General features: G+C 59.7%; 8 protein-coding genes across 9 annotated transcripts; 5 read left to right on the top strand and 3 right to left on the bottom strand.

The window, feature by feature from the left end:
- The first annotated feature begins 6,827 nt into the window (after nt 1–6,827).
- On the top strand, nt 6,828–40,497 carry LOC104055025 (uncharacterized). Its single transcript, XM_054057908.1, has 9 exons — nt 6,828–6,963; nt 12,147–12,252; nt 17,158–17,271; nt 24,698–27,387; nt 27,470–27,988; nt 28,096–28,362; nt 28,485–28,559; nt 32,682–32,760; nt 39,475–40,497. Exons 1-9 carry the CDS (start codon nt 6,943–6,945, stop codon nt 40,146–40,148), a joined length of 4,545 nt encoding a protein of 1,514 aa, XP_053913883.1. The 5' UTR covers nt 6,828–6,942; the 3' UTR covers nt 40,149–40,497.
- Nucleotides 40,498–44,750: 4,253 nt separating this feature from the next.
- LOC104061115 (uncharacterized) lies at nt 44,751–52,004 on the top strand. Its single transcript, XM_054057907.1, has 6 exons — nt 44,751–45,015; nt 48,028–48,154; nt 48,980–49,093; nt 49,966–50,132; nt 50,235–51,760; nt 51,793–52,004. Exons 1-5 carry the CDS (start codon nt 44,998–45,000, stop codon nt 51,525–51,527), a joined length of 1,719 nt encoding a protein of 572 aa, XP_053913882.1. The 5' UTR covers nt 44,751–44,997; the 3' UTR covers nt 51,528–51,760; nt 51,793–52,004.
- A 5,989-nt stretch (nt 52,005–57,993) lies between these two features.
- LOC104061116 (uncharacterized) lies at nt 57,994–71,087 on the bottom strand. Its single transcript, XM_054057905.1, has 6 exons — nt 70,823–71,087; nt 68,518–70,080; nt 65,046–65,141; nt 62,095–62,208; nt 61,859–61,972; nt 57,994–60,223 (listed from the first exon to the last, which is right to left on the bottom strand). Exons 1-6 carry the CDS (start codon nt 71,085–71,087, stop codon nt 59,262–59,264), a joined length of 3,114 nt encoding a protein of 1,037 aa, XP_053913880.1. The 3' UTR covers nt 57,994–59,261.
- Nucleotides 71,088–74,882: 3,795 nt separating this feature from the next.
- Nucleotides 74,883–81,478, top strand: LOC104061118 (zinc finger protein 777-like; the record flags this gene model as incomplete). The annotated part of the gene is made up of 4 exons (XM_054057904.1): nt 74,883–75,007; nt 77,473–77,599; nt 80,930–81,040; nt 81,282–81,478. Coding segments are annotated over exons 1-4 (513 nt in total), but the record flags the coding sequence as incomplete, so codon positions are not given.
- LOC128851204 (histidine-rich glycoprotein-like) lies at nt 78,018–79,784 on the bottom strand. Its single transcript, XM_054058468.1, has 2 exons — nt 78,717–79,784; nt 78,018–78,674 (listed from the first exon to the last, which is right to left on the bottom strand). Exons 1-2 carry the CDS (start codon nt 79,282–79,284, stop codon nt 78,292–78,294), a joined length of 951 nt encoding a protein of 316 aa, XP_053914443.1. The 5' UTR covers nt 79,285–79,784; the 3' UTR covers nt 78,018–78,291.
- LOC128851196 (zinc finger protein 436-like) lies at nt 81,468–86,082 on the top strand. Of its 2 annotated transcripts, none has more exons than XM_054058442.1 (3): nt 81,468–81,905; nt 82,002–82,124; nt 84,213–86,082. In XM_054058442.1, exons 1-3 carry the CDS (start codon nt 81,482–81,484, stop codon nt 85,109–85,111), a joined length of 1,446 nt encoding a protein of 481 aa, XP_053914417.1. In that variant the 5' UTR covers nt 81,468–81,481; the 3' UTR covers nt 85,112–86,082. The 2 variants fall into 2 exon arrangements, with proteins under 2 accessions (XP_053914417.1, XP_053914416.1); XM_054058441.1 differs by having other exon boundaries at nt 84,210–86,081.
- Nucleotides 86,083–89,251: 3,169 nt separating this feature from the next.
- LOC128851194 (zinc finger protein 777-like) lies at nt 89,252–99,287 on the top strand. Its single transcript, XM_054058427.1, has 5 exons — nt 89,252–89,328; nt 91,129–91,512; nt 93,985–94,111; nt 95,592–95,705; nt 97,957–99,287. Exons 1-5 carry the CDS (start codon nt 89,305–89,307, stop codon nt 99,009–99,011), a joined length of 1,704 nt encoding a protein of 567 aa, XP_053914402.1. The 5' UTR covers nt 89,252–89,304; the 3' UTR covers nt 99,012–99,287.
- A 5,593-nt stretch (nt 99,288–104,880) lies between these two features.
- On the bottom strand, nt 104,881–123,977 carry LOC104061119 (zinc finger protein 783). The gene is made up of 7 exons (XM_054058412.1): nt 123,885–123,977; nt 120,466–120,756; nt 113,068–113,194; nt 111,685–111,963; nt 110,778–111,032; nt 109,967–110,080; nt 104,881–107,390 (listed from the first exon to the last, which is right to left on the bottom strand). Exons 1-7 carry the CDS (start codon nt 123,906–123,908, stop codon nt 106,306–106,308), a joined length of 2,175 nt encoding a protein of 724 aa, XP_053914387.1. The 5' UTR covers nt 123,909–123,977; the 3' UTR covers nt 104,881–106,305.
- Between the last annotated feature and the right edge of the window lie 2,176 nt (nt 123,978–126,153).

Here is a 126,153-nt window from a genome sequence, read left to right as displayed (position 1 = left end):
TTTTATCCCCTTCTCCCCTTCATTTTAACCCCTTCCTTCCCACCCCACCCCCATTTAACCCCTTCCTCCCCTTCCCGCCTTTTAACCCCTTCCTTCCCACTGCACCCCCACCTTTTAACCCCTTTTAACCCCTTCCCTCCTGCCCCACCCCCTTTTAACCCCTTCCTTCCCACTGCACCCCCACCTTTTAACCCCTTCTCCCCTTTTAACCCCTTCCTTCCCGCTCCACTCCTGTCTTTTAACCCCTTTTAACCCTTTCCTATCCACCCCACCCCCACCTTTTATTCCCTTCCTCCCCCTTTCCCACCTTTTAACCCCTTCCTTCCCGTCCCACTCCCAACTTTTAACCCTTTCCTCCCTTTTATCCCCTTCTCCCCTTCATTTTAACCCCTTCCTTCCCACCAATCACCTGGTTTTTAACCCCTTCCTCCCCTTTCCTGTTTTAACCCCTTTTAAGCCCTTTTAACCCCGTCCGCCCTTTAACCCCTTCCCTCCCGCCCCACTCCCACCTTTTAACCCCTTTTAATCCCTTTTAACCCCTTTTAATCCCTTTTAACCCCTTCCCTCCCGCCCCTTTCCCACCTTTTAACCCTTCACCCCTTCATTTTAACCCCTTCCTTCCCACCAACCACCCCCCTTTAACCCCTTCCTCCCCTTCCGGCCTTTTAACCCCTTCCCTCCCGCTCCACCCCCACCTTTTAACCCCTTTTAACCCCTTCCTATCCACCCCACCCCCACCATTTAACCCTTTCCAGCCCTTTAACCCCTTCCCTCCCGCCCCACTCCCCCCTTTTAACCCTTTCCTCCCTTTAACCCCTTCCCTCCCACTGCACCCCCACCTTTTAACCCCTTCCCTCCCGCCCCTTCCCACCTTTTATCCCCTTCACCTTAACCCCTTCCTCCCCACCACTCACCGCCTTTTAACCCTTTCCTCCCTTTTAACCCCTTTCCCGCCTTTTAACCCCTTCCTGTCCACTCCACCCCCGCCATTTAACCCCTTCCGGTCTTTTAACCCCTTCCTTCCTGCTCCACCCCCACCATTTAACCCCTTCACCCCTTCATTTTAACCCCTTCTCTCCCACCCCCGCCTTTTAACCCCTTCCTCCCCTTTTCTCACCTTTTAACCCCTTCCTTCCCACTCCACCCCCACCTTTTAACCCCTTTCCCGCCTTTTAACCCCTTCCCTCCCTCCCCACCATCGCCTTTTAACCCCTTTTAATCCTTTTTAACCCCTTCCCACCTTTTAACCCCTTCCTTCCCACTCTACCCCACCTATTAACCCCTTTTAACCCCTTCCCTCCCGCTCCGCTCCCACCTCAAACCCCTTTTAACCCCTTCCCTCCCGCTCCACTCCTCCCTTTTAACCCTTTCCCGCCCTTTAACCCCTTCCCTCCCGCCCCGCCCCACCTCTTAACCCCTTTTAACCCCTTCCTATCCACCCCCACCCCCGCCTTTTATCCCCTTCACCGCTTCATTTTAACCCCTTCCCTCCCATTTAACCCTTTCCCACCCTTTAACCCCTTCCCTCCCGCTCCACTCCCGCCTTTTAACCCCTTTTAACCCCTTCCTATCCACTCCACCCCCACCTTTTAACCCCTTTTAACCCCTTCCCTCCCGCCCCACTCCCACCTTTTAACCCCTTCACCCCTCCATTTTAACCCCTTCCTCCCCTTCCCGCCTTTTAACCCCTTCCCTCCCGCCCCACCCCCACCTTTTAATCCCTTCCCCCCTTTTACCCCCTTCCCTCCCGCCCCTTTTAACCCCCTCTTCGTGCCCCCTCACCCCTTCTTCCCGCCCTGTCCTCTTCCCTCTCCCTCCTGCCCCGTCCTTTGCCCCTCGACCCCATCCCTGGAGGGGTTGAAGGCCACGTTGGACGGAGCTTTGGAGCTCCTGATCCAGTGGGAGGTGGCCCTGGTTGGACCTGGATGAGCTTTGAGGTCCCTTCCAACCCAAACCATTCTATGGTTCCATGATTCCAACTTTCTGTCAACCACAACCCCCAGATCCCATCCCTGGAGGGGTTGAAGGCCACGTTGGATGGGCTTTGGAGCCCCTGATCCTGAAGGTGGCCTTCAACACCTCCAGGGATGGGATCTGGGGGTTCTGGTTGGTGGCACATTGGAATCATGGAACCATGGGATGGGTTGGGTTGGAAGGGACCTCAAAGATCATCCTGGGATACCTCCCATGGATGAGGTTGCTCCAAAGCCCATCCATGGTGGCCTTCAACCCCTCCAGGGATGGGATCTGGGGGTTCTGGTTGGTGGCACATTGGAATCATGGAACCATGGGATGAGTTGGGTTGGAAGGGACCTCAAAGATCATCCCGGGACACCTCCCATGGATGAGGTTGCTCCAAACCCCATCCAACGTGGCCTTCAACCCCTCCAGGGATGGGATCTGGGGGTTGTGGTTGACTGAAAGTTGGAATCATGGAACCATGGGATGGGTTGGGTTGGAAGGAACCTCAGAGATCATCCCGGGACACCTCCCATGGATGAGGTTGCTCCAAGGTCCATCCAACGTGGCCTTCAACCCCTCCAGGGATGGGATCTGGGGGTTGTGGTTGACAGAAAGTTGGAACCATGGAACCGTGGGATGAGTTGGGTTGGAAGGGATCTCAAAGATCATCCAAGTCCAACCAGGGACACCTCCCACTGGATCAGGGGCTCCAAAGCTCCATCCAACGTGGCCTTCAACCCCTCCAGGGATGGGATCTGGGGGTTGTGGTTGACAGAAAGTTGGAATCATGGAACCATGGGATGGGTTGGGTTGGAAGGGACCTCAGAGGTCATCCGGTGGCTCCGGTTGCTCCGAGCTCCATCCCTGGTGGTTCTCCCCCCGTGGGGCTCTGCTCCCACCCACGGAGAGGCCTTTGCCGTCGGATGGGGCTCTCCCAGCGCCGCCTCTCCGGTAGTTCTGATTGAGCGCAGAGGTTGAGCGGAGCAGCGCGAGACCTTCTCGGGGGCCGCGGAGGGGTTGTGACGAGAGAGAGAGAATCCCTTTTGCCCTCTGGGATCGCGCAGGGCTGCAGCTTTGCCGCATGGGATCATGCAGGGCTGCAGCTTTGCTGCATGGGATCATGCAGGGCTGCGGCTTTGCTGCATGGGATCATGCAGGGCTGCAGCTTTGCTGCATGGGATCACGCAGGGCTGCGGCTTTGCTGCATGGGATCATGCAGGGCTGCAGCTTTGCTGCATGGGATCACGCAGGGCTGCGGCTTTGCTGCATGGGATCATGCAGGGCTGCAGCTTTGCTGCATGGGATCACGCAGGGCTGCGGCTTTGCTGCATGGGATCGCGCAGGGCTGCAGCTTTGCTGCATGGGATCACGCAGGGCTGCAGCTTTGCTGCATGGGATCATGCAGGGCTGCAGCTTTGCTGCATGGGATGATGCAGGGCTGCAGCTTTGCCGCATGGGATCACGCAGGGCTGCAGCTTTGCTGCGTTGGATCACGCAGGGCTGCAGCTTTGCTGCATGGGATGATGCAGGGCTGCAGCTTTGCTGCATGGGATGACGCAGGGCTGCAGCTTTGCCGCATGGGATCGCGCAGGGCTGCAGCTTTGCTGCATGGGATGATGCAGGGCTGCAGCTTTGCTGCATGGGATCATGCAGGGCTGCAGCTTTGCCGCATGGGATCGCGCAGGGCTGCAGCTTTGCTGCATGGGATCACGCAGGGCTGCAGCTTTGCTGCATGGGATGATGCAGGGCTGCAGCTTTGCCGTGTGGGGTTGTGCAGAGCTGCACTTTTGCTGCATAGGATGATGCAGAGCTGCGCTTTTGCTGCATGGGATCACGCAGGGCTGTAGCTTTGCTGTGCAGGATCACTCAGGGCTGCGCTTTTGCAGCACAGGATGATGCAGGGCTGCATCTTTTCCATGCAGGATCACGCAGAGCTGCATTGTTGCTGCCCAGGATCATGCAGGGCTGTGGTTTTGCCATGTGGGATTGTGCAGGGCTGCGCTTTTGCTGCATGGGGTCATGCAGGGCTGAGCTTTTGCCATGCAGGATGATGCAGAGCTGCTCCTTTTCCATGCAGAATCACTCAGGGCTGCACTTTTGCTGCATTGGATCATGCAGGGCTGTGGTTTTGCCATGTGGGATTGTGCAGAGCTGCACTTTTTCCATGCAGGATCACACAGAGCTGCGCTTTTGCTGCATAGGATGATGCACGGCTGCACTTTTGCCATGCAGGATCACTCAGGGCTGTGTTTTTGCTGCACAGGATCCCTCAGGGCTGCACTTCTGCCATGCAGGATGATGCAGAGCTGCAACTTTTCCCTGCAGGATTACTCAGGGCTGCACTTTTGCTGCACAGGATCATGCAGGGCTGCAGCTTTTCCACGTGGGATTGTGCAGAGCTGCACTTTTGCTGCATAGGATGACGCAGGGCTGCACTTTTGCTGCACAGGATCACTCAGGGCTGCGCTTTTGCCGTGCAGGATGATGCAGAGCTGCAACTTTTCCCTGCAGGATTACTCAGGGCTGCACTTTTGCTGCACAGGATCACTCAGGGCTGCGCTTTTGCTGTGCAGGATGGTGCAGGGCTGCAACTTTTCCCTGCAGGATTACTCAGGGCTGCACTTTTGCTGCACAGGATCACTCAGGGCTGCGCTTTTGCTGTGCAGGATGGTGCAGGGCTGCATCTTTTCCATGCAGGATCACACAGGGCTGCATTTTTGCCATGTGGGATTGTGCAGGGCTGCGCTTTTGCCATGCAGGATCACGCAGGGCTGCGCTTTTGCTGCATGGGATCATGCAGGGCTGCAGCTTTTCCATGTGGGATGATGCACGGCTGTGCTTTTGCTGCATAGGATGATGCAGAGCTGCACCTTTTCCATGCAGGATCCCTCAGGGCTGTGTTTTTGCTGCACAGGATCGCTCAGGGCTGCGCTTTTGCCATGCAGGATTGTGCAGAGCTGTGCTTTTGCTGCATAGGATGATGCAGAGCTGCACCTTTTCCATGCAGGATCAGGCAGGGCTGCAGTTTTGCTGCACAGGATCCCTCCGGGCTGCGTTTTTGCTGCACAGGATCACACAGGGCTGCAGCTTTTCCCTGTAGGATCACACAGAGCTGCGCTTTTGCCACCCGGGATCACGCAGGGCTGCACTTTTGTCATGTGGGATGATGCAGGGCTGCACTTTTGCTGCATAGGATCATGCAGAGCTGCAGCTTTGCCATGCAGGATTATGCAGGGCTACACTTTTGCCATGCAGGACGGTGCAGAGCTGCACTTTTCCCATGCAGGATCACTCAGGGCTGCACTTTTCCCATGCAGGATCACTCAGGGCTGCACTTTTCCCATGCAGGATCACTCAGGGCTGCACTTTTCCCATGCAGGATCACTCAGGGCTGCACTTTTCCCATGCAGGATCATTCAGGGCTGCACTTTTGCCACGCAGGACGGTGCAGGGCTGCACTTTTGCCGTGCAGGATCACTCAGGGCTGCGTTTTTGCTGCACAGGATCCCTCAGGGCTGCGTTTTTGCTGCACAGGATCCCTCAGGGCTGTGTTTTTGCTGCACAGGATCCCTCAGGGCTGCGTTTTTGCTGCACAGGATCCCTCAGAGCTGCGTTTTTGCTGCACAGGATCCCTCAGAGCTGTGTTTTTGCTGCACAGGATCCCTCAGAGCTGCGTTTTTGCTGCACAGGATCCCTCAGGGCTGTGTTTTTGCTGCACAGGATCCCTCAGAGCTGTGTTTTTGCTGCACAGGATCCCTCAGGGCTGCGTTTTTGCTGCACAGGATCCCTCAGGGCTGCACTTTTGCCATGCAGGATCGCTCAGGGCTGTGTTTTTAGCTGCACAGGATCCCTCAGGGCTGTGTTTTTTGCTGCACAGGATCCCTCAGGGCTGCGTTTTTGCTGCACAGGATCCCTCAGGGCTGCGTTTTTGCTGCACAGGATCCCTCAGGGCTGCGTTTTTGCTGCACAGGATCCCTCAGGGCTGCGTTTTTGCTGCACAGGATCCCTCAGGGCTGTGTTTTTGCTGCACAGGATCCCTCAGGGCTGTGTTTTTGCTGCACAGGATCCCTCAGGGCTGTGTTTTTGCTGCACAGGATCCCTCAGGGCTGTGTTTTTGCTGCACAGGATCCCTCAGGGCTGCGTTTTTGCTGCACAGGATCCCTCAGGGCTGTGTTTTTGCTGCACAGGATCCCTCAGGGCTGCGTTTTTGCTGCACAGGATCCCTCAGAGCTGTGTTTTTGCCATGCAGGATCCCTCAGGGCTGCGTTTTTGCTGCACAGGATCCCTCAGGGCTGTGTTTTTGCTGCACAGGATCGCTCAGGGCTGCGTTTGTGCTGCACAGGATCCCTCAGAGCTGCACTTTTTCCCTGCAGGATCCCTCAGGGCTGCGTTTTTGCTGCACAGGATCCCTCAGGGCTGCGTTTTTGCTGCACAGGATCCCTCAGGGCTGCGTTTTTGCTGCACAGGATCACTCAGAGCTGCACTTTTGCCCTGCAGGATCGCTCAGGGCTGCGTTTTTTCCCTGCAGGACGGCGCACGGCTGCTCCTCCGCCGTTCCCCGCTGGCTGCGTCGTGGCTCGGCCGCCGTGCGTCCCCCTCGCCGCCGTCGGGAGCCGCGGTTGCGCAGCTGCAGCCGTGCCTCGGTAGGGCCTCTCTCGCCGCCGACTACAAATCCCATCCGCGCTTCGGCGTAAACAGGAGGAATCGGCGCCGGCGTTGGGCCTCGGAGCCTTCCCTGGGGCCTAAAAGAACTCCGAGGAGGAGGAGGAGGTGGAGGAGGAGGCGGCGGTGGACGCCCGCAGAGCGGCTGGAGAAGCGGTGGCATCCTCGCCGCGTTGCGCCGCGGCGTCGCAGCCATTTGGAGGAAGCGGAGGGCGAAGGAAGGCAGCGACCGTGGCGGAAAGCGAAGGAGGACGACGGAGCCCTACGCCGCGCGCTCTGCCGGGAGCCGATGTCTTCGCTTTGCAGTTGGCCGGAGCCATGGCCGCAGGAGGGCCGCAGGTACGCAAGCGGCGCCGCTTCCATCCGGAGACATTTTGGGGCGCAGGGAGGGGTTCTCAAGAGCTGAGGGTCTTCGGAGAGGGGTTTTATCCCCTATTTTTCCATGTAAAGCGGTGGTTCTGGAAGTGACGGCGGCGCCGGAGCCATCGGGCGAAGAGGGCGGAGGGGCGGAAAGAGGGATGGCGGTTGGGAAGTTGGGGAGATGGTGGTGCTGAGCTCCTCCGGAGCAGCTCCGGCGGCTCCGGATTCCCTCTACGGATCCTCCGGAGGGTTTGGGGGAGCGCAGCCGGGAAAAACGGGACTTTGGGAATGGAGGGATCGCGTTTGGGGCCGCGGCGCCGCTTCCACCCGGAGACGTTTTGGGGCGCAGAGGGGGGATTGGTTCTGGGGAGGGGGTTTTTAGGAGCTGAGGATCCTCGGAGAGGGTCTTTTCCCACTTTTTTCCATGTAAAGTGTTGGTTCTGGAAGCGACGGCGGCGCCGGAGCCATCGGGCGAAGAGGGCGGAGGGGCGGAAAGAGGGATGGCGGTTGGGAAGTTGGGGAGATGGTGGTGCTGAGCTCCTCGGGAGCAGCTCCGGCGGCTCCGGATTCCCTCTACGGATCCTCCGGAGGGTTTGGGGGAGCGCAGCCGGGAAAACGGGAGTTTGGGAATGGAGGGATCGCGTTTGGGGCCGCGGCGCCGCTTCCACCCGGAGACATTTTGGGGCGCAGAGGGGGGATTGGTTCTGGGGAGGGGGTTTTTAGGAGCTGAGGATCCTCGGAGAGGGGTTTTATCCCCTATTTTTCCATGTAAAGCGGCGGCTCTGGAAGTGACGGCGGTGCCGGAGCCATCGGGCGGACGCAGCGGCTGCTCCCGGCCAAGAGGGCGGAGGGGCGGAAAGAGGGATGGCGGTTGGGAAGTTGGGGAGATGGTGGTGCTGAGCTCCTCGGGAGCAGCTCCGGTGGCTCCGGATTCCCTCTACGGATCCTCCGGAGGGTTTGGGGGAGCGCAGCCGGGAAAAACGGGACTTTGGGAATGGAGGGATCACAGTAGGGGCTGCGGCGCCGCTTCCACCCGGAGACATTTTGGGGCGCAGAGGGGGGATTGGTTGTGGGGAGGGGGTTTTTAGGAGCTGAGGATCCTCGGAGAGGGGTTTTATCCCCTATTTTTCCATGTAAAGCGGTGGTTCTGGAAGGGACGGCGGCGCCGGAGCCATCGGGCGAAGAGGGCGGAGGGGCGGAAAGAGGGATGGCGGTTGGGAAGTTGGGGAGATGGTGGTGCTGAGCTCCTCCGGAGCAGCTCCGGCGGCTCCGGATTCCCTCTATGGATCCTCCGGAGGGTTTCGGGGAGCGCAGCCGGGAAAAACGGGACTTTGGGAATGGAGGGATCACAGTAGGGGCCGCGGCGCCGCTTCTACCCGGAGACATTTTGGGGCGCAGAGGGGGGATTGGTTGTGGGGAGGGGGTTTTTAGGAGCTGAGGATCTTCGGAGAGGGGTTTTTCCCACTTTTTTCCATGTAAAGCGGCGGTTCTGGAAGCGCCGGCGGCGCCGGAGCCATCGGGCGAAGAGGGCGGAGGGGCGGAAAGAGGGATGGCGGTTGGGAAGTTGGGGAGATGGTGGTGCTGAGCTCCTCGGGAGCAGCTCCGGAGGCTCCGGATTCCCTCTACGGATCCTCCGGAGGGTTTGGGGGAGCGCAGCTGGGAAAAACGGGACTTTGGGAATGGAGGGATCATATTTGGGGCTGCGGCGCCGCTTCCACCCGGAGACGTTTTGGGGCGCAGAGGGGGGATTGGTTCTGGGGAGGGGGTTTTTAGGAGCTGAGGATCCTCGGAGAGTGGTTTTTCCCACTTTTTTCCATGTAAAGTGGTGGTTCTGGAAGCGACGGCGGCGCCGGAGCCATCGGGCGAAGAGGGCGGAGGGGCGGAAAGAGGGATGGCGGTTGGGAAGTTGGGGAGATGGTGGTGCTGAGCTCCTCCGGAGCAGCTCCGGTGGCTCCGGATTCCCTCTATGGATCCTCCGGAGGGTTTCGGGGAGCGCAGCCGGGAAAAACGGGACTTTGGGAACGGAGGGATCGCGTTTGGGGCCGCGGCGCCGCTTCCACCCGGAGACATTTTGGGGCGCAGAGGGGGGATTGGTTCTGGGGAGGGGTTTTTTAGGAGCTGAGGATCCTCGGAGAGGGGTCTTTTCCCACTTTTTTCCATGTAAAGCGGCGGTTCTGGAAGCGACGGCGGCGCCGGAGCCATCGGGCGAAGAGGGCGGAGGGGGGGAAAGAGGGATGGCGGTTGGGAAGTTGGGGAGATGGTGGTGCTGAGCTCCTCCGGAGCAGCTCCGGCGGCTCCGGATTCCCTCTACGGATCCTCCGGAGGGTTTCGGGGAGCGCAGCCGGGAAAAACGGGACTTTGGGAATGGAGGGATCACCGTAGGGGCTGCGGCGCCGCTTCCACCCGGAGACATTTTGGGGCGCAGAGGGGGGATTGGTTGTGGGGAGGGGGTTTTTAGGAGCTGAGGATCTTCGGAGAGGGTCTTTTCCCACTTTTTTCCATGTAAAGTGGCGGTTCTGGAAGCGCCGGCGGCGCCGGAGCCATCGGGCGAAGAGGGCGGAGGGGCGGAAAGAGGGATGGCGGTTGGGAAGTTGGGGAGATGGTGGTGCTGAGCTCCTCCGGAGCAGCTCCGGCGGCTCCGGATTCCCTCTACGGATCCTCCGGAGGGTTTGGGGGAGCGCAGCCGGGAAAAACAGGAGTTTGGGAATGGAGGGATCGCGTTTGGGGCCGCGGCGCCGCTTCCACCCGGAGACATTTTGGGGCGCAGAGGGGGGATTGGTTGTGGGGAGGGGGTTTTTAGGAGCTGAGGATCTTCGGAGAGGGTCTTTTCCCACTTTTTTCCATGTAAAGTGGCGGTTCTGGAAGCGCCGGCGGCGCCGGAGCCATCGGGCGAAGAGGGCGGAGGGGCGGAAAGAGGGATGGCGGTTGGGAAGTTGGGGAGATGGTGGTGCTGAGCTCCTCCGGAGCAGCTCCGGCGGCTCCGGATTCCCTCTACGGATCCTCCGGAGGGTTTGGGGGAGCGCAGCCGGGAAAAACAGGAGTTTGGGAATGGAGGGATCGCGTTTGGGGCCGCGGCGCCGCTTCCACCCGGAGACATTTTGGGGCGCAGAGGGGGGATTGGTTGTGGGGAGGGGGTTTTTAGGAGCTGAGGATCTTCGGAGAGGGGTTTTTCCCACTTTTTTCCATGTAAAGCGGTGGTTCTGGAAGCGCCGGCAGCGCCGGAGCCATCGGGCGAAGAGGGCGGAGGGGCGGAAAGAGGGATGGCGGTTGGGAAGTTGGGGAGATGGTGGTGCTGAGCTCCTCCGGAGCAGCTCCGGCGGCTCCGGATTCCCTCTACGGATCCTCCGGAGGGTTTGGGGGAGCGCAGCCGGGAAAAACGGGACTTTGGGAATGGAGGGATCGCGTTTGGGGCCGCGGCGCCGCTTCCACCCGGAGACATTTTGGGGCGCAGAGGGGGGATTGGTTGTGGGGAGGGCGTTTTTAGGAGCTGAGGATCCTCGGAGAGGGTCTTTTCCCACTTTTTTCCATGTAAAGCGGCGGTTCTGGAAGCGCCGGCGGCGCCGGAGCCATCGGGCGAAGAGGGCGGAGGGGCGGAAAGAGGGATGGCGGTTGGGAAGTTGGGGAGATGGTGGTGCTGAGCTCCTCCGGAGCAGCTCCGGCGGCTCCGGATTCCCTCTACGGATCCTCCGGAGGGTTTGGGGGAGCGCAGCCGGGAAAAACGGGACTTTGGGAATGGAGGGATCGCGTTTGGGGCCGCGGCGCCGCTTCCACCCGGAGACATTTTGGGGCGCAGAGGGGGGATTGGTTGTGGGGAGGGGGTTTTTAGGAGCTGAGGACCCTCGGAGAGTGATTTTTCCCACTTTTTTCCATGTAAAGCGGCGGCTCTGGAAGCGACGGCGGCGCCGGAGCCATCGGGCGAAGAGGGCGGAGGGGCGGAAAGAGGGATGGCGGTTGGGAAGTTGGGGAGATGGTGGTGCTGAGCTCCTCCGGAGCAGCTCCGGCGGCTCCGGATTCCCTCTACGGATCCTCCGGAGGGTTTGGGGGAGCGCAGCCGGGAAAAACGGGACTTTGGGAATGGAGGGATCGCGTTTGGGGCCGCGGCGCCGCTTCCACCCGGAGACATTTTGGGGCGCAGAGGGGGGATTGGTTGTGGGGAGGGGGTTTTTAGGAGCTGAGGACCCTCGGAGAGTGATTTTTCCCACTTTTTTCCATGTAAAGCGGCGGCTCTGGAAGCGACGGCGGCGCCGGAGCCATCGGGCGAAGAGGGCGGAGGGGCGGAAAGAGGGATGGCGGTTGGGAAGTTGGGGAGATGGTGGTGCTGAGCTCCTCCGGAGCAGCTCCGGCGGCTCCGGATTCCCTCTACGGATCCTCCGGAGGGTTTGGGGGATCACAGCCTTTGGGAAAGGGGGGAGTTTGGGCGCCGTCCCTCCGGGAGCGCCTCTGCCAAGCGACGCTGGCGCCGAGGTGGAAACCCAACCATGCGGTGTTGGAGCCCTTTCCCATCGCTTCCGGTTCCTTTCCTTCTCGTGGCCCTCTGGAAGAGCTCTGGAAGGCCACCATCCACCCATCCGTCGGCTCCCGGCAGCGTTTGGCTTGGAAAAGGTCTTTAAGATCATGGAATCCAAGCAGGAACCCAACGCCGCCCTTGAACCGTCACCACAAGCGCCACCTCCAGGGTTTGAAGCCCTTCAGGGATGGAGAGACTCCACCACCGCCGCCCCGAGGAACCTCTGCCGGGGGTGGAGAAGCCTTTCCCTGACGGAATATTTCCTAATATCCAATTGAAACGTCCAACTCGAGGCCATTTCCTCTCATCCCATCCCTTGGGAGAAGAGCGCGGCGCCCACCTCACCGCAACGTCCTTTCCGGAGAGCCATGAGGTCTCCCTTCAACCTCTTCTTCTCCAGGTCCTTCGTGTCCTCCTCATAACCCTTTGTTCTCCAACCTTTCCGCAGCTCCGTTCCCTTCTCCGGATGCGCTCCGACCCCTTTAAGGTCCTTCTTGGAGTGAAGGATCCAAAACTCAACCCAAGGATTTGATTGAGGCCGTGCGGACGATTCCCCTTTCCGCCGTTCCTATTGTCCATAAAAAACCCCTCCAAGAAACAACGCCGAAGCGGCACCGGAGATGTCCTAACGCTCTTCTCCTCTCTTCCCGAACAGCCTCACGCCCTCAACCTTCTCCCGTACCCGAGGATGAACGAGGAGCCGAGGCCGGGACACGATCCGGGTGGTGTCGGCGCAGAGATTCCGACGGATCCCTGCACAGGTGATTGTGTCCTCAGCTCTGGTCCCTTCTCCAGATGTTCTCCAGCCCCTTCCTCAGCTCTGTTCCCTTCTCCAGATGTTCTCCAGCCCCTTCCTCAGCTCCATTCCCTTCTCCAGATGTTCTCCAGCCCTTTCCTCAGCTCCATTCCCTTCTCCAGATGTTCTCCAGCTCCTTCCTCAGCTCCATTCCCTTCTCCGGATGTTCTCCAGCCCCTTCCTCAGCTCCGGTCCCTTCTCCAGATGTTCTCCAACCCCTTCCTCAGCTCCGTTCCCTTCTCCAGATGTTCTCCAACCCCTTCCTCAGCTCCGGTCCCTTCTCCAGATGTTCTCCAACCCCTTCCTCAGCTCCATTCCCTTCTCCAGATGTTCTCCAGCCCCTTCCTCAGCTCCGGTCCCTTCTCCAGATGTTCTCCGGCCCCTTCCTCAGCTCCGTTCCCTTCTCCAGATGTTCTCCAGCCCCTTCCTCAGCTCCGTTCCCTTCTCCAGATGTTCTCCAGCCCCTTCCTCAGCTCCGGTCCCTTCTCCAGATGTTCTCCCGCCCCTTCCTCAGCTCCATTCCCTTCTCCAGATGTTCTCCAGCCCCTTCCTCAGCTCCGTTCCCTTCTCCAGATGTTCTCCAGCCCCTTCCTCAGCTCCATTCCCTTCTCCAGATGTTCTCCAGCCCCTTCCTCAACTCCTGTCCCTTCTCCAGGTGTTCTCCAGCCCCTTCCTCAGCTCCGGTCCCTTCTCCAGATGTTCTCCAGCCCCTTCCTCAGCTCCATTCCCTTCTCCAGATGTTCTCCAGCCCCTTCCTCAGCTCCATTCCCCTCTCCAGACGTTCTCCAGACCCTTCCTCAGCTCCATTCCCTTCTCCAGATGTTCTCCAACCCCTTCCTCAGCTCCGTTCCCTTCTCCAGATGTTCTCCAGCCCCTTCCTCAGCTCCATTCCCTTCTCCAGATGTTCTCCGGCCCCTTCCTCAGCTCCGGTCCCTTCTCCAGATGTTCTCCAACCCCTTCCTCAGCTCCGTTCCCTTCTCCAGATGTTCTCCAGCCCCTTCCTCAGCTCCGGTCCCTTCTCCAGATGTTCTCCAGCCCCTTCCTCAGCTCCGGTCCCTTCTCCAGATGTTCTCCAGCCCCTTCCTCAGCTCCGTTCCCTTCTCCAGATGTTCTCCAGCCCCTTCTACAGCTCCGGTCCCTTCTCCAGATGTTCTCCAGCCCCTTCCTCAGCTCCGTTCCCTTCTCCAGATGTTCTCCAGCCCCTTCCTCAGCTCCACTCCCTTCTCCAGATGTTCTCCAGCCCCTTCCTCAGCTCCGTTCCCTTCTCCGGATGTTCTCCAGCTCCTTCCTCAGCTCCATTCCCTTCTCCGGATGTTCTCCAGCCCCTTCCTCAGCTCCATTCCCTTCTCCAGATGTTCTCCAGCCCCTTCCTCAGCTCCGTTCCCTTCTCCAGATGTTCTCCAGCCCCTTCCTCAGCTCCGTTCCCTTCTCCAGATGTTCTCCAGCCCCTTCCTCAGCTCCGTTCCCTTCTCCAGATGTTCTCCAGCCCCTTCCTCAGCTCCGGTCCCTTCTCCAGATGTTCTCCAGCTCCTTCCTCAGCTCCATCTCCTTCTCCAGATGTTCTCCAGCCCCTTCCTCAGCTCCGTTCCCTTCTCCAGATGTTCTCCAGCCCCTTCCTCAGCTCCATTCCCTTCTCCAGATGTTCTCCAGCCCCTTCCTCAGCTCCATTCCCTTCTCCAGATGTTCTCCAGCCCCTTCCTCAGCTCCGGTCCCTTCTCCAGATGTTCTCCAGCTCCTTCCTCAGCTCCATCTCCTTCTCCAGGTGTTCTCCAGCCCCTTCCTCAGCTCCATTCCCTTCTCCAGATGTTCTCCAGCCCCTTCCTCAGCTCCATTCCCTTCTCCAGATGTTCTCCAGCCCCTTCCTCAGCTCCGGTCCCTTCTCCGGACGTTCTCCAGATGCTCCTCAAGGTCTTTCTTGGAGTGAGGGACCCAAAACTGCCCCCAGGATTCGAGGTGTGGCCTCACCGGCGCCGAGTCCAGAGGGACAATCCCTTCCCTTCTCCTGTGGCCACCCCAGGGCTGATCCAAGCCAGGATGGTGGTGGCCTTCTTGGCCACCTGGGCCACTCCTGCTGTCCACTGTCAACCATCTTCCCCCGGGTCCTTCTCCTCCGCGCAGCTTTTCGGCCGCTCTTCCCAAGTCCGGAGCCACACGAGGTGGTTGTGTCCCAAGTGCAGGAGCTGAGGTTGAACCCCATCCCATTGGGCTTCATCCCATGGATCCAGGCCAGGCTGAGAGGGTTGGGGTGGTTCAGCCTGGAGAAGAGAAGGTTCCATGGAAGGAGACCTTAGAGTGACCTTCCAGGACTGAAAGGAACTCCAGGAACGCTGGGATGGAGCTCTGGATCATGGAGAGCAGAGAGAGGATGAGGGGAACGGTTTGAAGCTGAAAGAGAAGGAGATTGAGATGAGATCTTGGGGAGAAATGTTCTCCTGGGAGGGTGGAGAGGCCCTGGAATGGGTTGTCCGGAGACACGCAGTGGTTACCACATCCCTGGAGGTGGTGAAGGCCACGTTGGATGGGTTTGGAGCCCCTGATCCAGTGGGAGGTGTCCCTGCCCATCATGGGGTGGAACTGGATGGGCTTTGAGGTCCTTTCCAACCCAAACCATTCCATGTTTCTCACTTACCATCACCCACAACCCCCAGATTCCATCCCTGGAGGTGTTGAAGGCCACGTTGGATGGGCCTTGGAGCCTCTGATCCGGTGGGAGGTGTCCAAGCCCATCACAGGGGGTGGAACCGGATGACCTTTGAGGTCTCATCCAAACCACCTCATTCCATGAATTCCCACCCTGGGGACGTTCCTTCCGCCGCTCTGCTGAGAGGTTCCTCCGCTAAAGACGGAGCTTTGTCTTCTCCTTGGGAGGTGCAGTTTGGAATTAACGGCATTTCTGCGGTCGCCTTTGGAATCCGATCCTAAAAGCCTTTTGCGGGGATCGAAGGAGACCGAGAAAGACCATGGGAGGAAGAGCCTTCCAAGGAACGGTTTCCATTCCACCTTTCACCTCCCCTGGAGGAGGACCCGGTGTTGGGGTTTCCTTTCATCTTTCATTGCACCTCGAGCAGGAGAAGCTTCAAAGAGATGGAGGCGTCTCCAGGCTTCGTTAATTGTCCATCAGAGCACCCTCAGGAGGTTTGGAGATGACCCCGAGCTGAGCGGTGAGGTTGTGATGGCAGAAGGATGGGAGGACATCCAGCGGGAGGTGGATGGGCCGGAGAAGCGGAGCTGGAGAAGCTCCTGAGGGTCAACCTCCTGAGGGTCAACCTCCTGGAGAACCTCCTGAGGGTCAACCTCCTGAGGGTCAACCTCCTGGAGAACCTCCTGAGGGTCAACCTCCTGAAGAACCTCCTGAGGGTCAACCTCCTGAGGGTCAACCTCCTGGAGAACCTCTTGAGGGTCAACCTCCTGAGGCCTCCTCCTGGAGAACCTCTTGAGGGTCAACCTCCTGAGGCCTCCTCCTGGAGAACCTCCTGAGGGTCAACCTCCTGAGGCCTCCTCCTCCTGGAGAACCTCCTGAAGGTCAACCTCCTGAGGCCTCCTCCTGGAGAACCTCCTCAGGCCTCCTCCTGGAGAACCTCCTGAGGCCTCCTCCTGGAGAACCTCCTGAAGGTCAACCTCCTGAGGCCTCCTCCTCCTGGAGAACCTCCTGAAGGTCAACCTCCTCACGCCTCCTCCTGGAGAACCTCCTGAGGGTCAACGAGGCCCAAGTCCTGCGCTTGGGTGGAGGCAGTTTGTGGGTTCAATCCAGGCTGAGTGGAGAATGGGTTGGGAGAACCTTGAGGAGAAGGACTTGGGGTGCTGGGGAGGAGAAGCTCCACAGGAGCCCCAACGTGAGCTCCCAGCCCAGAAACCACCCGTGTCCTGGGCTGCATCCAGAGCAGCGTGGCCAGCAGGGACGGAGGGGATTCTGACCTTCTACTCCGCTCTTGGAAGACCTCATCTGGAGGATTGGGACCAATTCTGGAATCCTCACCAGAAGAAGGAGATGGAGCTGTTGGAACGGGTCCAGAGGAGACTCCAAGGATGATGTGAGGGGTGCAGAACCTCTACTGGGAGGACAGGCTGAGAGAGTTGGGGTTGTTCAGGAGAAGAGAAGGCTCCGAGGAGACCTTAGAGTGACCTTCCAGAACCTGAAGGAGCTCCAGGAAAGCTGGGATGGAGCTCAGGATCAGGGAGTGCATGGACAGGATGAGAGGAATGGTTTGGAGCTGAAAGAGGAGACATTGAGATGAGATCTTAGGAAGAAATGTTCTCCTGGGAGGGTGAGGAGGCCCTGGAACGGTTGCCCAGAGAAGCTGTGGCTGCCCCATCCCTGGAGGTGTTGAAGGCCACGTTGGATGGTTCTTGGAGCTCCTGAGCCAGTGGGAGGTGTCCCTGCCCATGGCAGGGGGTGGAACTGGATGGGCTTTGAGGTCCCTTCCAGCCCAACCCATTCCATGTTTCTCACTTACCATCACCCAGAACCCCCAGATCCCATCCCTGGAGGTGTTGAAGGCCACGTTGGATGGTTCTTGGAGCCCCTCATCCGGTGGGAGGTGTTCCAGCTCCCTTCCAAGACAAAGACTTGGATCAAGATGGCCTTTGAGATCCCTTCCAACCCAAACAAGTTTATGATTCCATGACTTAACACTAACGAGAACCCCCAGATCCCATCCCTGGAGGTGTTGAAGGCCACGTTGGATGGGTCTTGGAGCCCCTGATCCGGTGGGAGGTGGTCCTGGCCGGAACTGAGTGATCTTTGAGGTCCCTTCCAACCCAAACCCTCCCATGATTCCGTGACCTCCAGCGGAACCGTGTCGGTGCCGGGCGTGTGCGTTGCCGGGTGTGGTGGTTGGTGGTGACCAACTCTTCTCGCCTTCCTCCGTAGGCTACAGGTTCTTCAAGCCCGGCGGTTTGTTTGGGATTAAGCAGACGGAGGAGCCGTACGCGGACGGCCAACGGATGCAGGAGGACAGCAAGAGCCTCGTCAGCCCCTGCGCGGGTGAGTTACCCCCGCGGCCCGACGGAGGCGGTGGGAGAGCGGACGTGGCCGGAGGGGTTGTTCCTGTGGCCAAAGACCATCCTGGGACAGTTCGTGGTCATTCTGGGCCACTTTGGTGCCATTTGGGACCCATTTGTGGCCCTTCTGGGCCACTTTGGTGCCATTTGGGACCCGTTTGTGGCCATTCTGGGCCACTTTGGTGCCATTTGGGACCCGTTTGTGGCCGTTCTGGGCCACTTTGGTGCCATTTGGGACCCGTTTGTGGCCATTCTGGGCCACTTTGGTGCCATTTGGGACCCGTTTGTGTCCATTCTGGGCCACTTTGGTGCCATTTGGGACCACTTTGTGGTCATTCTGGGCCACTTTGGTGCCATTTGGGACCCGTTTGTGGCCGTCTGGGCCACTTTGGTGCCATTTGGGACCCGTTTGTGGCCATTCTGGGCCACTTTGGTGCCATTTGGGACCCGTTTGTGGCCGTTCTGGGCCACTTTGGTGCCATTTGGGACCCGTTTGTGGCCGTTCTGGGCCACTTTGGTGCCATTTGGGACCCGTTTGTGGCCATTCTGGGCCACTTTGGTGCCATTTGGGACCACTTTGTGGCCGTTCTGGGCCACTTTGGTGCCATTTGGGACCCGTGTGTGGCCGTTCTGGGCCACTTTGGTGCCATTTGGGACCCGTTTGTGGCCATTCTGGGCCACTTTGGTGCCATTTGGGACCCGTTTGTGGCCGTTCTGGGCCACTTTGGTGCCATTTGGGACCCGTTTGTGGCTGTTCTGGGCCACTTTGGTGCCATTTGGGACCCGTTTGTGTCCATTCTGGGCCACTTTGGTGCCATTTGGGACCCGTTTGTGGCCGTTCTGGGCCACTTTGGTGCTATTTGGGACCCGTTTGTGGCTGTTCTGGGCCACTTTGGTGCCATTTGGGACCCGTTTGTGGCCATTCTGGGCCACTTTGGTGCCATTTGGGACCCGTTTGTGGCCATTCTGGGCCACTTTGGTGCCATTTGGGACCCGTTTGTGTCCATCCTGGGCCACTTTGGTGCCATTTGGGACCCGTTTGTGGCCGTTCTGGGCCACTTTGGTGCCATTTGGGACCCGTTTGTGGCCGTTCTGGGCCACTTTGGTGCCATTTGGGACCCGTTTGTGGCCGTTCTGGGCCACTTTGGTGCCATTTGGGACCCGTTTGTGGCCATTCTGGGCCACTTTGGTGCCATTTGGGACCCGTTTGTGGCCGTTCTGGGCCACTTTGGTGCCATTTGGGACCCGTTTGTGGCCGTTCTGGGCCACTTTGGTGCCATTTGGGACCCGTTTGTGTCCATCCTGGGCCACTTTGGTGCCATTTGGGACCCGTTTGTGGCCGTTCTGGGCCACTTTGGTGCCATTTGGGACCCGTTTGTGGCCGTTCTGGGCCACTTTGGTGCCATTTGGGACCCGTTTGTGGCCGTTCTGGGCCACTTTGGTGCCATTTGGGACCCGTTTTGTGTCCATCCTGGGCCACTTTGGTGCCATTTGGGACCCGTTTGTGGCCGTTCTGGGCCACTTTGGTGCCATTTGGGACCCGTTTGTGGCCGTTCTGGGCCACTTTGGTGCCATTTGGGACCCGTTTGTGGCCATTCTGGGCCACTTTGGTGCCATTTGGGACCCGTTTGTGGCCGTTCTGGGCCACTTTGGTGCCATTTGGGACCCGTTTGTGGCCGTTCTGGGCCACTTTGGTACCATTTGGGACCCGTTTGTGGCCATTCCGGGTCACTTTGGTGCCATTTGGGACCCGTTTGTGGCCATTCTGGGCCACTTTGGTGCCATTTGGGACCCGTTTGTGGCCGTTCTGGGCCACTTTGGTGCCATTTAGGACCCGTTTGTGGCCATTCTGGGCCACTTTGGTGCCATTTGGGACCCGTTTGTGGCCATTCTGGGCCACTTTGGTGCCATTTGGGACCCGTTTGTGGCTGTTTTGGGCCACTTTGGTGCCATTTGGGACCCGTTTGTGGCCGTTCTGGGCCACTTTGGTGCCATTTGGGACCCGTTTGTGGCCATTCTGGGCCACTTTGGTGCCATTTGGGACCCGTTTGTGGCCATTCTGGGCCACTTTGGTGCCATTTGGGACCCGTTTGTGGCCGTTCTGGGCCACTTTGGTGCCATTTGGGACCCGTTTGTGGCCATTCTGGGCTACTTTGGTGCCATTTGGGACCCGTTTGTGTCCATTCTGGGCCACTTTGGTGCCATTTGGGACCCGTTTGTGGCCCTTCTGGGCCACTTTGGTGCCATTTGGGACCCGTTTGTGGCCATTCTGGGCCACTTTGGTGCCATTTGGGACCCGTTTGTGGCCGTTCTGGGCCACTTTGGTGCCATTTGGGACCCGTTTGTGGCCGTCCTGGGCCACTTTGGTGCCATTTGGGACCCGTTTGTGGGCCACTTCGGTGCCATTTGGGACCCGTTTGTGGCCATTCTGGGCCACTTTGGTGCCATTTGGGACCCGTTTGTGTCCATTCTGGGCCACTTTGGTGCCATTTGGGACCCGTTTGTGGCCCTTCTGGGCCACTTTGGTGCCATTTGGGACCCGTTTGTGGCCATTCTAGGCCACTTTGGTGCCATTTGGGACCCGTTTGTGGCTGTTCTGGGCCACTTTGGTGCCATTTGGGACCCGTTTGTGGCCATTCTGGGCCACTTTGGTGCCATTTGGGACCCGTTTGTGGCCGTTCTGGGCCACTTTGGTGCCATTTGGGACCCGTTTGTGGCCATTCTGGGCCACTTTGGTGCCATTTGGGACCCGTTTGTGGCCGTCCTGGGCCACTTTGGTGCCATTTGGGACCCGTTTGTGGGCCACTTTGGTGCCATTTGGGACCCGTTTGTGTCCATTCTGGGCCACTTTGGTGCCATTTGGGACCCGTTTGTGTCCATTCTGGGCCACTTTGGTGCCATTTTGGACCACTTTGTGGCCATTCTGGGCCACTTTGGTGCCATTTAGGACCCGTTTGTGTCCATTCTGGGCCACTTTGGTGCCATTTGGGACCCGTTTGTGGCCATTCTGGGCCACTTTGGTGCCATTTAGGACCCGTTTGTGGCCATTCTGGGCCACTTTGGTGCCATTTGGGACCCGTTTGTGGCCATTCTGGGCCACTTTGGTGCCATTTGGGACCCGTTTGTGGCCGTTCTGGGCCACTTTGGTGCCATTTGGGACCCGTTTGTGGCCGTTCTGGGCCACTTTGGTGCCATTTGGGACCCGTTTGTGGCCGTTCTGGGCCACTTTGGTGCCATTTGGGACCCGTTTGTGGCCATTCTGGGCCATTTTGGTGCCATTTGGGACCCGTTTGTGTCCGTCCTGGGCCACTTTGGTGCCATTTGGGACCCGTTTGTGTCCATTCTGGGCCACTTTGGTGCCATTTGGGACCCGTTTGTGTCCACTCTGGGCCACTTTGGTGCCATTTGGGACCCGTTTGTGGCCGTTCTGGGCCACTTTGGTGCCATTTGGGACCCGTTTGTGTCCATTCTGGGCCACTTTGGTGCCATTTAGGACCCGTTTGTGTCCGTTCTGGGCCACTTTGGTGCCATTTGGGACCCGTTTGTGGCCGTTCTGGGCCACTTTGGTGCCATTTGGGACCCGTTTGTGGCCATTCTGGGCCACTTTGGTACCATTTGGGACCCGTTTGTGGCCATTCTGGGCCACTTTGATGCCATTTGGGACCCGTTTGTGGCCGTTCTGGGCCACTTTGGTGCCATTTGGGACCCGTTTGTGGCCGTTCTGGGCCACTTTGGTGCCATTTGGGACCCGTTTGTGGCCATTCCGGGTCACTTTGGTGCCATTTGGGACCCGTTTGTGGCCCTTCTGGGCCACTTTGGTGCCATTTGGGACCCGTTTGTGGCCATTCTGGGCCACTTTGGTGCCATTTGGGACCCGTTTGTGGCCGTTCTGGGCCACTTTGGTGCCATTTAGGACCCGTTTGTGGCCATTCTGGGCCACTTTGGTGCCATTTGGGACCCGTTTGTGGCCATTCTGGGCCACTTTGGTGCCATTTGGGACCCGTTTGTGGCCGTTCTGGGCCACTTTGGTGCCATTTGGGACCCGTTTGTGGCCGTTCTGGGCCACTTTGGTGCCATTTGGGACCCGTTTGTGGCCGTTCTGGGCCACTTTGGTGCCATTTGGGACCCGTTTGTGGCCGTCCTGGGCCACTTTGGTGCCATTCAGGACCCGTTTGTGGCCGTTCTGGGCCACTTTGGTGCCATTTGGCCCAGTTTGTGTCCGTTCTGGGCCACTTTGGTGCCATTTGGGACCCGTTTGTGGCCGTTCTGGGCCACTTTGGTGCCATTTGGGACCCGTTTGTGGCCGTTCTGGGCCACTTTGGTGCCATTTGGGACCCGTTTGTGGCCATTCTGGGCCACTTTAGTGCCATTTGGGACCCGTTTGTGGCCATTCTGGGCCACTTTGGTGCCATTTGGGACCCGTTTGTGGCCGTTCTGGGCCACTTTGGTGCCATTTGGGACCCGTTTGTGGCCATTCTGGGCCACTTTGGTGCCATTTGGGACCCGTTTGTGGCCATTCTGGGCCACTTTGGTGCCATTTGGGACCCGTTTGTGGCCATTCTGGGCCACTTTGGTGCCATTCAGGACCCGTTTGTGGCCGTTCTGGGCCACTTTGGTGCCATTCAGGACCCGTTTGTGGCCGTTCTGGGCCACTTTGGTGCCATTTGGGACCCGTTTGTGTCCATTCTGGGCCACTTTGGTGCCATTTGGGACCCGTTTGTGGCCATTCTGGGCCACTTTGGTGCCATTCAGGACCCGTTTGTGGCCGTTCTGGGCCACTTTGGTGCCATTTGGGACCCGTTTGTGGCCGTTCTGGGCCACTTTGGTGCCATTTGGGACCACTTTGTGGCCGTTCTGGGCCACTTTGGTGCCATTTGGGACCCGTTTGTGTCCATTCTGGGCCACTTTGGTGCCATTTGGGACCCGTTTGTGGCCGTTCTGGGCCACTTTGGTGCCATTTGGGACCCGTTTGTGGCCATTCTGGGCCACTTTGGTGCCATTTGGGACCCGTTTGTGGCCGTTCTGGGCCACTTTGGTGCCATTTGGGACCCGTTTGTGGCCGTTCTGGGCCACTTTGGTGCCATTTGGGACCCGTTTGTGGCCATTTTGGGCCATTCTGGGCCAGTTTATGACAGTTTGGCCCAGTTTGTGGCCATTTAAGGCCAATTTACTCTCATTTTGAGCCGTTTTGCTCCCATTCCGGACCACTTTGCGCCTATCCTGTTCCAGTTTGCTGCCTTTTTAGGCCTATTTTTGGCCTTTTTGGGTCAGTTCATAGCCATTCTGGGCTGAGTTTTGGCTTTTTAGGGCCAATTGACCACCAGTTTGTGGGCTTTGGGGGCCTTTTGGGTTTGTGGCACCAGTTTGGTGCCATTTTCAGCTGTTTTGTGCCCATTTTGGGCCTAAGTGCTGCCATTTGGGGCAAATTTGGAGCCGTTCTGGGCCGGGTTGTGTCTGTTTAGGCCCAGTTCGCCGTTGTTTTGGCCCAGTTTACCGTCCGGGGCCCATTTGCTGCTATTCGGGGCCAATTTTTGCCCATTTAGGGCCAATTTACTGCAATTTTGGGCCACTTTGCTGCTCTTTAGGGCCACGTCGCTGCTATTTTGTAGCAGTTTATGGCTGTTCTGGGCCCGTTTGTGGCCATTCTGGGCCCGTTTGTGGCTGTTCTGGGCCCGTTTGTGGCCGTTCTGGGCCCGTTTGTGGCTGTTCTGGGCCCGTTTGTGGCCGTTCTGGGCCCGTTTGTGGCTGTTCTGGGCCCGTTTGTGGCCGTTCTGGGCCCGTTTGTGGCTGTTCTGGGCCCGTTTGTGGCCGTTCTGGGCCCGTTTGTGGCTGTTTAGGGCCAGTTTGCACCTGTTTCGGGCCTGTTTGCAGCTGCTTTGGGTCACTTTGTTGCCATTCTGGACCTGTTTGTGCTATTTGGGGTGTGGTTTTGGCCATTTTGGGCCTGGCTTTGGCCATTTAGGGACTTATTTTGGCCATTTTGGGCCTGGCTTTGGCCATTTAGGGACTTATTTTGGCCATTTTGGGCCTGGTTTTGGCCATTTAGGGACTTATTTTGGCTATTTTGGCCTGGCTTTGGCCATTTTGGCCTGGCTTTGGCCATTTAGGGACTTATTTTGGCCATTTTGGGCCTGGTTTTGGCCATTTTTGGCCTGGCTTTGGCCATTTTTGGCCTGGTTTTGGCCATTTTGGGCCTGATTTTGGCCTGGTTTTGGCCATTAAGGAACTTATTTTGGCAATTTTTTGCCATTTTGGGCCTGGCTTTGGACATTTAGGGACTTATTTTGGCCAATTTTGGGCTGGTTTTGTCCATTTTTGGCCTGGTTTTGGCCATTTTGACCCTGGCTTTGGCCATTTTTGGCCTGGCTTTGGCCATTTAGGGACTTATTTTGGCCAATTTTGGCCTGATTTTGGCCATTTTGGGCCTGGCTTTGGCCATTTTTGGCCTGGTTTTGGCCATTTTTTGCCTGGTTTTGGCCAATTTTGGGCTGGTTTTATCCAATTTTGGCCTGGTTTTGTCCGGTTTTGGCCTGGTTTGGGCCATTTTGGGCTTGGCTTTGGACATTTCTGGCCTTGTTTTCTCCGTTTTTGGACTGGTTTTGGCCATTTTGGGCCTGGTTTTGTCCGTTTTTGGCCATTTTTGGCCTGGTTTTGGCCATTTTGGCCTGGCTTTGGCCATTTGGGGCCTGGTTTTGGCTGGTTTTGGCCTGGTTTTGGCCATTTTGGCCAGGCTTTGGCCATTTAGGGACTTATTTTGGCCATTTTGGGCCTGATTTTGGCCATTTAGGGACTTATTTTGGCCATTTTTTGCCATTTTGGGCCTGGCTTTGGACATTTAGGGACTTATTTTGGCCAATTTTGGGCTGGTTTTATCCAATTTTGGCCTGGTTTTGTCCGGTTTTGGCCTGGTTTGGGCCATTTTTGGCCTGGTTTTGGCCATTTTGGGCCTGGTTTTGTCCGTTTTTGGCCTGGTTTTGGCTGTTTTGGGCCTGGTTTTGGCCGTTTTGGGCCTGGTTTTGTCCGGTTTTGGCTGGTTTTGTCCATTTTTGGCCTGGTTTTGTCCATTTTTGGCCTGGTTTTGGCCATTTTGGCCTGGTTTTATCCGTTTTTGGCCTGGTTTTGGCCATTTTGGCCTGGTTTTAGCCATTTTTGACCTGATTTTGGCCTGGTTTTGGCCATCTTGGCCTGGCTTGGGCCATTTTGGGCCTGATTTTGGCCGGTTTTGGCCTGGTTTTGCTGTCGCCAGCACCGCCTTGGGCGAATCGGGGGTGAACCGGACTCCGCGAGGGATTTCTGATCCTTTAGGACGGTATAAACCGCAATAACTTAAGGGCTCTCTTCCGCTTTGAGATGTTCTCCCCTTTCCATGAAAGCCTAAAATTAACCTCTCCAATCCTTTCCATCTCCAGTCGAGCCGGGACGAGGGAATAAAGTCGAGCAGCCCGAGGAGAAGCCCGGAGCGGCCGCCGGCGGCTCCTTGGAGCTCTATCCCAGCTCCGGCAGCAGCTCCAGCCGTTGGTTTCACAGTGGACAACGCATTCCGGAGCGGGAAAGAGACGGCGTAGCCACCACCACCGCCACCACCACCGCCACCGCCCTCACCCAGGTCTCCCCGCGCATGCCATGTTGGATGCCGCAACTCAGCGCCGGCCCTTTCCGTTGCGCCCAATGCGGCAAAGGTTTCCGCCAAAAGCAAAGCCTCATCACGCACGAGAGGATCCACACGGGCGAAAAACCGTACCGCTGCGGCGACTGCGGCAAAAGCTTCAGCCAACGGCCCAACCTCTTGACCCACCGGCGCGTCCACACGGGCGAGCGGCCTTTCCCGTGCGCTCAGTGCGGCAAAAGCTTCAGCCAAAAGGCCAACCTCTTGGCCCACCAGCGCATCCACGCCGCCGGCGAGAAGGCGACGGCGGGCGGCGAGCGAGAGGACGGCGCTACCGGCAAAGCCAAGCTGCGATCGCAACCGAGGGCCTACCAGGATGACGCTCCCTTCGTCTGCCCCGAGTGCGGGAAGAGCTTCCGCCAAAAACCCAACCTCATCACTCACCGGCGGATCCATACGGGCGAGCGGCCTTTCAGCTGCTTCCTTTGCGGCAGGAGCTTCAACCAGAAGACCAATTTGGTCACCCATTACCGCGTCCACACCGGCGAACGGCCTTTCGCCTGCGCGCAATGCGGCAAACGCTTCACCCAAAAAACCAACCTGGTGACGCACCAGAGCACCCACACCGACCTGCGGCCCTACCCCTGCGGGCAGTGCCAGAAATGCTTCAAGGACAAAGTCTCCCTCAAAGCCCACCAAAAAACTCACGCCCCGCGTCAACGCCGCTGCCCGGCACGCGCGACGGCCGCCGCAATCCCTTACGGCGCTGCTTCCGCTTTGCTCCAAACCACCGCCGAACCGGATACCTCCTTCGGGCCTATAGCGCCGCTGCCTGTGCCGAAGCTCCCTGAAGGCCAAGAGCTCTACTCCTGCCCGGAAAAGACTTTTCCGGTGAAGGAAACGCTCCTGGCGCCGCCGCAGCCGCCTCTGAGCGAGCAGAGCTTCGCCTGCGGTCATTGCGGCGATGGTTTTTGCCAGAAGGTTCCTTTGCTGCGACCGCAACAGCACAGCGCCGAAGCGCCGGGAGGATGCGTCGGAGCCTTCGGTCCCCCTCAGCACCTCTTGGGTCACCTCGGCGTTCAACCCGGCCTCGGCGACGCCGCCGCGACGCCACCGCCGCCGCCTCCCAGTGCGGAGAAACCCTTCATCTGTAACCAATGCGGGAATAGCTTCGGGTTATGGCTCTCCCTCGTGGCGCACCAGAAGAGCCACGGGGGGCAGAAGTCCTACGGCGGTGCCGAGGCCGAGAAGAGCTCCGGCGATGAGTTATGCGCCAAAGGTATCGCGGAGAAGCTCGGCGACGGTCGGGCCTGGCTCTGCCCGGATTGCGGCCGCAGCTTCGCTCAAGCGGAACGTTTGCTTCCGCAGCGGCAAAGCCACGGCGGGCGCGGCCCGTACCGCTGCGACGTCTGCGGCAAAAGGTTCAGCTTAAAGACCAACCTGGCGACGCACCACCGCATCCACACCGGCGAACGGCCTTTCGCCTGCGGCGTCTGCGGCCGACGCTTCAACCAGAAGGGCAACCTGGTGACGCACTACCGCACGCACACCGGCGAGCGCCCCTTCGCCTGCGCCCAGTGCGGCAAACGCTTCGCCCAAAAACCCAACCTCATCGCCCACCAGAAGACCCACGCCGGGCGGCAGCCCTTCGCCTGCCTCGATTGCCCCAAGCGCTTCAAGAGCAAACTCGCCTTGCGCGGCCACCAACGCGGCCACACCGCGGCAGCACCGGCGCCGATGAGCCCCACGGTGACGCCTTTGGGCTGTTCGCTGTGCGGTGTGAGCTTCGAGGAGCCCAACGAGCTGCAGCTCCACCGGCAAAGCCACCACCACCACCACCATGGCAGCGGCGGCAGCGGGGAGCGCCCGCACGCCTGCGCCGAGTGCGGCAAACGCTTCCGCCAAAAGGTCAACTTGGCCGTTCACCAACGCACCCACACCGGCGAACGGCCCTTCCGCTGCGCCGAATGCGGTAAAGGCTTCAGCCAAAAAGCTCATCTCCTCCGGCATCGCCGGACGCACACCGTCACCGCCGCTGCCGCCGCCGCCGCCGGCTGCTGCGAAGGGCCCTGCGCGGCGCCCCGCGACGCCGCCGCTCTGCCGAAGGAGCGCCACGAGACGCTGCTCGCCCCGTGCTCCCGCGAGGAGATTCCACCGCGCGCCGACAGCCCCGGCGGCGCCGCCGATCTCCTCCTGCAGTTGATGGAGGAGGAGCAGCACTTGGTGCCGCCGCCGCCGCCGCCGCCGCCGCAGTGTAAATGCGTCGGCGAAGCGCTGAGCCCGAAGGCGCCGAGCGTTGCGCCGCAGTGCTGCTGCGCCGAATGCGTGAGCCAACGGCAACCGCTGCCGAAGGCACCACCGCCGCCGCCGCCGCCGCTGCCGTGGGGGAAATACGGCGCCTGCGGGCGAAGCTTCGAGGAGAAACGCGGCCTGCGAGCGCCGGAGCCGCCGTCCGGCGACGACGAGAAACCCGCGCCGTGTCCCGGCTGCCTCTGACGCCAACGGCACCGCGGTGCCGACGCCGAGGAGACGGAGCCCTAAGGTGGGTCCGGCGGCCATGGGGACTCCGGAGGAGCCGCCGAGAGCGCCGTTGTCCTCTTCCCACGGTGATATCGCGGACGGCGTTGGGATGGGGAATGCGGCGGAGGAGGAGCGGCGTCGCCGGGATGAGGATGGTGGCCATGAAGCACCTCGTGGCCTCCAAAGGACCTTCTCCCGCTCTCCGGTGGGATCGCGCCGTGGTTTGGCCACGAAGGAGCGGCCCCGGAAGCGTCTCGGCTTCCATGCGGATCCATGGCTGGAGCTCCTGGTGGGGCTCCTGGAGCTCCTGGTGGGACCATCGGTTCGTTCTCCCACCATGGTGGTCTTCCAGCTACCGGTGGAGCTCCTGGTGGTGCCATCAGCCCATTCTTCTCCTGCCACGGTGGTCTTCCAGCTACTGGTGGGGCTCCTGGAGCTCCTGGTGGGGCCATCAGTTCGTTCTTCTGCCATGGTGGTGTTCCAGCTACCGGTGGAGCTCCTGGTGGTGCCATCAGCCCATTCTCCTGCCACGGTGGTGTTCCAGCTCCTGGTGGAGCTCCTGGAGCTCCTGGTGGTGCCATCAGCCCATTCTCCTGTCACCACGTGTTGTGGCTCCTGGTGGGGCTCCTGGAGCTCCTGGTGGTACCATCAGCCCATTCTCCTGCCACGGTGGTGGTCCAGCTACCGGTGGAGCTCCTGGTGGTGCCATCACCCTGTTCTCCTGTCACCATGACGTTCCAGCTCCTGTTGTGGCTCCTGGTGGAGCTCCTGGTGGAACCATCAGCTCATTCTCCTGCCACGGTGGTGTTCCAGCTCCTGGTGGGGCTCCTGGAGCTCCTGGTGGGGCCATCGGTTCGTTCTTCTGACATGGTGGTGTTCCAGCTACCGGTGGAGCTCCTGGTGGTGCCATCAGCCCATTCTCCTGCCATGGTGGTCTTCCAGCTCCTGGTGGGGCTCCTGGAGCTCCTGGTGGTGCCATCAGCCCATTCTCCTGTCACCATGTGTTGTGGCTCCTGGTGGAGCTCCTGGTGGTGCCATCAGCCCATTCTTCTGTCACTGTGGTGTTCCAGCTCCTGGTGGGGCTCTTGGAGCTCCTGGTGGTGCCATCGGGTCATTCTCCTGCCATGGTGGTCTTCCAGCTACCGGTGGGGCTGCAGATCCATTGCTGGAGCTCCTGGTGGTGCCATCAGCCCATTCTCCTGTCACCACGTGTTGTGGCTCCTGGTGGGGCCACCAGTTTGTTCTCCTGCCATGGTGGTGTTCCAGCTCCTGGTGGAGCTCCTGGTGGTGCCATCAGCCCATTCTCCTGTCACCACGCGTTGTGGTGACATAAAACCGATGTCCCACCACAAAGCCGATGTCCCACCATGAAGCCAATGTCCCACCACAAAGCTGATGTTCCTCCACAAAGCTGAAGTCCCACCATGAAGCCGATGTCCCACCATGAAGCTGATGTCCATGAAGCCGATGTCCCACCACAAAGCTGAGGTCCCACCACAAAGCTGAGGTCCCACCACAAAGCCGATGTCCCACCACGAAGCTGAGGTCCCACCATAAAGCTGATGTCCCACCACAAAGCCGATGTCCCACCACAAAGCCGATGTCCCACCACAAAGCCGATGTCCCACCATAAAACTGATGTCCCACCACAAAGCCGATGTCCCACAAAGCCGATGTCCCACAAAGCCAATGTCCCACCACAAAGCCGATGTCCCACCACAAAGCCGATGTCCCACCACGAAGCTGATGTCCCACCATGAAGCCGAGGTCCCACCACGAAGCTGATGTCCCACCATGAAGCCGAGGTCCCACCACGAAGCTGATGTCCCACAAAGCCGATGTCCCACCACAAAGCTGATGTCCCACCATGAAGCCGATGTCCCACCACAAAGCTGAGGTCCCACCACGAAGCCGATGTCCCACAACAAAGCCAATGTCCCACCATGAAGCTGAGGTCCCACCACGAAGCTGAGGTCCCACCATGAAGCCGATGTCCCACCACGAAGCCGATGTCCCACCACGAAGCTGATGTCCCACCATAAATCTGAGGTCCCACCACAAAGCCAATGTCCCACCATGAAGCCGATGTCCCACCACGAAGCCAATGTCCCACCACGAAGCCGATGTCCCACCATGAAGCTGATGTCCCACCACAAAGCCGATGTCCCACCACAAAGCCGGTGTCCCACCACAAAGCCGATGTCCCACCATGAAGCTGAGGTCCCCCCACTCCACCGCTGTCCCCCCACTCCACCGCTGTCCCCCCTCCACCGAGGCCGTTGGCCGTTGACCTCTCACCGAAGCCCTCAAATGATGTGGTGAGAACCCAAACTGACGTCAAACCTCAACGTTTGGGGATCGGAGCGTGAGGAGGAGGAGAAGCTCCGTCCCAGCGGCCGTGGGGACACCGGGATGGGCGCCGTTGGGGTGGTGGCACCCAAGGGACTGCGGTGGACGATGTTCCGAAGTCTTCTCCGGCGCCGACGGAGTCTATTTTTGAGTTTTGGAGGTTATTTAAAATAAAAGCTTTCTCAGAGCAGAACGGTGGGGAGGGACGGAGGTCCAAAGGCATCGGGGACAACCGGGGACACCTCCAAAGCCCATCCAACGTGGCCTTCAGCATCTCCAGGGGGGATTCTGGAGGATGGCACGGTGGAATGATGGGATGGGATGGAGATGGAGATGATGGAGATGGAGATGGAGATGATGGAGATGGAGATGATGGAGATGGAGATGGAGATGGAGATGGGGATGGAGATGGAGATGGAGATGGGGATGGAGATGGGGATGGGGATGGGGATGGAGATGGAGATGGAGATGGAGATGGGGATGGAGATGGAGATGGAGATGGGGATGGAGATGGGGATGGGGATGGGGATGGGGATGGAGATGGGGATGGAGATGGAGATGGAGATGGGGATGGAGATGGGGATGGGGATGGAGATGGGGATGGGGATGGGGATGGAGATGGAGATGGAGATGGGGATGGAGATGGGGATGGAGATGGAGATGGAGATGGAGATGGGGATGGAGATGGAGATGGAGATGGAGATGGGGATGGAGATGGGGATGGGGATGGAGATGGGGATGGAGATGGAGATGGAGATGGAGATGGGGATGGAGATGGAGATGGAGATGGGGATGGAGATGGGGATGGGGATGGAGATGGGGATGGGGATGGAGATGGGGATGGAGATGGGGATGGAGATGGGGATGGGGATGGAGATGGGGATGGAGATGGGGATGGGGATGGGGATGGAGATGGGGATGGAGATGGAGATGGAGATGGAGATGGAGATGGGGATGGGGATGGAGATGGGGATGGAGATGGAGATGGGGATGGAGATGGGGATGGAGATGGGGATGGGGATGGAGATGGAGATGGAGATGGGGATGGGGATGGAGATGGGGATGGAGATGGGGATGGAGATGGGGATGGAGATGGGGATGGAGATGGGGATGGAGATGGAGATGGAGATGGGGATGGAGATGGAGATGGAGATGGAGATGGAGATGGGGATGGGGATGGAGATGGGGATGGAGATGGAGATGGGGATGGAGATGGGGATGGAGATGGGGATGGGGATGGAGATGGAGATGGAGATGGGGATGGGGATGGAGATGGAGATGGGGATGGGGATGGAGATGGGGATGGGGATGGAGATGGGGATGGGGATGGGGATGGAGATGGAGATGGGGATGGGGATGGAGATGGGGATGGGGATGGAGATGGGGATGGGGATGGAGATGGAGATGGGGATGGGGATGGAGATGGGGATGGAGATGGAGATGGGGATGGGGATGGAGATGGAGATGGGGATGGGGATGGAGATGGGGATGGGGATGGAGATGGGGATGGGGATGGGGATGGGGATGGGGATGGGGATGGGGATGGGGATGGGGATGGGGATGGAGATGGGGATGGGGATGGAGATGGGGATGGAGATGGAGATGGGGATGGAGATGGGGATGGAGATGGGGATGGAGATGGAGATGGGGATGGAGATGGAGATGGGGATGGAGATGGAGATGGGGATGGAGATGGGGATGGGGATGGAGATGGGGATGGAGATGGAGATGGGGATGGAGATGGGGATGGAGATGGGGATGGAGATGGAGATGGGGATGGAGATGGAGATGGAGATGGGGATGGGGATGGAGATGGAGATGGAGATGGAGATGGGGATGGAGATGGGGATGGAGATGGAGATGGGGATGGAGATGGAGATGGGGATGGGGATGGGGATGGGGATGGAGATGGAGATGGGGATGGAGATGGGGATGGAGATGGAGATGGGGATGGGGATGGGGATGGGGATGGAGATGGAGATGGAGATGGGGATGGAGATGGGGATGGAGATGGGGATGGAGATGGGGATGGAGATGGAGATGGGGATGGAGATGGAGATGGGGATGGAGATGGAGATGGAGATGGAGATGGAGATGGGGATGGAGATGGAGATGGAGATGGGGATGGGGATGGAGATGGAGATGGAGATGGAGATGGGGATGGAGATGGGGATGGAGATGGAGATGGGGATGGAGATGGAGATGGGGATGGGGATGGGGATGGGGATGGAGATGGGGATGGGGATGGGGATGGGGATGGGGATGGGGATGGAGATGGGGTTTCTATGGGGGGATTCTATAGGGGGTGTGGGGGGATTCTATGAGGCGGGATGTGGGGGGATGGGGGCAATGGGAGGGATGGGGGCGATGCTGTGGGGTTGCGGGGGCCGCTGGGGGGCTGGGGGGGGCCGCTATGGGGCTGGGGGAGCTGCTATGGGGCCACTATGGGGCTGGGGGTGCCGTTTTGGGTCTGGGGGAGCTGCTATGGGGTCGCTATGGGGCTAGGGGATCTGATATGGGGCTGCTATAGGGCTGCGGGGGCTGCTATGGGGCCCCTATGGGGCTGTGGGGCCACTATGGGGCTGGGGGAGCCGCTATGGGGCTGCGGGGGCCACTATGGGGCTGGGGGAGCCACTATGGGGCCGCTATGGGGCTGTGGGGGCTGCTATGGGGCCGCTATGGGGCTGTGGGGGCTGCTATGGGGCCACTATGGGGCTGGTGGGGCTGCTGTGGGGCCGCTATGGGGCTGGGGGGGGCCGCTATGGGGCCGCTATGGCGCCACTATGGGGCCGTCTATGGGGCTGTGGGGGCCGCTATGGGGCCGCTATGGGGCCGCTATGGGGCTGGGGGAGCTGCTATGGGGCCGCTATGGGGCCGCTATGGGGCTGTGGGGGCGCTATGGGGCTGCGGGCGCGGAGCCGCCCCGAGGCGGGCGATGGGCGGTGCGGGCGGTGACGCTGCGGGCGGGGCGAGCGGCGGCGGCGGCGGCGGCTGCAGGTCAGGAAGAGGGGGGGGGACACCCCAAAAACCCCGGGGGGAGCCCCAAAACACAGCTCTGACCCACAGCCCCGACCCCATCCCTGCATCCACACCCCCATCCCTGTACCCCTGCATCCCTCCATCCCCCCATCCCTTCATCCCTTCATCCCCCTCATCCCTTCATCCCCCTCATCCCCCCATCCCTGCATCCCCCATCCCTTCATCCCTCATCCCTGCATCCCCCATCCCTGCATCCCTTCATCCCTTCATCTCTACATCCCCCCATCCCTCCATCCCTCCATCCCTCCATCCCTTCATCCCTGCATCCCTCCATCCCTTCATCCCTGCATCCCCCATCCCTTCATCCCTGCATCCCTCCATCCCTTCATCCCTTCATCCCTGTATCCCCCCATCCCCCATCCCTGCATCGCCCCATCCCTTCATCCCTCCATCCCTTCATCCCTTCATCCCTGTATCCCCCCATCCCTGCATCCCCCCCATCCCTTCATCCCTGCATCCCCCATCCCTGTATCCCCTCATCCCTCCATCCCTTCATCCCTGTATCCCCCATCCCTTCATCCCCCATCCCTTCATCCCTTCATCCCCCCCATCCCTCCATCCCTTCCTCCCTGTATCCCCCCATCCCTCCATCCCTGCATCCCTCCCCCATTCCCGCATCCGCCCCCGCATCCATCTCTGCACCTTTACATCATCCCCGCACCCATCTTTGCCGCCATCCCTGTATCCCTGTATCCCTGCATCCACTCCCCATTCCCTGCACACATCCCTGCATCCCTGCCTCCATCCCTGTATCCCTGTATCCATCCCTGTATCCCTGTATCCAACACCCATCCCTGTATCCCTGCCCCCATCCCTGTATCCCTGTATCCAACACCCATCCCTGTATCCCTGTATCCAACACCCATCCCTGTATCCCTGCCCCCATCCCTGTATCCCTGTATCCAATACCCATCCCTGTATCCCTGTATCCAACACCCATCCCTGTATCCCTGCCCCCATCCCTGTATCCCTGTATCCAACACCCATCCCTCTATCCCTGCCTCCACCCCTGCTTCCCTCCCCGCTCCCATCTGTGCATCCTCCCTCCGCTGCATCATCCCTGCAGCTCTCCCTGTATCCAACGCCATCCCCGCCCCCATCCCTGTATCCCTGTATCCCTGTATCCTTGTATCCATCCCTGCATCCCTGCATCCCTGTATCCCTGTATCCCTGTATCCCTGCACCCATCCCTGTATCCCTGTACCCATCCCTGCATCCCTCTATCCCTCTATCCCTGTATCCCTGTACCCATCCCTGTACCCCTGTACCCCTCCCTGTATCCCTATATCCATCCCTGTATCCCTATATCCATCCCTGTATCCCTGTATCCCTGCATCCCTGTATCCATCCCTGTATCCCTATATCCATCCCTGTATCCCTATATCCATCCCTGTATCCCTGCATCCCTATATCCATCCCTGTATCCCTATATCCATCCCTGTATCCAACACCCATCCCTGTATCCCTGTATCCCTGCACCCATGGGTGGGTGGGAGCACCCAAAGGGGTCGGTGGGATCTCCTGGAGGTGGGTGGGAGCACCCAAAGGGGTGGATGGGATCTCCTGGAGGTGGGTGGGAGCACCCAAAGGGATGGATGGGATCTCCTGGAGGTGGGTGGGAGCACCCAAAGGGGTCGGTGGGATCTCCTGGAGGTGGGTGGGAGCACCCAAAGGGGTCGATGGGATCTCCTGGAGGTGGGTGGGAGCACCCAAAGGGGTCAGTGGGATCTCCTGGAGGTGGGTGGGAGCACCCAAAGGGGTCGATGGGATCTCCTGGAGGTGGGTGGGAGCACCCAAAGGGGTCGATGGGATCTCCTGGAGGTGGGTGGGAGCACCCAAAGGGGTCGATGGGATCTCCTGGAGGTGGGTGGGAGCACCCAAAGGGGTCGGTGGGATCTCCTGGAGGTGGGTGGGAGCACCCAAAGGGGTCGGTGGGATCTCCTGGAGGTGGGTGGGAGCACCCAAAGGGGTCGATGGGATCTCCTGGAGGTGGGTGGGAGCACCCAAAGGGTTGGTGGGAGCACCCAAAGGGGTCAATGGGATCTCCTGGAGGTGGGTGGGAGCACCCAAAGGGTCGATGGGATCTCCTGGAGGTGGGTGGGAGCACCCAAAGGGGTCGGTGGGATCTCCTGGAGGTGGGTGGGAGCACCCAAAGGGGTCGGTGGGATCTCCTGGAGGTGGGTGGGAGCACCCAAAGGGGTCGGTGGGATCTCCTGGAGGTGGGTGGGAGCACCCAAAGGGGTCGGTGGGGTCTCCTGTGGGTGGGTGGGAGCACCCAAAGGGGTCGGTGGGGTCTCCTGTGGGTGGGTGGGAGCACCCAAAGGGGTCGGTGGGATCTCCTGGAGGTGGGTGGGAGCACCCAAAGGGGTCGGTGGGATCTCCTGGAGGTGGGTGGGAGCACCCAAAGGGGTCGATGGGATCTCCTGGAGGTGGGTGGGAGCACCCAAAGGGTTGGTGGGAGCACCCAAAGGGGTCAATGGGATCTCCTGGAGGTGGGTGGGAGCACCCAAAGGGTCGATGGGATCTCCTGGAGGTGGGTGGGAGCACCCAAAGGGGTCGGTGGGATCTCCTGGAGGTGGGTGGGAGCACCCAAAGGGGTCGGTGGGATCTCCTGGAGGTGGGTGGGAGCACCCAAAGGGGTCGGTGGGATCTCCTGGAGGTGGGTGGGAGCACCCAAAGGGGTCGGTGGGGTCTCCTGTGGGTGGGTGGGAGCACCCAAAGGGGTCGGTGGGGTCTCCTGTGGGTGGGTGGGAGCACCCAAAGGGGTCGGTGGGATCTCCTGGAGGTGGATGGGAGCACCCAAAGGGGTCGGTGGGATCTCCCGGAGGTGGGTGGGAGCACCCAAAGGGGTCGGTGGGATCTCCCGGAGGTGGGTGGGAGCACCCAAAGGGGTGGGTGGGATCTCCTGGAGGTGGGTGGGAGCACCCAAAGGGGTCGGTGGGATCTCCTGGAGGTGGGTGGGAGCACCCAAAGGGGTGGATGGGATCTCCTGGAGGTGGATGGGAGCACCCAAAGGGGTCAGTGGGATCTCCTGGAGGTGGGTGGGAGCACCCAAAGGGGTGGGTGGGATCTCCTGGAGGTGGGTGGGAGCACCCAAAGGGGTTGATGGGATCTCCTGGAGGTGGGTGGGAGCACCCAAAGGGGTCGGTGGGATCTCCTGGAGGTGGGTGGGAGCACCCAAAGGGGTGGGTGGGATCTCCTGGAGGTGGGTGGGAGCACCCAAAGGGGTCGGTGGGATCTCTTGGAGGTGGGTGGGAGCACCCAAAGGGGTGGATGGGATCTCCTGGTGGTGGGTGGGAGCACCCAAAGGGGTGGGTGGGATCTCCTGGAGGTGGGTGGGAGCACCCAAAGGGGTCGGTGGGATCTCCTGGAGGTGGGTGGGAGCACCCAAAGGGTTGGTGGGAGCACCCAAAGGGGTCAATGGGATCTCCTGGAGGTGGGTGGGAGCACCCAAAGGGTCAATGGGATCTCCTGGAGGTGGATGGGAGCACCCAAAGGGGTCGGTGGGATCTCCTGGAGGTGGGTGGGAGCACCCAAAGCGGTCGGTGGGATCTCCTGGAGGTGGCTGGGAGCACCCAAAGGGGTCGGTGGGATCTCCTGGAGGTGGGTGGGAGCACCCAAAGGGGTCGATGGGATCTCCTGGAGGTGGGTGGGAGCACCCAAAGGGGTCGGTGGGATCTCCCGGAGGTGGGTGGGAGCACCCAAAGGGGTGGATGGGATCTCCTGGAGGTGGGTGGGAGCACCCAAAGGGGTCAATGGGATCTCCTGGAGGTGGGTGGGAGCACCCAAAGGGGTGGATGGGATCTCCTGGTGGTGGGTGGGAGCACCCAAAGGGGTCGATGGGATCTCCTGGATGTGGGTGGGAGCACCCAAAGGGGTCGATGGGATCTCCTGGAGGTGGGTGGGAGCACCCAAAGGGTTGGTGGGAGCACCCAAAGGGGTCAATGGGATCTCCTGGAGGTGGGTGGGAGCACCCAAAGGGGTCGGTGGGATCTCCTGGAGGTGGGTGGGAGCACCCAAAGGGGTCGATGGGATCTCCTGGAGGTGGGTGGGAGCACCCAAAGGGGTGGATGGGATCTCCTGTGGATGGGTGGGAGCACCCAAAGGGGTCGGTGGGATCTCCTGGAGGTGGGTGGGAGCACCCAAAGGGTTGGTGGGAGCACCCAAAGGGGTGGATGGGATCTCCCGGAGGTGGGTGGGAGCACCCAAAGGGGTGGATGGGATCTCCTGGAGGTGGGTGGGCGCACCCAAAGCGGTCGGTGGGATCTCCTGGAGGTGGATGGGAGCACCCAAAGGGGTCGATGGGATCTCCTGGAGGTGGGTGGGAGCACCCAAAGGGTTTAATGGGATCTCCTGGAGGTGGGTGGGAGCACCCAAAGGGGTCGATGGGATCTCCTGGAGGTGGGTGGGAGCACCCAAAGGGGTCGATGGGATCTCCTGGAGGTGGGTGGGAGCACCCAAAGGGGTCGATGGGATCTCCTGGAGGTGGGTGGGAGCACCCAAAGGGGTCGGTGGGATCTCCTGTGGGTGGGTGGGAGCACCCAAAGGGGTCGATGGGATCTCCTGGAGCTGGGTGGGAGCACCCAAAGGGGTCGGTGGGATCTCCTGGAGCTGGGTGGGAGCACCCAAAGGGGTCGGTGGGATCTCCTGGAGGTGGGTGGGAGCACCCAAAGGGGTCGGTGGGATCTCCTGGAGGTGGGTGGGAGCACCCAAAGGGGTCGGTGAGATCTCCTGGAGGTGGGTGGGAGCACCCAAAGGGGTCGGTGGGATCCCCTGGAGGTGGGTGGGAGCACCCAAAGGGGTCGGTGGGATCTCCTGGAGGTGGGTGGGAGCACCCAAAGGGTTCGGTGGGATCTCCTGGAGGTGGGTGGGAGCACCCAAAGGGGTCGATGGGATCTCCTGGAGCTGGGTGGGAGCACCCAAAGGGGTCGGTGGGATCCCCTGGAGGTGGGTGGGAGCACCCAAAGGGTTCGGTGGGATCTCCTGGAGGTGGGTGGGAGCACCCAAAGGGGTGGATGGGATCTCCTGGAGGTGGGTGGGAGCACCCAAAGGGGTCGGTGGGATCCCCTGGAGGTGGGTGGGAGCACCCAAAGGGGTCGTTGGGATCTCCTGGAGGTGGGTGGGAGCACCCAAAGGGGTCGATGGGATCTCCTGGAGGTGGGTGGGAGCACCCAAAGAGGTGGATGGGATCTCCTGGAGGTGGGTGGGAGCACCCAAAGGGGTCGGTGGGATCCCCTGAAGGTGGGTGGGAGCACCCAAAGGGGTCGATGGGATCTCCTGGTGGTGGGTGGGAGCACCCAAAGGGGTCGATGGGATCTCCTGGAGGTGGGTGGGAGCACCCAAAGGGGTCGATGGGATCTCCTGGAGGTGGGTGGGAGCACCCAAAGGGGTCGGTGGGATCTCCTGGAGGTGGGTGGGAGCACCCAAAGGGGTCAGTGGGATCTCCTGGAGGTGGGTGGGAGCACCCAAAGGGTCGGTGGGATCTCCTGGAGGTGGGTGGGAGCACCCAAAGGGGTCGGTGGGATCTCCTGGAGGTGGGTGGGAGCACCCAAAGGGGTCAGTGGGATCTCCTGGAGGTGGGTGGGAGCACCCAAAGGGGTCGATGGGATCTCCTGGAGGTGGGTGGGAGCACCCAAAGGGGTCGGTGGGGTCTCCTGTGGGTGGGTGGGAGCACCCAAAGGGGTCGGTGGGGTCTCCTGTGGGTGGGTGGGAGCACCCAAAGGGGTCGGTGGGATCTCCTGGAGGTGGATGGGAGCACCCAAAGGGGTCGGTGGGGTCTCCTGGAGGTGGGTGGGAGCACCCAAAGGGGTGGATGGGATCTCCTGGAGGTGGGTGGGAGCACCCAAAGGGGTCGGTGGGATCTCCCGGAGGTGGGTGGGAGCACCCAAAGGGGTGGGTGGGATCTCCTGGAGGTGGGTGGGAGCACCCAAAGGGGTCGGTGGGATCTCCTGGAGGTGGGTGGGAGCACCCAAAGGGGTGGATGGGATCTCCTGGAGGTGGGTGGGAGCACCCAAAGGGGTCAGTGGGATCTCCTGGAGGTGGGTGGGAGCACCCAAAGGGGTCGGTGGGATCTCCTGGAGGTGGGTGGGAGCACCCAAAGGGTTTAATGGGATCTCCTGGAGGTGGGTGGGAGCACCCAAAGGGGTGGGTGGGATCCCCTGGAGGTGGGTGGGAGCACCCAAAGGGGTCGGTGGGATCTCCTGGAGGTGGGTGGGAGCACCCAAAGGGTTCGGTGGGATCTCCTGTGGGTGGGTGGGAGCACCCAAAGGGGTCGGTGGGATCTCCTGGAGGTGGGTGGAAGCACCCAAAGGGGTGGGTGGGATCTCCTGGTGGTGGGTGGGAGCACCCAAAGGGGTCGATGGGATCTCCTGGAGGTGGGTGGGAGCACCCAAAGGGGTGGGTGGGATCTCCTGGAGGTGGGTGGGAGCACCCAAAGGGGTGGATGGGATCTCCTGGAGGTGGGTGGGAACACCCAAAGGGGTGGGTGGGATCCCCTGGAGGTGGGTGGGAGCACCCAAAGGGGTTGGTGGGAGCACCCGAAGTTCTCGATGGGCGTTTGGAGGCCCCGAGGGCGGTTGGTGGGATCTCCGGGAGGTTCCTGGGAGGTTCCTGGGAGGTTCCTGGGAGCCTGGGGCGGATGTTGCCGATCCCAACTCACACCAGTCTAACCAGTTTGCCGTGCCGGTTGCCGGAAGCCGCCTCCTGCTCTGCCGGGAGTTGCCATGACGGAGCTGGCGTCGCCGCCGGTGGGCGAGGGGCCCTTCTCGTGGTCCGAGGAAGCTTTGGGCGACGAGAAAGCGTTGGTGATCCACAGCCAAACCGGCGACGAAGAGGAGAAGGAATTCAAGTGCATCCTTTGCGGCGAACGCTTCGGCCACCAACCCGGCTTGGCGCGGCACCAGAAGCACCACGCCGGCGCCCGCGCCTTCATCTGCGCCGAGTGCGGCAAAGCCTTCAGCCTGAAGCACAACCTTTTGATCCACCAGCGGACGCACACCGGCGAGCGGCCCTTCCGCTGCGGCGCCTGCGGCAAAGCCTTCAGCCTAAAGCAGAACCTCCTCACCCACCAACGCACCCACAGCGGCGAGAAGCCCTTCGGCTGCCAACGCTGCGGCAAACGCTTCCGCCAACAGCGCTTCCTCCTCAACCACCAGCGCAGCCACGCCGAGCGCCCGCCCGGCGACGCCGAGCAAGCCGGCGGCAGCGGCGCCGAGAACGCCCAACGCAACGGCGGCGACGCCGGCGGGAAGAGCTTTGGCCAGAAGGCATCGCTGAGGATCCACCGGCGCAGCCACGGCGACGCCTTCGACGCCAACGAGCGCCAACGCCGCGATGCCCTCACGTGAGACCCTCGCGGCGGTGACGGCGCTTCGGCGTCGCCATGGCGGTGTTCCCCTTTGGGGTCACCCGGTGCTCATTCTCCCGTCCCGGTGGGGTTGGGGGTCATCCACCCATTGCCCATCACCCATTGCCGCCCCTCGTCCTCGTCGCGGCGTCTGCGTCGCGGCTGTGCCGTCACCGGGAGCCATGTGTGGTTCCCTGGGATCTCTCCCATCCCGTTTGCCGGCACCGCCGTGTGCCACGGCGCGAAGCCACCGAGCCGGAGGAGGAAGGACGTTGGTGTCACTCGTTGGTGTCCCCGCGGTGAAGCCATAACCATGTTTGCTCTCGCAGGGAATGACGGACGCCAAAGCGGAGCCGAGCGAGCGGTGCGCAGCGGTTCATCGCGGCGGCGCCGAGGGATTAAAACCCAACCCAAAGCCTGAGGCGGCAGCTCCGGCCGCGGCCACCGCCACAGCGGACAACCTGGAATGTCAGGGATGGCACAGGGTCGCGGTGGTGGCGAGACGCGTGCCAGCACCGAACCGAGTCAGGCGCCGACTCCCAGTGAAGTCCCGGGTGGTGCCAAACCCGTTGTTGGTGACATCGCGGTGAGGACTTGTGGCTCTTCATGGTCCCCCACCGGGCTGTGCCGCGCGGTAACGCCAAACCGGGGCTGCCGAGAGGTGGTTTTCCAACTCCGAGGATGTTTTGCCCCGAAGGGGTCTCTGCTGGTGGCCATCGGTGTCCGACGGTTTTGGTCGGTTGCGGCGTAGGAGACGCCACGCGGCGCTGCCCCATCCCCATCACCGCCACCGCTGTTCGGTGTCCATCATTAAATGAATTCAGCTCGGGAATTCCCGCGTGTCCGTCTGGTGGAAGGGTGAGGAGCACAAAGGCGTTCCCACCCGGAGCTCCTGAAGGCAAACGAGCGCTTAATTAGCAAAGGAGCCGAGTTGGTGTCCAAGAAGGACCTGGAGAGGTGGGTGGAACCTTCTGAGGGTCAACCGGGCCATGGGGAATGTCCCATCCCAATCCCCACGTTGAGAACCCGATGGGGGATGATGGGATGGAGAGCAGCGCTGAGGAGAAGGACTTGGGGTGATGGGGAGGAGAAGCTCCACAGGAGCCACAATGTGCGCTCCCAGCCCAGAAACCACCCGTGTCCTGGGCTGCATCCAGAGCAGCGTGGCCAGCAGGGAGGGAGGGGATTCTGACCTTCTGCTCCTCTCCTGGGAGACCTCAGCTGGAGGATTGGGGCCAGTTCTGGAATCCTCAACAGAAGAAGGAGATGGAGCTGTTGGAACGGGTCCAGAGGAGGCTCCAAGGATGATGCGAGGGATGGAGAACCTCCCATCCGAGGACAGGCTGAGAGAGTTGGGGTTGTTCAGCCTGGAGAAGAGAAGGCTCCCAGGAGACCTCAGAGAGACCTTCCAGTACCTGAAGGGGCTCCAAGAAAGCTCAGAGGGCTCTGGATCAGGGAGCGCAGGGACAGGATGAGAGGAATGGTTTGAAGCTGAAAGAAAAGAGATTGAGATGAGATCTTAGGAAGAAATGTTCTCCTGGGAGGGTGGGGAGGCATCAGCACAGGTTGCCCAGAGAAGTGGTGGCTGTCCCATCCCTGGAGGGGTTCCAGGCCAGGTTGGATGGAGCTTGGAGCCCATGGGAGGTGTCCCTGCTCATAGCAGGAGGTGGGACTGGATGGGCTTTGAGGTTCCTTTCAACCCAAACCATTCCATGGTTTCATGGTTCCAACTTGATGTCAGCCAGAACCCCCAGATCCCATCCCTGGAGGTGTTGAAGGCCACGTTGGATGGGTTTGGAGCCCCTGATCCAGTGGGAGGTGTCCCTGCTCGTGGCAGGAGGTGGGACTGGGTGGGCTTTGAGGTTCCTTTCAACCCAAACCATTCCATGGTTTCATGGTTCCAACTTGATGTCAACCAAAATGCTCAGATCCCATCCCTGGAGGGCTTCAAGGTCAGGTTGGATGGGTTTGGAGCCCCTGATCCAGTGGGAGGTGTCCCTGCTCGTGGCAGGAGGTGGGACTGGATGGGCTTTGAGGTCCCTCCCAACCCAATCCAGGGCTTTGTAGGTGATGGGGCGCTCACGCCGTGGGGTGAGACGTGGGTCAGGCTGGAAGGGACTCTCTGGTGAGCCTTCACCCATGTCTTTCATGTGCTCCTTTCGGGGTCCATCTTCTCGTAGCCGTGGTGGCGTTTTGGCACCTCAGTGCCGTGAAGGGTCTTCGTGGCACTCCGAGGACTTTGCGATGGCTGCCACGGCCATCGCCCACGGATGGAGACATTCCTCGTGTCTCCAAGAGCTTCCAAGGAGACATCGTCTCTGCCACCTCCTGGATGTCCACCTGCTCCCCCAGGAAGGTCACTGAGCTCCAGGCCAAGCCTTGATTCCTTGGACAAAGCTCCGGGCCGGGCTGTCCATGAGCTGCTGGAGAGGCAGCAGAAGATGGGATGAGCTCGGTGGCTTCCAGGGGAATTCCTGCCTCGGCGCTGGCTCCAACCAGGATGCGTTGAAGGTACCAGGCTGGAGGGGCAGGAGAAGAAGTCCCATCCCACCACTACTCCAGAACCCCTCCAGGGATGGGGACTCCTCCACCTCTGCCACGGCCTGAGGACCCTTCTGGTGAAGATGTTTGGTCTGATGTCCAACCTGAACCTGCCCTGGAGCTACTTGAGGCCATCTCATCCCATCCCTCGTTCCTTGGGAGAAGAGCCCAACACCCACCTCCCCACAACCTCCTTCCCAGGAGCTGCAAGGAGCGATGAGGTGTCCCCTCAGCCTCCTCTTCTCCAACTAAACACCCCCAGGTCCCTCAGCTGCTCCTCATAACCCATGTTCTCCAGCCCCTTCCTCAGCTCCGGGCTCTTCTCCAGCCCCTCAAGGTCCTTCTTGGAGTGAGGGGCCCAAAACTCAACCCAAGATTCCAAGTGTGGCCTCACCAGCAGGACAATCCCTTCCCTACTTCCATGGCTGATCCAAGCCAGGATGGTGTTGGCCACCTCTGGCTCGTGTTCTGCCAGGCTTGGAACCATAAGGGATGAAGCGTGGTGGGAAGCAGCCCACCTGGTTGATGGGCTTTGAAGGACAACCTCGGTGTTTCTCTTAGATCTTCCCGTTCCACCTCGGGGCCCTTTGTCCAATCCCAAACAGCCCTTGGGGTCTGCATGGATGATGGAATCCATAAGGTTGGAAAAGACCTCGAAGCTCCTCCAGCCCAACCCCACCGTGTCTACTAACCCGTGTCCCACAGCCATGGGCTTTTTGAAGCCCTCCAGGGATGGAGACTCCACCACCCCTGCCCTGGGCAACCTCCTCCGGGGCTTCTCCACTCTTCCAGGAAAGACAATTGTCCCAATATCCGATCTAAACCTCCTCCGGCACAACTTGAGGCCGTTTCCCTCGTCCCATCCCTCGTTCCTCGGGAGAAGAACCCAACGCCCACCTCCCCACCACCTCCTTTCAGGCAGAAACTACAATTACTTGGGTGAAAACTCGACTCTAATAGAGTTTAAACCCAAATATTCCACTTTTTAACCCAAAATAAAGGGGTTTTGTGTCCCTGGGGCGGTGTTTCCGCGTTTGAGGTGGGATGAGGTGAACTTCGAGGCCTTTTCCAACCAAAAAAATCAGTTTTTTTCACTTCCAGAAGGAAAAAAAGAGTGTAATAATGCCTGGAAAAGGAGTATTTGGGGATAAAAGTGCTATAAAAAGGTGTTTCATGAGGGACATCGCCTCCAACCTTCAACAAATGACATTTGTTTGGGTGAAAACTCGACTGTAATAGAGTTTAAACCCAAATATTCCACTTTTTAACCCAAAATAATGGGGTTTTTGTGTCCCTGGGGCGGTGTTTCTGGGTTTGAGGCCGGACTTAAACCTTAAAGGACCTTAAAGGCCTTTTCCAGCCTCTCTGAGGCGCACTCGGGCTGTTAATGAGCGCCGTTGTTAATTAACGCTAATAAAGTGGCCCCCAATTACCTCAGGGAACCGCTAATGGCGGCGCCGCTTCCGCGTCACGTGGTGCTGGGGGGGGAAGAGAAGCAGCGGGAATCACGTGACCGCCCAGCGCCTGGCGTGGGGCGGTCGCGTGGTACGGAGGGGGCGGGGCAAAGGGAGGAGTAGAGCGGGGTGTGTCACGTGACCGCCCGGGGGGGCGCGCTCGCTCGCCGGGCGGTCACGTGACGCGGAGGGCGGGCGGGAAAGGGAGGAGCAGCGGGGGTCACGTGACCGTCCAGCGCCTGGCCTGCGCCCCCATTTGGGCGGTCACGTGGTACAGAGGGGGCGGGGGCGAAGGGAGGTGTGGCGCGGGGTGTGTCACGTGACCGCCCGGGGAGGTGCGCTCGCTGTGCGGTCACGTGATGCGGAGGGCGGGAGGGAAAGGGAGGAGCAGCGCGGGTGTCATGTGACCGCCCGGAGGGGGCTTCCTCGCTGGGCGGTCACGTGACGCCGAGGGCGGGGCGGGCGGAAGGGAGGGGCGGCGCGGTGGTCACGGGATCGCTCTGAGAGTGACGCGCGCGCGCTCGCCGGGCGGTCACGTGGTGCCGGGGGCGGGGGGGAAACATGGAGGAGCAGCAGCGCAAGGTGTCACGTGACCGCCCTCGGCCTTACTCGCGCGCGAGCGCAGCGCGGTCACGTGGCGCTGAAGGGGGACGGGAGGAGCAAGCGCGAGGGGGTGGTCACGTGACCGCCTGGAGAGCGCGCGCGCAGCCGCTCGGGCTTCCGGGATGGCGCCGGAACTTCCGGCGGAAGCGTGTGGGAAAGCGAAGACGCGACCGGAAGCGGAGCCTCGAGGCACCGGATTGCCCCCCCCCCTGCCCCCCCAACCCGAGCTTCCGATCCCGTTCCCGGGGGGCCATGGCGGGGCGGGCGCAGGTAGGAACTCCCCCAGTGTACCCCCATCCTTCCCCCCAGTGTACCCCCATCCTTCCCCCCAGTGTACTCCTATCATCCTCCCCAGTGTCCCCTCATCCCCCTCAGTGTACCTCATCTTCCCCCCGATGTACCCCCATCCTTCCCCCCAGTGTACCCCCATCCCTCCCTCAGTGTCCCCCTTATTCCCCCCAATGTCCCCCCATCCACCCCCCCAGTGTCCCCCCATCCCCCCCCAGTGTACCCCCATCCTCCCCCTCAGTGTCCCCCTCATTCCCCCTCAGTGTACCCCCATCCCCCCCAGTGTCCCCCCATCCCCCCCCAGTGTACCCCCATCCTCCCCCTCAGTGTCCCCCTCATTCCCCCCCAGTGTCCCCCATCCCCCCCCAGTGTACCCCCATCCTCCCCCTCAGTGTCCCCCTCATTCCCCCCCAGTGTACCCCCATCCCCCCCCAGTGTACCCTCATCCTCCCCCTCAGTATCCCTCATTCCCCCTCAGTGTACCCTCATCCTCCCCAGTGTACCCTCATCCTCTCCAGTGTACCCTCATCCCCCTCAGTGTCCCCTCATTCCTCCCCAGTGTCCCCCCATCCCCCCAGTGTCCCCCATCTTCCCCTCAATATCCCCCCAGTGTCCCCCCATCCCCCCAGTGTCCCCCCCATTCTCCCCCAGTGTCCCCCCATTCTCCCCCAGTGTACCCCCATCCCCCCCAGTGTACCCCCATCTCCCCCAGTGTTCCCCCATCCCTCCCGGTGTCCCCCTCATCCTCCTCAGTGTCCCCCATCTTCCCCTCAATATCTCCCTCATTCCCCCCATCTTCCCCCCTCATCCCCCCCAGTGTCCCCCTCATCACCTGCTAGTGTCCCTCTCATCCCCCCCAGTGTCCCCCCCATCCCCCCCAGTGTACCCCCATCCTTCCCTCAGTGTACTCTCATCCCCTCAATGTACCCCCATCCTTCCCTCAATGTACCCCCATTCTCCCCCAGTGTATCCCCATTCCCCCCAGTGTACCCCCATCCTTCCCCAGTGTCCCCATCCCCTCCCCAGTGTCCCCCACATTCCCCCCCAGTGTCCCCCACATTCCCCCCCAGTGTCCCCCCATCCCCCCAGTGTCCCCCCATTCTCCCCCAGTGTACCCCCATTCCCCTCCAGTGTCCCCCCATCCTTCCCCCCAGTGTTCCCCCATCCCTCCCGATGTCCCCCTCATCCTCCTCAGTGTCCCCCATCTTCCCCCCAATATCCCCCCCAGTGTCCCCTCATTCCCCCCCAGTGTCCCTCTCATTCCCCCCCAGTGTCCCTCTCATTCCCCCCCAGTGTCCCCCCATCCCCTCCCCAGTGTCCCCCCATCCCCTCCCCAGTGTCCCCCATCCCCTCCCCAGTGTCCCCTTCATTCGCCCCAGTGTCCCCCCCATTCTCCCCCAGTGTCCCCCCATCCCCCCCAGTGTACCCCCATCCTTCCCCCCAGTGTTCCCCCATCCCTCCCGATGTCCCCCTCATCCTCCTCAGTGTCCCCCATCTTCCCCTCAATATCCCACTCATTCCCCCCATCTTCCCCCTCATCCCTCCCCAGTGTCCCCTCATCCCCCTCAGTGTCCCCCATCTTCCCAGTGTACCCCCCCATCCCCCCAGTGTACCCCCATCCTCCCCCCCCAGTGTCCCCCTCATCCCCTCCAGTGTCCCCCTCATCCTCCTCAGTGTCCCCCATCCTCCCCAGTGTCCCCTCATCCTCCCCAGTGTCCCCTCATCCCCCCCAGTGTCCCCCTCATCTCTCTCAGTGTCCCCCTCATTCCCCGCCAGTGTCCCCCTCATTCCCCCCCAGTGTCCCCCCACCCCTCCCCAGTGTCCCCCTCATCCTCCTCAGTGTCCCCCATCCTCCCCAGTGTCCCCTCATTCCCCCCAGTGTCCCCCCATCCTCCCCAGTGTCCCCCTCATCTCTCTCAGTGTCCCCCCATCCTCCCCAGTGTCCCCCCCATTCCCCTCCAGTGTCCCCCATTCCCCCCCAGTGTCCCCCCATCCCCCTCAGTGTCCCCCATCTTCCCCCCATTGTCCCCCCATCCCCCTCCCACTGTCCCCTCACCCCTCCCCAGTGTCCCCCTCATCCCCCTCAGTGTCCCCCATCCCCCCCTCATTGTCTCCACCCCCCAATGTCCCCACCCCACCCCCCCCAAGATCCGGTTGAAGGTGTCCCTGCCCATGGCAGCGGGTGGAACCGGATGGACTTTGAGGTCCCTTCCAACCCAACCCACCCCACGGTTCCATGATTCCATCGTGCCGTCAACCAGAACCCCCACATCCCATCCCTGGAGGTCTTGAAGGCCACGTTGGATGGAATGTGGAGCAACCTGAGCCAGTGGGAGGTGTCCCTGATGGAACCGGATGGACTTTGAGGTCCCAACCAACCCAACCCATTCCACAGTTTCCATGGTTCTCACTTGGTGTCAACCAGAACCCCCACATCCCATCCCTGGAGATGTTAAAGGCCACGTTGGATGGGACTTGGAGCAACCTGATCTTCCCACTGGAGAGAGAGGACACTGGGAAGGGCTGGAGCAAGAGGAATCATGGGTTGAGTTGGGTTGGAAGGGCCCTCAAAGCCCATCCAGTCCCACCTCCCACTTGCTCCAAGATTGCTCCAAGCTCCATCCAACGTGGCCTTCAACACCTCCAGGGATGGGATCCGGGAGGTTTGGTTGACATCAAACGAGAATCATGGAACCATAGATTGGGTTGGAAGGGACCTCAAAGCCCATCCCATCCCAGCTGGCTCCTCCAAGCCCCATCCAACGTGGCCTTCAGCACCTCCAGGGATGGGATCCGGGAGGTTTGGTTGACATCAAACGAGAATCATGGAATCATAGATGGGGTTGGAAGGGACCTCAAAGCCCATCCAGTTCCAACTGGGTCAGGTTGCTCCGATCTCCGTCCTTGGGAAACGAAGTCTATTTGAAGCTCCTTCTCCTTGGTGGCTCGGGGTCTCCAGATGCCACCAAGGTGGTTGTGCTCCTTGTGTGACAGGAACCGGTGACCTTCGAGGACGTTGCCGTCTACCTGAGCCGCTCCGAGTGGGAGACCGTGGCCGAGGAGCAGCGGCAGCTCTACTGCAGCGTCATGTTGGACAACTACGAGCTCTTGACGTCCCTGGGTAAAGCTGATGTTCTGTCTCCGTGGTGGGCCCGGCTAGGGTAGGTGGGCTTCCATCACACCTCAGTCCATCCCAAGTTCTGCTGCTCCTGACGCTTGGAGCAGTCCTGGCTCCAAAAAACGAGTGACTGCGCTGAGGACGCGGTCCTGGAGGAGCTTAGGGATGGAGAAACGCAACGTTTGGGGTTCTTGGAGGTGATGGTCACCTCCAGAAACGTAACTGCGGTTGAGTTGCCCGCCCTGAGGTCACATAAGGACCTTCTGAGGGTCCTGACCGTGAGACAGGGACTCTGTCCCCTCCCAAGCGGTGGAACCAGAGGACACCAGAGCTCCTCGAACCAGAAAGGTCCCTTTGGAGGGCTTCTCCGTGGCCACCAGGCCAGGATGGAGATCTTTGCTTACCTAAGAGGACGCATTCTCCAGCCCCATCCGGTCATCGCTGCCGGGGCTTCTCCCACCCATGGCCATTCCCAGGCAGGATTTGACCTTCCTGCCCATCCAGGACGTGGAGCCCGGGTGGAGAAGGTTCTTCCTCACTGGAGGGAGGTCCCACTGCCAGGATCTCCCCAGGATGAGCAGGAGATCATCCCTCGGTGGGAGAACCTCACGATGGAGGTGGTTCCATCAGGTCCTCGTCAATAAATCCACCTTTGGCCGCAGCACCGACGTCTCTTTGTTTGCTTTCTTTCCATGTTTTGCTGTTTCTCCTTGGGTTCTCCTAGCGAAGTGCCGCTTGGTAGGTCACGGAGAAGACCTTCCTCTTCTCCCGTTGACCATCTCGCCCGGCAGTTGGGGGTCACACCACGCCTTCTGCTCCACCTCCCAGGTTACCCAGGTCCCAAACCGGATATTTTATACCGGATCGAGCGCGGAGAAGAGCCGTGGGTCTGCGCTCCCCAAAGCCCGGTGAGGTGGGATGGACCCAACAGCCCCTCTCCAGGTGAGCAGGAAGGATCCGACCTCAGGAGGACCAACGGAGCGCCTTCCAAAGGCTGCTCCGAGCTCCTCTTCTCCAGGGGGGGCTCCAGGAAAGCTGGGAAGGGGCTTCTTCCGAGGGCCTGGAGGGATAGGACGAGGGGGAACGGCTTGAAATTGGAAGGGGGAAGATTGAGATGGGCCATGGAGAAGTTCTCCACGCTGAGGATGGAGAGGTTGCCCGGAGAAGTTGTTCCTACCCCATCCCTGGAGGTGTCCAAGGCCAGGTTGGATGGGCCTTGGAGCAACCTGAGCCATGGGAGGTGTCCCTGGTTGGAACTGGATGAGCTTTGAGGTCCCTTCCAACCCAACGCACTCCATGGTTCCATGATTCTAACGTGACGTCAACCAGAATCCCCAGATCCCATCTCTGGAGGTCTTGAAGGCCACGTTGGATGGAGCGTGGAGCAACCTGATCCAGTGGGAGGTGTCCCTGCTTGGAACTGGATGAGCTTTGAGATCTTTTCCGACCCAACTCATTCCATGGTTCTATCCCTGGGGTTCCCACTTCTCCTGCCCAAACCCCTTCCCCTCCTTGGTGCCTCTTTGGAGGCATCTCCGTGTCCTACAGCCCTCTCCACGTGGGGTGGAAGCGTCCATGTCAAACGGAGGTTGCCATCTCCGTGCACAAAGCTCTCAACTCCTCAGAAACATTCCTGATCTCCTGATCTGCTCCTGTTCGTCCCCCCCTTGACCCATGGAGAATCTTCTCCCCGCTGAAGCCACCGGAGCAGGACTGGGGTCTTCTTCTGGTGGCAGGTGGAGCTTCTTCTCCAGGTTGTGGAACGGAAGAGCTTCCCTTGCCGGGAAGGTGACATCCATTTGGTTTCTTTGCAGGACACAACGAGGACCTGAGCTCCTCAGGGTGGTGGCCTGAAGCTGTTGGGCACCGCGTACCGGAGGAGAGGACGGAGACGACCCACCACGGTGAGTCCTGGTCCTCCTGCCTTCCCCACCACCAAACTCTGGAGCAAAGAGCTCCGGGTGGGCTCCAACCCCATCCGGTCATCGCTGCCAGAGCTTCTCCCACCCCTGACCATCCCCAGGCAGGACTTTGACCTTCCTCCCCATCCAGAACGTGGAGCTCAGGTGGTTCCTGACTTGAGGAGAAGGTTCTCTCTCACCAAAGAGAGGTCCCACTGCCAGGATCTCCCCAGTTCCTCCAGCCCCATCCCTCTCTCGTGTCCCACCACCGTGTCCCACCGGGGATGGGGGTGAACTCTTCCAACCCTCTCTCGGCAGGAGGACGATGCCGACAGTGGCGACTCCGCTCTAGAAGACTCCTCAACAAGTTCAGGTGTCTCAAGGATGGGACGGAGCCACCGTCGCGGGCGGTTGGCCGGGAAACGAGCCCGGTGGAAAGCCAAGACCGGACACCGGAGATCTTCCAGCCTGGGAAGGAAGGAGGAACGGAGAATAAACGCGAGGTCAAGGCAGATGTGACCCAACCGGAAGGATTCCTGCTTCCTCCCGTGGTGGAACAGCAGAACAAACCATCAGATCTTCAGGAACGTCTGCGTGGTGGCCCTCATCGGGTGGTGTTTCAAAGGAGCCATTCGAGAACTCAACGCACGTCAGAAGGGATGACCTTCCTCCAGGGGAACGTGGAGCCACCTACCCACGAGCTCCTGGAGGCTGTGTTGAAGGACCACTGCTACTGCACCGTGAGAGAGAGATGGTTCCTACGCTTCGCCCCGTGTCCTCTCCAAGAACACGATTACTGCCGCAACAACGAGGCCGGAGACCTGGCGCTGCAGGACCACGAGTATTGTCACGCCTGGAGGTTCCCTGACTTGGGTGGAGTCCATCGGGTGGTTCCTCTCCCCGGCAAAGCTCGGGTCGCTCTTCACCGGCTCAACGAGCAGAACTCCCCCATCGAGAGAATCCTCAGGACGGCCAAGAGAATAATGTGGAGTCACAAGAGGTTCTCCTTCCCTCAACGTTCCTCTCGTCCAGAACCTTCTGCTAAGGCAGAAGATGACTCCATGAAGGGACCGCGTGAGGTGTTTTGTCCTCCGGCCAAGCAGCCTCGAAGCGAAGGTGCACCCCGAGATGGGCCATCAGGAGCTCTTCTTTGTGCTCCTGTGGCGCCTTTTGAACCGACGGCTTCACCTCCACCTTCCGATCCAGCTCTGGAGGTGAAGAAAGAAGAACCCCATCTCGAGGTGTCCGCGCGCCGTCAGGGGCAGAAGGTGGAGCCGCCGCGGAGCTGTGACCTGAAGGAGAACGTCAAAGGCCACAAACGCCTCAATCCCAACCACGTTTCGCTTCACGACGCCTATGAGATGGTGATGCGGACGGTGGACTACATGCTGGACTCCGTCTGCCACAACTTGGAGCTCGGTGCTTACCCACCGTGCGAGGAGATCTGGCCCACCGCCATTCAGATAGACAGGTGACCTCTTGGGTCCATCAAAGGTGACAATGGAGACCTTCTTCCCTGCTGGAAACCTCATGGAAAGCGTTCTGGGAGAAGAAACGCTGCCTTGGGGACAGTTGGAGTGGATTGGTGGGTGTGAAAGCCCAGTCCGTAGCGTCTACTGGGCAAACTGGGATGGTCTGGGAGCTTGGGAGAAGAGGTCAGGAGCTTGGGAGAAGAGGTCAGGAGCTTGGGAGAAGCTTGGGAGAAGAGGTCAGGAGCTTGGGAGAAGCTTGGGAGAAGAGGTCAGGAGCTTGGGAGAAGAGGTCAGGAGCTTGGGAGAAGCTTGGGAGAAGAGGTCAGGAGCTTGGGAGAAGAGGTCAGGAGCTTGGGAGAAGAGGTCAGGAGCTTGGGAGAAGCTTGGGAGAAGAGGTCAGGAGCTTGGGAGAAGCTTGGGAGAAGAGGTCAGGAGCTTGGGAGAAGCTTGGGAGAAGAGGTCAGGAGCTTGGGAGAAGAGGTCAGGAGCTTGGGAGAAGCTTGGGAGAAGAGGAAAGGGAAGGAGGAGGGTGGAGAAGGAGGAGGTGGCATCAACGGAGGGATGGGTGAGAAGCACCTGGTTGGGTTTTTTTGGCCGGGTTGGGGTGGTCGTTCCCATCTTCTCATTAAACCACTTGAAGTTCTTGTCCATCTTGTAGCTCTGGGGTCCATCTGCGTGTGGGCCACGAGGAGGAGAGGAGACCTTTGGGATCGTTGGGGCACGGCTGCCACCAGGGGAACTGTGGGGTGGGGTGGAAGGGACCTCAAAGCCCATCGAGTTCCACCTCCTGCCATGGGCCGGGACACCTCCCGCTGGATCAGGAGCTCCAAAGCCCCATCCAACGTGGCCTTCAACACCTCCAGGGGTGGGATCTGGGGGTTCTGGTTGACTGCAAGTTGGAACCATAGAACCATGGGATGGGTTGGGTTGGAAAGGACCTCAGAACCCATCCAGTTCCACCCCGTGCCGTGGGCAGGAACACCTCCCACTGGATCAGGGGCTCTGAGCCCCATCCAACGTGGCCTTCAACACCTCCAGGGATGGGATCTGGGGGTTCTGGTGGACGGTAGTTGAGAATCATGGAACCGTGGGATGGGTTGGGTTGGAAGGGACCTCAAAGCCCATCGAGTTCCACCCCCTGCCATGGGCAGGGACACCTCCCACTGGATCAGGGGATGAGGGAAGAGGGACATCTCTTCAGCTCCAGCTCTCGTTTAGCTCCATGAGAGGATGGAGACCATCCCGTCATCTTCCCAGGTTCCTAAAACTCCGATCTGAAGCCGATTTGCCGCTTTCCCGGTGTCGCCGTCACCATGGAAACGGAGGCGGAAAGGGAAGGTTCCGCTCTCGCTCTCCCATCCTGACGTAACCACCAAGTCCCGCCTTCTCCATGACCTGGAAGTCCACGGGCGCTCCCAGAACCCCCCATGGCTCCCGGCGCGTCCTCGGCCCCCTCCACTGCCCACTCCCACCAGCGGCGCCATCTTGGTGCCGGGACCCATGGGATGCGTCTCCATGGAGACTCCACCACCGCCCTGGACAGCTTCTGCCAGGGCTTCTCCAGCCCTTCCCTGAAGGATATTGTCGGATGTCCAACCTAAACCCCTCCGGCACAACTTGAGGGCGATTCCTCTCATCCCATCCGTTGCTACGTGGGAGAAGAACGCACCGTTACCCAAGGGAGGAGGAGGACTTCAACACCTCCAGGGATGGGATCTGGGGGTTGTGGGTGACTGAAAGTTGGAACCGTGGAACCATGGGATGGGTTGGGTTGGAAAGGACCTCAAAACCCATCCAGGTCCATTCCTGCCATGGGCCGGGACACCTCCCACTGGATCAGGGGCTCCAAACCCCATCCAACGTGGCCTTCAACACCTCCAGGGATGGGATCTGGGGGTTGTGGTTGATGTCCAGTCAAAATCATGGAACCATGGAATGGTTTGGGTTGGAAGGGACCTCAAAGCTCATCCAGTTCCATTCCTGCCATGGGCAGGGACACCTCCCACTGGATCAGGTTGCTCCAAGTCCCATCCAACGTGGCCTTCAACACCTCCAGGGATGGGATCTGGGGGTCCTGGTTGAACCATGGAATGCGTTGGGTTGGAAAGGATCTCAAAGCCCATCCAGTTCCACCTCCGGCCACGGGCAGCAACACCTCCCACCGGATCAGGGGCTCCAAGGCCCATCCAACGTGGCCTTCAACCCCTCCAGGGATGGGGCAGCCACCACTGCTCTGGGCAACCTATTCCAGGGCCTCCCCACCCTCCCAGGAGAACATTCCATCCTCAGATCTCATCTCAATCTCCCCTCTTTCAGCTTCAAACCGTTCCCCCTCGTCCTTTCCCTGCATTCCGTGATCCAGAGCCCCTCTCCAGCTTCCCTGGAGCCCCTTTCAGCCCTGGAAGGTCACTCTAAGGTCTCCACGGAGCCTTCTCTCTCCAGGCTGACCAACCCCAACATTCAACGTGTCCTCCAGGAGGTCCTCCAGCGCTCAGCTCATCCTCGCGGGTGCTCCTCTGCGCTCCGTTCTGCTCCCACCTTCTCTTGGAGCCTTCAGCTCCAAATCGCCCCATTTCCTTTCCACACCCTTAGATGGATAACGAGGTCCTTCAGGTCGTCCTGGAACGATCACGAGTTGTCCCCATCCAATGTCCCATCCCTTCTTCCACCGCACATTTTAAACCTCGAGTCAACGATCTCCAGAAGTCATCGTTTGCTGAAGACCGAGAGTGTCTCCACCCCTGAGCAGAAGCCGTGATGGTGGGAGGAGATGGTGAGTGGCTGCATCTCTGGGCAGATCTTGGGGTAGAAGATCCGTGGGGGAAGGACTTATTCCAAGGGCCTGGAGAGACGGGACGAGGGGGAATGGCTTTAAATTGGAGAGGATTTAGGTTGAACATCACGAAGAAGTTCTTCAGGATGAGGGTGGGGAGGCCCTGACCCAGGTTGCTCAAAGAGGTGGTGGATGCCCCATCCCTGGAGGTGATGAAGGCCACATTGGATGGGGCTTGGAGCAACCTGAGCCAGTGGGAAGTGTCCGTGGTTGGAACTGGATGGGCTTTGAGGTCCCTTCCAACCCAACCCATTCCATGGTTCCATGATTCTCACCTGCCCTCCACCAGAACCCCCAGATCCCATTCCTGGAGGTGTTGAAGGCCACGTTGGATGGGGCTGGGAGCCCCTGATCCAGTGGGAGGTGTCTCTGCCCATGGCAGGAATGGAACTGGATGGGCTTTGAGGTCCCATCCAACCCAAACCATTCCATGGTTCCATGATTTTGACTGGACATCAACCAGAACCTGCAGATCCCATCCCTGGAGGTGTTGAAGGCCACGTTGGATGGGGTTTGGAGCCCCTGATCCAGTGGGAGGTGTCCCTGCCGACGGCAGGAATGGAACTGGATGGGCTTTGAGGTCCCTTCCAACTCAACCCATTCCATGGTTCCATGATTTTGACTGAACATCAACCAGAACCTGCAGATCCCATCCCTGGAGGTGTTCAAGGCCAGGTTGGATGGAGCTTGGAGCAACCTGATCCAGTGGGAGGTGTCTCTGCCCATGGCAGGGGTGGACCTGGATGGGCTTTGAGGTCCCTTCCAACCCAAACCATTCCATGGTTCCATGATTTTGACTGGACATCAACCAGAACCCCCTGAATACCATCCCTGGAGGTGTTGAAGGCCACGTTGGATCGGGTTTGGAGCCCCTGATCCAGTGGGAGGTGTCTCTGCCCATGGCAGTAATGGAACTGGATGGGCTTTGAGGTCCCTTCCAACCCAACCCATCCCATGGTTCCATGATTCTAACCGTCTGTCAACCAGGACACCCAGATCCCATCCCTGGAGGTGTTGAAGGCCACGTTGGATGGGGTTTGGAGCCCCTGATCCAGTGGGAGGTGTCCCGGCCCATGGCAGGAATGGAACTGGATGGGCTTTGAGGTCCCTTCCAACCCAACCCATCCCATGGTTCCATGGTTCCAACTTCCAGTCAACCACAACCCCCAGATCCCATCCCTGGAGGGGTTGAAGTCCTCCTCCTCCCTTGGGTAACGGTGCGTTCTTCTCCCACGTAGCAACGGATGGGATGAGAGGAATCGCCCTCAAGTTGTGCCGGAGGGGTTTAGGTTGGACATCCGACAATATCCTTCAGGGAAGGGCTGGAGAAGCCCTGGCAGAAGCTGTCCAGGGCGGTGGTGGAGTCTCCATGGAGACGCATCCCATGGGTCCCGGCACCAAGATGGCGCCGCTGGTGGGAGTGGGCAGTGGAGGGACCGAGGACACGCCGGGAGCCATGGGGGGTTGTGGGAGCGCCCGTGGACTTCCAGGTCATGGAGAAGGCGGGACTTGGTGGTTACGTCAGGATGGGAGAGCGAGAGCGGAACCTTCCCTTTCCGCCTCCGTTTCCATGGTGACGACGACACCGGGAAAGCGGCAAATCGGCTTCAGATCGGAGTTTTAGGAACCTGGGAAGATGACGGGATGGTCTCCATCCTCTCATGGAGCTAAACGAGAGCTGGAGCTGAAGAGATGTCCCTCTTCCGTTCCTCTGGATCCATTGCTCCCAGAAATCTTCTGCCGATCCCATCCCTTCCCGTGGTTTTAACGTTATTTAGACTGGAGATCAGAAGCAATTTCTTCCCCATGAGGGTGGGGAGGTCCTGGAAGAGATTATCCAGGGAAGTGGTGGCTGCCCCATCCCTGGAGGTGGTGAAGGCCACGTTGGATGGGCCTTGGAGCCCCTGATCCGGTGGGAGATGGGTTGGAACTGGATGGGCTTTGAGGTCCCTTCCAACCCAAACGATGCTATGATTTAATGTCCTACCTTGGGTCAGGGAAAGCCATGGTCTCAGTAGAAGGATGGAGGGATGGGGTTGGGAGAACCCTGAGGAGAAGGACTTGGGGTGGTGGGGAGGAGAAGCTCGACAGGAGCCACAACGTGCGCTCCCGGCCCAGAAACCACCCGTGTCCTGGGCTGCATCCAGAGCAGCGTGGCCAGCAGGGACGAAGGGGATTCTGCCCCTCTGCTCCTCTCCTGGAGACCTCAGCTGGAGGATTGGGGCCAGTTCTGGAATCCTCACCACAAGAAGGAGATGGAGCTGTTGGAACGGGTCCAGAGGAGGCTCCAAGGATGATGCGAGGGCTGGAGAACCTCCCATCCGAGGACAGGCTGAGAGAGTTGGGGTTGTTCAGCCTGGAGAAGAGAAGGCTCCAAAGAGACCTCAGAGTGACCTTCCAGAACCTAAAGGGGCTCCAAGAAAGCTGGAGAGGGGCTGTTCCCAAAGGAATGTGGGGATGGGACGAGGGGCAATGGGGATAAACTGGAGAGGGGCAGAGTTAGACTGGACATAAGGTGGAATTTCTTCCCCATGGACATGGTGAGACCCTGGAACAGGTTCCCCAGAGAAGCTGTGGTTGCCCCATCCCTGGAGATGTTGAAGGCCACGTTGGATGAGCCCTGGAGCCCCTGATCCAGTGGGAAGTGTCCATACCCATGGCAGAGAGTTGGATTTGGATGATCTTTAAGGTCCCTTCCAACCCCAACCCATGACTTTGCCATTCCCAAAGATCCAATTGGCGCTCCAAGGAACCCATTCTTTGCTGGTAGACATCAAAGCCAAACCAACGGCGCTCCTCAAGAGCTGTGGAGAAAGTGACCTATGGAATGGCTCCAACTTTTGAGGGCATCATTTGCAACCCGAGGTCACCACGGGTGGGAGATTTCTAAAGGGGATTTTAATTGATTCTCTTCATTTATTCCAAAGTTCTGAGGCACCGCTTCCTATTTTTTTTGGTGTTTCAGACTTCATCTCTGGGGGCTTCCGATTACTCAAAGGAACAAATCACGGCCTCGAAACCTCACACCTCCTCAACCTCTCACCAAGCACCAAACGTGGCCCAAACACCTCATGAAGGACAACCTTTAATGTTCTGTTTCCATAAGAATCGGAAAACCGGAGAAGGCCCTTCCAACAACGCGGTCAAGGATGAACGCAACTTGAAGGATGGAAACCACATTCCAGGCTTTCCCGGTCATTGTAGAACCCCAGGAGAGGACCCGAGCATTGGGAATCCTCTCTCAGCTTCCAGGAGCTCCAGGATTCCAGGAAGAATGTGCCTTTCGGGCTCTGCTCCCTGTTGTGACTTCTTGAAGAGGCTTCGTTCCACCAACGCAAGGTCGACGCTTCCTTCCTCAAAGGGTTTCGCCCGAGCGGGCGTCCCCTGACCCCATTGGACTTCTTCGGGGGACAATTAGGAACTTGAAGTCATCTTTAGTCCAGTTCCTGGGCTCCAAACTCTTGGCAACCTAAGGAGGACATCTCCGATAACCTCCAGCCTGAGGTGTTACTCAACGTTCTCCGTGGCGATGGGATCTCTTTCCCACGTGGATTCCCAACGCTGTAGACCTCCTACGCAGCCCCACCACATTCCAACCAGCACCAGGCACCGGTGGAAGCTGTAGATGTGCTCCACCAACCACCACAACGCAGCCTCGGGAAGAGAGCCCCACTCCAACCTTCTCCCTTTTGTTTGGAAGAGGGGTCAGAAGGGCTTGGAAAGCCTCCTCCTCCCACCAAGGTCCACCACCGAGCTGCGTCCTCCTGCCACAGCCTGGCCTGGCAAAAAATCATCACAGACTCACCAGGTTGGAAAGGACCCATTGGATCGTGGAGTCCAACCATTCCTAACACTCCCTAAACCATGGCCCTCAGCACTTCATCCACCCGTTCCTTAAACACCTCCAGGGAAGGCGACTCCACCCCCTCCCTGGGCAGCTGTTCCAGTGCCGATGACTCTTTCCATGAAGAATTTCCTTCTGATATCCAACCTGACCCTCCCCTGGCGGAGCTTCAGGCCATTCCCTTGTCCTGTCCTCTGTCACTTGGGAGAAGAGCCCAACACCCTCCTCTCCACAACCTCCTTTCAGGCAGTTGTAGAGAGCAATAAGGTCTCCCCTCAGCCTCCTCTTCTCCAGGCTGAACACCCCCAGGTCCATCAGCCGCTCCTCGTCAGACGTTCTCCAGCCCCTCACCAGCTTCGTTGCTCTTCTCTGGACACTCTCCAGAGCCTCAACATCCTTCTTGTGGTGAGGGGCCCAGAACTGAACACAGTATTCGAGGTGCGGTCTCACCAGTGCCGAGTACAGAGGGAGAATCCCCTCCCTGGACCTGCTGGTGACCCCATTTCTGATCCAAGCCAAGATGCCGTTGGCCTTCTTGGCCACCTGGGCACACTGCTGGCTCATGGTCAGTCGGCTGTCAACCATCACCCCCAGGTCCTTCTCCTCCGTGCAGCTCTCCAGCCACTCTTCCCCCAGTCTGTAGCGCTGCATAGGGTTGTTGTGCCCCAAGTGCAGGACCCGGCATTTGGCCTCGTTGAACCTCATCCCATTGGTCTCATCCCAGTGGTCCAAACCTGTTCAGATCCCTTTGGAGCCTCCGTACCCTCCAGCAGATCCACACTTCCACCCAGCTCAGTGTCATCCTCAAACATTGCACTCAATGCCTTCATCCACGTCATTGATGAAGACGTTGGGCAGAGCTGGACCAGCACCGAGCTCTGAGGAACCCCACTTGTGACCGCCCTCCATCCGGAGTCGACTCCATTGACCACCACCCTCTGGGCCACCCAACCCGTTTCCAACCCAGGAGAGCGTGCGCCCATCCAGCCCAGAGACCGACAGCTTCTAAAGCAAAACGACCACCAAGAGGACCACAAAGCCACCGCTGGGATGGGAACTCCTATATGGAGTGCATGACGGAGCCCCGGTTGGCCGCGCAGGACCATCCCCCCAAAGTCAGGTGGGTTCCTTGCGTGTGACTCTCCTGGTGCTTCACCAAACTCCTCCTGAGCACAAACCTCTTCCTGCAGAGGGGACACTGGAAGAGCCCTTCTCCCGAGTGCCGGCGTTGGTGGTTGAGAAGATAATCCTTTCTCCTGTAGCTTTTGTCGCACTCGGAGCACTTGTAGGGCCTCTCTCCCGTGTGAGTCGTTTGGTGCCTAACGAGCCACGAGTGGCAAACGAAGCTTTTCCCGCAGTCGCTGCAGATGTAGGACTTGCCGCGGGCCTGGCCCTGCGGTTGGGCGGCGGCGCCGCCCCGCGGCAACGACGGCTGCCGGCACTTGGCACAAGACTCCGACTTCTCCTGGAGGTGATCCCAGCAGGGGTTCCTTAAGGCTGTGGCGAAGCTCCCATCGCTTTCCGTGGGTGGGTGCTCCTCTCCACCAAGATCACCAAGCTTGGTTGCACCCATAAGGTTGTGTCCACGCTCGGAGCGGGCCACCACCTCGCGGGTGGTGGGACCGACCTCCTGCCCGACCTCCTTCTCCCCCGGAGCGCGCGGCTGCGGGTGGAGTAGGTGGAACATCCTTTCGGTGAGAGTCTTCTCACAGGTGGAACCTGGAAGGATGTCCCCAGGAGGACCTTGAACGCACGGTCTCCTCCCGACGCCGTTCTCCTGAGCGCTGAAGAAGTCCAAGTGCTCAGCAAACCCTCGCTCGTATTGGGCGTCACCTCCGAGGCCGTTCCCCGGGGTGGAGGTTTCCATCGCTTCTGAATTCCATTGACTGTCCCAGGTCACTCCGGCACCGGGATCCTTGGAGAACTTCTCCTCAGCTTCTCCTGGGACCTCTGAGCGGCACGGCGTGCTTTCAAAGCCATCATCGGCCAGAGGGTCTCTCTTTGTGGGTTCACCACCGTGTGCTGAAAACGGAGAGATTTCGGTCGGTCAATTAACGAAGAGTCTAACGAGCGTCTCGGCTGCGTCTCCTTAACGGAGAGGCACCGCGAGTCATGGAATGGGGTGGGATGGAAGGGAGCTTAAAGCCCATCCAGTCCCACCTCCTGCCATGGGCAGGGACACCTCCCGCTGGATCAGGGGCTCCAAAGCTCCATCCAACGTGGCCTTCAACACCTCCAGGGATGGAGCAGCCACAGCTTCTCTGGACAACCTGGGCCAGGGCCTCACCACCCTCCCAGGAGAACGTTCCATCCTAAGATCTTATCTCAATCTCCCCTCTTTCAGCTTCAAACCGTTCCCCTCGTCCTATCCCTGCACTCCCGGAACCAAAGCCCCTCTCCAGCTTTCCTGGAGCCCCAACAGACACTGGAAGGTCACTCTAAGGTCTCCATGGAGCCTTCTCTTCTCCTGAACAACCTCAACTCTCTCAGCCTGTCCTGGGACGGGAGGTTCTCCAGCCCTCGCAGCATCCTTGGAGCCTCCTCTGGACCCGTTCCAACAGCTCCATCTCCTTCTTATGCACATGAAGTGATGGAATTCCAAGCTCCCAACTGATTGCCACCCAAAATATTCCTCTGGGCTTCAGAGCTCTACCGAGCGCTGCTGAGCTGTGGCCCAGGAGATTGTATTTATCTCATCTTTCTATCGTGGTTTCAGTACACGGTGGGGGATGATGGGATGGAGAGCAGCTCTGAGGAGAAGGACTTGGGGTGGTGGGGAGGAGAAGCTCGACAGGAGCCACAACGTGCGCTCCCAGCCCAGAAACCACCCGTGTCCTGGGCTGCATCCAGAGCAGCGTGGCCAGCAGGGACGGAGGGGATTCTGCCCCTCTGCTCCTCTCCGGGGAGACCTCAGCTGGAGGATTGGGACCAGTTCTGGAATCCTCACCAGAAGAAGGAGATGGAGCTGTTGGAACGGGTCCAGAGGAGGCTCCAAGGATGTTGCGAGGGCTGGAGCACCTCCCATCCGAGGACAGGCTGAGAGAGTTGGGGTTGTTCAGCCTGGAGAAGAGAAGGCTCCCAGGAGACCTTAGAGTGACCTTCCAGAACCTGAAGGGGCTCCAAGAAGCTGTGGAGTGACCTTTTCCAAGGGCCTGGAGTGACACAATGAGGTGGAACGGCTTTAAATTGGAAGGGGGAAGATTTAGACTAAATATAAGGAGGAAATTCTTCTCAATGAGAGTGGTGAGGCCCTGGCCCAGGTTGCCCAGAGAAGCTGTGGCTGCCCCATCCCTGGAGGTGTTGAAGGCCACCTTGGATGGGCCTTGGGCACCTGATCCAGTGGGAGGTGTCTCTCCCCATGGCAGCAGGTGGAACTGGATGGGTTTGAGGTCCCTTCCAACCCAACCCCATCCCATAGTTCCATGATTTTGACTTGCCACCAACCAGAACCCCCAGATTCCATCCCTGGAGGTGTTGAAGGCCACGTTGGATGGAGCTTGGAGCCCCTGATCCAGTGGGAGGTGTCCCTGCCCATGGCAGAGGGGTTGGAACTGGATGGGCTTTGAGATCCCTTCCCATTCGAACCATTCGATGGTTTAATTAAGATCGGAATTAGATTTCTCATCCCAAATATCTCACCCGAATCCCATTCCTGACCTTTATTGGGACCTGTAGGCAGCTCTTCTTTCTCCAAGTCTTGGCCTTCAGGGCAACGTGGCCCCTCCTCTTCTTTAATCCATGAGAAAACACGGGCGGAGTAAATCTGCAGCCCTGCTCGTTGGGGAGAATCGGGATTGAAAACCCACCGGAGAAGGACGCCAAGAATTCAGGGATTCACAAAGGTGAGGAAAGGTCTTGTAGAGCAGAAGGAGCTTCTGCCGGGGATTCCTCACCTGCGTCAGGAGCCTTCAGGATGTCCTCCTCACCGCCTGCGCCTGGCAGCTCCTCGGCAAACATCTCCTCGTCTTTCTTGGTGGGGTTGGAAGGTTGATGGAAGACCGGCTCTGCTAAAGGAGAGAGCGCTTAGGGATGAGGTTTAATGGTGGACGCGTACGGTTGGAGCTGAGGATCTCAAAGGTCTTCTCCGACTTCATGGTTCTACGATTCGAAGGTAAGAGCTCAAGCTCAGGATTTCATTGGAGCTCCTGTTCTCCCCCCAAGACAACCTCCATATAACCTCCCACAAATCCAGCAGGGACGGAGGGGATTCTGCTCCTCTGCTCCTCTCTGGGGAGACCTCATCTGGAGGATTGGGGCCACTTCTGGAATCCTCAACAGAAGGAGGAGATGGAGCTGTTGGAACGGGTCCAGAGGAGGCTCCAAGGATGATGCGAGGGCTGAAGAACCTCCCATCCGAGGACAGGCTGAGAGAGTTGGGGTTGTTCAGCCTGGAGAAGAGAAGGCTCCCAGGAGACCTTAGAGTGACCTTCTGGTCACCCATGGCAGAGAGTTGGAATTGGATGATCTTTAAGGTCCCTTCCAACCCAACCCATCCCATGGTTCCATGATTCCAACGTGCCATCAGCCAGACCCCCGGATCCCATCCCTGGAGGGGTTGAAGGCCACGTTGGATGGAGCTTTGAGCTCCTGATGCAGTGGGAGGTGTCTCTGCCCATGGCAGGGAGGAGGGAATTGGATGATCTTTAAGATCCCTTCCAACCCAAACTATTCTACGATCCCATGGTTCTACGCTTCCATGGCTCTACGCTTCCATGGCTCTACGATCCCATGGCTCTACGCTTCCATGGCTCTACGTTTCCATGGCTCTACGATCCCATGGCTCCACGATTCCATGGCTCTACGATTCCATGGTTCCAGGATTCCATGGCTCTACGATTCCATGGCTCTACGCTTCCATGGCTCTACGCTTCCACGGCTCTACGATCCCATGGCTCTACGATCCCATGGCTCTACGATCCCATGGTTCTACGCTTCCATGGCTCTACGTTTCCATGGTTCTACGCTTCCATGGCTCTACGCTTCCATGGCTCTACGATTCCATGGCTCTACGTTTCCATGGCTCTACGATTCCATGGTTCTACGCTTCCATGGCTCTACGCTTCCATGGCTCTACGCTTCCATGGTTCTACGCTTCCATGGTTCCACGATTCCATGGTTCTACAATTCCATGGCTCTACGATTCCATGGTTCTACGATTCCATGGCTCTACGATTCCATGGCTCTACGATTCCATGGCTCTACGATTCCATGGTTCTACGATTCCATGGTTCTACGATTCCATGGCTCTACGATTCCATGGTTCTACGATTCCATGGTTCTACGATTCCATGGCTCTACGATTCCATGGCTCTACGATTCCATGGCTCTACGCTTCCATGGTTCTACGATTCCATGGCTCTACGCTTCCATGGCTCTACGCTTCCATGGTTCTACGATTCCATGGCTCTACGATTCCATGGTTCTACGATTCCATGGCTCTACGATTCCATGGCTCTACGCTTCCATGGCTCTACGATCCCATGGCTCTACGATCCCATGGCTCTACGCTTCCATGGCTCTACGATTCCATGGCTCTACGATTCCATGGCTCTACGTTTCCATGGCTCTACGCTTCCATGGCTCTACGCTTCCATGGTTCTACGCTTCCATGGTTCCACGATTCCATGGTTCTACGATTCCATGGCTCTACGATTCCATGGTTCTACGATCCCATGGCTCTATGATTCCATGGTTCTACGATTCCATGGTTCTACGATTCCATGGCTCTACGATTCCATGGCTCTACGATTCCATGGTTCTACGATTCCATGGCTCTACGCTTCCACGGCTCTACGCTTCCATGGCTCTACGATCCCATGGCTCTACGATCCCATGGCTCTACGCTTCCATGGCTCTACGCTTCCATGGTTCTACGATTCCATGGCTCTACGATTCCATGGTTCTACGATCCCATGGCTCTATGATTCCATGGTTCTACGATTCCATGGTTCTACGATTCCATGGCTCTACGATTCCATGGCTCTACGATTCCATGGCTCTACGCTTCCACGGCTCTACGCTTCCATGGCTCTACGATCCCATGGCTCTACGATCCCATGGCTCTACGCTTCCATGGCTCTACGATTCCATGGCTCTACGATTCCATGGCTCTACGTTTCCATGGCTCTACGCTTCCATGGCTCTACGCTTCCATGGTTCTACGCTTCCATGGTTCCACGATTCCATGGTTCCACGATTCCATGGTTCCACGATTCCATGGTTCTACGATTCCACGGCTCTACGATTCCACGGCTCTACGATCCCATGGCTCTACGATCCCATGGTTCCACGATTCCATGGCTCTACGCTTCCATGGCTCTACGTTTCCATGGCTCTACGATCCCATGGCTCTACGCTTCCATGGCTCTACGATTCCATGGCTCTACGCTTCCATGGCTCTACGCTTCCATGGCTCTACGCTTCCATGGCTCTACGATTCCATTGTTCTACGATCCCATGGCTCTACAATTCCATGGCTCTACGCTTCCATGGCTCTACAATTCCATGGCTCTACGCTTCCATGGCTCTACGATTCCATGGCTCTACGATCCCATGGCTCTACGCTTCCATGGCTCTACGATCCCATGGCTCTACGCTTCCATGGCTCTACGATTCCATGGTTCTACGATTCCATGGCTCTACGATCCCATGGTTCCACGATTCCATGGTTCCACGATTCCATGGTTCCCCCATCAGGACTGGTGGCAAATCTGTTCCAAACTCGTGAAGCCGTTATAAAGCTCTTGGAATTCACGGGGAGAGGCGGAAAAAAGACCCCACCCCCCCTTGGAATTCCATGAATCCCTTCTGTTTCATTTTCCCTCCGAGGTATTCGGTTCCTCACCTGGGAAGGGCTCTCCTGGAGCTTCTCCAACCTCACCCTCCCATCGATCCACAGCGCTCGGCTCCTCCTCTTCCTTAATACGGATGGCGGTGCCTTCTGGAAGAGGAACCGATGTCATCGTAATGCCATACACAGCGTTCCCTCCCATTTCCATCCCATCCCAGCTCCGTTCCGGCTCACGGAGGTTCTTCTTCTCGTTGACCGAGGTCACCTCAACCGACCCAAAAGCCTTGTGGTGAGCAGATGATAGAACGGGTTGGGTTGGAAGGGACCTCAAAGGTCATCCGGTTCCACCCCGTGCCGTGGGCAGGGACACTTCCCATTGGATCAGGGGCTCCAAAGCCCATCCAACGTGGCCTTCAACACCTCCAAGGATGGAATCTGAGGGTTCTGGTTGGTGGCACGTCAGGACCATGGAACCATGGGATGGGTTGGGTTGGAAGGGACCTCAAAGGTCATCCAGTTCCACCCCCTGCCATGGGCAGGGACACTTCCCATTGGATCAGGGGCTCCAAGCTCCATCCAACGTGGCCTTCAACACCTCCAGGGATGGAATCTGGGGGTTCTGGTTGGTGGAACGTCAAAATCATGGAACCATGGGATGGGGTTGGGTTGGAAGGGACCTTAAAGCCCATCCAGTTCCACCCCGTGCCGTGGGCAGGGACACTTCCCACTGGATCAGGGGCTCCAAGCCCCATCCAACGTGGCCTTCAACACCAGGGGAAGGGAAGGGGGAAGCGAGGCGGGAAGGGAAGTGGGGAGGGAAGCGGGAAGGGAAGCGGGAAGGGAAGTGGAAAGGGAGGGGGGGAGGGAGGCGGGAAGGGAAGGGGGAAGGGAGGGGGAAGGGAGGTGGGAAGGGAAGTGGGGAGGGAAGCGGGAAGGGAGGCGGGAAGGGAAGTGGGAAGGGAGGCAGGAAGCAAGCAGGGAAGTGAGGGGGGAAGCGAGGAGGGAAGAGGAGGCGGGAAGGGAAGTGGGAAGGGAAGTGGAAAGGGAGGGGGGAAGAGATGGGGGAAGGGGAGGCGGGAAGGGAGGGGGGAAAGGGAGGCGTGAAGCAAGGGGGGAAGTGAGGGGGGAAGCGAGGTGGGAAGCGGAGGCGGGAAGGGAGGCGGGAAGGGAGGCGGGAAGGGAGGGAGGAAGGGAAGTGGAAAGGGAGGGGGGAAGGGAAGTGGAAAGGGAGGGGGGAAGGGAAGTAGAAAGGGAGGGGGGAAGCGAGGTGGGAAGAGATGGGGGGAAGGGGAGGCAGGAACGGAGGGGGGAAGGGAGGGGGGAAGGGAAGTGGAAAGGGAGGGGGGAAGGGAAGTGGAAATGGAGGGGGGAAGGGAAGTGGAAAGGGAGGGGGGAAGGGAAGTGGAAAGGGAGGGGGGAAGGGAAGTGGAAAGGGAGGGGGAAGGGAAGTAGAAAGGGAGGGGGAAGGGAAGTAGAAAGGGAGGGGGAAGGGAAGTGGAAAGGGAGGGGGAAGGGAAGTAGAAAGGGAGGGGGGAAGCGAGGCAGGAAGGGAAGTGGGAAGGGAGGGGGGAAGTGAGGCAGAAAGGGAAGTGGGAAGGGAGGGGGGAAGCGAGGTGTGAGGCGGGAAGGGCGGCGCAGTGCGAAGGGAAGAGAGGAGGGAAGAGGCACAAAGGGAGGCGGAAAGAGAAGCGCAAAGAGGAACGAGAGGAGAAGGGAGGTGAGAGGCGAAGGCAGTGGGAAAGGAGAGGGAGGAGCAAAGGGAGGCGGAAAGGGAGGCGGAAAGGGAGGCGGAAAGGGAGGCGGAAAGGGAAGGGAGGTGCGAAGGGAAGGGAGGCGCGAAGGGAAGGGAGGTCGGAAGGGAAGCGAGGCCGGAAGGGAAGGGAGGTCGGAAGGGAAGGGAGGTCGGAAGGGAAGGGAGGTCGGAAGGGAAGGGAGGTCGGAAGGGAAGCGAGGCCGGAAGGGAAGGGAGGTCGGAAGGGAAGGGAGGTCGGAAGGGAAGGGAGGTCGGAAGGGAAGGGAGGGCGGAAGGGAAGCGAGGGCGGAAGGGAAGCGAGGCCGGAAGGGAAGCGAGGCCGGAAGGGAAGCGAGGTCGGAAGGGAAGGGAGGCCGGAAGGGAAGGGAGGTCGGAAGGGAAGGGAGGTCGGAAGGGAAGCGAGGCCGGAAGGGAAGGGAGGTCGGAAGGGAAGGGAGGTCGGAAGGGAAGCGAGGCCGGAAGGGAAGCGAGGTCGGAAGGGAAGGGAGGTCGGAAGGGAAGCGAGGCCGGAAGGGAAGCGAGGCCAGAAGGGAAGGGAGGCCGGAAGGGAAGGGAGGCCGGAAGGGAAGGGAGGTCCGAAGGGAAGCGAGGCCGGAAGGGAAGCGAGGCCGGAAGGGAAGCGAGGCCGGAAGGGAAGCGAGGCCGGAAGGGAAGGGAGGTGAGAAGGGAAGGGAGGTCGGAAGGGAAGGGAGGTCGGAAGGGAAGGGAGGTCGGAAGGGAAACTAGGCCGGAAGGGAGGTGCGAAGGGAAGCGAGGCCGGAAGGGAAGCGAGGCCGGAAGGGAAGGGAGGTGCGAAGGGAAGGGAGGCCGGAAGGGAAGCGAGGCCGGAAGGGAAGCGAGGTCGGAAGGGAAGCGCGGTCGGAAGGGAAGTGAGGCCGGAAGGGAAGCGAGGCCGGAAGGGAAGCGAGGTCGGAAGGGAAGGGAGGCCGGAAGGGAAGGGAGGTCGGAAGGGAAGGGAGGTCGGAAGGGAAGCGAGGCCGGAAGGGAAGGGAGGTCGGAAGGGAAGGGAGGTCGGAAGGGAAGCGAGGCCGGAAGGGAAGCGAGGTCGGAAGGGAAGGGAGGTCGGAAGGGAAGCGAGGCCGGAAGGGAAGCGAGGCCAGAAGGGAAGGGAGGCCGGAAGGGAAGGGAGGCCGGAAGGGAAGGGAGGTCCGAAGGGAAGCGAGGCCGGAAGGGAAGCGAGGCCGGAAGGGAAGCGAGGCCGGAAGGGAAGCGAGGCCGGAAGGGAAGGGAGGTGAGAAGGGAAGGGAGGTCGGAAGGGAAGGGAGGTCGGAAGGGAAGGGAGGTCGGAAGGGAAACTAGGCCGGAAGGGAGGTGCGAAGGGAAGCGAGGCCGGAAGGGAAGCGAGGCCGGAAGGGAAGGGAGGTGCGAAGGGAAGGGAGGCCGGAAGGGAAGCGAGGCCGGAAGGGAAGCGAGGTCGGAAGGGAAGCGCGGTCGGAAGGGAAGTGAGGCCGGAAGGGAAGCGAGGTCGGAAGGGAAGCGAGGTCGGAAGGGAAGCGAGGCGCGAATGAAGGCAGGAAGCGGGGCCGGAAGGGAAGGGAGGCCAGAAGGGACGCGAGGCCGGAAGGGAAGCGAGGCGCGAATGAAGGCAGGAAGCGGGGCCGGAAGGGAAGCGAGGTCGGAAGGGAAGGGAGGCCGGAAGGGACGCGAGGCCGGAAGGGAAGGGAGGTCGGAAGAGAAGCGACGCCGGAAGGGAAGGGAGGCGGGAATGAAGGCAGGAAGCGGGGCATGACGCCGGGTACATGGGCCCAACTCTCGGTGTCGCGCGGTGCTCACCCGGTGCCCTCAGCCCGCCGACGTTCTCGCGCTGCCCAAGCGGTGCCCCTATCCCGGCAGAGCCGAGGCGCCGCTCCAGCGCCCGCAGCCGCCCCCGCAGCCCCAGCGCCGCCCGCAGCCGCCGCTCCGCACGCCACACGCGAGCCTCGAGCCGCTGCAGCCGGGCCGACACCGGCAGCCGGGGACCGGCCATGGCTGATCCGGAGCCGCTCCACCTGCTCCGATGCTCTTCCTGCTGATCCGGAGCCGCTCCTCCTGTGCAATGCTGCTCCTGCTGATCCGGAGCGGCTCCTCCTGCTCCGATGCTGCTCCTGCTGATCCGGAGCCGCTCCTCCTGCTCCGATGCTCTTCCTGCTGATCCGGAGCCGCTCCTCCTGCTCCGATGCTCTTCCTGCTGATCCGGAGCCGCTCCACCTGCTCCGATGCTCTTCCTGCTGATCCGGAGTCGCTCCTCCTGCTGCAATGCCGCTCCTGCTGATCTGGAGCCGCTCCTCCTGCTGATCCGGAGCGACTCCTCCTGCTGCAATGCTGCTCCTGCTGATCCGGAGCGACTCCTCCTGCTGCAATGCTGCTCCTGCTGATCCGGAGTGGCTCCTCCTGCTCCGAAGCTCTTCCTGCTGATCCGGAGTGGCTCCTCCTGCTGCAACGCTGCTCCTGCTGATCCGGAGCCGCTCCTCCTGCTGCAATGCTGCTCCTGCTGATCCGGAGCGGCTCCTCCTGCTGATCCGGAGCGGCTCCTCCTGCTGCAATGCTGCTCCTGCTGATCCGGAGCCACTCCACCTGCTGCAATGCTGCTCCTGCTGATCCGGAGCCGCTCCTCCTGCTGATCCGGAGCGGCTCCTCCTGCTGCAATGCTCTTCCTGCTGATCCGGAGCGGCTCCTCCTGCTGCAATGCCGCTACTGCTGATCCGGAGTGGCTCCTCCTGCTGATCCGGAGCGGCTCCTCCTGCTGCAATGCTGCTCCTGCTGATCCGGAGCCGCTCCTCCTGCTGCAGTGCTGCTCCTGCTGATCCGGAGCGACTCCTCCTGCTGCAGTGCTGCTCCTGCTGATCCGGAGCGACTCCTCCTGCTGCAATGCCGCTCCTGCTGATCCGGAGCGACTCCTCCTGCTGCAGTGCTGCTCCTGCTGATCCGGAGCGGCTCCTCCTGCTGCAATGCCGCTCCTGCTGATCCGGAGCGGCTCCTCCTGCTGCAATGCCGCTCCTGCTGATCCGGAGTGGCTCCTCCTGCTGCAATGCTGCTCCTGCTGATCCGGAGCGGCTCCTCCTGCTGCAGTGCTGCTCCTGCTGATCCGGAGCGGCTCCTCCTGCTGCAATGCTGCTCCTGCTGATCCGGAGCGGCTCCTCCTGCTGCAATGCTGCTCCTGCTGATCCGGAGCCGCTCCTCCTGCTGCAATGCCGCTCCTGCTGATCCGGAGCCGCTCCACCTGCTCCGATGCTCTTCCTGCTGATCCGGAGTGGCTCCTCCTGCTGCAATGCTGCTCCTGCTGATCCGGAGCGGCTCCTCCTGCTCTGATGCTCTTCCTGCTGATCCGGAGCGGCTCCTCCTGCTCCGATGCTCTTCCTGCTGATCCGGAGCGGCTCCTCCTGCTGCAATGCTCTGCCTGCTGCACCGGTTTCACTCCGTTTCTTGCACCGGTTCCGCCTTTGCTCTCGTTCTGACTCCTCTACGGCTCCACCTCCTGCTCCGGAACCGCTCCACCTCCGGCAATGCCGCTCCTGTTGATCCGGAGCTGCTCCACCTGCTCCGATGCTCTTCCTGCTAATCCGGAGCTGCTCCACCTCCTGCAATGATGCTCCTACTGCTAATCCGGAGCCACTCCGCCTCCTGCACTCGTTCCTCTCCTCCCCTCGCACCGGAGCCGCCTCTTGCACCCCTTCGGAACCGGTTACCCCTCTCGCACCGGTTTCTCTCCGCCTCCTCCTGCCCTCTCCTCTCCTCCTCCTGCCCCGCTCCGCCTCCTGCACCCGTTTCACTCCGCCTCTTGCATCGATTCCGCTCCGCCTCCTGCACCGATTCTTCTCCTCCTCCTCCTCCTCCTCCTGCTGCTGCTCCGGAGCCGCTCCGCCTCCTGCACCCGTTTCACTCCACCTTCTGCATCAGTTCCTCTCCTCCCCTCTCTCCCTTCTTCCTTTCGTACCGGCTCCGCCTCTTGAACCGCTTCCTCCTCCTCCTCCACCTCCTCCACCTCTTGCACCGGTTCTACTCCTCCTCCTTCTCTTCCTCCACCTCCTGCACCTCCTGCACCGGTTCCTCTCCTTCTCCTGCCCCGCTCCACCTCCTGCACCGGTTCTGCCCCACACACCGTTTCTACTCCTCCTCTTGCACCAATTCTGCTTCCTGCACCAGTTCTGCTCCTCCTCTTGCACCAGTTTTGCCCCCTCCACCGGTTCAGACTCTTGCACCGGTTCTGCCCCCTGCACCATTTCTACTTCTCCTCCTGCACCGTTTCCACGCCTCCTCTTGCACCAATTCTGCCTCCTGCACCAGTTCTGCTCCTCCTCCTGCACCACTTTTGCCCCCTCCTGCACCGGTTCAGACTCTTGCACCGGTTCTGCCCCCTGCACCATTTCTACTTCTCCTCCTGCACCACTTCCACTCCTCCCCTTGCACCGGTTCTGCCTCCTGCACCGGTTCCTCTCCTCCTCCTGCACTGCTCCACCTCCTGCACCGGTTCAGACTCTTGCACCGGTTCTACTCCTCTTCTTTCACCAGTTCTGCCTCCTGCACCATTTCTACTCCTCCTCCTGCACCAGTTTTGCCCCCTGCACCGATTCCACTCCTTCTCTTGCACCAGTTCTGACTCTTGCACCATTTCTACTCCTCCCCTTTCACCAGTTTTGCCCCCTGCACCGGTTCCTCTCCTCCTCCTGCACTGCTCCACCTCCTGCACCGGTTCAGACTCTTGCACCGGTTCTGCCTCCTGCACCGTTTCCACCCCTCCTCTTGCACCGGTTTTGCCTCCTGCACCACTTCTACTCCTCCTCTTGCACCAGTTCTGCCTCCTGCACCGGTTTTGCCTCCTGCACCGGTTCAGACTCTTGCACCAGTTTTGCCCCCTGCACCGATTCCGCTCCTCGTCTTGCACCGGTTCTGCCTCCTGCACCGGTTCTACACCTCCTCTTGCACCAGTTCTGACTCTTGCACCGGTTCCTCTCCTCCTCCTGCCCCACTCCACCTCCTGCACCGGTTCAGGCTTTTGCACCAGTTTTGCTCCCCTCACCATTTCTACTCCTCCTCTTGCACCGGTTTTGCCCCCTGCACCGGTTCTACTCCTCTTCTTTCATCGGTTCTGCCTCCTGCACCATTTCCACTCCTCCTCCTGCACCAGTTTTGCCCCCTGCACCGATTCCACTCCTCTTCTTGCACCAGTTCTGACTCTTGCACCGGTTCTGCTCCTCCTCCTGCCCCACTCCACCTCCTGCACCAGTTCAGGCTTTTGCACCAGTTTTGCTCCCCGCACCATTTCTACTCCTCCTCTTGCACCGGTTTTGCCCCCTGCACCGGTTCTACTCCTCTTCTTTCATCGGTTCTGCCTCCTGCACCATTTCCACTCCTCCTCCTGCACCAGTTTTGCCCCCTGCACCGATTCCACTCCTCTTCTTGCACCAGTTCTGACTCTTGCACCGGTTCCTCTCCTCCTCCTGCACCGCTCCCCCTCCTGCACCAGTTCAGGCTTTTGCACCAGTTTTGCCCCCCGCACCGTTTCTACTCCTCCTCTTGCACTGGTTTTGCCCCATGCACCGGTTCTACTCCTCTTCTTTCACCGGTTTTGCCTCCTGCACCGATTCCACTCCTTCTCTTGCACCAGTTTTGACTCTTGCACCGGTTCCTCTCCTCCTCCTGCCCCACTCCACCTCCTGCACCGGTTCAGACTCTTGCACCAGTTCTGCCCCCTGCACCATTTCTACTCCTCCTCCTGCACCAGTTTTGCCCCCTGCACTGGTTCCACTACTCCTCTTGCACCAGTTTTGCCCCATGCACCGGTTCTGCCTCTTGCACCGGTTCCACTCCTCCTCCTGCACCACTTCTGACTCTTGCACCGGTTCCGCCTCTTGCTCCGGTTCCACTCCCCCTCCTGCCCCGCTCCACCTCCTGCTCCGGTTCCGCCTCTCGCACCAGTTCCATCTCCTGCTCTGGTTCCGCTCCTCCTCCTGCAATGTCCCACCTCTTGCACCGGTTCTACTCCACCTCCTGCTCCAGTTCCACCTCCTGCTCCGGTTCCTCTCCTGCTCTGGTTCCTCTCCTGCTCCAGTTCCACCTCCTGCTCCAGTTCTGCTCCACCTCCTGCTCCAGTTCCACCTCCTGCTCCGGTTCCTCTCCTGCTCCGGTTCCGCTCCACCTCCTGCTCCGGTTCCACTCCCACTGGGATCCTCTCGGAGCCAGGAGGGACCAGGGTGTCCTCAGAGCCGTGGGGCTCAGCATCTCCAGAGAGCTGGGAGCTTCCGTAGCCCCTCAGGTCCATGAGGTCTGAGATGTCCACTCAGGTCTGTGAGGTGTGAGATGTTCCCTCAGATCCATGATGGATCAGGATCTCCTCACAAGTGTGGGGGCTCAGGGTCCCCTCAGATCCATGAGGTGTGAGATGTCCCCTCAGATCCATGATGGACCAGCATCTCCTCACAAGTGTGGGGGCTCAGGGTCTCCTCAGATCCATGAGATGTGAGATGTCCCCTCAGATCCATGAGGTGTGAGATGTTCCCTCAGATCCATGATGGACCAGCATCTCCTTGGAAGTGTGAGGGCTCAGAGTCCCCTCAGGTCCATGAGGTCTGTGATGTCCCCTCAGATCCGTGATGGACCAGGATCTCCTCACAAGTGTGAGGGCTCAGAGTCCCCTCAGGTCCATGAGGTGTGAGATGTCCCCTCAGATCCGTGATGGACCAGGATCTCCTCACAAGTGTGGGGGCTCAGGGTCCCCTCAGGTCCATGAGGTCTGAGATGTCCCCTCAGATCTGTGATGGACCAGCATCTCCTCACAAGTGTGGGGGCTCAGGGTCTCCTCAGATCCATGAGGTGTGAGATGTCCCCTCAAGTCCATGAGGTGTGAGATGTTCCCTCAGATCCATGATGGACCAGGATCTCCTCACAAGTGTGGGGGCTCAGGGTCTCCTCAGATCCATGAGGTGTGAGATGTCCCCTCAAGTCCATGAGGTGTGAGATGTTCCCTCAGATCCATGATGGACCAGGATCTCCTCACAAGTGTGGGGGCTCAGGGTCTCCTCAGATCCATGAGGTGTGAGATGTCCCCTCAGGTCCATGATGGACTTTGTGTCCCCCTCAGGGATGGGAGGACTTGGACTCCTTTCTGCCCCCCCTTTCTCTGCCCCCCCTTTCCTGCAGGGTTGGATCCTCTGACCCCTCCTTTCTCTGACACCCCCCCCCCCGAACCCCACTTCTCTGCAGGGTTGGATGCTCTGACTCCCCCTTTCTCGGCCCCCCCCTTTCTCAGCCCCCCCCCTTTACTGCAGTGTTGGATGCTCTGAGCCCCCCCATTCCAGCAGGATTGGAGTTGGATGCTCTGACCCCCCCATTTCTCTGCCCCCCCATTTCTCTGCCCCCCCATTTCTCTGCCCCCCCTTTCCTGCAGGGTAGGATGCTCTGACCCCCCTTTCTCTGCCCCCCCTCTCTTTGCCCCCCCCTTTCCCGCAGGGTTGGATGCTCTGAGCCCCCCATTTCTCTGCCCCCCACTTTCCTGCAGTGTTGGATGCTCTGAGCCCCCCTTTTCTCTGCCCCCCCATTTCTCTGCCCCCCCCATTTCTCTGCCCCCCCTTTTCTGCAGGGTTGGATGCTCTGAGCCCCCCCTTTCCTACAGGGTTGGATGCTCTGACCCCCCTTTCTCAGCACCCCCTTTCTCTGCCCCCCCTTCCCTGCAGTGTTGGATACTCTGAGCCCCCCATTTCTCTGCCCCCCCATTTCTCTGCCCCCCCTTTCCTGCAGGGTTGGATGCTCTGAGCCCCCCCTTTCCTACAGGGTTGGCTGCTCTGACCCCCCCTTTCTCTGAGCCCCCCCCTTTCTCTGCCCCCCTTTTCCCCGCAGGGGTGGATGCTCTGACCCCCCCTTTCTCTGACCCCCCCTTTTCTGACCCCCACTTCTCTGCAGGGTTGGATGTTCTGACCCCCCCTTTCTCTGCTCCCCCTTCCCTGCAGGGCTGGATGCCCTGACCCCCCCTTTCTCTGCCCCCCCCTTTTCTCTGCCCCCCCTTTCTCTGCCGGGGTCTCTGTGCTGCGCCCCTGCACTTCCCCTCCCCGCCTGAAGGAGGCGCTGCCCAGAGCGGCGCTGGCGTTGCGGCGCTCGCGGAGGCGCCTCTATGGATTGCGGGAGGAAGGGGGGGGGGCGAGGTGTCACTTCCGGTCTCAGCTGTTTGGCGGGAGAAGGGGGGAGGAAGGGGTCGCTTCCGGTGGCCGCGGCCATGGCGGAGCTGAGCTCCCGCCTCGAGGCGCTGGAGCGGCGCTTGGCGAGGGTGGAGGCGGCCCTGCGGGTCCCCGCGGTGCGGGACGGGCCCCGAGGGGATGGGGGGCGCGGGGGGAGCCCGAGGGGGGGCAGTGGGCGGGGGTTGTGGGGATGGGGGGGTCGGTGGGGATGGGCAGAGGGGGGATTTGGGGCCATTGGGGGGCTGGGGGTCACCTGGGGGAAAGGAGGGGCTTTGGGGGGGCTTTGGGGTCCTCGGGGCGTGTTGAGGGGCTGAGAAGGCACTGAGGGGTCACTTAGGGGGTGTTGGGAGGGATTTGGGGGTTTGGGGGGGGGCTTGGTGTCACTTAGAGGGGGTTGGGGGGAATTTGGAGCCATTGGGGGGCTGGGGGGGCTTGGGGGTCACTTAGGGGGTGTTGAGGGGGATTTGGGGCCATTGGGCGGCTGGGGGGGCTTGGAGGTCACTTAGGGGGTGTTGGGGGGGGATTTGGGGGTTTGGGGCGGGTTTGGTGTCACTTAGAGGGGGTTGGGGGGAATTTGGAGCCATTGGGGGGCTGGGGGGGCTTGGGGGTCACTTAGGGGGTGTTGGGGGGGATTTGGAGCCATTGGGGGGCTGGAGGGGGCTTGGAGGTCACTTAGGGGGTGTTGGGGGGGATTTGGGGGGTTGGGGGTGGCTTGGTGTCACTTAGAGGGGGTTGGGGGGAATTTGGAGCCATTGGTGGGATTTGGGGGTCACTTAGGGGGTGTTGGGGGGGATTTGGGGCCATTGGACTTGGGGGGGGGACTTGCGGGGAGCTTGGGGGTCACCTGGGGGAAAGGAGGGAATTTGGGGGCATTGGGGCGATGGGGGGACTTGGGGGTCACTTGGGGGAAAGGAGGGGATTTGGGGGCTGGAGGGGGATTGGAGGGGGTCTCTTAGGGGGAAAGGAGGGGATTTGGGACTATTGGGGGGCTGTGGAGGGGCTTGGGGGTCACTTAGAGGGAAAGGAGGGGATTTGGGGCCATTGAGGGGCTTGGGGGTCACTTAGGGGGTGTTGGGGGTGCTGAGAAGGCACTGAGGGGTCACTTAGGGAGTGTTGGGGGGGGATTTGGAGCCATTGGGGGGCTGGGGGGGGCTTGGGGGTCACTTAGAGGAAAAGGAGGGGATTTGGGGCCATTGAGGGGCTTGGGGGTCACAGGGGGTGTTGGGGGGCGATTTGGAGCCATTGGGGGGCTGGGGGCGGGCTTGGGGGTCACTTAGGGGGTGTTGGGGGGCTGAGAAGGCACTGAGGGGTCACTTAGGGAGTGTTGAGGGGGGGATTTGGAGCCATTGGGGGGCTGGGGGGGGGCTTGGGGGTGACATAGGGTTCCTTGTGGGGCAGAGAGGGGGTTTGGGGGTCCTTGTGGGGCTGTGAAGGGGCTGGGGGGGGTCACTTAGGGGGTGTTGGGGGGGTATTTGGGGGTCATTTAGGGGTCCTTGTGGGGCTGGGGGGTCACTTAGGGGGTGTTGGGGGGGCTGTTGGGGGTCATTTAGGGGTCCTTGTGGGGCTGGGGGGTCACTTAGGGGGTGTTGGGGGGGTATTTGGGGGTCATTTAGGGGTCCTTGTGGGGCTGGGGGGTCACTTAGGGGGTGTTGGGGGGTATTTGGGGCTGTTGGGGGTCATTTAGGGGTCCTTGTGGGGCTGGGGGGGGGTCACTTAGGGGATGTTGGGGGGTATTTGGGGCTGTTGGGGGTCATTTAGGGGTCCTTGTGGGGCTGGGGGGGTCACTTAGGGGGTTTTGGGGGGGTCCTTGGGGGTCATTTAGGGGTCCTTGTGGGGCTGGGGGGTCACTTAGGGGGTGTTGGGGGGGTATTTGGGGGTCATTTAGGGGTCCTTGTGGGGCTGGGGGGTCACTTAGGGGGTGTTGGGGGGTATTTGGGGGTCATTTAGGGGTCCTTGTGGGGCTGGGGGGTCACTTAGGGGGTGTTTTGAAGGGCTGAGGGCTGACGTCCAGGAGGCCTTTGGGGTGGTGGCATCTCAGGAGGCCTTTGGGGTGATGGTGGCATCTCAGGAGGCTTTTGAGGTGGTGGCATCCAGGAGGCATTATGGGTGATGGTGGCATTTTGGGTGATGGTGGCATCTCAGGAGGCCTTTGGGAGTGGTGGTGGCATCTCAGGAGGCCTTTGGGGTGGTGGCATCCAGGAGGCGTTATGAGTGATGGTGGCATTTTGGGTGATGGTGGCATCTCAGGAAGCCTTTTGGGTGATGGTGGCATCCAGGAGGCATTATGGGTGATGGTGGCATCTCAGGAGGCCTTTGGGGTGATGGTGGCATCTCAGGAGGCCTTTGAGGTGGTGGCATCCAGGAGGCATTATGGGTGATGGTGGCATTTTGGGTGATGGTGGCATCTCAGGAGGCCTTTGGGAGTGGTGGTGGCATCTCAGGAAGCATTATGGGTGATGGTGGCATCTCAGGAGGCCTTTGGGGTGATGGTGGCATCTCAGGAGGCCTTTGGGAGTGGTGGTGCCTTCCGAGGAGGCCTTTGGGGTGGTGTTGTCCCCTCCTATAACCGCTGCTCTTCCAGGTGCCCATCACCTTCGAGGACGTTGCGGTGCCCTTCAGCAGAGAAGAATGGGCCCACCTGGATGATGAGGAGAAGGAGCTCTACAGGAACGTGATGCAGGACAACTATGAGATGCTGGTGTCCCTCTGTAGGCTCCGTTCCCACCGGTTTGGTAGCCGCTACCTTCTCGGGGTTCCTTTTCTGTTCCCTGGCGTGAACCTCAACGCGTGCGCTTGGAGCCCAAAGACCACCCGTGGCCAGGGCTGTGTCCAAAGGGACGGAAGGGGGTTGGGACCTTCTGCTCCTCTTTGGGGAGACCTCCGCTGGAGGATTGGGGCCAATTCTGGAATCCTCAGCAGAAGGAGGAGATGGAGCTGTTGGAACGGGTCCAGAGGAGGCTCCAAGGATGATGCGAGGGGTGGAGAACCTCCCATGCGAGGACAGGCTGAGAGAGTTGGGGTTGTTCAGGAGAAGAGAAGGTTCCATGGAGACCTTAGAGTGACCTTCCAGAACCTGAAGGGGCTCCAAGAAAGCTCAGGAGGGGCTTTATCCGACGTTCTGGAGTGACAGAATGATGGGAAACGGCTTTAAATTGGAAGCTTGAGATGAGACGTTAGGAAGAACTTCTTCACCATGAGGGTGGGAAGGCCCTGAGATGGGTTGCTCGGAGCAGTGGTGGCTGCTCCATCCCTGGAGGGGTTGAAGGCCACGTTGGATGGGGCTTTGGAGCCCCTGATCCAGTGGGAGGTGTCCCTGCCCATGGCATGGGGTGGAACTGGATGGGCTTTGAGGTTCCTTTCAACCCAACCCATTCCATGGTTCCATGATTCTCACTTACCATCACCCAGAACCCCCAGATCCCATCCCTGGAGATGTTGAAGGCCACGTTGGATGGGTTTGGAGCCCCTGATCCAGTGGGAGGTGTCCCTGCCCATGGCATGGGGTGGAACTGGATGGGCTTTGAGGTCCCTTCCAACCCAACCCATGGTTCCACCAGTCTCTCTCTCTCCTCTTGAGATCTCCAGCCCTCAAATGATCCGTGTCTTCTCCTTTGGAGAACTCAACGTTGAGCTGTGGACAACACTGAGCTCCTTGGGTTTTCAATGCCAAAATTCCCTCTTTTTGGCACCAATTTTGCCATGAGGGCCTGGAATTCCCAGCCAGGACAGGACGTAGAGCAGATACGGAGTGATCTGGAGCAGATCCGTGGTGGTGTGGAGCACCTCTGGGGTGATCTGGAGCAGATCCGTGGTGGTGTGGAGCACCTCTGGGGTGATCTGGAGAAGATCTGTGGTGGTTTAGAGCACTTCTGGGGTGATCTGGAGCAGATCTGTGGTGGTTTAGAGCAGATCCGTGGTGGTGTGGAGCACATTTGGGGTGATCTGGAGAAGATCTGTGGTGGTTTAGAGTAGATCCGTGGTGGTGTGGAGCTCCTCTGGGGTGATCTGGAGCAGATCCAGGTTGGTGTGGAGCACCTCTGAAGTTATCTGGAGCAGATCCGTGGTGGTTTAGAGCAGATCCGTGGTGGTGTGGAGCACCTCTGGGGTGATCTGGAGCAGATCCGTGGTGGTTTAGAGCAGATCCGTGGTGGTGTGGAGCACCTCTGGGGTGATCTGGAGAAGATCTGTGGTGGTTTAGAGCAGATCTGTGGTCGTGTGGAGCTCCTCTGGGGTGATCTGGAGAAGATCTGTGGTGGTTTAGAGCAGATCTGTGGTGGTGTGGAGCTCCTCTGGGGTGATCTGGAGTAGTTCCGTGGTGGTTTAGAGCAGATCCGTGGGGGTGTGGAGCACTCTGGAGTGATCTGGAGAAGATCCGTGGTGGTGTGGAGCACATTTGGGGTGATCTGGAGAAGATCTGTGGTGGTTTAGAGTAGATCCGTGGTGGTGTGGAGCTCCTCTGGGGTGATCTGGAGCAGATCCAGGTTGGTGTGGAGCACCTCTGAAGTGATCTGGAGCAGATCCGTGGTGGTTTAGAGCAGATCCGTGGTGGTGTGGAGCACCTCTGGGGTGATCTGGAGAAGATCTGTGGTGGTTTAGAGCAGATCCGTGGTGGTGTGGAACATCTCTGGGGTGATCTGGAGAAGATCTGTGGTGGTTTAGAGTAGATCCGTGGTGGTGTGGAGCTCCTCTGGGGTGATCTGGAGCAGATCCAGGTTGGTGTGGAGCACCTCTGAAGTGATCTGGAGCAGATCCGTGGTGGTTTAGAGCAGATCCGTGGTGGTGTGGAGCACCTCTGGGGTGATCTGGAGCAGATCTGTGGTGGTTTAGAGCAGATCCATGGTGGTGTGGAGCTCCTCTGGGGTGATCTGGAGCAGATCTGTGGTGGTTTAGAGCAGATCCATGGTGGTGTGGAGCACCTCTGGAGTGATCTGGAGAAGATCCGTGGTGGTGTGGAGCACCTCTGGGGTGATCTGGAGCAGATCTGTGGTGCTTTAGAGCAGATCTGTGGTGGTGTGGAGCTCCTCTGGAGTGATCTGGAGAAGATCCGTGGTGGTGTGGAGCACCTCTGGGGTGATCTGGAGCAGATCTGTGGTGCTTTAGAGCAGATCTGTGGTGGTGTGGAGCTCCTCTGGGGTGATCTGGAGAAGATCTGTGGTGGTTTAGAGCAGATCCGTGGTGGTGTGGAGCACCTCTGGGGTGATCTGGAGCAGATCCGTGGTGGTGTGGAGCTCCTCTGGGGTGATCTGGAGCAGATCCGTGGTGGTGTGGAGCACCTCTGGGGTGATCTGGAGAAGATCCGTGGTGGTTCAGAGCAGATCCGTGGTGGTGTGGAGCTCCTCTGGGGTGATCTGGAGAAGATCTGTGGTGGTTTAGAGCAGATCCGTGGTGGTGTGGAGCACCTCTGGAGTGATCTGGAGAAGATCCGTGGTGGTTTAGAACAGATCCGTGTTGGTGTGGAGCACCTCTGGGGTGATCTGGAGCAGATCTGTGGTGGTGTGGAGCTCCTCTGGGGTGATCTGGAGCAGATCCGTGGTGGTGTGTAGCTCCTCTGGGGTGATCTGGAGCAGATCTGTGGTGGTGTGGAGCACCTCGGGGGTGATCTGGAGCAGATCTGTGGTGGTGTGGAGCTCCTCTGGGGTGATCTGGAGCAGATCTGTGGTGGTTTAGAGCAGATCTGTGGTGGTGTGGAGCACCTCTGGGGTGATCTGGAGCAGATCCAGGTTGGTGTGGAGCTCCTCTGGGGTGATCTGGAGAAGATCTGTGGTGGTTTAGAGCAGATCTGTGGTGGTGTGGAGCTCCTCTGGGGTGATCTGGAGCAGATCCGTGGTGGTGTGGAGCTCCTCTGGGGTGATCTGGAGCAGATCCGTGGTGGTGTGGAGCACCTCTGGGGTGATCTGGAGCAGATCCGTGGTGGTGTGAAGCTCCTCTGGGATGATCTGGAGAAGATCCCCGTTGGAGATGAGGTGGTTTGGGCTGGGATTGGCTTCGTGGTGCCCCGGTGGAGGTGTCTTCTGATGTCTTCTCTTGCTCTTGAACAGACTGCGCCCTTGCCAAGCCTCAACTTTTATCTCGGATGGAAAGAGAAGAGTTGGACGCTCCGGTGGGGTCAAGCGTGGAGAAAGCAGATGTGTCCTCAGATCCAGCCAAAGGTGTGTGACACCAGGTTTCTCCCATGCCAGGATCCGGCTCCTGGCCACTTGTGGTCCCTGTCCTCAGCCCTTGAGGTGTCTTCATGGTGGTTGTGGACATTCGGTGGTGGGAGAGGACACGGGGATAGCCTGGAATGTTCTCTGTGTGCTGTGGAGATCCTGGTGGCCAGGGAGGAGAAGACCCACCCCGTGCTTTCTCCTCTGAGCTGCCCATAAAGCCAAATGGTCTTCTTCTCTCCAGGGTTGGACCAGCCAAGTTGTGTGGGCGATGATGGTCCTCTGGAGGTGAAGTCATCAGAGTCTTCCAATGGGGACGTGGAGGAGAACCGGAGCGTGGAGGAGAACCAGAGCGTGGAGGAGAACCAGAGCGTGGAGGAGATCCTGAGCGTGGAGGAGATCCTGAGCGTGGAGGAGACCCTGAGCGTGGAGGAGACCCAGAGCATGGAGGAGACCCAAAGCTTGGTGGAGACCCAGAGCTTGATGGAGACCCAAAGCTTGGTGGAGACCCAAAGCTTGGTGGAGACCCAGAGCTTGGTGGAGACCCAGAGCTTGGTGGAGACCCAGAGCGTGGTGGAGACCCAGAGCATGGTGGAGACCCAGAGCATGGTGGAGACCCAAAGCTTGGTGGAGACCCAGAGCGTGGTGGAGACCCAGAGCGTGGTGGAGACCCAGAGCGTGGTGGAGACCCAGAGCTTGGTGGAGACCCAGAGCGTGGTGGAGACCCAGAGCGTGGTGGAGACCCAGAGCGTGGTGGAGACCCAGAGCGTGGTGGAGACCCAGAGCATGGAGGACACCCAGAGCCTGAAGGACACCCAGAGCCTGAAGGAGAACCGAAGCGTGGAGACCACAACGAGCTACAGTGCACGTGAGTCGCTTCCCAATCCGGTTGCCGCGAAGGATGAGGTCCTCACCTGCTTCTGTCTCCCATCTACTATGACCATCTCTCCTCTTGCCTTCACAGCACTGGTCCCTCACGAAGCCACCGCTGTCCCAGAAGATCTCGGCCACCCGTCGCCGTCCCCTTCCTGCCCTCTTGCCGCGTGCCGTCATGAAGTGACGAATCCGTCCCCTTCCCTCGCAGCAGGTAATGGGCAGAGCCCCTCGTTCCTCCTTGGTGGAGCCGGCAGGAGCTCCAATGTGTGGTCCAAGAGCAGCAGTAGATCCGCGTGGACCTCTCTCTGCACCCGAGGCTTTCAGGACAGGGTTTTAGATGGTTCAGATGGGCCAAGAAAGGGTTGTGATGGTCCACCCTGCTGCCGGGCTTGAAAGCGTAGACACCTCCAGGTCCTTCAGCTGCTCCTCATAACCCATGTTCTCCAGCCCCTTCCTCAGCTCCGGGCTCTTCTCCAGATGCCCCTCAAGGTCCTTCTTGGAGTGAGGGGCCCAAAACTCAACCCAAGATTCCAAGTGTGGCCTCACCAGCAGGACAATCCCTTCCCTACTTCCATGGCTGATCCAAGCCAAGATGGTGTTGGCCACCTCTGGCTCGTGTTCTGCCAGGCTTGGAACCATAAGGGATGAAGCGTGGTGGGAAGCAGCCCACCTGGTTGATGGGCTTTGAAGGACAACCTCGGTGTTTCTCTTAGATCTTCCCGTTCCACCTCGGGGCCCTTTGTCCAATCTCAAACGGCCCTTGAGGTCTGCATGGATGATGGAATCCGTAAGGTTGGAAAAGACCTCGAAGCTCCTCCAGCCCAACCCCACCGTGTCTACTAACCCGTGTCCCACAGATGGGCTTTTTGAAGCCCTCCAGGGATGGAGACTCCCCCACCCCTGCCCTGGGCAACCTCCTCCAGGGCTTCTCCACTCTTCCAGGAAAGACAATTGTCCCAATATCCGATCTAAACCTCCTCCGGCACAACTTGAGGCTGTTTCCCTTGTCCCATCCCTCGTTCCTCAGGAGAAGAACCCAACGCCCACCTCCCCACCACCTCCTTTCCAGGAGCTGCGGAGAGCCATGAGGTGTCCCCTCAGAGTCCTCTTCTCCATCTAAACACCCCCAGGGCCCTCAGCTGCTCCTCATAACCCATGTTCTCCAGCCCCTTCCTCAGCTCCGGGCTCTTCTCCAGATGCCCCTCAAGGTCCTTCTTGGAGTGAGAGGCCCAAAACTCAACCCAAGATTCCAAGTGTGGCCTCACCAGCAGGACAATCCCTTCCCTACTTCCATGGCTGATCCAAGCCAAGATGGTGTTGGCCACCTCTGGCTCGTGTTCTGCCAGGCTTGGAACCATAAGGGATGAAGCGTGGTGGGAAGCAGCCCACCTGGTTGATGGGCTTTGAAGGACAACCTCGGTGTTTCTGTTAGATCTTCTCGTTCCACCTCGGGGCCCTTTGTCCAATCTCAAACGGCCCTTGGGGTCTGCATGGATGATGGAATCCATAAGGTTGGAGAAGACCTCAAAGCTCCTCCAGTCCAACCCCACCGTGTCTACTAACCCGTGTCCCACAGATGGGCTTTTTGAAGCCCTCCAGGGATGGAGACTCCCCTGGGCAACCTCCTCCGGGGCTTCTCCACTCTTCCAGGAAAGACAGTTGTCCCAATATCCGATCTAAACCTCCTCCGGCACAACTTGAGGCCATTTCACTTGTCCCATCCCTCGTTCCTTGGGAGAAGAACCCAACGCCCACCTCCCCACAACCTCCTTTCCAGGAGCTGCGGAGAGCCATGAGGTGTCCCCTCAGAGTCCTCTTCTCCATCTAAACACCTCCAGGTCCCTCAGCTGCTCCTCATAACCCATGTTCTCCAGCCCCTTCCTCAGCTCCAGGCTCTTCTCCAGATGCCCCTCAAGGTCCTTCTTGGAGTGAGAGGCCCAAAACTCAACCCAAGATTCCAAGTGTGGCCTCACCAGCAGGACAATCCCTTCCCTACTTCCATGGCTGATCCAAGCCAGGATGGTGTTGACCTTCTTGGCCACTTGGGCCCCCGTTGGCTCACGTTCAGCCACTGTTGACCAACACCTCCAGGTCCTTCTCTGCCAGCAGCTTCCCAAAGCGTTGAGGTCGTGGTGGTCCAGGTGTGAAGATGTGGAGCTAAAAGAGGCGAATGGGGGCTGCGATTGTTCTCGCTGTTGGGTTGGGAGGAGGTGTTGGGAGGTCAGGAGATGGTGGGAGGTGCCTTCTCCTCCAAACCACCTGGAAGAGTCATGGTTGGCTTCTTTAAATCTTCCAGCAGATGCTGAGGTGGGGATCCCGATGGAGATCCCTCAGGAGGAGATCGCTGCGGAGAACCCGGCCGTGCCCGAAATGCTCTTGAAGCCTCCAAAAGAGGAGGACCTCAAAGATTCAGAGCGTGGTGGTGGCCAAAACCCAGCAGCAGCCGTTCCTGAAGAACCGAGCGAGGAAGCCATGCCAGATGCCTGCAGAACAACGGCAGAAGCAGATCCCAACTGCCCAGAAGAACCCATGGAGACCTCTTGCGGGGGCCGGCCTACCACCTGCCAACGCAATTCCACCCGGGAGAAATTCTACTCCTGCTTGGTTTGCAGGAAGAACTTTCTGCTGAAGATCAACCTCATCATCCACGAGAGGAGCCACAGCAACCACGTGCCCTACGTCTGCACCCACTGCAACTGCAGCTTCATGTCCAAGCGGAAGATGCGGCGTCACCTACGCGTGCGGACGGCCAAAGGCTTCTGCCAACCTACGGAAGAGGAGGAGTGCTCCAAGTTGACCTCCAACCCTTCAACCCAAACCCAAACCCCAAACGAGGGTTGCGGTCCGGTGTGGGAACCCAACTCCAACCTCTACCCGTTGGCTTCGGAGAAAGTGATGTATACCTGCAACAAATGCATGGAGAACTTCTCCAGCTTGACGTTCCTCATCCTCCACCAACGCCGGCACACCAACCACCACCTCATCCTTTGTCCCTGCTGCAACAGGAGCTTCACTTGGGCTTCGGACTTTGTCCGTCACCACCAAACCTACACGGGCGAGCGGCCCTACCAGTGCGGCATCTGCCAGAAGACTTTCAAGCGTCACTACCACCTGGTGGTGCACCAGAAGATCCACATGCGGCAGGAGAGGACCTACCCCTGCGAGAACCAACCGCCGGTGCCGGCAGAACCCGTTTAAGCGTAGAGACGGAGGTGGAAAGCCACAAGGGTAGCAGAAGAGAGGGTGGGAAAGCCAGGACTTGTCCTCCTAAAGGCAGGAGGACGCTCTTTGGACCTCCTCTTGACCATGGGCACCAGCGGGTTGGACAAAAAACTTGGAGGTTGGGTGGTGGTTCCCAGCCTTTCCCGTGGAGATGGAAGGCATCCATCCATCCAGTCCTGGTGGAGACCCTTCGGCGTGTGGGTTCCTCTCGTTCCTGACCTCCAGTTGGGTGGTGGACGGAGCGGGTGGGCCACCGGGAACGGGATTGGGCGCTGCCGGTGGGGAGGACTCGTAGAAGCCTTTGGAAAGACCGAGGAGATCATGGAGTCCAACCATCCCTGTCCACTACTAAAGCAGATCCTTGAGCACCGCGTCCACCTGTCTTCTAAACGCCTCCAGGGGTGGGGACTCCACCTCCTCTGATGGGGATGGAGAACCCTTCCCAGGAAGCAGTTTTTCCCGGTATCCAACCTGGGAAACTTGAGGTCCTTCTCCTCTGATCCCATCTCTTGGTCCTTGGGAGAAGAGTCCATCGCCCACCTCACCACAACCTCCTTTCAGGCAGTTGTAGAGAGCCATGAGGTCTCCCTTCAGCCTCCTCTTCTCCAGGTTCCTCCACCACCTCTCCTAACCCTTTGTTCTCCGACCCCTTCCGCAGCTCCGTTCCCTTCTCCGGATGCGCTCCAACCCCTTAAGGTCCTTCTTGGAGTGAAGGACCCAAAAGTGAAGCCAGGATTGGAGGTGTGGCCTCACCAGCGCCGAGTCCAGGGGGACGATCCCTTCCCTACTCCCATGGTTGATCCAAGCTGAGATGCTGGTGGTCTTCTTGGCCACCAGGGCCACTGCTGGCTCACGTTCAGCCGCTGTTGACCAACACCTCCAGGTCCTTTTCGGCTTTCCAGCTGCTCTTCCCAAGCCTGGAGCTGCACGGGGTCCCCTTGGTCCCAACCCATGAGCCTGGTGGAACCCCATCCCGTTGGTCCCAACCCATGAGTGGTTGAACCCCAACCCATGAGTCTGGTGGAACCCCATCCCGTTGGTCCTAACCCATGACTCTGGTGGAACCCCATCCGGTTGGTCCCAACCCATGACTCTGGTTGAACCCCAACCCGTTGGTCCCACCCCATGACTCTGGTGGAACCCCATCCCGTTAGTCCCAACCCATGAGTCTGGTGGAACCCCAACCCATGAGCCTGGTGGAACCCCATCCTGTTGGTCCCAACCCATGAGTCTGGTGGAACCCCATCCCGTTGGTCCCAACCCATGAGCCTGGTGGAACCCCATCCTGTTGGTCCCAACCCATGAGTCTGGTGGAACCCCATCCTGTTGGTCCCAACCCATGAGTCTGGTTGAACCCCATCCCGTTGGTCCCAACCCATGAGTCTGGTGGAACCCCATCCTGTTGGTCCCAACCCATGAGTGGTTGAACCCCAACCCATGAGCCTGGTGGAACCCCATCCCGTTGGTCCCAACCCATGAGCCTGGTGGAACCCCAACCCATGAGTCTGGTTGAACCCCATCCCGTTGGTCCCAACCCATGAGTGGTTGAACCCCAACCCATGAGTCTGGTGGAACCCCATCCCGTTGGTCCCAACCCATGAGCCTGGTGGAACCCCATCCCGTTGGTCCCCACCCATGAGTCTGGTGGAACCCCATCCCGTTGGTCCCACTCCATGGACCCAGCGTGTCCTTCCAGCCCTTCTTCCAAATGGGCATCAAACGGAACCTTTCCGGTCAACCAGAACTGCTGGAAGATGGTGGAAAGGTGTTTGGTGATCACCTCCCACCAGATCCTTCAGAACCTCTGGGTGGATCCCATCCGTCCCCATAGACTTGGGAACGTCTGGTTGGCCAAGTAGGTCGCTAACCATTCCCTCTTGGATCATGGGAGCTTCTGCTTCTCATCTTTATCTTCTGGGCCAAGGGGACCTTCTGCTCCTCATCTTTATCTTCTGGTGGAGAGCCCTGTGGCCGGGTGGGATTCTCCTCATGGCACGTGGGGCTCCAGGAATGCCTGTGAGGTTCTCCTGGTGGGATGTGGGGCACCAGGAATGACCGTGAGGTTCTTCCTGGGGAGATGCAGGTGGTGGGAATGCACGTGGGTTCTCCTGGTGGGATGTGGGGCACCAGGAATTGCCCATGAGGTTCTTCTGGTGGGATCTGAGGTTCCAAGAATGTTGGTGAGATCTTCTTCCTGGTGGGAAGCAGTGGAGGAGTGAGGCCGGAGGAGCACCAGGGGGTTGGTGGGAACCGGCAGGAGCCGTGGTCCTGGGATGGAGGTGGGGCTGAGGGTGGGGATGGGATTGGAGCAGGAATGGGATGGAGATGGAGATGATGGAGGTGGAGATGGGGAAGGAGATGGGATGGGGATCCGGTGGGGGACAGGGATGGGAAGGGCGATGGAGATGGGAATGGGGATGGAGATGGGAATGGAGATGGGATGGGGATGGAGATGGGGATGGGGATGGGGATGGAGATGGGGATGGGGATGGAGATGGGGATGGAGATGGGGATGGGGATGGGGATGGGGATGGGGATGGGGATGGAGATGGAGATGGGGATGGGGATGGAGATGGGGATGGAGATGGGGATGGGGATGGGGATGGGGATGGGGATGGGGATGGGGATGGGGATGGGGATGGAGATGGGGATGGAGATGGGGATGGAGATGGGGATGGAGATGGGGATGGGGATGGGGATGGAGATGGGGATGGGGATGGAGATGGGGATGGAGATGGGGATGGGGATGGAGATGGGGATGGGGATGGGGATGGAGATGGGGATGGAGATGGGGATGGAGATGGAGATGGGGATGGAGATGGAGATGGAGATGGGGATGGGGATGGGGATGGAGATGGGGATGGGGATGGAGATGGGGATGGAGATGGGGATGGAGATGGGGATGGGGATGGAGATGGAGATGGAGATGGAGATGGGGATGGGGATGGAGATGGAGATGGAGATGGAGATGGGGATGGAGATGGGGATGGGGATGGAGATGGAGATGGGGATGGAGATGGGGATGGAGATGGGGATGGGGATGGAGATGGAGATGGAGATGGGGATGGAGATGGAGATGGAGATGGGGATGGAGATGGGGATGGAGATGGGGATGGAGATGGGGATGGAGATGGGGATGGGGATGGAGATGGGGATGGAGATGGGGATGGAGATGGGGATGGAGATGAGGATGGGGATGGGGATGGGGATGGAGATGGGGATGGAGATGGAGATGGAGATGGAGATGGGGATGGAGATGGGGATGGAGATGGGGATGGAGATGGGGATGGAGATGGGGATGGGGATGGGGGTGGAGATGGGGATGGAGATGGAGATGGAGATGGAGATGGGGATGGAGATGGGGATGGGGATGGGGGTGGAGATGGGGATGGAGATGGAGATGGAGATGGAGATGGGGATGGAGATGGGGATGGGGATGGAGATGGGGGTGGGGATGGGGGTGGGGATGGAGATGGGGATGGGGATGGGGATGGGGATGGGGATGGAGATGGGGATGGGGATGGAGATGGGGATGGAGATGGGGATGGAGATGGGGGTGGGGATGGGGGTGGGGATGGAGATGGGGATGGGGATGGGGATGGGGATGGGGGTGGGGATGGGGATGGGGGTGGAGATGGGGATGGAGATGGAGATGGGGATGGGGATGGGGATGGGGATGGGGATGGGGATGGAGATGGGGATGGGGATGGGGATGGAGATGGAGATGGGGATGGGGATGGGGATGGGGATGGGGATGGGGGTGGGGGTGGGAAGGAGGTGGGGAAAGGGCTGGGATGGAATTAAGGCTGGAGATGGAACGGGATGGGTGCAAAGAGGGAGATATGGACAGGGAAGGGGTGGAGATGGGGACAGGGATGGGGATGGAGATGGGACTGGAGATGGGGAAGAGATGGAGATGTGGATGGGATGGAGATGATGATGGCGATGATGGAGATGGGATGGGGACAGGGATGGGGAAGAGATGGAGATGATGTGGATAGGATGGAGATGAGGACAGGGATGGGGATGGAGATGGGCTCGGGGCCGGCACGGGGGCGAAGCTGAGGGCTGTGCAGAGGAGGGCAGCGCTGTTCCGCTCCGCTGTTCCGGGGCGGGGCCGGGGGGGAACCGGGCCGGGAGGGGGCGCTCAGCGGCGGCCGAGAGGGAACATGGCCCGGTGGGGGCCGGCCCGGGTACGGGGGGGAGGGGGACACCGGGAACCGGGGTACGGGGGGGGGAGGGATGGGGGGGGAGCACCGGGAACGGAGGAGCGGGGAGGGGGGGATGTGGGGTACCGGGAACGGAGGAGCGGGGGGGGAGATGGGGGGTACCGGGAACGGAGGGGGATGGGGACACCGGGAACGGAGGAGCGGGGGGGGAGATGGGGGGTACCGGGAACGGAGGGGGGGGAGGAGGGAGGGGATGGGGGGTACCGGGAACGGAGGGGGATGGGGACACCGGGAACGGAGGAGCGGGGGGGGGGGGATTGGGGGTACCGGGAACGGAGGAACGGGAGGGGAGGGGACACTGGGAACGGAGGAACGGGAGGGGATGGGGGGTACCGGGAATGGAGGAGCGGAGGGAGGGGGATGGGGGGGGCACCGGGAACGGAGGGTGGGGGGAAGGGATGGGGGACACCGGGAACGGGAAACGAAGAGCGAGGGGTGGGGGCACCGGGAACGGGAGGGGGGGAGATGGGGGGGGGGCACCGGGACCGGGAATGGGAGAGGGAGGGGCCGGTATAGGGCACGGGAAGGGGGAGGGGGGGGGCAACCGGAACGGGAATGGAAGAGGAGGCGGATACCGGAACCGAGCATGGGGGGGAATGGAGAACGGGAGGAACCGGAACCGGAGACAGAAACCGGCGGGGGGGGGGGCACCGGGACCGGGAAGAGGGGATGGAGAACGGGGGGGGGGCCTGGAGCCACGGTGAGGGGCTGGGGGGGGGGCTCAGAGCCATAATTAAGGGCAAAGGGGGCGCTCAGAGCTATAATTAAGGGCAAAGGGGGGGGGGGCTCAGAGTCATAGTGAGGGGCAAAGGGGGGGCTCAGAGCTATAATTAAGGGCAGAGGGGGGGCTCAGAGCTATAATTAAGGGCAAAAGGGGGGGCTCAGCTATAATTAGGGGCAAAGGGGGGGCTCAGAGTCATAGTGAGGGGCAAAGAGGGGGCTCAGAGCTATAATTAAGGGCAAAGGGGGGCTCAGAGCTATAATTAAGGGCAGAGGGGGGGCTCAGAGCTATAATTAAGGGCAAAAGGGGGGGCTCAGCTATAATTAAGGGCAAAGGGGGGGCTCAGAGCCATAGTGAGGGGCAAAGAGGGGGCTCAGAGCTATAATTAAGGGCAAAGGGGGGGGCTCAGAGCTATAATTAAGGGCAAAGGGGGGGCTCAGAGTCATAGTGAGGGGCAAAGGGCGGGCTCAGAGCTATAATTAAGGGCAAAGGGGGGCTCAGAGCCATAGTGAGGGGCAAAGGGGGGGCTCAGAGCCATAATTAAGGGCAAAGGGGGGGGCTCAGAGCCATAATTAAGGGCAAAAGGGGGGGCTCAGAGCCATAATTAAGGGCAAAGGGGGGGCTCAGAGTCATAGTGAGGGGCAAGGGGGGGCTCAGAGCTATAATTAAGGGTAAAGTGGGGGGAGCTCAGGGCAATGATGGGGCGAGGGGGGGCCTGGAGCCACGGTGAGGGGTGAACTGAAGCCACGGTGAGGGGCGAGGGGGGGCCTGGAGGCATGGTGAGGGGGGTCCTGGAGCCACGGTGAGGGGCAAGGGGGGGACTGGAGCCACAGTGAGGGGTGAACTGAAGCCACGGTGAGGGGCGAGGGGTGGCCTGGAGCCACGGTGAGGGGCGAGGGGGGGTCTGGAGCCACGGTGAGGGGTGAACTGAAGCCACGGTGAGGGGCGAGGGGTGGCCTGGAGCCACGGTGAGGGGCGAGGGGGGGGTTCTGGAGCCCCCCCCCCCCCAGCCCTCATCACCCCCTCTGTGCCCCCCCCAACAGGAGCCCGAGTGGGCGTCAGAGTCGTGGCAGCCCCCCCCGGCGCCGCAGCCCCCCGAGGTGGAGAAGGCGTCGGTGTCGTCGGTGCAGGAGATCTCACTGTGGACGGTGGTGGCGGCCGTGCAGGCGGTGGAGAGGAAAGTGGAGTCTCAGGCTTTGAAGCTGTTGAGTTTGGAAGGACGCGCGGAATCGGCCGAGAAGAAGGTGATGGGGTTGGAGAAAGCGGTTCGGGATTTCGGGAACCGTTTGGAAAGGAAATGGTCGGCGTTGGCAGCTTTGGTACAGGAGAACACGCGGAGGTTGGAACACGTCGAGAGGCAACTCCAGCAACGGAGCTGCTGTTGGGCACCGCGGCCGAGCCCCGCGCCCGGGGCGGATGAGCCCAAGGTAACGGGGACGGGTCCGGAGGGACGGGAATGGGAGACACGGGGATGGGGATGAGCCTGGGGGGACGGGGATGGGAGACACGGGGATGGGGATGAGTCCGGGGGGGACGGGGATGGGAGACACGGGGACGGGGATGAGCCCGGAGGGACGGGGATGGGAGACATGGGGATGGGGATGAGCCTGGGGGGACGGGAATGGGAGACACGGGGACGGGGATGAGCCTGGGGGGACGGGAATGGGAGACACGGGGATGGGGATGAGTCCGGGGGGACGGGAATGGGAGACACAGGGATGGGGACGAGCGTGGGGGACGGGGATGGGAGACATGGGGACGGGGATGAGCCTGGGGGGACGGGAATGGGAGACATGGGGATGGGGATGAGTCTGGGGGGACAGGAATGGGAGACACGGGGATGGGGATGAGTCCGGGGGGACGGGAATGGGAGACACGGGGATGGGGATGAGTCCGGGGGGACGGGAATGGGAGACACGGGGACGGGGATGAGTCCGGGGGGACGGGAATGGGAGACACGGGGACGGGGATGAGTCCGGGGGGACGGGAATGGGAGACACGGGGATGGGGATGAGCCCGGGGGGACGGGAATGGGAGACACGGGGACAGGGATGAGTCCGGAGGGACGGGGATGGGAGACACGGGGATGGGGATGAGTCCGGGGGGACGGGAATGGGAGACACGGGGATGGGGATGAGCCTGGGGGGACGGGAATGGGAGACACGGGGACGGGGATGAGTCCGGGGGGACGGGAATGGGAGACATGGGGACAGGGATGAGTCCGGGGGGACGGGAATGGGAGACACGGGGATGGGGATGAGTCCGGGGGGACGGGAATGGGAGACACGGGGATGGGGATGAGTCCGGGGGGACGGGAATGGGAGACACGGGGATGGGGATGAGTCCGGGGGGACGGGAATGGGAGACACGGGGATGGGGATGAGTCCAGGGGGACGGGGATGGGAGACATGGGGATGGGGATGAGTCCGGGGGGACGGGAATGGGAGACACGGGGACGGGGATGAGCCCGGAGGGACGGGGATGGGAGACATGGGGACAGGGATGAGTCCGGAGGGACGGGAATGGGAGACACAGGGATGGGGATGAGCCTGGGGGGATGGGGATGGGACACACGGGGATGGGGATGAGCCTGGGGGGACAGGGATGGGACACATGGGGACAGGGATGAGCTCTGGGGGACAGGGATGGGACCCACAGGGATGGGGATGAGCCCAAGGGACAGGGATGGGACCCATGGGGACAGGGATGAGCCCTGAGGGATGTCCCCAAGGTGACAGGGACGATCTCCAGGTTAAGGGGACGTCCCCAAGGTGACAGCGACGATCTCCAGGTTAAGGGGATGTCCCCAAGGTGACGGGGACGATCTCCAGGTTCAGGGGACATCCCCAAGGTGACAGGGACGATCTCCAGGTTAAGGGGACGTCCCCAAGGTGACAGGGACGATCTCCAGGTTAAGGGGATGTCCCCAAGGTGACAGGGACGATCTCCAGGTTAAGGGGACGTCCCCAAGGTGACAGGGACGATCTCCAGGTTAAGGGGACGTCCCTAAGGTGACAGGGACGATCTCCAGGTTAAGGGGATGTCCCCAAGGTGACAGGGACGATCTCCAGGCTAAGGGGACGTCCCCAAGGTGACAGGGACGATTCCAGGTTAAGGGGACATCCCTAAGGTGACAGGGACGATCTCCAGGTTAAGGGGACATCCCCAAGGTGACAGGGACGATCTCCAGGTTAAGGGGACATCCCCAAGGTGACAAGGACGATCTCCAGGCTAAGGGGACATCCCCAAGGTGACAGGGACGATCTCCAGGCTAAGGGGACATCCCCAAGGTGACAGGGACGATCTCCAGGCTAAGGGGACGTCCCCAAGGTGACAGGGACGATCTCCAGGCTAAGGGGATGTCCCCAAGGTGACAGGGACGATCTCCAGCTAACAGGGATGTCCCCAAGGTATCGGAGATGTGCCTCAGGTGACCACAGGGCCGGTGGGAGGTGTCCCTGCCTCCGGTCACGGCCACTCCGGTTCTCCACCTGAAGCACCACCACCCCAAGTCCACGTTGGGAGACCTCCCGGTCTTCCGTATCCCCTCAGTGAAGAGCGGGAGCAGAAGACAACCCACCTTGAGCATTTTTGACCTTGGTGGGTCCAACCGCTCTCCTCAGCGGTGGGATGGGACCTTCCCACCCATCCTGGTCCCACTTGAGGAGGGAGCTGCTGCTTTCCGAGGTGCTTCAGGCTGGTGGTGTTCATCAAGAGGTTCTCACCAACCTCTTGTAGGTGGTGGCGGACAACCGAGACTCATCGTATCGGCCTGAAGTTGTTCAGACCGTGACGTGGTTCCTTTCCGTAGGAGCTCCGGTGTTCCTGTCCGAGCGGTGGGGATGGGGAGGGATGGATGAGGTGGAGAAGCACCATGGTGGTGTCTCCTATGGTTCCAGGTGCCAGCGGCGTGTGAGGATGACGCAGCCAGTTTGCCGGAGCCGGAGTTGGGGAGCTCGGAGAGCCGGCAGAAGGAGCTCTACAGGATGACGCTGAAGGGGAACTACGAGCCTGTGGTCTCTCTTGGTGAGGAACGGTCTTTTACTTCTCCCAGATGTTCATCCCCAGGGCTGAATCCACCTTAGAACTTCTCGGCTGCTCTGTGGTTTGGGTGTTTGGGAGAGACCAGAGGGTGCGAGGTGGCACCCGTACCCGTTGAAGGTTTGGTTCTCCTTCGTTGTGAGCTTCACGCTCAGCCTCATGCGTCCAAAGACCACCTCAACTTGCCACCACGGCACTGCTGGGGGTGGGAGCGCTTGGACACGGCCCCAACTTGGACCCAGGACTTGGCATAAAGTCTGCAGGAGCAGAGGAGAGTCCTCCGACGTGGTGGTGGGGTTTCAGTTGATGTCCTCCAGCCTACGTTCCTGCACCAGGTTTTGCCAGGAGGTGGACAGTGCATTGACCACCTTGTGGGTGAGGTCCTACCCCTGGGTCAGGGCAACCCCAGCACAAATCCGGGCTGAGTGGAGAGAATGGATTGGGAGAACCCTGAGGAGGACTTGGGGTTCTGATGGGTGAGGAGCTCAACATGAGCCACAACGTGTGCTCCCAGCCCAGAAACCACCCGTGTCCTGGGCTGCATCCAGAGCAGCGTGGCCAGCAGGGACGGAGGGGATTCTGACCCTCTGCTCCTCTCCTGGGAGACCTCATCTGGAATCCTGTGTCCAGTTCTGGAATCCCCAACGTAAGAAGGAGATGGAACTGTTGGAACGAGTCCAGAGGAGGCTCCAAGGATGATCAGAGGGGCTGGAGAACCTCTGCTATGAGGACAGGCTGAGAGAGTTGAGGTGGTTCAGCCTGGAGAAGGCTCCGAGGAGACCTTAGAGCAGCTTCCAGGACTGAAAGGGGCTCCAGGAAAGCTGGGAAGGGGCTTCTGATCCAGGAGTGCAGGGATAAGATGAGGGGAACGGTTTGGAGCTGAAAGAGGGGAGATTGAGATGAGATCTTAGGAAGAAATGTTCTCCTGTGAGGGTGGTGAGGCCCTTGAAGAGGTTGCCCAGAGAAGTGGTGGCTGCCCCATCCCTGGAGGTGTTGAAGGCCACGTTGGATGGAGCTTGGAGCCCCTGATCCAGTGGGAGGTGTCCCTGCCCGTGGCAGGGGGTGAGACTGGATGGACTTTGAGGTCCCTTCCAGCCCAAACCATTCCATGATTCTAATGTGCCATCAACCAGAACCCCCAGATCCCATCCTTGGAGATGTTCAAGGCCACGTTGGATGGGGCTCGGAGCAACCTGATCCAGTGGGAGGTGTCCCTGCCCATGGCAGGTCGTTGGGACTTGGATGGGCTTTGAGGTCCCTTCCAATCTATTCCATGGTTCCATGATTTTAGCACTCGTTATTTTTGGCTGCCTGGCAGTCGCTTCTTCCTTGGACAACTGCAATCATTTGCCGGGTTTGGTGACACCACTCTGCTTGTTCTGGTGGTCCTGAGAGACCTTTGTGGAGGAGAACTGGTGCCAATCTCCAGCGTCACCGGTTCACACAACCGTTTCCACCATCCCAGGTCACGGGGATTCCAGCTCCAAACCTGCTCTGTTGCCACCACCTGAGGACGGGGAGGATTCGGGTGTGAGGACCCACGACCTGCCGGAGACGGGAGCGGTGTTGGAGCACCTCGGTGAGTCACAGCGGCCACCGGGGCTGAAGATGGGCACTGGGCTGGACAAGGTCTATGCTGGGTGTCCTCTGTGCCGCTGCCACCCCCAGAGCCAGGAGCTCGGGGCTGGAGATCTTAGAATAGATGGGGTTGGAAGGGACCTTAAAGCCCATCCAGTTCCACCCCCTGCCATGGGTATGGACATCTCCCACTGGATCAGGTGCCCAAGGCCCATCCAACGTGGCCTTCAACACCTCCAGGAATGGGGCAGCCACAGCTTCTCTGGGCAGCCTCACTACTCTCATGGTGAAGAAATTCCTCCTCATGTCCAGTCTAACGCTGCCCCTCTCCAGTTTATCCCCATCGCCCCTCGTCCCATCCCCACATTTCTTTGGGAACAGCTCCTCCGCAGCTTTCTTGGAGCCCCTTCAGGGACTGGAAGGTCTCTCTAAGGTCTCCCTGGAGCCTTCTCCAGGCTGAACAACCCCAACTCTCTCAGCCTGTCCTCGGATGGGAGGTTCTCCAGCCCTCGCAGCATCCTTGGAGCCTCCTCTGGACCCGTTCCAACAGTTCCATCTCCTTCTTCTGTTGAGGATTCCAGAACTGGACCCAAACCTCCAGATGAGGTCTCCCCAGAGAGGAGCAGAGGGTCAGAATCCCCTCCGTCCCTGCTGGCCACGCTGCTCTGGATGCAGCCCAGGACACGGGTGGTTTCTGGGCTGGGAGCGCACGTTGTGGCTCCTGTCGAGCTTCTCCTCCCCACCACCCCAAGTCCTTCTCCTCAACGCTGCTCTCAATCATCCCCCATCATGTACTGAACCCGGGGATTGCCCTCACCCAGGGGTAGGACATTGCCCTTGGCCTGGTTGACCCTCAGGAGGTTCTCCAGCCCCACTTCTCCAGCCTGTCCAGGTCCCTCTGGATGACATCCCGTCCTTCCACTGTGGCAACCGCCGCCCTCAGCTTGGGGTCATCTGCCGCTCGGCTGATGGACCAGCAGAGCTGACCGTGTTCTCGTAGGGAGCGTTTCCAGTCTGTTGGGAATTGGAATTGGAGCCTTCTTAGATCTTTTAAGACCGAACCTTTAGGTCCAGAAATGCCACAAAGAACGGAAAATGGGGAAACCTGGAGCAAGGCTTGGCGTGAGGGTGGCTCTGCCGCAGCCCGGCACTCCCTCCTCCTCCTGGAAGGTTGGAAAAGACCTTCTTGAGATCATTGAGTCCAACCGTGCCATCTGCCACTAAACCATGTCCTGAAGTATCTCATCTCCCCGTCTTTTAAACGCCTCCAGGGATGGGGACTCCACCACCTCCCTGGGCGGCCTCTGCTGGTGTTTGATGTCTCTTTCGGTGAAGAAGTTTTCCCTTATGTCCAAGCTGGACCTCCCCTGAAGAACCCTTTGCTCTTATCACCCATCACTTGGGAGAAGAGCCCAACGCCCACCTCACCACAATGTCCTTTCAGGCAGTTGTAAACAGCCATGAGGTCTCCCCTCAGCCTCCTCCAGGCTAAACACCCTCAGCTCCCTCAGATGTTTCTCCTAACCCTTGTTCTCCAGCCCCTTCCCCAGTTCCGTTCCCTTCTCCAGATGCGCTCCAACCCCTCAAGATCTTTCTTGGAGTGAGGAACCCAAAACTGAACCAGGATTCGAGGTGTGGCCTCGCCAGCACCGAGTCCAGGTGGACAATCCCTTCCCTACTCCTGTGGCCACCCCAGGGCTGATCCAAGCCAGGATGGTGGTGGCCTTCTTGGCCACTTGGGCCACCGCTGCCTCATGTTCAGCTCCTCTCAACCAACATCTCCAGGTCCTTCTCCTCCAGGCAGCTTTCCAGCCGCTCTTCCCCAAGTTTGGAGCTGCACGGGGTTGCAGGACCTGACATTTGGCCTCGTTCAACCTCAAAGCTTCGATCTTTTTCCCCCGGATTCATCCACCGAAACTCTGCCATTCCTGGCAAAGTTCCTTCTAGAACGGGGGACTTTGCAGCCTTAACGTCACCGTTCCCGGGTTCCTTCTGGTTTGGTTTCTTTAGAAGCATTCCATGTCCATCAAACGTTCCTCAGGTTCAAGATGCCCAGATAAGTCCCAACACCTTCCCACCTGCCCTCCACCTCCCTCTTTGCTCTTGATATAAACCTTCCCACTCCTTTTCCACCACCACAAAGTCCTGGTTCACCTCGGAACGTGCCGCGAGGAGAAGTTCGGTGTCCACTCCTTGCAGGGGATCCGCGGGAGAGCTTTCCTTACGGGCAATGAATTGGTTTCTCTCAGTAGGTGAGAAGATCGTGATCAAGACAGAAGATCAACAGCCTCAAGAGGAAGGATCGGAAATCCTGGCTGTGCCGCCGGCATCCTCGGTGAGATTGGAAGAGGAGGTTCCCATGAGCCAGGAGCAGCCGGTGCCCTGGGAAAGCCACGCTGTCTTGGAGGAGGAGAAGGTAGCAGGAGAAGGCTTGGTGGAATTCTGCAAACACGTAGCTTCCCAACCGGAATTCAAGCCCGTGGTGGTTCCCGTCGAAGCTCACCCAGCGCCGGGTTTGCCTTTCCCGGCCGAACACGTCCTCGGCGTTGGAACCGACCAAGCCTTCGCCGTGCCTCAAGGAATCCCCTTAGCAGAAGACACCACCGCCGAGATGGTGACCTCGCAGCCCAACTCGGAGGAGTATCGTCCCTGCGCCGTTGGGGAAGAGCCGTGCGCTCTGCCGTTGGGTTGGAAGAGCGTCCGGCTGAAACGCAACCTCCTGGCGCGGCAGCAGAACCAGGCGAGGAAAAACAGCGGCTCCTTCATCTGCACGGCTTGCGGCAAGAGCCTGGCCCACCACGCCGCGCTGCTGCGGCACCAACGCCTTCACACCGGCGAACGCCCCTTCCAATGTCCGGCTTGCGGCAAGAGCTTCAACGAGAAATCCAACCTCAATAAGCACTACCGCATCCACACCGGCGAGCGGCCCTACCGCTGCTCCGCCTGCGGCAAAGGCTTCATCCAGAAGCATCACCTCCAAAAGCACCAACGCATCCACGGCGTGCAGCTCCGGGGTGGCTGGACGGGCCGACCGGCGCGAGCCAGCGCTGCCGGCGAGCGGCTCTACCGCTGCATCGAGTGTGCCGAAAGCTTCCCGCAGAAAACCTCGCTGGAGGAGCACCAACGCCGGCACACCCAGCAGCGCCCTTTCCAGTGCAACGGTTGCAGCAAGAGTTTCCGACACCGACAGTCTCTAAACCATCACCAAAAGGTCCACGCCGTTGCCAACTCCACCGCCACTTTGCCGAACTATGACCGGGAGCCGGAGAGCAGCTCCTGCAAGCCTTTGACCCAGGATAATCCCTAAGGGCAGAGGCCCGAGGAAGGAAAGGGCGGCGTTTCTCCGGGCTGCTCGGCAGAGGTGACGCCGGGACACACCAGGCAGCTGGTGTTGCGCTGCCGTGGGCGCTGTCGGCAACGCCGTGGGGCTCATGGCACCACCATGGGGCTGTCGGCAACGCCGTGGAGCTCATGGAACTACCATGGGGCTGTCGGCAATGCCATGGAGCTCTTGGCACCACCACGGGGCTGTCGGCAACGCCGTGGAGCTCATGGAACTGCCATGGGGCTGTCGGCAACGCCGTGGAGCTCATGGAACTGCCATGGGGCTGTCGGCAATGCCATGGAGCTCATGGAACTCCCATGGGGCTGTCGGCAATGCTGTGGGGCTCATGGCACCACTATGGGGCTGTTGGCAACGCCGTGGAGCTCATGGCACTACCATGGGGCTGTCGGCAATGCCGTGGGGCTCATGGCACCACCATGGGGCTGTTGGCAACGCCGTGGAGCTCATGGCACAACCATGGGGCTGTCGGTAACACCGTGGAGCTCATGGAACTACCATGGGGCTGTCGGCAACACCGTGGAGCTCTTGGCACCACCGTGGGGCTGTCAGCAACACCATGGAGCTCATGGCACCACTATGGGGCTGTCGGCAACGCCGTGGAGCTCATGGAACTACCATGGGGCTGTCGGCAATGCCGTGGAGCTCTTGGCACCACCACGGGGCTATCGGCAACACCGTGGAGCTCATGGGGCTGTCGGCAATGCCATGGAGCTCATGGCACCACTATGGGGCTGTTGGCAACGCCGTGGGGCTCATGGCACTACCATGGGGCTATCGACAACGCCATGGAGCTCATGGAACTACCATAGGGCTGTTGGCAACACCATGGAGCTCACGGCACTGCCATGGCGCTGTCGGCAATGCCGTGGAGCTCTTGGCCATGCCATGGGGCTCATGGCACTGCCACGGGGCTATCGGCAACGCCGTGGAGCTCATGGCACTGCCATGGGGCTGTCGGCAATGCCGTGGAGCTCATGGCACTGCCACGGGGCTGTCAGCAATGCCGTGGAGCTGTTGGCCATGCCATGGGGCTCATGGCACTGCCACGGGGCTGTCGGCAACACTGTGGAGCTCATGGCACTGCCATGGGGCTATCGGCAATGCCGTGGAGCTTTTGGCACCACCGTGGAGCTCATGGCACCACCGTAGGACCACCTGGATGTGCGGGAGAGGACGGAGGCAGGCGGATGTGCTGCGTGGGCACGGAAAAAAGACTGACCCGCGAGGCAGCGGAGAAGGTTCGGCAGCCGGGACTGAGCCGGATTGCGCCGTGGAAAGGGGTTCGGCTGAGGAGCAGCCGTGCCGGGGACGGCGGAGCGGGCGCTGGTGGAACTCAGGGTTAAAACCTACCGCTGTGGGGGTCGTTTGGTGGCTGGGAAGCAGCGTGGGATGAGCTGGGGAGAAACTCGGATAAAAAAGCGGAGCTGCCGGCGTCTCCGTGTGCTTTGGGGGATCGCGAGGGGGGAATGGCACCGCGCTGCTCCATCTGCGTCCGTGTCGGCATCTGCCGCTTCCCATCGCCTGCAGTGGCACAGGGCCTTCTGCTTCTGGTGTGGGAGAGCCTGGATTCCTCCCGGCTGGATGGGAGGCAGCCGGCACCGTAGGGATGAGTGCCGAACTGCTCCATGGGGATGCGGAGCTGCTCCGTGGGGATGCGGAGCAATGCGGAGCTGCTCCGTGGGGATGTGGAGCAATACGGAGATGCTCCGTGGGGATGTGGAGCAATACGGAGATGCTCCGTGGGGATGCGGTGCTGCTCCCTGGGGATGTGGAGCAATGCAGAGCTGCTCACTGGCATTTGGAGCTGCTCCGTGGGGATGTGGAGCAATGCGGAGCTGCTCCGTGGGGATGTGGAGCAATACGGAGCTGCTCCGTGGGGATGTGGAGCAATGCGGAGCTGTTCCATGGGGGATGCAGAGCTGCTCCCTGGGGATGTGGAGCAATGCAGAGCTGCTCACTGGCATTTGGAGCTGCTCCGTGGGGGATGCGGAGCAATGTGGAGCTGCTCCCGGGCATTTGGAGCTGCTCCATGGGGGATGCGGAGCAATGTGGAGCTGCTCCCGGGCATTTGGAGCTGCTCCGTGGGGGATGCGGAGCTGCCTAAGGGGGATGCGGAGCAGCTCCCTGGGGATGCAGAGCTGCTCCCTGGGGATGTGGAGCAATGCGGAGCTGCTCCCTGGGGATGTGGAGCAATGCGGAGCTGCTCCCTGGGGATGTGGAGCTGCTCCCTGGGGATGTGGAGCAATGCGGAGCTGCTCCCTGGGGATGTGAAGCAATGCGGAGCTGCTCCCTGGGGATGCGGAGCAATGCGGAGCTGCTCCCTGGGGATGTGGAGCAATGCGGAGCTGCTCCCTGGGGATGCGGAGCAATGCGGAGCTGCTCCCTGGGGATGCAGAGCAATGTGGAGCTGCTCCCTGGGGATGTGAAGCAATGTGGAGCTGCTCCCTGGGGATGTGGAGCAATGTGGAGCTGCTCCCTGGGGATGTGGAGCAATGCGGAGCTGCTCCGTGGGGATGTGGAGCAATTTGGAGCTGCTCCCTGGGGATGCGGAGCAATGTGGAGCTGCTCCCTGGGGATGTGAAGCAATGTGGAGCTGCTCCCTGGGGATGTGGAGCAATGTGGAGCTGCTCCCTGGGGATGTGAAGCAATGTGGAGCTGCTCCCTGGGGATGTGAAGCAATGTGGAGCTGCTCCCTGGGGATGTGAAGCAATGTGGAGCTGCTCCCTGGGGATGTGGAGCAATGTGGAGCTGCTCCCTGGGGATGTGAAGCAATGTGGAGCTGCTCCCTGGGGATGTGGAGCAATGTGGAGCTGCTCCCTGGGGATGTGGAGCTGCTCCCTGGGGATGTGAAGCAATGTGGAGCTGCTCCCTGGGGATGTGGAGCAATGTGGAGCTGCTCCCTGGGGATGCGGAGCAATGTGGAGCTGCTCCCTGGGGATGCGGAGCAATGTGGAGATGCTCCCTGGGGATGTGGAGCAATGTGGAGCTGCTCCCTGGGGACGTGGAGCAATGCGGAGCTGCTCCCTGGGGACGTGGAGCAATGCGGAGCTGCTCCCTGGGGATGTGGAGCAATGCGGAGCTGCTCCCTGGGGATGTGGAGCAATGTGGAGCTGCTCCCTGGGGATGCGGAGCTGCTTCCTGGGGATGTGGAGAAATGTGGAGCTGCTCCCTGGGGATGCGGAGCTGCTCCCTGGCATTTGGAGCTGCTCCATGGGGGATGCAGAGCTGCCCTGTGGCAATGTGGAGTTGCTCCCTGACAATTTGGAGCTGCCTAAGGGGGATGTGGAGGTGCTCCCTGGCAATTCAGAGCAATGTGGAGCTCCTCCCTGGCATTTGGAGCTGCTCCTTGGGGATGCAGAGTTGCTCCCTGGTATTTGGAGCTGCACTATGGGGATGCGGAGCTGCTCCATGGCAATTTGGAGCCGCTCCATGGCAACGTGAAGCTGCGTGATGGGGATGCGGAGCTGCTCCATGGCAATTTGGAGCTGCTCCATGGCAATGTGATGCTGCCTGATGGGGATGCGGAGCTGCTCCATGGCACTTTGGAGCTGCTCCATGGCAATGTGAAGCTGCCTGACCGGGATGCGGAGCTGCTCCATGGCAATTTGGAGCCGCTCCATAGCAATGTGAAGCTCCCTGATGGGGATGCGGAGTTACTCCATGGCAGTTTGGAGCTGCTCCATGGCAATGTGAAGCTGCCTGATGGGGATGCGGAGCTGCTCCATGGCACTTTGGAGCTGCTCCATGGCAATTTGGAGCCGCTCCATGGCAACGTGAAGCTCCCTGATGGGAATGCGAAGCTGCTCCATGGCAATTTGGAGCTGCTCCATGGCAATGTGAAGCTGCCTGATGGGGATGCGGAGTTGCTCCATGGCACTTTGGAGCTGCTCCATGGCAATGTGAAGCTCCCTGATAGGGATGCAGAGTCACTCCATGGCAATTTGGAGCTGCTCCATGGCAATGTGAAGCTCCCTGATGGGGATGCGGAGCTGCTCCATGGCAATGTGAAGCTGCCGGATGGGGATGCAGAGTCACTCCATGGCAATTTGGAGCTGCTCCATGGCAATGTGAAGCTTCAGCAGCTGTGTCAAGCGTGGGCAAGACTGGGATGTACTGGGAGGTATCCAGCAAGATCCAGGATGGCAGCAAAAGGCTGGAGCATCCCCTGGGTGGCTCTGTGCACCTTTTGAGGTGGCTCCTCAGAACGATGGGGGCACAGAGGCAGTGGAGTCGCACGGTCCAGCTGCTCTGAGCTCCTGGGGCTCCTCACGCCCCCATTGCCCTCCCAGTAATCCCAGTCTTGGGAGAAATCCCATGCCTTCCCCACACCCTCACCCGTGGGACATTCCCTGGCATCTTGGCTGGGCATTGCGTGCGGAATTGGGTGACGGAGCTGCAGGCTGTGACCCCCACGGGCCCCTCCGGGCTGGATCTGCTCTTTTCCATAGAGGCTGAGGGATGATGGGATTGAGAACAGCTCCGAGGAGAAGGACTTGGGGTGGTGGGGAGGAGAAGCTCGACAGGAGCCACAATGTGCGCTCCCAGCCCAGAAACCACCCGTGTCCTGGGCTGCATCCAGAGCAGCGTGGCCAGCAGGGACGGAGGGGATTCTGACCCTCTGCTCCTCTCCGGGGAGACCTCATCTGGAGGATTGAGTCCAGTTCTGGAATCCTCACCAGAAGAAGGAGATGGAGCTGTTGGAACGGGTCCAGAGGAGGCTCCAAGGATGATTGGAGGGCTGGAGAACCTCCCATGCGAGGACAGGCTGAGAGAGTTGGGGTTGTTCAGGAGAAGAGAAGGCTCCCAGGAGACCTTAGAGTGACCTTCCAGAACCTGAAGGGGCTCCAAGAAAGCTGGAGAGGGGCTGTTCCCAAAGGCGTGTGGGGATGGGACGAGGGGGAATGGGGATAAACTGGAGAGGGGCAGAGTTAGACTGGACATAAAGAGGAATTTCTTCACCATGAGAGTGGTGAGGCCCTGGCACAGGTTGTCCAGAGAAGCTGTGGCTGCCCCATCCCTGGAGGTGTTGAAGGCCACGTTGGATGCACCTTGGGCAGCCTGAGCCAGCGGGAGATGTCCCTGCCCATGGTGGAGGGTTGGAATTGGATGATCTTTAAGGTCCCTTCCAACCCAAACTGTGCTGTGATGCTATGATTTCCCTCGCTCCGCCGGGATGTGAGGGCACCAGCCCATCACCCCAGCATCCAGGCTGCTGTACGCACAAATACTTTATTGATTCCACAGCCTGAGAAAGGGATTTCATGGGAAACGCTGGTCCCAGCCACAAAAGCTTTCTAAGAAATACCCTTGCCGCGGTGGTCGGCCCAAGGGCGACGCCGGCTCCTCCGCATCCAACCGTGCCAACCCCAGAGGCGTTGCCCACCGGCAATACCATCCCACCAGCGAAGTCACCGTCCCGTGCGTCACTGGGATCAACTGGGGGGGCACTGGGATGTTTGGCCAGGCAGGGATAACCAGCCCGGTCACTACAGCCCATGCTGCGGGCACGGCTCGCTGCCAGATCCACTGTCACCGCACAACCGTCAGGCATCCGTCACCCGTGCGTCCGACAGGGTTTAGCAGCGACATCGCTTTGGGGATACAGGGATGATGTCTTCCACCCTCACGGCTGCAGTCCAAGCACGCTCTCCCATCTCCGCAGCCACAAACCGAGTGAAAAACCAGCCCAGAGGAGGAGGAGTGGGATGTCGTGTGTGTCCCCAAGGAGCGGCTCGGACACTGCTGTCCCTCCTGCAGGGTAGGGAGGTGGCTGGGTACCACTCGGCACCGAGGATTCCACCAGGACGTGGCTCGGACGTTTCCTCAGAGCGCAAAGCGTCCCCTGCAGCCCCAGACCTCGCAAGCGGCAAGGAATAAAACATCCTAAAGCAAATTGGTTCCCCCCCGGCTCCCTGCCCAGAGAGGGACAAGGACGACTCGGGGATGTCAAAGAATTACATCAAGCAATAAAAATCAACCCACCCAAAAAAACTAAACTCAAAGAGTCCCGACCAGCTGTGGCGTTTGGTCTGCACGGCGATGCCACCAAGACCGATTTCTTCTCTCCATACCCAATCGATGGTTCCTAGCAGCACGCGGGATGCACGCACGGCTCCGGCTGCGCGAGTGATTCCCGTCGACGCCAGAGCCACGCTCGGCCCGGCTTTCATCGCTTACCGCGCTCCCGTCTGCGCAGGTCTCACTTCCGCAACCGTTTGAGGTAGCCAGCAGAACTAGGTCTTCCACAGGATTAGTTACGGTGGGATTTTGCACATGGATTAAAGAAGACAACCTGGAGTTTGGAGAGCAGGAGCTTGTCCCGCAGCGGGGCTGAGCTGACGGGGTTTTTCCCACGCTCCGGAGCCTCAAGGCAGGATCCTGAGCTGCTGCAGCAGCACAAGCATCATCTTATCTTCTAAAGCAATTGTCCATCTGTTCAGGCTGGTCCTGAGGGAATTCACTCTGGTGAGCGTTCCTGGTTGCCATGGGCCGACCTCGCTGGAGGAAGGAGTAGAATCATAGAATCAATAGTTTGGGTTGGAAGGGACCTTAAAGATCATCCAGTTCCAACACCCCTGCCGTGGGTAGGGACACCCCACTAATGCGGCCGCGAGCTCGGAAACACTTCCAGCACGCTCGCAAGGAGAAATTATCATGGATTGCTTCGTTCTACGTCATCTTCCAGGGCATCCTTGGGTGGTTCCAGCCTGATGGAGGGGGTCAGCAGATCTCCTCACCAGGGTGGGTTATCAAACGAGCATGGCCAGGATGCAGTGGGCTCTCGGTGATGTCACGCTCTCTTCATCCAGTGTCTTGGTCAGGAAACTTGGTCAGTGAAGAAGTGCTGTGTGAGAAGCTCATCGGGTTTGATTCCCTTCTCTCTGTCCACCAATGCAACTGAATTTCCACACGGGAGGGCTCAGCTCCAGCGTCAAAGAACGAGTGAGCTCAGCTGCGGTTTGCAGTTCCTCTTGCTGGTCTTCTCCAGGAGAAGTCATCTCCTGGCAAGGTCAGCTTGGGAGAACGTTGTGCATGAGCCAGGTGATACAAGAATCCGAGGAATGGAAAAGCATTTTGGATCATAGAGGCTTCTCTAGTTTGCTCTTTAAGGTGATATCCAAAGCTTTGGATTCCTTCTACGTTCAGGAAAGCTCCTAAAATCCAGATGGGTCACAACCCCTGTGTCCCACTACGTGCAAAATCAACGCTCGCAGTTCCTCTCCAGTGACGCAAGCAGCTCTGATCCCTCCTGCCATCATTTCTCCGTCAGCCATGAAACCGCTGCCCTGTTTCCGAGTATAACCACAGGCTGGATGGCTCTCCCACCGGAACTGTGGATGTGGCAGTTCCTGACGGATAATCTGAGCCCTGCAGGACTAACCGGGAGCGCATTTGCAGGACCTGCTTTGGGCGCGGTGGCCGCAGGGCTAACGTTTCTCTCCGATGCTGGTGAGCGAGGAACGCTCCTGCCCGCCGGCGTCGCCGGTGCTCCTTGCGGCGTTGGCGTGGTGGCTGCCACGGGCCGTTGGAGCTCAGCCAGGGCTTTCTGACGCTCGTGGATCTTCTCGTGGCGCAAGAGGTGAGTTCTGCGGGTGAAGCATTTCTTGCAGGCGGCGCAACAATACCGTCTGTCCCGCGAGTGGGTCTGCAGGTGCCGCTGAAGGGAAAAAGCGCAAGAGAGGATCTTTTGGCAAAGATTGCATTTCTGCCTCGGCCTCTTACGTGGCTTAGGACTCGGCTGGCGAGGGGGACACGCGCTGGGAAGGCTCCCTCTGTCCGGCTCCTCCTTGGGTTGGCCCAACCAGGACCCTCCGGCACACGTCCCGTTGCCCAGGCTGTGGGCGCCGCCATAGGAAGCCCCGCAGAGCTTTCTCCTCGGGCGGATCCTCAGGTCCGGGTGGACGTTCCCCCAAACCTTGGCCCCAAAAGCTCTGTCTTTTATATGGATGCTTTGGTGAAGGTCCAAGTGGCGTTTGTCCGCGAAGCTGATCTCGCAGGTGGAGCACTCATAAGGTCCTTCTTTGGCGTGGCTTCGCTGGTGGATGATGAGGTTGATTTTCAGGCGGAAACGCTTCCCGCACTCGGTGCAAGGGTGCGACCACTCGCGCACGTAGCCGCGCCGGCAGTTGCCCATCAATAAACTGCTGCTTTCACATCTGCTCGGTTTCTTCTTGCTCTTGGCTTTGCCTGGCTCACTTTTGGGGCACTTCTGCATCTCCAGGCTGGGAGAGGGTGAAGAAAGCTCTTCCAACGCCTCCGGTTCCTCTTCCTTCACTTTGATGTTTGCAGCAGGAGAAGCTCCTTCCTGCGCCGTTTCATTTCCCGGTAAAAAGGCTTCCTCTGAAATGGAACAAGACAAGCATTGGTCATTCGCGCTCCCAGGACAAAGCCAGGTTGTGGTTGAGTCCTAAAGCGCTCGGCAAGCTTTTAGCAATAAAGGAGCTACCAGAACGCAGTTTGGAACGGTGTGGATGCCACCACGGTGTCCAGCTCACACGCCCTGAGCAACGCAACCGGTTCTCAAGGGACAGATCTCTTGCTCCTGGGAAGAACCAGGCTGGAGCCAGGATTCCTTATTGTGCAGGCTTCGTTCTTAGTCCGTTCCCTCGTTTGGCTCTACACGGGGATCTGGACGGGCTGGATCCATGGGCTGAGGCCACTAGGATGACGTCCAACAAGGCCAAGTGCCAAGCTTGGGACACTAAAACCCTGTGCGGCTCCAGGCTTGGGGAAAAGCGGCTGGAAATATGCCTGGAGGAGAAGGACCTGGGGATGTTGGTTGACCATGGCTGAACCTGAGCCAGCAGTGGCCCAGGTGGCCAAGAAAGCCACCAGCATCCTGGCTTGGATCAGAAACAGCGTGACCAGCAGGACCAAGAAAGGGATTCTGCCTTTGTATTCAGGACCGGTGAGGCCGTACCTCGAATCCTGGTTCAGTTTTGGGCCTCTCACTCCAAGAAAGACCTTGAGGTCCTGGAGCGTGTCTGGAGAAGGGAACGGAGCTGGGGAAGGGACTGGAGAACAGGGGTTATGAGGAGCAGCTGAGGGCCTTGGGGGTGTTCAGTTGGAGAAGAGGAGGCTGAGGGGAGACCTCATCGCTCTCTACAGCTCCTGGAAAGGAGGTTGTGGTGAGGTGGGTGTTGGTCTCTTCTCCCAGGTGATAGGATGGGAGGGAATGGCTTCAAGCTGCATCAGGGGAAGTTTAGATTGGACATCAGGAAAAATTTCTTCACTGAAAGGGTTCTCAGGCCCTGGCAGAAGCTGCCCTGGGGGAGGTGGTGGAGTCCCCGTCCCTGGAGGGGTTTAAAACACGGGGAGATGAGGTGCTCAGGATTCTGGTTTAGTGGTGGACAAGGTTGGACTTGATGATCTCAAAGGTCTTCTCCAGCCTAATGATTCTATGATACTCCAACACACTCTGTTTAAATCCCTTGCTGCCTCCTCTTTATCAGTACAAACTTCAGCCACAAGGCTTGATTATTTCCTCCTATCAAGCACCAATTAGCAAATTTACCACCTCACAAAGCCATCAATGCCCGTAGCACGAAGGGATCAACCTCTGCAACGCCAACACCACCAACAGCCACAAAGCGTAGCAGGAAAAAAGGGTGAGTGAAGAGCGATGAACTTCAGGTTCTTCGCTTCTGACAAGCTTGGGCCTGCCGGCAAACACCAAACGCCGCAGGGAGACCGGGAGGGCTGGGCAACACCGAGCATCGCCGTGAAGGCTCCACAGCTCCGCTGTGGTCAAGGCCGTTGAGACAGCCCAGAACCTGAAGCAGAAACGGGCTCCGAACCCCGCTGGAACATGGAAGTGCTCTATGTGTTTGCTTGGCAAACCATCAGGACCAGAACAGAGCAGATCTGCAGATGGCCACCCCTGGTTCCGACAGCCCTTGGTCCCTCTGCTTTCGTCATGGAAAAGAAGGCCATGCCTCGGAGCTGGAGGAAGGAAGTCCTACCAAAATTCTGACAGGAGGAGCCCCACCGGGACTGTTCTTTCCACAGAGGTGATAGAATCATAGAATGGTTTGGGTGAGAAGGAACCTCAAAACCCATCCAGTTCCAAACCCTGCCACGGGCAGGGACACCTCTCACTGGATCAGGTTGCTCCAAGGCCCATCCAACGTGGTCTGGAACACCTCCAGGGATGGGATCTGAGGGTTCTGGTTGACAGAAAGTTAAAATCATGGAACCATAGAATGGTTTGGGTTGGAAGGGACCTCAAAACCCATCCAGTTCCAAACCCTGCCATGGGCAGGGACACCTCTCACTGGATCAGGCGCTCCAAGGCCCATCCAACGTGGTCTGAAATACCTCCAGGGACGGGATCTGAGGGTTCTGGTTGACAGAAAGTTAAAATCATGGAACCATAGAATGGTTTGGGTTGGAAGGGACCTCAAAACCCATCCAGTTCCAACTCCCCTGCCATGGGCAGGGACACCTCCCACTGGATCAGGCACTCCAAGCCCCATCCAACCTGGCCTGGAACACCTCCAGGTATGGGGCAGCCACCACTTCTCTGGGCAACCATTCCAGGGCCTCCCCACCCTCACAGGAGAACATTTCTCCCTAAGATCTCATCTCAGTCTCCCCTCTTTCAGCTTCAAACCGTTCCCCTGGTCCTCTTCCTGCACTCCGTGATCCAGAGTCCCTCCCCAGCTTTCCTGGAGCCCCTTTCAGTGCTGGAAGCTGCTCTAAGGTCTCCCTGAAGGCCTCGTCTTCTCCAGGCTGAACCACTCCACCCTCCCAGCGAAATGTTTCTTCCTAGATCTAGAGCTGAAATGCCCAACACCAACCCCTTCCCTTGCTCAGAGATAGAAAAGAAGCCTCAAACTTCCTTTCCCTCCTCATTTCAAGCCCGCCAGCGAGCTGCATCCTGCCTGCAGGGTCCTGTGTCTCCCGTGGTTCCTCACCAGTGTCGGACTCAGACAGGTTCTCTTCCATCTCTCTTTCAGACTGATCCTTCCTGCGCCGCTTCTCATTCTCTGGACTCAGGGACACGACATTCATCACCAGGATGGGGACTTCTGCTTGCAGAGAAAAAGAAAAGCAGTTTTAAAAGAGCTGTGGAGAGCTCACGTCTTCCTGCGCTGCTGTGACACCGACTGGAGATGTGTTGGCATGAAGAAAAGCCAGAGAAAGCTGTGGCTCAAGAAGCCATGAGACAAATCACACCACAAGAGCTTTAGACTGGGTATTAAGAAATATTCCTTCACCCAAAGGGTTGGGAAACACCGGCAGAAGCTGCCCAGGGCAGTGGTGGAATCCCCATCCCTGGAGGGATTGAAAAGACATGAAGATGCGGAGCTTAGGGACATGGTTTAGTGTTGGGTTTATGGTTGGACTTGACCTTAAAAAGGTCTTCTCCAACCTACAGAAAGCATGAGAGGAGTTCGAAGGAACCGAAGCCACACGCAAGGACCAAAAGCAGAGGGAGGATCTGGAGGAACGACACAACAGTGCCACCTCTGCGGAGCAACCTCATCCCTCTTAAACTCTCCCCACCAACTCCACAGGGAGTATTTCCACATTCCCTTACGTTCAGGCCCTCGAACGCCTTTCATTTTTCCCGGCAGCACCTTGACAACACACCCAAAGCTTCTGCTTTTCCCTGGTGATGCTCCTTTTAAGCACAGTGACACACCAGGGCCACCGATACTGCGTGGAGACCGGAGAAAGGACAGGAATGGCCTGGGGGTGAGTTCTGCCACCCACATAATTTACCTGTGTTGGCTCTCGGGGAGACTTTATCCCCTCGCAGAGCCTCTTCCCTCTGGCCCATCTTTTCTGGTGCCTGCAGAGGCTCTGCACCGCTTGGGATGTCTGTCTGCGGAGGTGCCCGAGTGCTTGGGATGCTCCTCTGCGAAGGTTCCTGCTCGTCTCCGATGTGCGTCTGCGGAGGATCCAGACCGTCTCGGACATCAAGCTCTTTATCCCTCTCCATTCGGGACAGGATGTCAGGGTTAGCCGCAGCGCGGTCTGCTCACGGGGCAGAGAGGCAGAGGACAGCAGGTTTGGTTAGGAACTGGGTTCACCTTCATTTTGCCGAGCACTCAGTCCCTCCCCAAGCCCAGAACCAGCACGGACAGACACACATGAGCTGTTGGAACGGGTCCAGAGGATGCTCCAACGATGCTGCGAGGGCTGAAGCACCTCCCATCCGAAGACAGGCTGAGAGAGTTGGGGTTGTTCAGCCTGGAGAAGGCTCTGAGGAGACCTTAGAGCGACCTTCCAGTCCCTGAAGGGGCTCCAAGAAAGCTGGAGAGGGTTCCCAAAGGCTTGTGGGGATGGGACGAGGGGCAACGGGGATAAACTGGAGAGGGGCAGATTTAGACTGGACATAAGGAAGAACTTCTTCACCATGGTGAGGCCCTGGCACAGGCTGCCCCATCCCTGGAGGTGTTCAAGGCCAGGTTGGATGGGCCTTGAGCAGCCTGAGCCAGTGGGACGTCTCTGCCCATGGCAGGAGGGTTGGAAGTAGATGATCTTTAAGGCCCCTTCCAACCCGATCTATTCAATAATTCCACAACTCTATGCTTCTATGACCCTCAGAGCAGTTCAGACACCGCTGGGACACATCCTGATGTTGGAACAGGAACTGTCACCTCCTCCCGGCACCTACTTAACCTACCCGTGTCAGCTTCCTCGGGGAATTCTTTTTCTCCCAAAGCCTCTTCCATCTCTTCCGGTGCCTGTGGGGTTTCCTGGCTGTCTTGGAAGCGTGTTTGGGGAGATTCCTGACCGTCTCCGATCTGTGTCTGCAGGGAACCCGTCTCGTCTCCGCTGCGCGTCTGCAGGGAACTCATCTCATCTCCGATGCGCGTCTGCAGGGGCTCCTGATGGTCTTGGACATAAAACTCTTCATCCCTTTCCATCTGGGAGAGGACATCAGGTTTGGCCACAGCGTAGTCTGCTCGTGGGGAAGAGGACAGCGGGTTTCGTTAGGAACCAGACACACCTTCATTCTGTCGAGCTCTCTCTCCTTCCCTCCCCAAGCCCAGAGCCGGCACGGACAGATACAACCCCGGGATCTGTGCTCCAACCAGAGCGGTGGAGCTGCTTTTTCCCCTCGGCAGGATCTGCCCATCAGCACAACAATAGCTCAACCACAGAGAATCTAAACAGCGAAACATCTAAAATCTCAAAGGGAAGAGAAAAGCTTTGTCTTGATTTAACATTTTCCTCCCGTTTCGACTTTAGCAGTGGTTTGAAAAACAGTTCCGGGCTATCGTTCTGGAACATGAAACATTCTGGATGTTTTCTGGCCCCTATGGATATGTCCAGGTCAGACAGACCACAAGAGGAGCAGATTTTTCTGTTTCTACAGAACATAGAGGAGAAAAGTCATCAGCCTCAGCGGCTGCACAGAGCGGTACTTTGCCAGTCACATCCAAGGAACAGTTTTTGGTGGGGAATATCGTACAGCCCAGACCATCCAGGAACACATCCGGTGTCCTGACGAACACCGAGTGCGATTCGCTCAGTTCTTTACCAAAGTAAATGGAAATATCATAGAATCATGGAAATATCATTTGAATGGTTGGACTCGATGATCCAATGGGTCCTTTCCAACCTTGTGATTCTGTGATTCTGTGAATCATAGAATGGTTTGGGTTGGAAGGGACCTCAAAGCTCACCCAGTTCCAACCCCTGGACACGAGCAGGGACGCCTCCCACTGGATCCGGTTGTTCCTGATCCATCCAACGTGGCCTTCAACACCTCCAGGGATGGGGTAGCCACAACTTCTCTGGGCAACCTGTGCCAGGGCCACCTCGCCCTCCCAGGAGAACATTTCTTCCTAAGAGCTCATTCTCGATCTCTCCTTTTTCAGCTTCGAACCGTTCCGTTCATCCTATCCCTACAATCCCTGATCATGAGCCCCTTCCCAGCTTTCCTGGAGCCCCTTTCAGTCCTGGAAGCTGCTCTAAGGTCTCCTCGAAGCCTTCTCTTCTCCAGGCTGAACAACCCCAACTGGAATAGAGGCCAATCCAGAGGCACAAAGCCCATCCTTACCCAGGGAGATCAGCATCTCATAGTTGCCCCTTATCACAGCCCTGTACAGATCCTTCTGCCAGCGCTCCATTCTGTCCCATTCCTGCTCGTTGAAGTACACGGAAATGTCATCGAACGTGATGGGGACCTGGAATCACAAATATTCCGTGCTCAGTTACCTTTGCTGCGGCATTCCCCAAACACCCTCCCCAGCTACGATCACTCCAGCATTCCCCAAACACCCTCTCCAGCTACGATCGCTGTGGCATTCCCCAAACACCCTCTCCAGCTACGATCGCTCCGGCATTCCCCAAACACCCTCTCCAGCTACGATCGCTCCGGCATTCCCCAAACACCCTCTCCAGCTACGATCACTCCGGCATTCCCCAAACACCCTCTCCAGCTACGATCACTCCAGCATTCCCCAAACACCCTCTCCAGCCATGATCGCTCCGGCATTCCCCAAACACCCTCTCCAGCTATGATCGCTCCGGCATTCCCCAAACACCCTCTCCAGCTATGATCGCTCCGGCATTCCCCAAACACCCTCTCCAGCTATGATCGCTCCGGCATTCCCCAAACACCCTCTCCAGCTACGATCGCTCCGGCATTCCCCAAACACCCTCTCCAGCCATGATCGCTCCGGCATTCCCCAAACACCCTCTCCAGCTATGATCGCTCCAGCATTCCCCAAACACCCTCTCCAGCTACGATCGCTCCGGCATTCCCCAAACACCCTCCATGGCTACGATCGCTCCGGCATTCCCCAAACACCCTCTCCAGCTATGATCACTCCGGCATTCCCCAAACACCCTCTCCAGCCATGATCGCTCCGGCATTCCCCAAACACCCTCTCCAGCTATGATCGCTCCGGCATTCCCCAAACACCCTCTCCAGCCATGATCGCTCCGGCATTCCCCAAACACCCTCTCCAGCTATGATCACTCCGGCATTCCCCAAACACCCTCTCCAACCACGATCGCTCCGGCATTCCCCAAACACCCTCTCCAGCTACGATCACTCCGGCATTCCCCAAACACCCTCCATGGCTACGATCACTCCAGCATTCCCCAAACACCCTCTCCAGCTACGATCACTCCGGCATTCCCCAAACACCCTCCATGGCTACGATCACTCCAGCATTCCCCAAACACCCTCTCCAGCCATGATCGCTCTGGCATTCCCCAAACACCCTCTCCAACCACTATCACTCCAGCATTCCCCAAACACCCTCTCCAGCTACGATCGCTCCGGCATTCCCCAAACACCCTCTCCAGCTACGATCACTCCTGCATTCCCCAAACACCCTCTCCAGCTACGATCGCTCCGGCATTCCCCAAACACCCTTTCCAGCTACGATCGCTCCGGCATTCCCCAAACACCCTCTCCAGCTACGATCGCTCCGGCATTCCCCAAACACCCTCCCCAGCTACGATCGCTCCAGCATTCCCCAAACACCCTCCATGGCTACGATCGCTCCGGCATTCCCCAAACACCCTCCATGGCTACGATCGCTCCGGCATTCCCCAAACACCCTCCATGGCTACGATCGCTCCGGCATTCCCCAAACACCCTCTCCAGCTACGATCACTCCGGCATTCCCCAAACACCCTCTCCAGCTACGATCGCTCCAGCATTCCCCAAACGCCCTCTCCAGCTACGATCACTCCAGCATTCCCCAAACGCCCTCCCCAACTATGATCGCTCCGGCATTCCCCAAACACCCTCCATGGCTACGATCGCTCCAGCATTCCCCAAACACCCTCTCCAGCTACGATCGCTCCGGCATTCCCCAAACACCCTCTCCAGCTATGATCGCTCCAGCATTCCCCAAACACCCTCTCCAGCTACGATCGCTCCAGCATTCCCCAAACACCCTCTCCAGCTACGATCGCTCCGGCATTCCCCAAACACCCTCTCCAGCTACGATCGCTCCAGCATTCCCCAAACACCCTCTCCAGCTACGATCGCTCCAGCATTCCCCAAACACCCTCTCCAGCTACGATCGCTCCAGCATTCCCCAAACACCCTCTCCAGCTACGATCGCTCCGGCATTCCCCAAACACCCTCTCCAGCCACGATCGCTCCGGCATTCCCCAAACACCCTCTCCAGCTACGATCACTCCGGCATTCCCCAAACACCCTCCATGGCTACGATCGCTCCGGCATTCCCCAAACACCCTCTCCAGCTACGATCGCTCCAGCATTCCCCAAACACCCTCTCCAGCTACGATCGCTCCAGCATTCCCCAAACACCCTCTCCAGCTACGATCACTCCGGCATTCCCCAAACACCCTCTCCAGCTACGATCGCTCCGGCATTCCCCAAACACCATCTCCAGCCACGATCACTCCGGCATTCCCCAAACACCCTCTCCAGCTACGATCGCTCCGGCATTCCCCAAACACCCTCTCCAGCTACGATCACTCCGGCATTCCCCAAACACCCTCTCCAGCTATGATCGCTCCGGCATTCCCCAAACACCCTCTCCAGCTACGATCGCTCCGGCATTCCCCAAACACCCTCTCCAGCTACGATCGCTCCGGCATTCCCCAAACACCCTCCATGGCTACGATCGCTCCGGCATTCCCCAAACATCCTCCATGGCTACAATCACTCCAACATTCCCCAAACACCCTCCATGGCTACGATCGCTCCAGCATTCCCCAAACACCCTCTCCAGCTACGATCACTCCAACATTCCCCAAACACCCTCTCCAGCTACGATCACTCCAACATTCCCCAAACACCCTCTCCAGCTACGATCACTCCAACATTCCCCAAACACCCTCTCCAGCTACGATCGCTCCGGCATTCCCCAAACACCCTCCCCAGCTACGATCGCTCCAGCATTCCCCAAACACCCTCCATGGCTACGATCGCTCCGGCATTCCCCAAACACCCTCCATGGCTACGATCGCTCCGGCATTCCCCAAACACCCTCCATGGCTACGATCGCTCCGGCATTCCCCAAACACCCTCTCCAGCTACGATCACTCCGGCATTCCCCAAACACCCTCTCCAGCTACGATCGCTCCAGCATTCCCCAAACGCCCTCTCCAGCTACGATCACTCCAGCATTCCCCAAACGCCCTCCCCAACTATGATCGCTCCGGCATTCCCCAAACACCCTCCATGGCTACGATCGCTCCAGCATTCCCCAAACACCCTCTCCAGCTACGATCGCTCCGGCATTCCCCAAACACCCTCTCCAGCTATGATCGCTCCAGCATTCCCCAAACACCCTCTCCAGCTACGATCGCTCCAGCATTCCCCAAACACCCTCTCCAGCTACGATCGCTCCGGCATTCCCCAAACACCCTCTCCAGCCACGATCGCTCCGGCATTCCCCAAACACCCTCTCCAGCTACGATCACTCCGGCATTCCCCAAACACCCTCCATGGCTACGATCGCTCCGGCATTCCCCAAACACCCTCTCCAGCTACGATCGCTCCAGCATTCCCCAAACACCCTCTCCAGCTACGATCGCTCCGGCATTCCCCAAACACCCTCTCCAGCTACGATCGCTCCAGCATTCCCCAAACACCCTCTCCAGCTACGATCACTCCGGCATTCCCCAAACACCCTCTCCAGCTACGATCGCTCCGGCATTCCCCAAACACCATCTCCAGCCACGATCACTCCGGCATTCCCCAAACACCCTCTCCAGCTACGATCACTCCGGCATTCCCCAAACACCCTCTCCAGCTATGATCGCTCCGGCATTCCCCAAACACCCTCTCCAGCTACGATCGCTCCGGCATTCCCCAAACACCCTCCATGGCTACGATCGCTCCGGCATTCCCCAAACATCCTCCATGGCTACAATCACTCCAACATTCCCCAAACACCCTCCATGGCTACGATCGCTCCAGCATTCCCCAAACACCCTCTCCAGCTACGATCACTCCAACATTCCCCAAACACCCTCTCCAGCTACGATCACTCCAACATTCCCCAAACACCCTCTCCAGCTACGATCACTCCAACATTCCCCAAACACCCTCCATGGCTACGATCGCTCCAGCATTCCCCAAACACCCTCTCCAGCTACAATCGCTCCAGCATTCCCCAAACACCCTCTCCAGCTACGATCACTCCAGCATTCCCCAAACACCCTCTCCAACTACGATCGCTCCGGCATTCCCCAAACACCCTCTCCAGCTACGATCGCTGCGGCATTCCCCAAACACCCTCTCCAGCTACGATCGCTCCGGCATTCCCCAAACACCCTCTCCAGCTACGATCACTCCAGCATTCCCCAAACACCCTCTCCAACTACGATCGCTCCGGCATTCCCCAAACACCCTCCCCAGCTACGATCGCTCCGGCATTCCCCAAACACCCTCCATGGCTACGATTGCTCCGGCATTCCCCAAACACCCTCCATGGCTACGATCGCTCCGGCATTCCCCAAACACCCTCCATGGCTACGATCGCTCCGGCATTCCCCAAACACCCTCTCCAGCTACGATCACTCCGGCATTCCCCAAACACCCTCTCCAGCTACGATCGCTCCAGCATTCCCCAAACACCCTCTCCAGCTACGATCACTCCAGCATTCCCCAAACGCCCTCGCCAACTATGATCGCTCCGGCATTCCCCAAACACCCTCCATGGCTACGATCGCTCCAGCATTCCCCAAACACCCTCTCCAGCTACGATCGCTCCAGCATTCCCCAAACACCCTCTCCAGCCACGATCGCTCCGGCATTCCCCAAACACCCTCTCCAGCTACGATCACTCCGGCATTCCCCAAACACCCTCCATGGCTACGATCGCTCCGGCATTCCCCAAACACCCTCTCCAGCTACGATCGCTCCGGCATTCCCCAAACACCATCTCCAGCCACGATCACTCCGGCATTCCCCAAACACCCTCTCCAGCTACGATCACTCCGGCATTCCCCAAACACCCTCTCCAGCTACGATCGCTCCAGCATTCCCCAAACACCCTCTCCAGCTACGATCACTCCAGCATTCCCCAAACACCCTCCATGGCTACGATCGCTCCGGCATTCCCCAAACACCCTCTCCAGCCACGATCACTCCGGCATTCCCCAAACACCATCTCCAGCCACGATCACTCCGGCATTCCCCAAACACCCTCTCCAGCTACGATCGCTCCGGCATTCCCCAAACACCCTCCATGGCTACGATCGCTCCGGCATTCCCCAAACACCCTCTCCAGCTACGATCGCTCCGGCATTCCCCAAACACCCTCTCCAGCTACGATCACTCCTGCATTCCCCAAACACCCTCTCCAGCTACGATCGCTCCGGCATTCCCCAAACACCCTCTCCAGCTACGATCGCTCCAGCATTCCCCAAACACCCTCTCCAGCTACGATCGCTCCGGCATTCCCCAAACACCCTCTCCAGCCACGATCGCTCCGGCATTCCCCAAACACCCTCTCCAGCCACGATCACTCCGGCATTCCCCAAACACCCTCTCCAGCTACGATCGCTCCGGCATTCCCCAAACACCCTCCATGGCTACGATCGCTCCGGCATTCCCCAAACACCCTCTCCAGCTACGATCGCTCCGGCATTCCCCAAACACCCTCCATGGCTACGATCGCTCCGGCATTCCCCAAACACCCTCTCCAGCTACGATCGCTCTGGCATTCCCCAAACACCCTCCATGGCTACGATCGCTCCGGCATTCCCCAAACACCCTCCATGGCTACGATCGCTCCGGCATTCCCCAAACACCCTCTCCAGCTACGATCGTTCCGGCATTCCCCAAACACCCTCTCCAGCTACGATCGCTCCGGCATTCCCCAAACACCCTCTCCAGCTACGATCGCTCCGGCATTCCCCAAACACCCTCTCCAGCTACGATCACTCCGGCATTCCCCAAAAACCCTCTATGGCTACGATCACTCCGGCATTCCCCAAACACCCTCTCCAGCTACGATCGCTCCGGCATTCCCCAAACACCCTCTATGGCTACGATCACTCCGGCATTCCCCAAACACCCTCTCCAGCTACGATCACTCCGGCATTCCCCAAACACCCTCTCCAGCTACGATCGTTCCGGCATTCCCCAAACACCCTCCATGGCTACGATCACTCCGGCATTCCCCAAACACCCTCTCCAGCTACGATCACTCCGGCATTCCCCAAACACCCTCTCCAGCTACGATCGCTCCGGCATTCCCCAAACACCCTCTCCAGCTACGATCACTCCTGCATTCCCCAAACACCCTCTCCAGCTACGATCGCTCCGGCATTCCCCAAACACCCTCTCCAGCTACGATCGCTCCGGCATTCCCCAAACACCCTCTCCAGCTACGATCGTTCCGGCATTCCCCAAACACCCTCTCCAGCTACGATCGCTCCGGCATTCCCCAAACACCCTCTCCAGCTACGATCACTCCGGCATTCCCCAAACACCCTCTCCAGCTACAATCGCTCCGGCATTCCCCAAACACCCTCTCCAGCTACGATCGCTCCAGCATTCCCCAAACACCCTCTCCAGCTACGATCGCTCCGGCATTCCCCAAACACCCTCTCCAGCTACGATCACTCCGGCATTCCCCAAACACCCTCTCCAGCTATGATCACTCCGGCATTCCCCAAACACCCTCTCCAGCTATGATCGCTCCGGCATTCCCCAAACACCCTCCATGGCTACGATCACTCCGGCATTCCCCAAACACCCTCTCCAGCTATGATCACTCCGGCATTCCCCAAACACCCTCTCCAGCTACGATCACTCCGGCACTCCCCAAACACCCTCTCCAGCTACGATCGCTCCGGCATTCCCCAAACACCCTCCCCGGCTACGATCGCTCCGGCATTCCCCAAACACCCTCTCCAGGTACGATCACTCCAGCATTCCCCAAACACCCTCCATGGCTACGATCGCTCCGGCATTCCCCAATCACCCTCTCCAGCTACGATCACTCCAGCATTCCCCAAACACCCTCCATGGCTACGATCGCTCCGGCATTCCCCAAACACCCTCTCCAGGTACGATCGCTCCGGCATTCCCCAAACACCCTCTCCAGGTACGATCGCTCCGGCATTCCCCAAACACCCTCTCCAGCTACGATCGCTCCAGCATTCCCCAAACACCCTCTCCAGCTACGATCGCTCCGGCATTCCCCAAACACCCTCTCCAGCTACGATCGCTCCGGCATTCCCCAAACACCCTCCATGGCTACGATCACTCCGGCATTCCCCAAACACCCTCTCCAGCTACGATCACTCCGGCATTCCCCAAACACCCTCTATGGCTACGATCGCTCCGGCATTCCCCAAACACCCTCTCCAGCCACGATCGCTCCGGCATTCCCCAAACACCCTCTCCAGCTACGATCGCTCCAGCACTCCCCAAACACCCTCTCCAACCACGATCGCTCCGGCATTCCCACTCGTGGCCACTTCCCGAGGTCATTCTGGCCGCCGTTACCTTAGGGATTTCGCCTCGGGTGCTGGGGGGCAGCCGGAGGATCCAGAAGTTCCTGTTCTTCAGGAGGTTCTCCACGTTGTCCAGGCGCTTCTGGAGGTGCCCGTAGTCCTGCAGGAGGCTGCCCATGGCGCTCAGCTTGGTGCCCAACTCCCCGACCAGGTTCTCGCACGCCAACAGCCTCCGTTCCGCCCGCTCCGTCCGGCTCTGCAGCTCCCGCAGTTGTTGGGCGTCGGTGAGCCCCGCTGCGGCTCGTGGTGCCATGGCCACCCTGCGCCTGGGGGTGCTCGAGGCCTGGGGAGGGGGGAAATGAGGGGTGAAGGGCAGCGGGGGGAACCCCCAGTACTCACCAAGGGCTGGTTGGAGTCTGGAGACCCACAAGTGGGTTCCCGCAGCACCGCCAGCCCCACAAGTCCCAGGGGAAGCAGCGGATCCTGGTTGTCCCCCCTCTCTCATCCCCCTGAACCCCTTGAGGGTCCCAACCCATTCCACCAACTGGGAGCCCTGAGCCCCCTCTAATTCCCTCAAACCGGTAGGCAGGGCTCCCCTTCATCCCCCTGAACCCCTGGGGACACCCCATCTCCCAGACCGGTACCCCTGGGGACCCCTCATCACCCCAAAAGGCACCCCTAGGTTCCCTCTCTCATCTTCCCAAACTGGTACCACTGGAGTCCCCCTCATCCCCCTGAACCAGCACCCCTGGGGACACCCCATCTCCCAGACCGGTACCCCTGGGGACCCCTCATCGCCCCAAACGGCACTCCTGGGTCCCCTCTCTGATCTCCCCAAACTGGTACCACTGGAGTCCCCCTCATCCCTCTGAACCAGTGCCCCTGGGGACACCCCATCTCCCGGACCGGTACCCCTGGGGACCCCTCATCACCCCAAAAGGCACCCCTGGGTCCCCTCTCTGATCTCCCCAAACTGGTACCACTGGAATCCCTCTCATCCCCCTGAACCAGCACCCCTGGGGACACCCCATCTCCCGGACCGGTACCCCTGGGGACCCCTCATCACCCCAAAAGGCACCCCTAGGTTCCCTTTCTCATCTCCCCAAACTGGTACCACTGGAGTCCCCTTCATCCCCCTGAACCAGCACCCCTGGGGACTCCCCACTCCCGCCCAAACTTGCACCCCTGGGTCTCCTCTAATCCCCCCAAAACGATACCCCCGGGGTTCCCCAGATCCATGGAACCAGCACCCACGGGACCCCTCCAACCAGTACCCCTGGGTCCACTCTTTGATCTCCCCAAACTGGTACCACTGGAGTCCCCCTCATCTCTCAAACCAGCACCCCTGAGTCCCCCCTAATCCCCCTAAACTGGTACCCCTGGGGTCCCCCACATCCCCTGAACTGGTATCCCTGGGGATCCCCTCTAATCCCCCCCCAAACCAGTGACCCTGTGTCCCCTCCCTCATCTCCCCAAACTGGTACCACTGGAGTCCCCCTCATCCCTCAAACCATCACCCCTGGGGACCCCTCCAACCACTACCCCTGGGTCTCCTCTGATCTCCCCAAACTGGTACCACTGGAGTCCCCTTCATCCCTCAAACCAGTGACCCTGAGTCCTCCCTAATCCCCCAAACTGGTACCCCTGGGCTCCCCCACGTCCCCTGAACCGGTATCCCTGGGGATCCCCTCTAATCCCCCCCAAACCAGTGACACTGGGTCCCTTCTCTCATCTCCCCAAACTGGTACCACTGGAGTCCCCTTCATCCCCCTGAACCAGCACCCCTGGGGACCCCCCACCCCCCCAAACTGGTACCCCTGGGTCTCCTCTAATCCCCTCAAACCGGTACCCCCGGGGTCCCCCTGATCCATAGAACCATCACTCCTGGGGACCCCTCCAACCACTACCCCTGGGTCCTCTCTCTGATCTCCCCAAACTGGTACCACTGGAGTCCCCTTCATCCCTCAAACCAGTGACCCTGGGTCCCCCCTAATCCCCCCAAAATGGTACCCCTGGGGTCCCCCACATCCCCTGAGCAGGTAACCCTGGATGCCCTCTAATCCCCCCCAAACCAGTGACACTGGGTCCCTTCTCTCATCTCCCCAAACTGGTACCACTGGAGTCCCCCTCATCCCCCTGAACCAGTACCCCTGGGGACCCCCCACCCCCCCAAACTGGCACCCCTGGGTCTCCTCTAATCCCCCCAAACCGATACCCCCGGGGTCCCCCTGATCCATGGAACCAACACCCCTGGGGACCCCTCCAACCAGTACCCCTGGGTCCCCTCACTGATCTCCCCAAACTGGTACCACTGGAGTCCCCCTCATGCCTCAAACCAGCACCCCTGGGTTCCCCCTAGTCCCCCCAAAACGGTACCCCTGGGGTCCCCCAGATCCATAGAACCATTACCCCTGGGGACCCCTCCAACCAGTACCCCTGGGTCCCCCCTCTGATCTCCCCAAACTGGTATCACTGGAGTCCCCTTCATCTCTCAAACCAGTGACCCTGGGTCCTCCCTAATCCCCCCAAAACGGTACCCCAGGGGTCCCCCACATCCCCTGAGCCGGTAACCCTGGATGCCCTCTAATCCCCCCCAAACCAGTGACCCTGGGTCCCCTCTAATCCCCCCAAACTGGTACCACTGGAGTCCCCTTCATCCCCCTGAACCAGCACCCTTGGGGACCCTCCACGCCCCCAAACTTGTACCCCTGGGTCCCCTGTAATCCCCCCAAAATTATACCCCCGGGGTCCCCCTGATCCATGGAGCCATCACCCCTGGGGACCCCTCCAACCACTACCCCTGGGTCCCCCCTCTGATCTCCCCAAACTGGTACCACTGGAGTCCCCCTCATCCCTCAAACCAGTGACCCTGGGTCCCCCCTAATCCCCCCAAAACTGTACCCTTGGGGTCACCCACATCCCCTGAACCGGTATCCCTGGGGATCCCCTCTAACCCCCCCCCAAACTGGTACCACTGGAGTCCCCCTCATCCCCCTGAACCAGCACCCCTGGGGACACCCCCCCCCCAAACTGGCACCCCGGGGTCCCCTCCATCCCCCCAAACCGGTACCCCCGGGGTCCCCCCCATCCCCCCAAACCAGCACCCCCGGGTCCCCCCCAACCCCCCAAACCGGTACCCCCGGGGTCCCCCAATCCCCCAAACCAGCACCCCGGGGTCCCCCCCATCCCCCCAAACCAGCACCCCCGGGTCCCCCCCATCCCCCCAAACCGGTACCCCCGGTGTCCCCCAATCCCCCAAACCGGCACCCCGGGGTCCCCCCCATCCCCTGAACCGGCAGCTCGGGGTCCCCCCAATCCCCTGAACCCCCAGGGTTCCCCTCCTCCCTCACGCCGGTGCCGCGGGGTCCCCCCATCGCGGTCCCCCTCCCCGCCCCACCATCGCCCGCTTCCCCTCCGCGGCTCTCGGCGCAGCCGCTCCCGCTACAATCGCATCCCCCGACTCGGCCTCACCTGAACGGGGCCCCGGCGGGACATGACGGCCTCCTCGGCCCCGCGCGCCCTGAAACACCGAGAGAGCGCCCTCTATGGGCCGGGAGGAACGTGGACGCCGAGAGAGCGCCCCCTATGGGATGGGAGGAACATGGACACCGAGAGAGTGCCCCTTATGGGCCGGGAGGAACCGAGTGAGCGCCCTCTATGGGATGGGAGGAACGGAGACACCGAGCGAGCGTCCCCTATGGGATGAGTGGAACCGAGTGAGCGCCCTCTATGGGATGGGAGGAACATGGACACCGAGAGAGCGTCCCCTATGGGTCGGGAGGAACCGAGTGAGTGCCCCCTATGGCCCGGGAGGAACGTGGACACCGAGTGAGCGCCCCCTATGGGATGGGAGGAACGTGGGCACCGAGAGAGCATCCCCTATGGGACAGGAGAAACCGCGGAACTGCGAGAGCGACCCGTATGTGATGGGAGGAACCGAGTGAGCGCCCCCTATGTGATGGGAGGAACCGCGGAACTGCGAGAGCGCCCCCTATGTGATGGGAGGAACCAAGTGAGCGCCCCCTATGGGAAGAGAGGAACCGAGTGAGCGCCCCCTATGGGATGGGAGGACTCGAGGGAGCGCCCCCTATGGGATGGGAGGACTCGAGGGAGCGCCCCCTATGGCCCGGGAGGAACGTGGACACCGAGAGAGTGTCCCCTATGTGCCGGGAGGAACCAAGTGAGCGCCCCCTATGGGAGGGGAGGACTCGAGGGAGCGCCCCCTATGGGAGAGGAGGAACCAAGGTACCGAGAGCGCCCCCTATGGGCCGGGGGGACACCCCCAAAGCGGTGCCTCATCATCGAATCGTGGACTCACCAGGTTGGAAAAGACCTCTTGGATCATGGAGTCCAACCATTCCATCTGCCACTAAACCATAGCCCTGAGCACCTCGTCTGCCCGTCTTTTACACCCCTCCAGGGATGGGGACTCCCCCCCTTCCCTGAGCAGCCTCTGATGGGGCCTAATGGACCCTTTCTATGAAAGATTCTTTCCTGACATCCAGTCTGACCCTCCCCTGGTGCAGCTTGAGGCCATTCCCTTCTCCCGTCCTCTGTCACTCTGGAGAAGAGCCCAACACCCTCCTCTCCATACCCTCCTTTCAGGCAGTTGTAGAGAGCGATGAGGTCTCCCCTCAGCCTCCTCTTCTCCAGGCTGAACACCCCCAGGTCCCTCAGCCGCTCCTCCTGACCCTTGTTCTCCAGCCCCTCAGCAGCTTCCTTGCTCTTCTCTGGACACTCTCCAGAGCCTCAACACCCTTCTTGTCACGAGGGACCCAGAACTGAACCCAGGATTCGAGGTGCGGTCTCACCAGGAGCAGAATCACCTCCCATTTCTGATCCAAGCCAAGATGCCATTGGCCTTCTTGGCCTTCTTGGCCTTCTTGGCCACTGCTCCTCATGTTCAGTCACCACCAACCAACCCCTCCAGGTCCTTCTCCTCTGTGCAGCTCTCCAAGCACTCTTCCCCCAGTCTGGAGCTGCACAGGGTGTTGTGTCCCAAGTGCAGGACTCGGCATTTGGCCTCGTTCAACCTCATCCCGTTGGTCTCAACCCATCGATCCACCCCGTTCAGACCCCTTTGGAGCCTCCATACCCTCCAGGAGATCCAACACTGCCTCTCAGTTTAGTGTCACCTCCAAACTCGCTGAGGGGACACTCAATGCCTTCATTCAGGTCCTCGATAAAGACGTTGAACGGGTCAGGACGCAGCCCTGGGGTTGACCTGGAGACCGCCCTGCAGCCCGTGGGGCTCTGGGACTCCTCATGAGGAGAAGGACACCCCCTCTTGTCCAGGAGGACCCAAAGGGGAGCCTCATGGGGTGTCATGTGCCCCATTGCACCCCCAAATCAGAGCCTCATGGGGAGTCATGAGCCCCATTGCATCCCAAAATGGAGACTTATGGGGAGTTGGGTGCCCCCTTGCACCCCAAAGCGGTGCCTCATGGAGTCTCGGGTGCCCCCTTGCACCCCAAAGCAGTGCCTTATGGGGAGTTGGGTGTCTCCTTGCACCCCAAAGTGGTGCCTCATGGGGTGTCATGTGCCCCATTGCACCCCAAAATGGAGACTTATGGGGAGTTGGGTGCCCCCTTGCACCCCAAAGTGGAGCCTTATGGGGAGTTGGGTGCCCCCTTGCACCCCAAAGTGGAGCCTTAAGGGGAGCTGGGTGTCCCCTTGCACCCCAAAATGGAGCCTTATGGGGAGTTGGGTGTCCCCTTGCACCCCAAATCAGTGCCTTATG

This window comes from Cuculus canorus, chromosome 2, assembly GCF_017976375.1.
Source record: "Cuculus canorus isolate bCucCan1 chromosome 2, bCucCan1.pri, whole genome shotgun sequence".
Taxonomy (NCBI): domain Eukaryota; kingdom Metazoa; phylum Chordata; class Aves; order Cuculiformes; family Cuculidae; genus Cuculus; species Cuculus canorus.
This window is presented reverse-complemented; position numbering and strand designations above follow the sequence as displayed.

What these genes read in the sequence shown, in the direction of transcription:
- LOC128851204 (XM_054058468.1), bottom strand. Translation starts at nt 79,284, where the DNA reads ATGTGCTCCACACCACCACGGATCTTCTCCAGATCACTCCAGAGTGCT. An exon ending in TTCTCCAGATCACCCCAGAG is followed by an intron (nt 78,675 to 78,716) that starts GTGCTCCACACC and finishes ATCACCCCAGAG; the next exon opens with GTGCTCCACACCACCACGGA.
- LOC104055025 (XM_054057908.1), top strand. Translation starts at nt 6,943, where the DNA reads ATGGCCGCAGGAGGGCCGCAG. An exon ending in TGGCCGCAGGAGGGCCGCAG is followed by an intron (nt 6,964 to 12,146) that starts GTACGCAAGCGG and finishes CTTCCCGAACAG; the next exon opens with CCTCACGCCCTCAACCTTCT. An exon ending in GGCGGCGGCGGCGGCTGCAG is followed by an intron (nt 32,761 to 39,474) that starts GTCAGGAAGAGG and finishes CAGTCTAACCAG; the next exon opens with TTTGCCGTGCCGGTTGCCGG.
- LOC128851194 (XM_054058427.1), top strand. Translation starts at nt 89,305, where the DNA reads ATGGCCCGGTGGGGGCCGGCCCGG. An exon ending in CGAGCCTGTGGTCTCTCTTG is followed by an intron (nt 94,112 to 95,591) that starts GTGAGGAACGGT and finishes CCACCATCCCAG; the next exon opens with GTCACGGGGATTCCAGCTCC. An exon ending in AGCGGTGTTGGAGCACCTCG is followed by an intron (nt 95,706 to 97,956) that starts GTGAGTCACAGC and finishes TTCTCTCAGTAG; the next exon opens with GTGAGAAGATCGTGATCAAG.
- LOC128851196 (XM_054058441.1), top strand. Translation starts at nt 81,482, where the DNA reads ATGGAGGAGACCCAAAGCTTGGTGGAGACCCAGAGCTTGATGGAGACC. An exon ending in CACAACGAGCTACAGTGCAC is followed by an intron (nt 81,906 to 82,001) that starts GTGAGTCGCTTC and finishes TTGCCTTCACAG; the next exon opens with CACTGGTCCCTCACGAAGCC. An exon ending in GTCCCCTTCCCTCGCAGCAG is followed by an intron (nt 82,125 to 84,209) that starts GTAATGGGCAGA and finishes TAAATCTTCCAG; the next exon opens with CAGATGCTGAGGTGGGGATC.
- LOC104061116 (XM_054057905.1), bottom strand. Translation starts at nt 71,087, where the DNA reads ATGGTGCAGGGGGCAGAACCGGTGCAAGAGTCTGAACCGGTGCAGGAG. An exon ending in CCTGAAGGCTCCTGACGCAG is followed by an intron (nt 61,973 to 62,094) that starts GTGAGGAATCCC and finishes CCCAACGAGCAG; the next exon opens with GGCTGCAGATTTACTCCGCC. An exon ending in GCCTACAGGTCCCAATAAAG is followed by an intron (nt 60,224 to 61,858) that starts GTCAGGAATGGG and finishes CTCCGTTTTCAG; the next exon opens with CACACGGTGGTGAACCCACA.
- LOC104061119 (XM_054058412.1), bottom strand. Translation starts at nt 123,908, where the DNA reads ATGTCCCGCCGGGGCCCCGTTCAG. An exon ending in CCCGAGGCGAAATCCCTAAG is followed by an intron (nt 113,195 to 120,465) that starts GTAACGGCGGCC and finishes TTGTGATTCCAG; the next exon opens with GTCCCCATCACGTTCGATGA. An exon ending in CCCCGAGGAAGCTGACACGG is followed by an intron (nt 111,033 to 111,684) that starts GTAGGTTAAGTA and finishes CCCCGTGAGCAG; the next exon opens with ACCGCGCTGCGGCTAACCCT.
- LOC104061115 (XM_054057907.1), top strand. An exon ending in CGAGCTCTTGACGTCCCTGG is followed by an intron (nt 48,155 to 48,979) that starts GTAAAGCTGATG and finishes TCCACCTCCCAG; the next exon opens with GTTACCCAGGTCCCAAACCG. An exon ending in GTGGGCTCCAACCCCATCCG is followed by an intron (nt 50,133 to 50,234) that starts GTCATCGCTGCC and finishes TCCTGACTTGAG; the next exon opens with GAGAAGGTTCTCTCTCACCA.